This window comes from Coturnix japonica, chromosome 2 (genome assembly GCF_001577835.2).
Source record: "Coturnix japonica isolate 7356 chromosome 2, Coturnix japonica 2.1, whole genome shotgun sequence".
In the NCBI taxonomy this organism is placed as follows: Eukaryota; Metazoa; Chordata; class Aves; order Galliformes; family Phasianidae; genus Coturnix; species Coturnix japonica.
This window is the reverse complement of record NC_029517.1, coordinates 77,188,907-77,321,188: the sequence shown is the minus strand read 5'-3', so window position 1 is coordinate 77,321,188 and position 132,282 is coordinate 77,188,907. Positions and strand designations below refer to the sequence as shown.

At 38.1% G+C, this 132,282-nt stretch overlaps 1 protein-coding gene across 4 annotated transcripts; it reads right to left on the bottom strand.

Moving 5' to 3' along the window:
• Positions 1 to 23,046: 23,046 nt before the first annotated feature.
• VPS41 (VPS41 subunit of HOPS complex) lies at positions 23,047 to 121,236 on the bottom strand. Of its 4 annotated transcripts, none has more exons than XM_015854992.2 (29): positions 121,116 to 121,236; positions 117,325 to 117,363; positions 100,521 to 100,628; positions 97,619 to 97,696; positions 82,346 to 82,420; positions 76,379 to 76,441; positions 75,253 to 75,318; positions 65,411 to 65,530; positions 62,366 to 62,512; positions 61,115 to 61,181; positions 53,732 to 53,829; positions 51,404 to 51,533; positions 49,584 to 49,699; positions 48,257 to 48,313; positions 47,001 to 47,062; positions 46,207 to 46,288; positions 40,872 to 40,964; positions 40,256 to 40,383; positions 39,288 to 39,432; positions 37,979 to 38,020; positions 37,803 to 37,853; positions 36,003 to 36,140; positions 33,566 to 33,620; positions 32,163 to 32,303; positions 30,085 to 30,221; positions 26,088 to 26,187; positions 25,349 to 25,393; positions 23,926 to 24,005; positions 23,047 to 23,412 (listed from the first exon to the last, which is right to left on the bottom strand). In XM_015854992.2, the coding sequence occupies exons 1-29, from the start codon at positions 121,134 to 121,136 to the stop codon at positions 23,332 to 23,334; spliced, it is 2,565 nt and encodes an 854-aa protein (XP_015710478.1). In that variant the 5' UTR covers positions 121,137 to 121,236; the 3' UTR covers positions 23,047 to 23,331. The 4 variants fall into 4 exon arrangements, with proteins under 4 accessions (XP_015710478.1, XP_015710479.1, XP_015710480.1 ...); XM_015854993.1 differs by lacking the exon at positions 121,116 to 121,236 and adding an exon at positions 120,691 to 120,723 and having other exon boundaries at positions 23,053 to 23,412; XM_015854994.1 differs by lacking the exon at positions 121,116 to 121,236 and adding an exon at positions 119,742 to 119,819 and having other exon boundaries at positions 23,053 to 23,412.
• Between the last annotated feature and the right edge of the window lie 11,046 nt (positions 121,237 to 132,282).

Genomic DNA, 132,282 nt, shown 5'->3' with positions numbered 1-132,282 from the left:
CTCTGGGGGATGAGGGGAAATGGTTTCAGACTAACAAAGAGATTGAAACTGGAAATACAAGGAAAAAAGTTTTATATATATATATATATATATATAATATATATATATATATATATAACTTTTTAGTATATATATATATATAGTGATAAAGTGGTGGTGGATATAATAGTGATAAAGGTGGTGAAGCACTGGAACAGGTTGCCCAGAGATGTGGTGGATGCTTGGTCCCTGGAGATACTCAAGGTCAGGCTGGAGGGGAATGTGAGCAACCTGAGATGGCTGTAGGTGTCCCTGTCCATTGCAGGGGAGTTGAACTAGGTGACCTTCCAATTCAAATGATTCCATGATTCTATGGTTCTATGATAGTGGGGTGACAGAATGTCCAGACCCACACCCAGGGCTGGGCCAAGTGCAGCTGGTGACAGCATGCAGCTCAAAATCAGCCTTCCTAGCTACTGTGGTGCCAAATTCCCTGCTGGCATTTATTGCTGTTATCTGGCCAGGCACGGAGTTCCCTGAACCAGAGAGCAGAATGCGGTCACAAACACTGCAAAGCAAAACACTGTGGAGCTCCGGGCTCCAAGCCTGTGCTTGTGTTCTTCTATAGAGAGATGTTCTATATTTGCAGTACTTCCCATTGATTTTTCACATGGGTGCAAAACACAAGCCAGAAGGTCATTCCCTGTGCCCGCCAAAAGACAATGTCTCCTATAGCCAGAAAGTCAAACTATGTTTAAAGAAACCTTGTACTTCTGACACCTGTCCAGTTACAGACTTGCATCTCACATTTTCCTGCGATATTAGGAAGCAGAATTAACATACATACTGCAGCGGTAGCAACAATGTTTAATACAAAGTTGTAACCCAAGGTACTTAATTCTCATGTAAATAACTTCTAAAAACAAAAAGCATATACAAAACAAAAGCAGAAATGCAAGGAAAACACATCAGAGCAACCAAGGAAAGCTTTTTTTTTTCTCTCAAAAAATCACAACCAGTCTCTTACAGCACTGTTAAACTGGTGAAAGATCAAGACAGAATCCCAGCATTCCTGTGCCTTTCCACTTCTTTTAAGTGATTTTTGAAAACTTCTTTAGTGTTTGTCTTTCTGGCCAGTTTAAACTCAAAGAGAATCACATCACTTTAATAACAAAAAGTCCTTCAAAGTGGCATCTTAACTTAGTGTACTCATGCATTTTCTTCAACAAAAGATAGCCAACGTGATACGTATCACCAGTAGAGTATATCTGGTTGTGGGGCTGCATGCAGGCTAGTAGGGGAATAAAGACACTCTCCCATGCCTTTTAGTCCCCAGATGTCTGTTTGATCTAACAATAGTAGATCTGGGGATCTACTATTGGTCTGGGAGCCAAAATCATTCTGTAATTGAGGATTTCAGAGAGCAGAAGTCCTGTACCCAAGTTCAGCACCAGTCGGGACATACAGATTAGCATTCATGGGAAAGCAATGTGAGAAATTCAATGACTTAAAACGTAGTGGGGTTGCATTTGTAACACTTTTGTACACGCAGCATCTCCTTTATAGTATGCCAGCAGCTTAATCAGGACATAATGGGCTGAAAAAGACTCGCTACATCATCAGGGCAGTTTGTGTATGTCTTACTGCTCTCAGGATGTGTATCACAGTGAGGAGAACTGACAGATTCAGAAGAACAGGAAGTAAAGGAACACTGTCAAAAGAAAGGACAGATGCAATACCGAACTCTGTAAAAATCCAGAAGATGATTTTAATAAAAATCTGAATTAAAAAAATAAAATTAAATAGGCATGTCTATATTTAAAGACTTAAGCATTTGCTTTTAATTACACTTGTTATAATTGAAATATAATTGTTTTTTCCCTCTACATTTTCTTTCACTGTCATACCTTTAGGTTAACCCTTCTCTCTGAGTCATTAGTATGCTAACATGCATTGAACCTGCACTTGCACAGTGGCGCAGAACAGCAGTTCATCACTTGAAAACATTTATCTGAGAGGTGCAAATGCCCTTTGATTTCAGCTTGAATATTTGAATTTATCTCATTTCACAGGTAGGCTGTGCTTGGCAATCACGTCACTTTGTTCCCCTGGAGCAAAGTTCTATCCTGCCACTAGTTTCTGTCAGCAAACAGCTGGGATGCCTCCTGAGCCTCTCAAACATCTGCACATGAGCTGGACAGCAGCACTAATGAGGGGCCTATAGAGATAGCTCTCAAACTGAGCACCAGTGATGTTTCTGTGTAAGATCCCTGCATACTATTTATGGTACACAGATGCTCATGCTATACTTTTAGGAGGCGAGTATTCCTTGCCCCTTCCAAGTCCTCTTCCCAGAAGAAGAAGGCATTCGAGAAATGAGTCTCAAAAAGAGCATTTAATTCAATGATACTGAATGAATACCGATGCTGTGAGGAGAATATTTCTAGGTTTTAGGCTGCTTTTGGACAAGACATCCAAAATCCTTTAGGGTTAGGAGGTACAGGTAGGAGTAAGGAATAATCACTCACTTAGTGTTAGGCATTATTTCTTTGTACACATTTGGAGTGTCAGTAATATACACATTAAAGGAAAAAAATAGGGTGGTGAGAAGGAAAGTCCTTGAGATCCACAATGAATTTATGCATTGCTAGAGCTCCTGGGATCCACAGCTCCCTTCCCCACTGAGGGTTCTGGTCAATATGGATTCCATTGCAGAAGGGGCTGTGCAGTAAAATTGGCTTTATATTTTATTATTTAGACACAAAAAGTTGTTAATTCAAGCATTAGGAACTAATTGTGAGAAGGATATTTATGGTTTAGTTAGCCTTATGCTGGTATGTCAGGTTTTAAGTGAAAAACTACAGAAACAGGATTTTGGAAAATAGTGAGTACAACCTATGAGCTTCCACACCAAAGCAGAAAAGGAAGCTTCCAAGCTAAGGAGTTTTCAGATGTGTGTGATTTTACTGAAAATACCAACCTCCCATGCCCTAAATTCAAGCTTCCTCAGTCTGTGAACTCAGCATTCAGAAGTCATTCAAAATTGCTTTTGAAAAATCTTGGCATAGATGTGCTTGACACATTTCATCTTCTCATTCGTAAGGTCACAGGCCAGAACCAGAAATATCTGCCTTTTAACTGGCAGCTGAAAAGGACAGATAGGCTTTCTGTCAAGACACCCTTTGTATGTCTCCTGAAAGAAAAAACAACCTTTTCACTTAAATAGCTTTCTCCCCCTTTACACACTTTCCCATAGACCTCCTGTTCTCTTTTCCATCAGATATATTTATGATATTCCTTATCTTTAAAGTGAGAATCTAGAAAAATCACACTTTTCATTTAGATAACGGCAGCAATGAGTATTGTGACATTTAATGTCTCTGTTGTTTAAAATCACTTCCACCACAAATCTTACTTTTCTTGGTGAATCCTTCACTGGTGGGAAGTTCTTGTAAAGGGGACAGCTGAACAACATCAGTTTGATTCCCTAAAGGATTCTTTGCTCGTGGACTGGAGGATAATTACATCAGGAGCACATCATAGGATCACCTATCCATTTCTGTTCCTAGCACTAATGCACATTTACACAGTGCCATCACTTCTACCATTCACATTGTCTAAGAGGAAGAATAGCCTGAAAGATTTATTATCCTAATCCTGAAATGATTAAAATGTGACTTGAGGAGAAAGACAACTAAGGGAGCCATAACTATTCTGACTCTGTGTGTCTTTATTTTAGAAGGCCATGAAATGTAAGGGGCGAGTTCATTTTATTATAAAGATGACAGGACTTGTTTTTTTCTTTTCTGATGAAAAACACATGTACGTAAAACTCTGTGGGCTAATTGTTCTGCTTCAGTATCTCACACAGTTGTAAATACCAGAATATTTTTTTCTCCTCATCCCCTGTTGAGGTTGAAAATCTCCACTCAAGCAGCAGATCTTGTTTGGACTCTCAGTTATTTCAAGGAGACAATTAAGGAGGAGATACCCTCCCATTGCTACTAGCATGAGACCATGTCTCCAAACCAACCAACCAACCAACCAACCAACCAAAAAACCCAACAACAACAACAACAACAAAGCACCCCACATCTGAGCACAAAGGAGGCACTTTAGCAGTGAAATCCATAGGTCGGGTAAAGATTAACTCAAACTTCAAAAAGCCACATCCCTTCTCAGGACTCAGTCAAATTGTATCATCTGTTGCTTTTAATTGTGCGCTCAAATTTCAGGTTGAAGGAACCACAGACTCTGGAGATCACACTGCCAGCTTTAGATTAACAAGGATCCTTATTCACATCTTCATTCTCCTTTCTTTTTGCATAGCTTTTTCTTAATAGAGCTAGTCTGGTCCTCACTTCTCTTCAGTTTCTCATATTAAGCTGTTCCAAGGAATTCCAAGTTGAATGTCATGCCTGTATAATGATTGCATCAGAGCTTTGAGAATGTCAGCAGTTCTCCCATCAAAAGTAGAAACAGAAGCATGCTGGGAAGTTACAACATACATTTCTATTTGCACGAGGAAAATCTTTCATTTACAATAGCTTCCATTTCCATTGTTGCCCCCGGAGTTCTCCTGGACAGACCCCAGGGGAAGAAGTTCCTGGAGTGAACTAAAGCAATCCAAAACCTGACTAGCTTAAGAGACAGTTATTTAACTGTGCCCCATGTATTCTTCAGTTTCTGATCTGTGTCACCTTGTCATGGACATATACAAGATAATGAAAGCTGCTGTCCTACAGTAACTGTCTCTGGAAGGAGATTTTCTGATTTCAATAAGTAAATGAAAAGACGCTTTATATGCTAGGAGTTGCTGTAACAGTCACTATAGGAACCAAACTCTGCAACTGTTGCAGGCTTCTTAGTCCTTGGCATGCCAGACAGTGATTTTTCTCACACCGTGGGGAAATAAGAAAGTAGAAGTCTCTAGCTAATAATGTTATGCTAGTCTTATTTTAGAAGCATATTTCTGCAGCTTTTTACATCTTTCTTCTGTGGCAGCCTTGGTAAAAGTTTAAGTTATACATCAGCCAATTAAATTTTAACACCTTCTCCCTTCTTTTCCCCCTCCTCAGAATGGTATTGAGAAATGTTCACACATTGCTACTGTTCTCCCTGTCGTGTATGAGAAGTGACACAGTGAGAGAAGAGTGCTAACTACACAGAAATGATATTTTATGGCTTTATGACTATTAAAAGAAGTTTGTATTTTATTTTAAAAGAAAAAAAAACTGTAGTAATAAATTACTATTACATATCGATTAAAACAAACAAACAAAAAACTGCAAATGCCTTTAAACCAATACACCCTGTATAATCAATAATGAATGATTTGCTCTGTAGAGGGAGGTCATGGACTTATTATACTGTTTTGTATTCCCCGAACACCTGTAAAACAGACAGATAAAATACAATCTGCCATGCTAAGGAAATTGAAGAACAGGGTCAGAGAGCAGAGCTGTGCAGGCTGATGGTTCAGGCCTCTTGGTGCAACAATGGAATTCAAAAATTTCCTTTTATGGGGCTTTGCAGAAAAGAAGTGAGTAGAACTACACGAGTATTTTTCACTATGTTAAAAAACAGTATTTTCAGTTACTCCGTTTTTGTTTAAATCTGGTGAAGGGTAGTGGAATATTAGTTGAACACCAGATAAATTGTTAGTATCATAAGTGCAAGTCTCAGTAGTCTCACAATGCCAGAGAATCATAGAATCATAGAATTACCCAGGTTGGAAAAGACCTTGAAGATCATCTGGTCCAACTGCAGCCTAACCATAGTACCCTAACTCTAACAACCCTCTGCTAAATCATATCCCTGAGCACCACATCCAAATGACTCTTAAACACATCCAGGGATGGCGATTCAACCACCTCCCTGGGGAGCCTGTTCCAGTACTTGACTACCCTTTCTGTAAAGAAGTGTTTCCTAACATCCAACCTAAACTCGCCCTGGTGCAACTTGAGGCCATTTCCCCTCGTCCTGTCACTTGTCACCAGTGAGAAGAGACTTGCCCCACTCTCACTGTAAGCACCTTTTAGGTACTGGATATGCACCTTAACAAGGAGTTCAGCAGGGCAGCTGGAAATGGTACAGAGGCATGAGTTGAAATAGTGATATGCATTACACTAATTATCAACATAGTTTATATTCACCCATGAACAAGCCCGTGAAGCCTACACAACTTCCACAAGCCAAAAGTACAAAAAATAATTTTTTTTTGATCCTTCTCTTCATGTCTCTCAAAAAGTCTTCATTTTTTTTTTTTTTTTTTCCCTATAAGTCAGTATCTTCTGACATGATTCTAAAATCTGAAATACATGGCCATTTTCAGGGATGAAGGAAAGGATTCTTCTTTTTTTCCTGTTGTAATACCTCAGACACAGGGAGAGACTGACATAGTCTCACTCTGCCTCACTGGCATTAGGGGAAGCTGAAGTGAGGTATCTTGATCTCCACCTTGCAAGTGGGAGCACATCTCTGCATATTAAACTGCCCTGACACCCATATTGGAAGCACCCATTGGAAAGTCCCTCGAATGAGGGCAGGCACATGTCTTTTACCTTTCAGTTTAACTCCCAGGGCAGGAATAGGGTGAAAAATTAAAAGGAGATGTCGTTGCATCTGAAGAATTCTTGGAGAAGTTAGATATAAGAAGCTTATAGTTTTGTTTCATGAGGATCAGATCTATTAACCATTCACATCAAGTTCCCCCTCAAATGATGCCTCCTTATCAAAAAGTCTGGGGTGCCAACAGTCAGATCTCTCAGGCAGACTATAATATCTGAGAGAATCCAGTGTGGCCCCACATTTTTGGTCCATTTTAGGATTCCACTGGGAATGAAGGGAAGTAAGGAACATCTCATGCAAGGAGACCCCTAATAGCCTCCATGGTAGCCTCATGCATAGACTTACCCTGGTTTGCTGCAGAGCCATTCCAAAACACTACTTGGAGCTACCCCATATGGGCAGGTGCCCATCAGAGCCAGGAACAGCTGCTGTCACAGAGCACATGACCTCTGACCCCAGGTCACAGCAGGGAGAGAGGTGAATCTTTTTGTAAGGTGCAAAAAAACAGAGTAGATGCTCTGAACACCAGATTCCTACTAGACAAGCGGATGGTAACAATCTCACCTCCTACCCTTCCTATCTGTAGAAGAAAACTCATGATTTAAGGCACTTAACAGCATCAGGTGCTGAGTCTCACTTTCACAAACATGCCTTGTCACACCTACATTCTCTTGAGAAAATATCCTCATCTTCAGTATTTCATTGCTGCTGGCAGAGGCATCCCTGCAGTCAGTGATGTGAGCCAAGGTCTGGTTTGGATACACGCACAACCCAGCTCAAGCTCCTGAGACTGTGGCTAAGATGTGAGGAGAAGCTGTGAGGAAGCACAGCCATGTGAAGCATGGAAAGCAAAAGTGAAGGCAGTTTGTTGAGACTGGGATAGTCAGCAAATGGAGGATTTCAGAGGAAAAGCAGTAACATGGAAAGGTATTAACATGTAAAGGAAGAACAATGAATCAGAAGAGTAATGAGAAGGTTCAGCTCTGTAGCAAAGAGGAACAAAGGGCAGATACTGGCCTGTCAAGACTCACTCAGTGTCTTGCTTCAGTGGTGGTGTATTAGCCTAGTCTATCACCATCCTTAGCAAGAGAGGCAACGTGTAAGGTGATACACTGTGCAAACCCTGCTTTTAGTTTCCATCTACATACATGTGGTAAATGTTATCTGAACAAAGTGACAGAGCCTGGATCAGACAGTCAAGGAGTCCTTGTCCCCTCTCACCTCAGAGGTCAAGAAACTTTGGAAACTGTCTAGATGCACTTTGCAGTGCATTTTCGGCTCTGCAGGACTGAGTTGCTGAGCTTAGTATGTGCATGTATGTCTCATGACCTAGGTAGGAGATGAGAGGCAACAGCAACATTTGAAGATGTAGGGGTGAATAGATCAGCAGAAGCAGACTGAACCAGATTGTTGTAGCAGAGATGTGAAATGATATTTTAAGCCACAGTTTCTACTACATGACTCATCAAAATATTGCTTAACATGAAGAGTTTACACGACAAGTTTCCACATGCATTGAGATAAAACTCAAAACATTGATTTAAAAGAGCAGTGATACCAATTCTTGGGCTCCAAAATTTGTCTGCAGGTGTCAGAAGGGCAATTACATGGGATCACTAAACAGCAAAAGCCAACAAGACCCCTCTGTCTTAACTGGTTTTTAAAACTCCTTTATATATATAATGACTTTGGAAGTGGTAAACAGCACTAAGCAAGAGAGAAGAAGAAGCTGTCTATGCTCTTACTGAAATATATCATGATGCAAATGAACAGAATCTGCTTTCCATACTGATTATCATCTTTAACACTAGGATATAACATATCAGACTTTGGTATTACATATCAAACCTTCATCCGCTAAGTGGCTCACCTTGTCATAGAGTGAAATCAGGTTTGTCAGACAGGATCTACCACTCATAAACCAATGCTGACTGGGCCTGATCCCCAGGTTGACCTTTAACTGGTCCACGACGTCCTCTATGATTATCTGTTCCATAACCTTCTGTGGCACAGAGGTGGGACTGAAAGGTCTGTAGCTATCAGGATTCTCCCCTATGAAGAAAGGCTAAGTGAACTGGGTCTGTTTAGCCTTGAGATCCAGGTTTATAAATACCTGAGGTGTGGGGGCCATGGTGGCAAGGCTGGTCACTTTTCAGTAGTGTGTGGGTACAGGACTAGGGGTCATGGGATGAAACTACAGCACAGTAAGTTCCGCACGAATGTGCGCAAGAACCTCTTTACAGTGAGGGTGACAGAGCACTGGAACAGGCTGCCCAGGGAGGTGGTGGAGTCTCCTTCTCTGGAGATATTTAAGACCTGTCTGGACGCCTACCTGTGTGACGTGGTGTAGGGAACCTGCTTTGGCTGAGAGGTTGGACTTGATGATCTCTAGAGGTCCCTTCCAACCCCTACAATTCTGTGATTCTGTGATTCTGTGATCATTGTTCCAGCCCTTTTTGAAGATGGGAGTCACATCTGTCAGTCTCCAGCCTACCGAGACATTTCTGATTAGCCAGGAATGACAAAGAATGATGAAGAGCAGCTTGGCAACGACATCCACCAACTTCCTCAACACTCCAGGATGCAACCCATCTGGCCCCATGGACTTGTGAGCATCCAGCTTTCGGGGAAGGTCCGAAAGCTGGATCCGAATCATGGATTATGCAAGGCCTATTCTGTTCACAATCCCTATGTACCAGTGCAGGGGGCAGTAACAAGTCTTACTGTTAAAAACTGGGGCAAGGAAGCCATTAAGTATATCAGCCTTATCCTGGTCCTTGGTCACCATGTTGCCCTCAGTGCCCAGCAAGAGATGGAGATTCTCCCTAGCTCTCCTCTGGCTGTTGATGTATTTATAGATATATTTACTTTTGTCCTTTACCGTAGTGGCCAAGTTCAGTTCTAGCTGGGCTTTTGCTTTTCTAATTTTCTCCCTGCACAGCTTCACTATGGACTTGGAATAGTTGTAAGTAGCTTGCCCATTCTTCCAAATACCATAAACTTTCCTGTTGTCCCGGACTTCCAGTCAAAATTCTCCGTTCAGCCTGACCGGCCTCCTTGCCCGTTGGCGCATCTTCCGTGATTTGGTGACGGTCAGCTCCTGTCCCTCTAAAATAACTTCCTAAAAGTATTCCCAGCCATCCTGGGCTCCCATGCCCTCCACAACTGCCTCCCCAGGGACCCTCTCAACCACAGTCTGAAAGAGGACAAGCTCTGCCCCCTGGACGTCTAAGGTGGCAGTTCTGCTGTCTCCCTTATATGGTTCAACAAGGGCTGAGAAATCTGGCATCTCATGATCACTCTACCCCAGACAGCCTCCAACCTTTACATCTCCTACAAGATCTTCTCTGTCAACAAACAGGAGGTCCAGGATTTTTCTTCCCCTTTTTGTCTCCTTCACCAGCTACATCAGGAAATTATCTCCCACACACTCTAGGAACCTCCAGGACTGTTCCCTATCTGCTGTATTGTAATTCCAGCAGATGTCTGGGAAGTTGAAGTCCCCCACAGGAACAAAGGGGAGGGACTTGAGACCTCCCTCAACTGTCTATACCTCTTCATGTCCACCTCTTCATCCTGGTTGGGTGGCCTGTAGCAGATTCCCATGATAATATCAGTCTTATTGGCCTTCACTTTTATTCTGACCCATAAGCTCTCAAGCCTTTTATCACCATCATTAATTTCCATGTATTCAAATTCTTTGTTAACATAGAGCTATACCACCACCTTTCCTGCCTTGCCTCTTTTGAAAAGTCAGTAGCCATCCATCTTGTATCTAAGAACAAGAGACAAGGAAGATTTAAATAAAGGTCTATCCAAATAGAGAAGAAATTAGTGCCTGAGAGGCCAGAGCATGGAAAAGGGGGAGAGAGAAGAGGTCAGGATGCATATCAAATGATGCTGTGGTATCTAGTTCAGCCAGCCTGGTTCAGGCAGAAGGCTGCAATGAATATTTAAAGACATGTGGCAGATGAATTGTAATGGAAGAAGTGATGCTGGTGTTGACAAGAAACCATACAAATGCTGGTAAAAACCATCAGTTTAGAAGTTTTCTTATAATGTATTTTTTCTGTCCCACCTAACCGGATCACAACATTATTTTGTTGCCATTATTTTTACATCAGTGATTTACCATGTACAAAACACTTACACTGCTACATGCATAAATTCCAAATGTGCATCCCTTGTGAGGCATTCATAGAAGCATCCCAATATTTTACTGTAATATCCTTATAAATCAGGCCACACACTTTATGACTCTATGAGAACATTTGTCATGAGAGGAACATATTAGGAACAGTCATTTATTAATCCCAAGAGATGTTGTGCATAACTCGTCACAGAGCATGGAAAGGCAGCTGTCTGAGAGCTCACGTAACTTGCAACCAGACAAGACAACAAAGGGCAGCAAGCAGAACAGCAAGACTTTTTCATACACCTACAGAAATCCTTCTAAAGCACATAATTAACCTCATTAGGAAAATCTTCTTACTGGTCTTTGCTAATGCAGCTGCCTATGGAGAAATTGAAAAGCTGAACCATCACACAGGTTTTATGTTAGCTATCTAAAATTGTGTGAATTTGGTCTAATTCAAATGTATTGAGGGCAGTGAGACTCTTTCAATTGCATTGTAGGAGCTTTGCATCAAAGTCCATAATCCATTGAGTTTTTTGAGTAATGAGCAGATAAGGACACAGTGCATACGGTGACAAGGGCTAGTAATGAAAATACCTGTGGTGCAGTCGCCCTCAGCCTCTGTTAGCAGAGAAGGAACTGCTAACAACGACAGGATAAGCTCAAGAAAGCAGGCCCAGCTGGTAACAAACAGTGTTACCTTAAAAGAGCATGTTGCACACTCATTAATGCTAGCAGCTAAAACTGCAGAAGCTGGAATTGTCACTTCAGAGAGGTTCTGTTTGGTGTGATGCTGGAGGATAGGGATGTACCATGGATTGTTTCCTCACATATTCCTGCTTCACTTAATAAGTTAGAAACTAATTAAATGAAAACTGGATTTATGGGTAAATCAAAGTGCATCATGTGCAAAGAAGTTTAACTGAAACATTTTTCTTTTGACTCTTCTCCTCCAAGATGCTCTCTAAAAATGCAATTGAAACTCATTCAGTTTGCAAAGCAGGATGATTTCCACAGCCTGACTGAGTGCTCACCAGCAATCCAAGTCTATTGCAGAGATGAAGAAGCAATCCTATTTACAGACTAATGCAACAACAAGAGGAGGATGAGCAGCTGGTTATGCAGCACTCTCTTGCTTCTTAAAACTCATGACTGAAAACAATAAGAACATTGGTTAAATAAAATGACACCATTTTTTTTGTGTTGCTCTTCATAGACTACTTAGACTTAAATTGCAGAGAATGGAGAATGCTTGAGATAATTAAAATTGCTGCAGTGATTTAGCGATTTTGACTGTCACTATACTGTGATTCTTCTTTTATAATTCTTGTTTTGCACAGTTGGTCCCCATGTAGTTCAAAATAACAAAATGTGGGCATGAAACAGCGTACATCAGAGAGAGCGTGCATGTGAAAGCCAGACTAACTATGTTGTCCCATTTAAGGTAAGACCACTCCTACTGTATTTGTCAATGCTATGAAAATCTGACAGAGCAAATGTGCATGCAGTTCAGGCTGGGTATTGTTACTCTGTTCTCATAGACTGAGATCACAGCCCCAGAGTATCACTTACCTGCATTGTCCTTGTCATTCAGACCCCTGCTGACTCATCCCCACTTGCTGGGCTTTACACCCAGAACAGCCGCTATGCTGGAAACATCCCACCAGAGTTGATGGTAGCAGAAGGTACGTAACTGCCAGGACCAAACTTAGAAAGATTCACAACAAATAAAAGGAAGATGCAAAGAGTTACGTTTACTTCCTTTCAAAAGCCTCATGAGAAGGCCATAAACAGGGAAAAGAGGAAATTCTATGAGGACTGAATGAACCTTTGCATAGAGCCATTATAATACTGGCATCAGTGTTTTCTGCAGATTGTATTAAAGGCAGCAGAAGATTGTTGTGGGAAGTAGCAGTGGAGAGGAGTGTGAGGATAAAATTGGTTACAGTTGGTGGCAATGAACACTGTAGCTATCCCTTGTCCACAGTAATTCCAGCATGCACAGCTCAACCTTTGCAGCAGCTATTTCTGTAGTGAGCAAGAAGCAAAAGAAGGCAGAAGAAATTCACAGGCTCAGTTTGTACTGACAGTATCTATTTGACCTTACAAGGACCTGTAGGATGCAGTGTTACTTGGAAATACATAAAGCTGGATTGCACAGACCCGTAGACAGGCATCCTTGTCCTGTGGGGAGCAAGTGGCAGGAGATGTTAAGCCACAATGTTTCTTCATCTCTAAATTGCTGTGAGTTTTGGTAAATAAGCATTATGGCCACAGACACAATATATTTGGAAAGATGCTTCCCACATCTCACAGAATGCTATCAAAAATAGCAAAAACTTCCCCCTGAGTTTAGAAGCTGTCACATACTTTCCCAAAAGTGCTGGCTGTATTCCAATTTACTCTGCAAGTATTTGTTTGCGAGTTCCTCAAATACTTTTTTTTCCTTTCCCTTTGCTTCATAAGCTAACTTTGCACTAGGAATGGGGCCAGAGGTTCATAAAGCCTCATTAGAACTTGTCATGGTCTTTTGAGATGGAAGAGTTGGTTATTGGGATTTCTTGTGGAATTAAGTAGAGAAGATGCCAAGGAAATGTACACCTTTTTCCTAATGCAGTAAGCTATTCCTAATATTCCCCAAAAGCTGCTTGACTTTTGACTGCCACCAACTGTTGTGGTGACTTGTTTGTAGGGTTAAACATAGTGGCTCCTTGGTCTCTATCCTCAGTCACAATATCTAATTTGAAATCCTTCATTGTCTTTGCAATTTTATTTTATTTTCTCTTGTGTTAAAGAATTTTGGTGAAAATTAACTAAAACATTGCCCAGTCTCTGGACAAGTTCCAGCAGGACATGTTCTCAATCAGCTTTAAGTTCTCATTCTGGATTAATAACAAATATTTTCCTTTTCCCCTTAAAGATGGAGTCCTGATGCTTACCCCAATGGGATTTATCAGCAATTACTTCTTCCTTGCGAAAGGTCATCCAGCTTCATTTCTCAGTTTTAAACAGATATCAATCCATTAGAAACCCTTTGGTTCGCAGCTCAAGGCTGATATTTTTATTTATCTCTCTGTCTCTCTTTGTTTTTTTTTTTGTTTTTTTTTTTAACATGAGCTTAATCAGTTTATTTCTCAAATCTAAAATCTTGATTACCATCTGAATGAGTTACTGACAGGTTAATCATCTGCTTCCGGCAACTCAGATAAACATGAGGTGCAGCTTCCGTCTCCATGGTCTGTGCTCAGTTTTCCCCAGCACATGATATAAGATAGACATCTTGACATGTCTCTACTTTAATAGCACTTGTACCGATTTACCCACCAAATAAGTGAGATTTACTGGTCTCTTTTTCTATGCATTTGAAGCCTTTTGGAAATGTTTAGCAGCATATTTACTATTTCCATTCTTCTAGAATTAGGACTTAGTTTGAAGACAGCTTACATAAAACAGTAGTAATATCCTGTCTTAAGATCCATTGGTGAATATGTACTGATGTCCGTGGTTTCATACTATTCATTGATTTTTTTCTTACCTATATAACAGTTTAATTTCAGATGTTTCCCTGATAATAAATGCTTCAGCATAGGTTTTTCTTGAGTATTTTGATAATAAATAATATTTTAAATAACTCATTTGATTTTCCTAGTGGAGTCTGTCTTTGCTGAAATCCTACTTTGCTCCAGTTTTCTATAGGTCCCTCTGCAGCTTGCTGATGAAGTTTAAATTGCAGGCTCTTAGTTTCAGCATGGTGCTTCTCACTGACTCTTGTGGCCCATGTGATTGCGGCTAGGTACAAGTGAGCTGCCAGAATGCAATGCTCTTTTCCTGTGTCCCTTGACACTGTGCACATATTTTGAAGGAGATCTGTTTATGTCTAAACTGTCTCTTGGTCTTTTCCAACCTGGGTGATTCTATGATTCTATGATCCACTTTTCTGCCTACCTGAACTTGCTTTGGGAAGAGAGGATTCTTTTACAAGTCCACTATGATGAATTCAGCAATTTTTTTTTGTATCACTTACAAATATTTTACAACTTTTAACTTACTACTTCAATTTATTATTACTATTATCATTAAATGTTAGCATTTACTGTGATGGATTTACTGCACCTTACAAGGATACTGACTTTTATCCTATTTAGGACTCTCTTACTAAGTGTCTCCTAAGTTCTTTTTTGGTCTCCCTGATTATGTATTTCAAGATACAGTCATTTGTAGTACAGAAAATGTAATTTTCTCATGATACCTAAGCCTGACTTTCACAGAGTCAACTTGGGAATGACTGAGGTCTGCTATTAGTATTTCCCCTTGACTTCTTGCATCCCATACTACCACATTGGTCACGTGGCTATCATCACACCATCACAGCATAACAGAATTGTTTGGGTTGGGAGGGACCCTTAAAAATCATTTAGTCCAACTCCTCTGCAATGAACAGGGACACCTACAGCTACACCAGGTTGCTCAGAGCCCCATCCAACCTGACCTAGAGTGTCTCCAGGGATGGGGCACCTATCAGCTCTCTGGGCAATCTGCTTTATATGTAGGCATAACACTTCAAATCATTAATGATTCTGTACTACCTGTTGATGGTATTCATTTATTTATCTATCTCCTTTGATTCAAATTCTTTTTAAATGTATACAGCCTGCCTTTGCCTCTTAAGGTTTTCTCTGATACTTCTATAGACACTGAACTCAGTGCCAAGGTGTATCAGCAATACCTTCTCAGCAAACTCTCATGCAGAAACCTGGATTAGATGATTGAAGATCCCTTCCAAACAGCATTTTTATGACACACAGCAGGTACTGCTCTGAATTTTATGTTCCCTGATTACAGGTTTTGTGGTTTCCTACTGTTAGGATTTTTTATTTATCTATTTTTCAGCAGTTTCCTAATTCAAATATATATATTTAAATGTCTTTTTGTTTTACTGAGTAGTTTTTCATAACTTTATCTTTGGAGTGTTCTAGACAAACAGCCTTCCTTCTTAGGGGTATTTTAGACCAAAGACTGGCTTCTTATTTCAGTGTTGGAAACTCCATCCCATATTGATTTAGACAGAACCCACTCCTTTTTCACCACACTATTTGCTTGAATGTATTTTGGGACTCTGCCTTTGTATGTTTCATGCTTCTGGGACTACCAATATTTCAGAAGTGTTACCATGAAGGTTTTAATTTTAACTTTTAACACTTTAAACTGTTTAATGTTCTCAGACTATTTTAGGTTATATTTCCCTTACATGATCATGTGCTGATAACAGTTACTGTGAATACTCTTGAGATAATGCTTCTGCAATCGCAATGGCCAAAAAAAGCCCACCACAAAAAAGAGATACTTGGAAATTTGCATTAGGCCAGAATTAAAGAACAACGACACAACAGAAATCTGTGGCCAGTTTGAGATTTTCACTTACAGAGATTCATCTTTGGCAAAGTATAAAACACCATCTCACCTCCTGCCACTGTGTGGATTGTAGGACAGCCCACTCAGTAGCAATGTTTGATTCAATCCGGCGTAAGAACTGGATGCTGTCATGAATGAACAGGGTGTAGTGAGACAGGAGAAGAAGGATTTAATATCCAGAGAAATCAGCTTAAGGAAGCCTGATAATTTCATTTCTGTACCTAATCTCATCGTGCAACAAAACTAGATTTTCATTCTTCAGATCCCAAAGTATTTGTTTTTCCAGTATAATGCTGCAATGCAGCTGTATCAGTGAACCACTGATTAATCATCTGGGGCAAATGTTGGGTCAGCTGTGGGAGCACAGGTGAGAGTAATGTAGCTGTGCTACCGGGAGGGGTGGAGCTCGACTCCACCTCCTCTGAGACCTCATTTAAGGGCTGACCCTCACTGAGGCAGCATCTCTTGGAGACTGTTCACTGGTGAAGATTGTCCCAGCTCCTTCAGCTAAAGCGTCATCAGTGGTGAGTTCCCCTTTTCTTATATCTTCTGTACATTTGTTACCATCCTTGTAGTTACCACCTATACAGCAGCATATGAAAAGAAAGATGTAAAAACAACTAAAATCACCATCGCCCTCGTAGTTCATAGGAGCATCTTAAGGAATAATCTCTTTTAATGCTCTTATAACTTTGTTTTAATTTGGTTTTGAAAGTACACGTTAATTAAAATGGTTTTCACTGTTTCCTAGAATAATAAATGACAGTCATATATCCCTTCTGCAATGAATGCTATGGACAACCACAAAGTTCTACTATTAGCATAATTTCTTACTCCACATTTCCAGACTTCTACAGACCATCACAACCAGCTCTAAAGGAAAGGTGTAAGCAATTTTATGGCAAACATAATACAAACCACTGTGTAAGGAGGGTCAGATTCTGTCCCCAGTTAATCAAGAGAAATTTGTCATTGATTTTATCAGGAACAAAACTGTTCTTACGTTTCCAAACTTCAACACAGACTTCATCAATCAAAGGTCCTCCTGACATCAGTGTTTCTTGCTTTAGAGCCTACAGCTGCCAGGAGCTATAACTGTCAGAGGATCACTGAGTGGTCTGAGTTGGAAGGGGCTGTTAAAGGCCGTCTAGTCCCACTCCTCTGCAATGAACAGGGACATCTACAGTAGATTAGGTTGCTCAGAGCCCTGTCCTGCCTGACCTTGAATGTCTCCAGAGATAGGATATCTACCACATCTCTGGACAACCTGTTCCAGTGCCTCACCACCCTAATCTAAATCTCCTCTCTTTAAGTTTATAAGCACTTCTGCTTGTCCTGTCACCACAGACCATGTTAAAGAGTCTGTCTCCTTCTTTCTTCTAACCCCCCTATAGATACTGAAAGGCCTCTATAAAGTCTCCTCTTCTCCAGGATGAACAGCCCCATCTCTTTCAGCCTGTCCTCATAGGGGAGGTGTTTCATTCCTTTGATAATTATTGTGGCCCTCCTCTGGATGCACTCCAACAGGTCCACGTCTCTCCTGTGCTGAGGACTCCACATCTAGACACAGTACTCCAGGTGAGGCCACGCCAGCACAGTGTAGGATGGGCAGGATCACCTCCATTGACCTACAGACTATACTTCTTTTGATGTAACTCAGGATATGGTTGGCTTTCTGGGCTTCAAGGGCACACTGCTGGCTCATGTCCACCTTGCCATCCACCAGTACCCTCAGGACCTTTTCAGCAGTGCTGTGCTCTGTCTCGCAGCTTACACCGATAGTGGAGGTTGCTACAACCCAGGTGCAGTGCCTTCCATTTGGAAGGGCTATATTGAGCAAGGAGAATGCACATCCAGGCACATACTTAGGAAAGAAAGAGATAATGGGATAATGGTAGCAGGACACAGCCCCCTCAGTGCATCACCATGAAACTTCTGGACACCACAGAGAGAGAATGAAAATCTACATAGCATAGAACTGAACTATTCCAGAAAGATACTCTTGTCCCAGACTTACAGATTCCATAGACACAAAAAGAATGCTTCCCAACGTTGGGTTTCCTTCTAATGAAAAATTGCCATTACTGTGCAGAAATTTCAGATGAAAACTGGTGATAGACCAGAAGCAGCTGGTGATAGACACTGCAAAGAGCTTCAGCGGTGCTTGTTCTAGCACGTGCAAAGAGCTGCTATTGAACAGATCCTGCAGAGTAAAACATTATTGCCACCTCCACCTTTGAGCGCTCCGACTTTACTGTGTATATACACGGTATGTGTGGGTGGTTGCTCATTTTTTGAAAACATTTCCCCAGAGCTGTTTATTGTGTGTCTCATCCCTCCTGTGACCAGAAACAGAGAAATCTGCATCTTGTATGATCCCTATTTGGAACATGCCATCCAGCTGAAATCTTGCTAAAAGCAACTTTGCAGCCATCAAACACCAAGACTCCATCACCTTGTCAGCCTCACTAGACTTAAGTCCTGCCAGGACAACACCAAAAACAAAGGGGAAGAAGAACAAATTAACAGTCCTCTGCAGCTCCCGTCACTTCCTAGCCCTGAATTAATCTGCTGCATCTCTATCTCTGCTAGCTTGTCGTGGCCACAGCAGAGCCCAGCTCTCCTGGCAGACTCCTGCTGCTGCAGCACCCTTTGGCAGCTCTGTGCATTCAGACTGCAAATGCCTTTGTAGAAAAGCTGCAGACAGAACACAGAATGGCCCCTAAGACCTGCTCCATTGCAAAAGGTTCATTTAAGGCTCATTTTGAGTTATTTTAGAGCTTCTCACACACCTCGTTTTCCTGTGCATTTGATATCTCAAGACACATCAGATGTCCTCTTTTCAGCATAATTTAGTGTTTGATTATAGTGAAAGAAAGCGTGCATTGTCTTGAAGAACAGAAAAAGCATCTCCAAGGGATTTCTCTAATGCTGAGAGAAAATAAATCTTTCACAGTGCGGCAGAGAAAAAAGTCAGTCCCCAAAGTATACAACTGACAAGAAATTCTCTAGATTTGGTGCTTTCTTTCATAGTATTTTTACTTCAGTTGTTCCAAGAGTACCACAATACACTCAGATCTACTGTTTGGCAAAGGTCTACTTGAGGGAGGAGTTCTGGAGGGGAAGACACAATGACAGTCTCTCCAGTAAATATGGGTAAAAGCTGCGTGGATCTGAAGTCAAAGCATACAACAGATCATGAGAGGGGAAAAAGATTTTTCTCTCATAATGCTCCTTAAAGGAGCAAAAAAATTAGGCAAAATTTTTTTTCTAGCATGTATTTTTTTAAATCGCTATCAAATGACACAGGAAAGGACTGTTCCAACCAACTGGCCCAGAGTGCACTGGTGTTTTCTGAGGTAACAGAGGTACAAAACTGGAATGCTAAACCACAACAGTTCAGAAACGGGAAGCTCAACATGAGTGTTGACAGCATCTATCAACCAAAACTCGAGAGCTGCCGTGAAAGTAATGCCTCCTATTTTATGACACAGGCCTGCAACATCAAAGGTGGATGTTAGTGGTATGAGAGCAAAGACTGAACCTTCCCACCCATATTCCATTACACGTGTTGCTGTATGACAGATGGCAGCAGAGGGACAGTCTGACCAAATGGCATCTGACTTGGAAGTGCTTATGAAGCAAAGGTGTGCCATTGAGTTCCTCCATGCAGAAAAAATGGCACCCACTGATATTCATTGATACTTGCTGAATATTTATGGAGACCAAACAGTGGATGTGAGCACAGTGAGGCAGTGGGTGGTGCATTTCACCAGTGGTGACAGCAGGTCCCTTCCACTGGTGCAAATTTGTACAAGCACAGCATGCAGGCTCCTGTTCATTGTTGGTAGAAACACATAGCTAATGGTGGTGACTATGTTGAAAAACAGTGTTTTGTAGCTGAGAATTTGCTCTTTGTATCTGTTATAGTTTCCATGGAAATAAATTGGAAGCATTACTTTCAGAGCAATATGCATAGAAAAAGGTGCAGCAGCATAGTCTCCTACTAAAATTACTAGTTGCCAAACACAACAGACAAGATGCATTTCTTGTTTTTAGCATCAGAGTAATCCTTGACACATCTGCATTCAAGCCAGTGGCAGGAACTGTCCATGAAAACCTGTATTTCAAATAGGAACAGGATGTGGATCTAAAAATGCACAAGCAGCTCTGTAACACAAGATCGTTCATTCATTCTTGTGTCTTGGCAGTTTGAGCCACTGCAGTGGCTGAGCAGTACAGAATAACCAGTCCAATGTTTGTCCTTTCACACTGTGGCCAAAAAGAACAGAACATGACTTCCCTTTTGCATATTGACAAGAGTTGTGCGTAGGGTTAAAGTCTGAAAGGTCTACCTGAGGCATATAATTAGCAGTTACCCAAAGGTCATATATACCTTCATATAGAGCATTCAGAGGTGGCAGCTACCAAACCAGCAGTTTCTGATGTGATACCAGTGATGTTGCTGCAAAATAGCTGCAGAAACATGTCCTGATGCTTCACTACAGCCAAGCATTATCCACGTGCTTCAATTCTGCAGTGAAACCCTGCTGCTACTAAATCTGATGAGAAAACTTGTGTAAGATGCTTAGATCCCCAGCACACCCAAGGGCTAAGCATGTCAGAGAGCTGACAGCTTATTCTGTTCCACCACCGGATACCCCCTGCCTGAGGATTCCCAGAGGTCAGCACCTGTCAGGTGAACTTGGGACATTGCAGGGCTCCTTAAAGCATTAACTCACCCACTGCCACTTGTGACAAGGAACAGCAGATTCTTGCTCACTCACCATGCACAGCTGATTTCAGTACATCACTGCTCAGGTGAAAGGGCTGCTTCGAGCCCGCTGAGACACAAGTACTACCTGCAAATGCAGCTGTAGGAGATGCAGAAGCCCACCATGAACCTTTCAGCTTCAGAGATCCCAGAAAGATCTGCAGAGGTGTTCCCCGTCCTTTCAGACATGTCTATCAGCCATAAAAAAGAGCACCCAATAAACCCCCCAAACAGAAAAATTATCATGAGAACACCTGCCCTAAACTCAGCCCACAAATCAACATCTTAGACAAGCTCTGGTGAGACTGGCTAAGTATCATGCTTTTCAGAAGGGTTATGCAACCTCAAGGCTACTTTTTAGGCCGAACTCTTCTCCAGAAGAAAAGCTTTTGGGTCACTGACTATTTTAGACTCCAACCCCAGACTTTCTGTGATGCAAAGGCTTCTTAGGAAGAAAAGTGAATCAAAGCCAGGACCGTGAGCCTCTTGTTGAATCTTAATAAGCAGATTCAGAATTCAAGAACATGAAAAGGGTAGTCCCTGGAGCCCAAATGAAAGAAGCTTTGGATTTAGAGGAGATTTTGATTAGGTTTTTATAAAGTGATCTAAAATTACTTGCATAATGCGAAGAATCTGCCAGGGTATAAATACAATATGATTGCTAGTGATGGCAAACGAGCAAACTGAGTCACTGAACACATAAATGCCTTAGGGAATTTAAGGCCAAGCTGAAGCAAACAACATACTTGCTTTAAATTGTCATGCAACTGAGCCACAGAACACCATGTGGCATAACGGTGTAAGAGCAATTCAACTTTGCTCCTGTAAGCTGACAGCTTATGGCATGGCACAGTTTTTAGGGTATGACATAGAAAAGCTGCTTAGAGTTACTGACAAAAAGATTTTAAAAGTTTTTAAACTTCTCTACTGGCATGCAAGAGCTCAAAATCCATGATGAAACAACCCTTGAGCTTACTGGAGCATTTCATTTGCAGGGAATCAAAGCAACTTTTCTAATCAGTGCAACAAAGAAGGGATAAGAGAATAATATACCGGAGAATGTGTACTAGCCATTGAAAACGAACCACTACTGACCCAGGCAGTAATTCTTATGGGTGGTTTGATGTATGAAGATGATGCTCTGCACCACAATGTTCATAATGTTCTATTACTTAGAATCATAGGATTGCTCACGTTAGAAATGACCTTAAAGATCATCGAGTCCAACTCCAACCTAGTCGTACTACCCCAACTCTAACAACCCTCTGCTAAATCATGTCCCTGAGCACCACATCCAAATGGTTTTTAAGCACATCCAGGGATGGTGACTCAACCACCTCCCTGGGGAGCCTATTCCAGTACTTAACTACCCCTTCTGTAAAGAAGTTTCTCCTGATATTGAACCTAAGCTTCCCCTGGTGCAACTTGCCATTTCCCCTCGTCCTGTCACCTGTTACCAGTAAGTAGAGACCAGCCCTTCTCTCACTGCAATCACCTTTCACATATTGGAAGAGAGAAATAAGGTCTCCCCTCAGCCGCCTCTTCCCCAGACTAAACAGTTCCTTCAGTTGCTCCTTGTAGGGCATATTCTTCAAGCCCTTCACAAGCCTTGTTGCCCTTCTTTGGGCAACAATTTCATCTACTGCATGTTCATAAATAGTCTGCACCATTTTTCCTCCACTAAGTCCAAAGATCATTGAGTCCAACCCCAACCTAACCATAGTACCCCAACTCTAACAAGCCTCTGCTAAATCATGTCCCTGAGCACCACGTCCAACAGAAGTGCAACACAACTACACTTATAAGTGTTAATGTCTACTAGTGACCCTTAAAATTCTCTGTTTGGGTTCAATATGACAAAAACCTAGCTGCAAAAACAACTGCACTGTGAAGACTGAGAAAGTAACCATTTTCTAACAAACTATGAATGCGTAGCCACACAAGCAATGTATGATCCAGAAGTACAGAATTAAAACTTAACAAGTTTGTTAATTCAATACCTAATTCAAAACACAAGCACCTTCAGGTCCTGAAGCAATTCTGTCTAAAGAAGTCAGATTCCTCATGGATCTCAAGTCAAACAGTACACTAATAAGAATTCACATTAATTAATTTTTCTTTACACAGTGGTGACTCCAATCTATGAAACACTTAAACTGATATCAAGCACAAAATCTTCAGACTGTTTTCCTCTCTTTTTATTTTCCTTTTCAGTTCCATAGTTAAGTAAAGAACAAAAGCTGGGCACAGGAACAGTGAAACACGGATTATGTAACAAAGAGTTACTAAGCAAAGATTTGCACATTTTCTGTTTGCAGAAAGCACTGGGTAATCAGGATAACTTACAGAAACCACTTTTCAGTCACATTCAGAATTATTTACAGAAATGATGACTAACAGAAACTACAGTGGCTCCTAACAGACTTGGTGTCACAAACTGATATGGACAACTAGGGGACTGCTATTTCTTCATCTCCAAGATTGCGCTCCCTGGTCCTCTGTGTTTGGCACTGCATATGTTGCAGAACTGGACAGAAGATACCTGGAAATTAATAAGAAAACAAGCGTCTAAGACAAATATATTCAAGTTAGAACATGAGAAGATAAATGAAAATTGCTAATGCTCATTCCAGTGTTACTATTCACATTCAGGCTGTTGCCTATAGACAAAGCCATGGATAGGTTTAGGAATGTGATGTTGCTGAACAGAATAATACAGGTTGTTCTGGAGTCAAAGGGCAGAATTAAGAAAATTCAAACAGGTCGTATCCCCCCTATTATTCAGAGTTGCTTCGTATACTGAAAATTTAGACTGAAAAAGGTAATAAAATACTTCTCAAACAGCAATTTCTTTCAAAACTGGATATATTTTGCTTGCAGCAGTCTGAAATATCCTTTCCCAAGTCATATACTATTACAAAGTACTATAAAAAATAATAACTTAATCACAAATTAATCCCTGATAGGACCACTCCCTTCCCCAAAGATGAGATAAAGAAATTATTTGTCTGTTTGTCTTTTGGCAGAAGTGGCAGAGATTAAGTTAGTTCCTTACTGTATTAGATACTGGGAGACATTCCTTGTGAAACATGTGTCTGCAGTGGAACACTACCACATTGAAGGACTTGGATGCATCTGGGAAAGAGAAAGGTAAATCCATTACAAAAGAATAATGGAACAAAGGATTCGGTGGCCACAGTAGTAGCCCTGTTTAATTATACACAAAGAAACATTAAGTCATGCCCTTATCATATTAAGTTTATAAGTTATTCCATCTTATTTATAGAAATCACACAGAATGAAGCTATCAAATAATGTGTCCTGGTGGTGAAGTAACAAGATAATTTTATCTTGAGCCCTAAATGATTTTCAGCTGAAATTTTTAGATCAGTATGTGCCACATGCTAAATCTAGGGAGGGCAGAGAATAACCTACCTCCAAATAATTCAGGCATTTTGAAGAAACATTAACAAAAACCACTCTTGCATTAGTGAAGGGGAAACCAAAATACTGAGACTAGAGTCTACACTCCTAGGACATAAGCTTTAAATGTGGCAATAAGCTGCATAAGTGCTTCTTGACTCATGAATATTTAGCCCAATTAGAAACTTCCATACAGTATTCACATAATCAAAGTACAATCACCTCACTCATCAGCATATACCCATCTCTCAGGGCATAGCATGTCCAGCTCTGCCAGGCTTTCTAGTGCCAAGTGTCTGTCCTGGTCTGTATGTTGGTGCATTCAATCACAGTACAGCTGTGTTTACTATTTTTTTCCTTTTTCTTTTTAAAGCAAAAGATGGTAGAAACAAGATTAAACAACTGGAAAATATTTTATTTGGCTATGCACAACTGGCAAAAAAAAACAGTTGTAACCAGATACTTTGCCTTACATGTTCTTGTTTGAGGATGCCACAACAGATACTCTCCTGGTCAAACTACTATTTCTCAAGATGCCTAGCATCTATATTGGTATTTCTTATCCTTAGCAGAATGTACATCTTCAAAAATGATATATTGAATTTCTAGTTTCAAGACTAACTTCAGAAATGTTCTTAAAGTGTTGTAAAAAGCATATCACATAGAAGCTTATAGCCTGAAAGTTCAGTCTAAATCGCAATACAAATTTAAACAAAATTTGATGGGATCTGCTTTGATTCATGATTCTGACAATCTTTGAGGATATGCATGTTGACTAATTAAAGTTGCTTTCCATTCCACATACCTCAATACAGGAAATAAAATAATCAAACATGAGTAAAGAAGAAGAAAGTAAGTCTGGGTTTACTACAATCAAAAGGTTCAGATTAGACTCCATTCCCAAATAAGAGTTCATAAGCAAGCTTTGCACAAGAGACTACAATTTATACAGCAATTATCAAGGGAGAGTATTACACGTTTCTATGAATAGCAGCAAACAGTGGATCCTCTAAAAATAAAAAATAGCCTCTTTTTCTTCCAGAAAAGCATCCTACCTGAGGGAAGTATTGGAGACAGGCATGATTCACAGATATTTTCCTCTGGAAAAAAAAAAAAGAGAGAGAAAAAAAAAAACTGAAGTAAAAACTAAAACAGGCATTTACACATTGCAATTACAGAAATGGATCCTACAGTATTTACTTGAGATACTCACCACAGACCATGGGAAATTAGAGAGAAACTCTAAAGCAGCATTTCTGTTAACAGCAGGAAAAATGTACAGATTCTCTGACTTTGGTGCAGGAAGAACTGCAGGAGCTAGACCAATATCAGAGCAGTAGACACATAAGGCAAACTCAAATAAAAAAGGAAGCATAAGATGGGTTCCTGACTTCTCTGCTGTATTTTTCCAGCAGAAGCTCTGATCTTCTGTCTTTCTATCAGCTCCTGGTATTAACCTGTGCAAATCACAGAACTCCTCATGCACGTCAGTAGAGCCTCACAAAATATTTTCAACCATTTTTAAAAACTATCTTGTTGCAGAATACTTGACTATCTGTTTTGGCACCAAAAAGCATTTTCCATCTTTACAGACAAATTGCAGGATGCAATATGTAATATATTGAGCAAACACAAAGCTACATGATGAATCTTGTCTCTACAAATAAGATCTACAGTCTACAAAAGAAAAAGTAATACTCAGGTTTTCCAGCAGCTTTCTAAATGGACTGTGACATGGCTTAGGTTTATAACCACAGAAAAGACTTCGAGTCACCACATTTCCCCTGTACCCACCATCTACCAGAACACCCTTCATTTGAGTTCGATGCATTTTCTTTAGCAAAGAAAGAGAGTCAGCAACAAGAATCTTCTTGCAGCCTTCCCGCAGCAAGATCTGTTATGCAAAGAACACAAAGTACAGAAAATGTTAAACAGGTAACACTTTCCTTGATTTTTTGGTTTGTTCTCACTCCTGCTACCTGAAATGTAAAGCAGAACAACATGCATTGGATGGGAAAAATGATAGGAGTTTACACATGATTGATGAAAGACAGGCTGGGCATAATAGGAGAAAACATTCCCACACAGTCAAACATTTTACTATTGCTGAAGAGTACGGGAACTTCCCCAGGTTCAGAACTGATTTTTTTCTTGTTCCTCCAGTGAAGAAGATGCTCTTGTACAGGAGCTCCAGTTAAATACCGTTCGCTTCCAGAAAAAAATTAAAAAAAGATTTTATTCCAACTGAATCCTAACTTTCAGCAGAAAAAAAACCATCTTGTAGTTTTCAGAATTTAAAAGGACTGTTGGACAAAATAAAGGCAATATAGCTGGTGGTTGCTCTTATCTATGTAAATACAAGATCAGTTTGTAAAGTCACACTGACAACAACTTTTCAGTTACAAAGAGCTATGTTTTGATTCTGTGTTTTTGGAAGCACTTTTAAATGCAAGCAGTAGAGCTGGAAATCACTAAGCTTTTCTCAGGATATCAATACGACTTAGGCCAATTTGGTTAGCTGGCCATAGTTTGAATGATAATTAGTTACACTGAAAATGCTGACTGGAGAAAGGTGATTTATTTGCTGTTAAATAGAAAATGCGCTAGAAACATGCCACATCAATAAACTACAGGTTCCTTTTTAAGACAGCCTATATTCAAGAGTTTACAAAGCCAAACTAAGCAGCTTGTGGTCTATTTCATCTATAAATTTATGGCACTGAAGAATTAGATTTTGGGAGTTAGAAATAAAAAAAATAAGTTAGACCACACTTGATAAACACTGTTAAAATGCAAACAATTCTAACTTTATCTTTACTGTCCACGTAATCATAACTTTGTTGATGAACGTTACTATACATAAACACTAAAATTGCTATTACAGCTCTGTTATGGTATTAATCTATTAACTTCAATAATGACTAGCAGAAAATTATCAAAATGTTTCTCAGGAAGGGAAGAAAAACAAAAAAAGGCAATAACCACTTGCAGTTTTAACCCAATTCAGAAAAGCACTTACATGAGAGCTCACATCTTATACCGTTTAGGAAGATTCTGAAGTCTGTATTCAATGCAAAATTGCATTTCCAGAAATGGGAAAATAAGATCAACCTAAAAATGGATATTCTTATAAGAGTAATAAAGAAGCTGAATAGATTCCTAACTGTAAAGTATGGCTGTAAAACCATGCAGAAATAAATCAGTAATACTTATTTGAATGGACTGCCTAAGAGATAATTTTCACATTATCTGCATTTTCTTTCTACCCTATAGAATACCTAATACCTCTTTTAGTGTCATGTTTGTTTGGTGTTGGAGGCAAATGTACTAATCCCTTCACAAAGCTGTAGACTATTCACTTTAAACCTGTGGTGAACTTAGGGTAGCACGTACAATGATTGTAGCGTTCATCTAATGGATGGTAATTAGTCAAAATGAAGCAATCAACCTACCATGTCTCAGCTTTGATGAAAACCGATATTATTCAGGGAAGATGTCAGATAAGAGAAAAATTAAAACAAATTTTATTACTTTAATAGACTTATTTGCTGGATTCACTAACACACACTGCAAACTACATATGGCATGCTTTGGCAGTCATTCTGTTTAATTCACTTGATTTTGTTGGGATGTAAAGTATTTTTTTCGAAGAGAAGAAGTCTAAGAAGACCTTCTTTTCACTTCTGGGCATATGTAAAATCACACCTGAAGAAAAGTTTACTACAAAGGAAATTCAGGAATATAGTAAAAAAAAATCTATACCTGTGTAAGTACTATCTTGCACAAAACAATCTTACCAAGGCTTGCAAATGAGGTCACAATCAAATAATATAAAGGCCCAGGTGTAATACCTTTTGAGGAGCTGACGTTATAAAAAGATCAGCGTGGTTTTCTTATTTGGCAGTGACTTGCAAGCAAAGCAATGGGTTGTAAGTTCATGTATGCTCAGCCTTTGTGGATATCAAAACAAGATTTACTTTTTTATCTTTGAAAATGGGAATAGCAAAACTTATGCACATACAGAGCTGGTGATCTGGTGATGGTGCCCCGGTGAGCTGGTGATGTGTGCCCCGGTGGCGCAGTGGTTAAAGACGCCGCCTTGCAACACTGGGGCCCGTAGTTCGAATCCCCCCTATGGCGCAAGTGGTAGAAGTGCCGCTCTGCTACACAGAGGCTCGAATCCCGGGAGCTGGACTCGATGATCTGTAAGGTCCCTTCCAACCAGCACGAAACTATGAAACTATGAAACTATGATCTGAAAAGATGAAATCACAAAGTCCAAGCCAAAGAAATCTGGATTGCTGTACGAGTTTGAAGTGTCTGGTACATTATGTGATACAAACCAGGAAGTTTTTAGCAAAACAAAAGTTGTCCCAGGCCAGAATAGAGAACATGGATTTCAAACCACAAAGCTACACAATGTGAAGAAAAGACATGGCCAGGCGTCATTCAAACAGACTGGAGAATAGCTTTTAAGAGGTTAATGATGAAGCTAAGACAGAACTGCCCTCAACTAGGAATGGCCTCTTAAAACATCTACTAGTCCTAGCTGAATCCTGAAGTGTGTGCTGAGTACAGAAACAGTTCTGCTAACAAAACTGACCACGCCAAATTAAAGCTAAATTAGGTGAGTGTGTGCACAAGAGCCATGATCACATCTCAGAATTTCAGTGCAGAGACACCATCTGTTTATAATGGTGCAATTAACATTCCCTGTAAGACTTTAGGAGCAACCTTATTTTAAGCTATAGCTCATAATTCTCAAAGAAAAAAAAAAACAAAAAAACCAAACCCACAAAAAAAGTCCCTTAAGTAGTCCCCTTTATTTCTTTTTATTTTCTTTTCTTATGTTGTCGTGCTATAGTACCAGCAAGCCAAACACAAGTTACATTACATTTCCTAATTTATATTACTCCTCAGAGATATAAATTGTAGCCCTTTTGCTATCCAAATCTACTTCAAAATGAATTAACTTAAAATCCATGAAGCATTTCAATGATAAGCACAAAAAAAATTCAGATACCTGTCTAGAAACAAAGTACATCCTTTTAATACCAAAATAATTTTGTTAAAAGCTACCTGAGGACAAGATGATACTTATGTCCACAAAATGTGACCAAATGATTTTGTCAGCTTTTTCAGAATCCACCAACACACACCGCATATATGTGAACAGCACTTTATCACTCTCTGTGCAGACGTACAAAATGTTCCATTTTGATTTCAACAGAATGCAAGAACAGAGGGATCAGCAGTTCAAGCAGCAGGGAACTGACAGCAACAAGATCAACATGCAACTGTTAAAAAGATGCACGCTATTTCCACTAGCATTATTTTGGAAAGACAGTAACATCTAATGAAGTCAATTAAAAACTTGCAAGAAATGCTACAACGAAATGCAAATACAATGCAAACATGTACCAGTCTGTCAGGAGTAGTGCCTTGCACAAAATAGAGGTATGCAGGAACAAGACACCTATTCTCTTTGAAATCCTGAAAGTCATGATCTAAAAGAAATATGTAAATCATCCAAGTCTTTCAAAAATTCTACTTACTCACCAGACTTATGACAGTATGGGAGAGATTCAGAAGAGGCAGATGCTACTTAGAGAAAAGAGTATTCATCTGGACAAATTTCTACCCTTTCTGCCAAGTTTTTATCCCAAGTCACTGTGATAATGATGTCCTAACAAGACGAGCGAGCCTACGTGACAGGCATTTCTTGTGCTACTCACTGAAATGGTCTTTGATGTCTTTCTGAAAATCTTCACCAGAAGAACACAACATTTACCTGCAAGTTGTAGTCCTGAAGAATTTTCACTAGCGAGTCTCTCAAATTAGGAATCTCCATGCCTTCCTTAATACGATGAATCAAAAGAATGGGGTCAACATGAGTTCCAATATTGTTCAACAAGCCAGTAATAAAAGCTGTGAAAAACAAGAAACAAGTCAATTAAGAAAAAAACAAAATCATCCATGTTATTAAAGAATGCTTCAGTGGCAGACAGGCTTTGGCTGTTTCCATGACAGCTCTTAAAAGAGAGAACTAAACCACTTTACATAGCCTTCATATCTTTCTTACAAAGTTACATATGTTTGAAAATAGGCCTTTAGGGAAGATAAAGATACACTCTGCCTATTCACAGAACTCCAGGGGTATCTGGAAAATGGATACCAGAGTAGCAGACCAAGTCATAGAATATGGCCTGGGTTGAAAAGCACCACAAAGATCATCTAGTTTCAACCCCTCTGCTATATGCGGGGTTGCCAACTGCTAGACCAGACTGCCCAGAGCCACATCCAGCCTGGCCTTGAATGCCTCCAGGGATGGGGCATCCACAATCTCCTTGGGCAACCTGCTCCAGTGCATCATCACCTGTGTGAAAAACTTCGTAACAATATCTAACCCAAACCTCCCCTGTCTCAGTTTAAAACCACTCCCCTTTGTCCTATCACTAACCACCCTTGTAAACAGCTATTCCCCCTCCTGTTTATATGCTCTCTTCAATTACTGGAAGGTCATCAAAACCTCAAGAACATAACACATTTCAATTCAATAGAAAGATACTTGTTCAAACAGAAGTAGAAAATTCACTTCCTTATTTGAATATCCTATTCTAAATGGTAGGATTAAGAAGCGCATTTGCAAGCACTTAACTTCAAGGAAACATGTTTCTCAACAGTGACAAGATGGACACAAATGTCCAACTTCCTGAAATGTATGTAATTGGCTAAATGAAACAGAAGGATGAACTTCAAATAAGACTGAGAGCTGACCTCACAGTTCAATAACATGCTTTAACTTGGTCATCATTGAAGTTACCAGGAAGTTATCAGGAAGTTGGACTCGATGATCTTTGAAGGTCCCTTCCAACTGAACTATTCTGAATGCTTTTTTTCAGTGCCCAAAAATAAGGAACACCACCAGAGTCACTCTGCATAATGGCAGATGGAATGGAGATAACTGTATATGCTTTGAGATCCTTTTCCTCTAAAGTTGTCAATAACTGTAGCACTGCTTTTAGCTGTGAATAACATTTAGATATGGATTTCTGTTGGTAAGGTAACTTGATAACATCATAATTCCAAATTAATAACAGATTTTGGTTGCTGCTGCTTGTCAGAATTAGTGGATAAGTGATGAAAATACATTTATTCTGGCATTAATTCTATGAGACATTCAATCCCTTGGAAAAAGAGATCTCTGCAGAGATTTTAGAGTCTTGATTTAAAGCACCAGAAGAGATTGCAAAACTAACAGAATTTGTAGTTAAAATAATTCTGTATTTTTCCAATCATATGAAGTCCTCTGAGTTTGCTTCCAGAAAAAACAGATGCTGTTAAGGAGATTCTGACAGCTTTTGAGTCTGTCTGAACTTTAAACTTGAGCAGATGTTCATATCATGGATGAAAAGCAAAAATGGTCTTATTATTATAGATCTTGCATTGATGACATAGAAAAAAAATTGAAGGTCAGACAGGTGAAGACTTGCCATTTTCAAAACCTGCAGGGGAAGCAGCTGCAACAAACATCAGGGTTTACTTTGGGGGTACCTAAAAATAAAGCTTCACACACTTCCAAATTAAAATTACTGTTCTGTCCTTACTTTGTCATTAAGGACATAACTGCACAGAGCTTTCTCAAGCGTTAAATCTCTATGTACTCCTCCTGTAGCATGCCCACATGTTGCCTTGCGTGAATCTTCTGTGCTCTGCAGGAGGAGATATGGCATGTTCTACAAACCAGAATATCTCCCTGGTGATCCAAAAATGCCTTTGCTCCGCACGCATGTGGATAATTCAATCCTTTACCTTCAACAGCATTCCACAAAAAATACACATGAAAGGCTAAGAAACTATCCTGCTTACGTGGTTTGTCAATAGAATATAAAATGAGGTCTTCCCAAAGTTCTCCATCATCTTGTTCCTTGGCAAATTCAATAGCTTTATCTACATCTTGCAATTCTTCCATTATCATCTTCAACGCACTGCGGCTGTTACCCATTCTGCCTGGAAGGATAAAATAAGTAAAGAGTTTATAAAACCTAAAGCACTGAGTACTGATAAGCATTTAAGAAGCTCTTGTTACTTTTTCCTTATGAATTTTCTAAGTGATGAGTTCCCCCATATGAAAGATCTAATCTAATCAACCTGATGAAAGGAAAGCTTATTCCAGAGCTATCAGTATCACCTGAACATGTGCTCATAGTTCTCTGCTGAACCGGAACCCAGACTCATACTTACAGATGTGGTGGGTCATACTGAAGCAACATCTGACACAAGTTGAAGTGCGTTCATGTGCGTGTATGTTTGCATGCATATAAACTTTAAGATGATTTATCCCTTGTTAAGAACCTGTACGAACATACTTAACTTGCTCTATGTACAGTGCAGCTTACACCCATGGAAAATAAGAGGAGGAAGGAGGAAGCAGTAGCTCTGAACTGTTCTTTAAGTAAATCCATGAGTAAATTCTACTCTGCTCTCAAATGGTCAACAAAATGTCCTTATTAAAAAAAAAAAAAAAAAATCAATTATGTCATAGAACCATAGAATCAACAGGGTTGGAAAAGACCCAGAGGATCACCCAGTCCAACCATCCACCTATCACCAACAGTCCAAATGTTCCTTGAACATCTCCTGGGTTGGTTATTCCACCACCTCCCTGGGCATCCTATTCCAGTGCCTAATATCAGCAATAAACATTTTCCATTCTGATTACAATTAATACATGAACACACATAAAAATCTTGGAGTCATACAACAGCACCCATTCACATGTGGGGAAGTTAATTTATGTTTGAATCAGTTAATTTTTTTCTTTTTAATAAGACAGAAACAGCATTAGCCAACCTTCCACATAAGCAAAATGTACTACTAAGCTCCTGAGATGCGCTCAGAGTAAAACTTCTGTTTTATTTCTCCCCTGTTTTCAGAGAGAATTACTTTTCTCTTGGAGGTACTCTCAAAAACAAACAATTTCCTCCATCCAAAATCTCTCCCTTTAACTTCTCAAAACAAAAACTTCAAAAAGCACCAGAAAAACACAAACCAAAAGGACAATATGATACTATATCAAGGCAAGACATCATATGAATAATTGATTCCTTTATTTTCCAAATCATGTTATTTGGTTTTACTGACTGCATACCAACTTTGTCTTTGGGAAGTGTATTAACAGACAGAAGACAATATATCATATATTTCTGCAGCGTAAAGTTCATGACAAGATTAAAAGCATGTTATAATTTATCACAGTGAGAGTTACTTACTTAGAAGATAAACTGTCTCTTCTACAAAGTTTCTCTGTTGGCAGATCTCTAGAGCCTTGAATTAAGACAAGAGAAAAAAGAAAGAGAATACAGGGAACCATGTAACAAGATATTTTATTGATCAGAAATGCTACGAGAAACTAAAGGATGCTCTTCCATGAAGTTGCATTACTCATTTTGACAGGAATACAGCTTCCTTAACATACACTGTCAGGTCCTCTGGCATTAATTAAAAGGAGAAATTCCATGGCATTTTTTGCTTTTTTCTCTAAGGTTAAATAATTTCAGTATCTGGGATGTTTGTCAACTATAAACAGATTCTTTAACTGCTCATGATATTAGCTCTCAGCAGTTAAAGAACCTGTGCGCTGTTGAAAAACACCCCAGTTACTAGAATTACCAAACTGATAACTAATAAGTTCTTAACAGTGCTAAACTGACAGGATTGGGTTATGTCATAAATGATGCCATGTCTGTTTACAACCTAGAAGCAGGAAGCAAACTCAACACTTATGGAATATTTTCATATTTTCATATTTGGAAATCAAAACTGTATCTTCATAAGATATAGCTACAACTGAAGATATAGGTAGGAATTAATTCTTCCTTCTATTCTCAGATTGTTTCAGATAGGTTACTATGAAGTCTAAAGATAAACACAATGAATTCCAGAGGCAGGGTAGTGATTTCGCAACCAGATACTTAGGGTGCCTGATGGTATAAATAATTAGTAATGAATATAAAAACAGAGCTGATGGCCTTTTTTCTCTCCATTTTGAAGTTAAAGTACAAACTACCACGTATTCAGTATTTCTGTAAGTTGCACATTTAGTGACTGCCATGCTCCCTCTAGAGGAAAAGAGGGAACAATCATATTTTTTTTTGTTTTATATAAGCTTTGCTAAACTGCACTTGAAAACTTAAACTGCTTACTTTTAGAGAAACAGAATGACTTCTTGCATTGTTTATCATTTATTTATGGCAATGGTAAGTATGAGCTTGTTCAAATTGATTTTTTTCTTTCAATTTTCACACAGCACTGGAATCAACTTAACAGAAACTGAAGACTTGGGAAATTATGATTCTTCTTTGCTCCTTGGAGCAAATATATGTATGTAGAAAAAATCATTATTATGTGGCATTCATGGTAAAAATTAAAAAGGCTGCTCTGAAAGTAATGCTCTCTATATTTTTATGTTGACCCATGACAACAGAGGCAGAGAATGGTGGTGGTACAGCAGTAGGGGTTGAAATTTCCCGCCAATATTCCATTATATTTTGTGGTTGTGCAACAGATGGCAGTAGAGGGGCAGTCTGACCAAACGGTGCCTGACATGGAAGTGCATATGAAGCAGAGAGGTGGAATGGGTCTCTCACATGTTCTTGTTCAGAGCTTAAAGTAGTGCCAACAGTGTGGTTGCACCATTTACGCACAACGTTTTTCTGCACAAGCAATCACTGAATATAGGGAGCTGGATCTGAAATAACTACAGTCATTTTGCATCAAAATTAAAAAAATATGCACGTAAGGTTTGACACATAAAACCCTGATAATGCAAATAATACATACGGCAAAATACAAGATTTTGAGAGATAATAAATAAAAATTAATAGATTTTAGGGAATCACAGTCAAAAAAGTAAACATTGTTGATTAAAGTCTCTGTATGGCAGCCCTATCAAGCTTACTTGCCTAAAAACACTACTGAAATAGTGTAGTTTTTGGAACAATTGGGACAATTTTAACAAAGACCAAGGCTGCAGTCCTAACATGGTTTTATTTTCCTGTGTTGCACCAAAAAGTTGACTGACAATTGAAAAAATCAAGCAAAATAAAAGACGTGCTATGAATGGTTCTGTTTAGAGTGTCAACCACATAAACTACAGTATTTGATATTACATTTAAACTATTCTACAAGTGTCATCACTACATCTGCATACGGAGAGGCAAATTTACTTCATAAAATTCTGGCTCTGTTAGTTTAGTGACTGTTAAATTGTGTAAGTTATTTGAAAACAACTCAGGACATTAGAATATAAAGCTAGGAAAAGTACAGTTAAAGTTATCTAGATTTCAAGATCCAGCACTGACTATGCTTAGATTTTTTCAAAGCAACTGTTTATTTCTTGCAACCACAACCCACTGCCTCAGTCAGGTCACACACTGATGAATAAAGATGCTTCAGGCATGCATCAAGTGTGAATTTTGGACTCCTGCCTTAAAAATCATCACAGATTCCTCCATTCTGAGCTACAAGAGAAAGGTCTTAGCTATCAGCCAAGAGAAGGCGCATCACTTCTGCGGGTAATGATCACAAAGCCAAAGGATTCCTCCTTTTGGCAGTAGAGGGCAGTACCAGACACGTTTAGAAATGTACAATTCTACAAGTATCAGATGTAAAAATCCATGAGTTGTGTTTATGCCTGCTGGGGCTTACCTTCTCCAGCGGACAGTGTGTGCTGTCTCTGAGAAATGGTAGTAAATTTGGACGATCATATTCAGCATAAAGACTGATTTGTTTTTCATGATACCGTTGTCCTTTATGGTGGTCTCTTTTGAAAAGCTTGTGCAAATACTAAGAATTGAAAAAAGAAATGGAATTCAGAAACTCTTTCGTAACATATTTGGACTGTATCAAAAACTCTTTGTAATTTCCTCAGGAATAAACCAACGCATACTAAAAGGCACAAAGATTAAATCCTGATTCAAAAAACTGATTTTTTTTTTTTTCCTCCAAAGTACTCTCGTCACAGCATTTTCCATTATTAACTCTGTAAACAAAAAGGTTTTTAGGAACATTTGAGTAAATGTCCTTCAGTCTTCACGGATTTTGAATTTTATGGTAAACTTTGGAGAAATGAGTCAAACAAAACATTTATTTATCTAGATATGCTTGACCAATATGGATAAGTTCAGACTATGAACATTTTAACTGAAGTACTGGTACTATAAATAGAGGGATGAAAGCCATTCTTCCTCTATGAGCAAAAATAAATAAATAAAATAAAAGACTTAAGAATAATCTGGAGGGTTACTCATATCCAAAGGGAAGCAGGCTCCACGCTTTGAAACAAATGCATGCCCTCCATAAACTGAGGGCATCTTCTTCGAAAAGCTCTTGGGCTGCAGGCTGTGCACTTCATAGAGTTGTTTGCTATAATCAGATCTTGAACTCATAAACTCACTCTCTCCAGCAGATCGATCGATGCCTTGAGCCCCAACCAGCACACAGCAGCAAGTTAAAACTTCCCTCCCTAATACAGCCCAAGATCACAGTTACATGTTAAGCATTCTACCAACAGCACGCTCCAACTGAAGAGCTGCTCTCAGAATAGCAATTTGGAGCCACAGTTGTTCTGATGTATTGTAATTCTGCGCAAAGCAGAACAGTCCTGCAGAGTATGGAAGTTACTGCTCTAGAAAGATAAGCAGCTTGCTGCCTTTATGGAAGAGAAAAATGTGTTTCAGGGCTGCATCCAATATCCAACCCCACTTCTATGTATGGAAAGAGGAAGAGAGAAGCAAGCAAGAAGGAAATGACCAGAGAGAACAATCATCTGCAATGCAAACAAGGAATGCCTTAGAGGATGTTAACTGAAAAGCAGTACGTTACCTAGTTCTCACAAGTATACACTCTTTAAGATTTTTTAACTACTGTAAAAATGCTATCACTATGGAAGAAAGTGGATGAGCAGAAACTGCCACTTTGGTTGTGATGACTTATGAAATTTCATTACTGTGTGCACACTGACAGCATACACACATAGGATCATAGAATCCTTAAGAGTTGTTAGGGACCTCTGAAGGTCGTCTAGTCCAAATCCCCTACACTGAACATGTGCATCACAGACAGATCAGGTTGCCCAGAGCCTTAACCAGCCTCACACTGAAAGTTTCCAGGGACAGGGCATCAACCACATCTTTGGGCAACCTGCTCCAGTGCCACACCACTCTCACTGTAAAATACTTTTTCCTTACATCTAACTTAAATCTTTGAGCTTGAAACCATCTCCCCTTGTTCTACCACCACAGACCCTGCTAAAGGGTCTGTCTCCTTCTCTCCCGCAACTCGCCTTTAGATACCAAAAGGCCACTATCAGGTCACCTCGTGGACTTCTCACTGAACAGCCCCAGCACTCTCAGGCTGTCCTCAAAGGAGAGGTAATCTACCAGAGATGTGTCCTACAGATATCTTATTTGGCTTAAAGTGAAACTAGTAGGATACAGAAGTCTTTACCACATGCTGTAGTTCAGGTCTATTTTCTAGCTCTTCAACAACTCTGTCAATCTGCAAGAAAACATGTAAAAACCAAGAGATAAGCAAACCTCTGTGAACATCACATTCACAATATTAAAGGAGGATGAAAAATGCAAGCAGCACTGGATCACCTATCATGAACTTGTCATACTCACAGAAATTTTATCTTCATTATCCAAAAGCATGTCTACTGCTTTCTAAAGTAAAGAAAGAAAATCCAGGTAAGAAATAGGTATGCACATTTTGTCACTCTTGATTACAGCATTATGCTTGTTCACTGATGGGTATCAGATAGACACTGCAGACTTACTCTCTTCAGCAGCATTAATTCAGAAAGCAGCTTGCATAACAACAGCTTTCTCCAACAGCAGAGCATTATAGGTAAATAAACACATAATGTAGTCTTCCAGAATACCTCTCCAAAGTTTACACACTAGCAGTAATCAACACCATGCACTTACACTGCAGATAAATTATGCCCATTGAACCATGAGTCACAGAAGGCCATTGGCAAATGCTGAAGAAATACTATTTATCCCAATGCAAAAGTCAGTTGCAGGGTGATGGCTATATAGGGAACATGCATCTCAACCTGCCTTAAAATTTGATTCCTTCAACCTATCTGCACGTTGCTACTGTAACAGGAGCAGCCAAGATCATTTAAGAAGAGTAAGCACCAGGGTGCCTGTTCTTCCACTTATAAGATCAAATTTTGGTTCAATAAAATAAAATAAACTCACAGATGCTTGATATAATTCATTATGTTTATTAAAAAAAACCACTATTTTTCATACACTTTTTAAAAGGGGCATACCAAAGATAGTGATTTTTGGTAAAGATGGCTCCATATTTTAGTTCCAGTGCTGAAACAATAGCTACGCAGAAACAGATGATCTATTTGTTTTCTCCCAAGGATCATAGAGATTGTTTCCCCAAGGACCAAACAGATTCTTTTCCTAGCACTCATACCAAATCTCATTTGCTGAGGTTTTAGACAACTGGGAAGAAGACTGAATTCAGCACCACATGCACACTTCTTGATTTTAGAGATTTAAGTTAATAACTTCAGAAACTTCCAGAAACAGTAAAATTTACAACGAAAAAAAGTGTAAAATACATTCAAAATATGTCTCACAACAAATTAAATGCTTACTTTATTTGGCTCATTAGCAGTGTGAATTGATGAGAAATGCAGGAAAATATAATTGTGAAAGTCTACCTACAAAAATGACCTCAGAACTGGTACTCTTCTCACTGTGAGTGATACTCAAATGGAAATATGAAAGAAAAATTTCATCCTTGGATCAATTACTATGCAGTCTAGGAAAACATCTCCTTATCTCAGAATGTATCCAGACACAGTAAAAAACTCTATGCTCACTGCTATCTTCAAACTAATTTATTCCTAATTTGTTAAGATATCTCTACTGAAACTGAATATAAAAACATTATAAGTCACCATACCTCCGAATCAAAATCCATGAGCAGAACAATTTTATCTTTGATGGAACTGAACAGATTGTGCTTGTGGATCAACTGGAAGACATCTTTGTGCCTCAAAGTTAGGTAAATTTCTAGGGCTCTGCCATAGCGCTGATCGTAAGTATACCTGCCAAAAAGCACTGTTATAATTTACTTGACCTAAGTGCAAGAAAATCACCTCTGAGAGGAAAGAAAAAATCTATATATATGTAGATGTATATAATGTAACAGTATGTAAAACTTATTACGATGCTACTTGATTTTATGAATATTTGAATAGTTGCTGATTTTTCACAATGAGAAATACCACTGTGAAACTCCATTTAAATAACGGTCACAGTGTTCATGTTCTGTGGTTCCTGCATTTTCACTACCCCCTGTTTTCAAATCACATGGAAAGTGACACAAAACATTAGATTTTCTAACTTTGGAAGCTACCAGAAACTCACTTCAGAGCAAAATAAAATTAAACAACAACAACAAAAAAGCCATGCAAACAAAACCAGCCCATATTGTTCTCTTAAAACTTTATGACAGACAGTAACAGAGCAGCAGAGAGTAGCTCTGCCTTCTGTGAAGAGGGTTTATGAAGATAACTTAATACAGGTGGGCATCAGGCTGAGAAAACTGAACAACTGTGTCCATGTAAGAAGTACTTTAGAACCAGATCAGTTTTAACACATTTTCTAGTCACATATTTCCAGCCATGCAGTAAACTTAAATATACTATTTTTTAAATAGAGGAAGAAAAATAAGAGATTATTTTCCTGTTATTTTCCTCTGTTCTGGATAGAGAAGTAGCAAATCCAATACTAAACTCTTTGCCTTCATACACTGCAACACTGCAGCGCAGCAAGTATTTCTGTTAAGAGAGTTAGACAAATATTTATAACCTACTGTATCCTATCTCAAGCACACTTTCTGTAATAGGAGTTTTAAATTGTACTTACAGTTCTGCAAGTGTTCTTAGCAATGTCCTGTTTTGTGGATCTTTCTTCAGGTGATCTACTACAGCTTGAACTATGATTGTGTTGTTGTAGAGATCTCCAGGCCACTCTTTTATCAGGGTTGCAAACCCCTAAAAGTATAAGAGATTGTAACAGAAACAGAAAGAAGTGCCTAAGGAACATTTCAAAACATCAAAGCCCCAGCTAAGCCTCTGAGATGATACATGCTGTGCTTCACCTCTAAGCCACTTTTACATGCCCACAAACATGCACAGTGTATAGATTTTCCTTCTCAGGGCAATGTTAGCAAGATTCATGAAGCTGGGTCTCTTGCAGGTGTTGCTTGCTTTGTGAAGCAGGTAGACTACTTTCTTTACATTAAACAACTAAAAATAATAGTATCCCTAATAAGTAAACAATCGTAAAAGATTAGAGCTCTCTGAAAAACATTTTATTTATTCTTCTGAAAACAAACAAAGTGTGATGTTTTTTGCTATCATGGAATTGTTCATTGACAACCTGCTTGAACATGATGGAGAATTTGTTATTGGAATTCTACATTGCTCAGTGTCTTTTGCTTGCAACTGCTACCACATGTGGACATGTTTGGCTGCAGTACCTCATAGTCACTCTCCAAAAACTCGTGCAGGACCATCTCATATATAAGAGGTTTCAAAACTGGATCTCGTCTGGGCAAGTAACGACTAATTGCCTGTAGGAACAAATAGAACAAGGAGTAAGAAAGAGTATGACATATAACATCCCACTATTTTAATGACAGAAAAAAGAATTGCTTGGAAACAAACAGCAAAGTCATGCACAAAACGTGGCTGTTAGTAAACACTGGAAAAACTTTATGCTCTGATTTGTAAGCAGTATCCTAGTATTACTTGCTTTAAGATGGCACGTGTTGGAATCACATAACTTACCTGAAATGCATTTCATTAGACTGTGGTAAGATACTACTTGCAATGGGAAAATGAGCCACTGGACTTACCAAGATGTGACTACTAACTGGCAGTCATTAGAGAATAACACACACACAAAAGACCCCTCAGAAGAAGAAAGTTCTCAATATTAATTTTGCCTAGTCTTTATGTTGTAAAAAAGTATCAGCATTCATTAGTTGAAAAATGCTTACTTTTAATTTGTGACTTACTATGAAGCCATTACAGTTTTGAAGAGTTCTGTTTCACAAACTATTTTCACATATCCAAATAAAAATTTGAGAACATACCTCTCCGATGAAATTCTGAATGAATGTGATCTGTTGCTTTATAGAAGGTGTTAAGAAACTGCATGCTGACAGTTAGGAGACAGGAGTCTGCCTGAATTAATCAGCTCATGCCATGGAATTTCAGCACAGCTTCTTATTTACCACTACTATTCTACACAAAAGGAGGCCAAGGTTATTACAGCCTTCTTAAACAAACTCTACCACTACTAGCACTACTAGCCATGCTGGGACTCTGGCGCTTATACCTGAAAGCCCAGCACCAATGAAATTCCTCCAAGCACTCAGAGACACTGCCTGCTGCCCACTAACATAACATGTTGAGGAACATGTCAGTACTGAAGCTGCTTGAACAAAGCAGAAAAAGAACATTACACATCAAGACAGGTTGGTGTGGTTTTACAAACAATGACTATTCAGAACCAACTCTCCCAGTATATGACTTTGAAGTGCAGGATGCTGCCAATGCCAGCTCTCATCATCTGTTACAGAATTTAACAGCTACCTTGGGACACAGCCCTGCCAGCTGCCCCAGGGAGCCAAACCACAAAGAAAGCAGGCTGGATGTCAGCTGGAGATTCAAAGAAGAAAAGATCCCCAAACTGCTTCTTCTCATATCCCCTTTCTACTTTACTGTCCCCTCCTAAGCAAACAGCTTCAGTGAAAAAGCTTTGCTTTGCTAGCACCACTCACTGAGGAGCAGAGGAGATGCCTCTTCATGTGGGCCCAGAGTAATGCAGAAAGGAAATCACTGTGGCCCCAAGTCCCACTGCTTCAGAGGGAAACTGCAACCACCTCCTGTAGCCTAGCTCTTGCACCCAGAGAAGACAGAATAGCATCCAAATAATTTTTGAGCCAAGGCACAAAGCTGAACTAAAACCTGTGCTGGAGGTTACAAACTCTCCCTATTTTATCTTTAAACAGTAGCTAAAGAGTGAAGTCAGACAGACAAAAAAGCTACAGAATTGGGATGCCTTTATATCAATTCCTGAGCCACACAGGGAAACTGACTTTAAATGAAAAGAAGATACTACATACAGAAGCACTTTCGTTCTTCTTTTTTCTTCACACATGCTTTCAGACTTCTGATCAATAAAAGCTGGATATACACACATATCAAATATAGAAGGTGACATGAGATAGCCTAAAACATCTCACCAATAAGCCTAAACCACAGATACGTATTCCTCTGAGGATACTTCTGAGATGAAATAGGCTGTCTGGATAACGCTGCTCAGTGCTAAGCCCACCAAGTCAGGTGAAGACTTTGAAGTGTCCCCTAGCCAACATTTTGGTCATTAAAACACCCCTGCTGCCACCTGATCATCCCGCACCCCTGCTGAAAGTCACTGCTGCCACAGCAGAACTAACAGCATGGAGCATATCCCCCGTGCCACAATCAACAGCACTCACAGTTTGACTTCCTCCATCAAATCCACCTTCCGCAGCTGCTCAAGTTGGAACCCTGGACCTAATGCTGCTGTGATTCATGCACAAGCTCAAGACTCCATCAGGGTTAACACCGCTAGAGGAGCAGATTTCCTCAAGGCTCTAAAATTCTGAAACTACTGTTTAAAATTCAGGTGCAGAATTGCAAATCACAAAGATACCAAAATGCAGCCTTGATAGCCAAGTAGGACTTTTTTATACAGTACATTCAAAAAACCCTAAACCCACAGATGATACTGCAACCATCAGGTTTCAGGCAATGGCTTGAAGATGAAGGGAAAAATCTTTACGAGAAGTTTCCTTTTGAAATGCACAAATAATTCCAGAGAATGACAAAGTAATACAACCATTCCAAAGCAAAGGACTGTACTTCAAAAGTTCATGTGATTTTATTTCTTGGTCCTAGAAAACACTTCGTCTTCTCATCAAGGCTAAAAGCCTTTAGAACCTGATTACATTACTGTGTTTCATAGCTGCTGGTTGGATAAATATGTAGAAATTTCAAATAACATAAGAAATGGCAAACATTACAAGAACTCAGACCCAGCTAAACTTACTTCAGGTAAGTAACCTTAGTAACCTGGGAAAACTTGTATGAAACTGCAATAGTAAAATAAGAAAGGCAACTTCTAGGTCTGCAACCTGGAGCTGAATGATCTAACATACTGTACCTTATGTTTTCCCAAGTCCATTTCCAATGGATCTGAAAACAACCAACCGTTTAGAAAGGTAGTAATTTAGTAGAGATTTTTTTTTGCAGCAAACGTGTGAATATTTTTATATTTTACAGTCTGTTGGATGACATAAGTGGAATCAAGAAAAACATCCATTCCAGACGCTCGTATCTACAGATAAAATAAAACCAAGAGAACTGAGAAGCAGTGTATCAAAATTTCACTGCTACCTGCACTCAAGTCCTTTACTGGATTGAAATAAAAAGACAGAAGCATGTGATTTCATCTTCCAATGTGGCAAAGAGTGCACCGAACCACTAAGAACTCATATAAAAGGCAAGGCTGTTCTTGCACTAGTGTGACTAACACAAAAGCCATGCATTTCTAAAAAGCATAACGCTGAAACACTTTCACTCTTTGAACAGAATTAAACAGTTTAAAACCAGCAAGGGACTGCACACTGTGACATCTTAATAATATGTCCTTTTTGGCTCATTGAGTTTGAATAGGAAGCCATCAAATTCAGAAATAAGCGTACGTTTGGCAGTGACAGCAGCATACAGCCTTATATCCCAAGGCAATTTATTAACTGAGAATCTCACATTAAGCGTATACCATCATGGTAGCTGGCTTCCTACCAGGAAAAACACAAGACAGAGCAGACTGCTCCTCTTTTGCGACCACTTCTAGCAAAGAGGAAATTGAGATCATCTGGTACCATGTTAGAATAGTCACAGCAAGTCACCACCAGACACAGGAATGCAACTAACTTAAAACTTAGTTCAACAGTCTGTTGATTCTCTTGGCGCATGATTTATAATTTAGACACTTTACAGGAAACAAACACCTTCTTTTTCTCTTCACCTGATAGTAGGATCTGAATATTTCCATGCTGCTTGAGGTACATGGGGGTCAACTGGTAAGGGACAGCCACCTGCACATCTGTATCTACCTGCACACCTGTATCCTGACCCTAAGCTTCCTAAGACCCAAAATCCAGAAACTGCAGAGACTGAATCTGTCCAAACTACATCTACAGGCATGACTGATAACCAGCTATCCTTTGTGCACTGTAATGGAGGGCCTAGCTTCACCTTCAATCACCAACTCAGTAGCCATGGAAAGTGCAGGCTGAGGACTGCAATCTCTAATCAGCCTTCTCATCCACAGGCCAATTCTCAGGCCAAGACCAGATCCGAGAGACCTCACAGGCCCTCAAGCAGACACCTCTTCTGTCTCAGTACAATTGCCCAGAGGATGCCAGACCCTCTCCTCCCCACCTCTCTCCTTTGGGATCAGGGCAGAAGAGATGCCACCTTCTCATGCTCCTGGGGTAGAGGAAAAGGACAGCTGATGCAACCCTTGAAACTCAACAGTTTTAAATGATTGCATCTCCTTTGGCTGCCTGTAGGGTGTCAGTATGCTTTGCCTCCTCTCTGCTGCTGTCTATCACAGACAGATAGCTACAAGGTGCTCAAGAAGCCCTCAAAGGACCTTTATTGAGAAAAATCAGCTAGCAGCTGTGTAAGGAATCAAGGTTTTAATTCTGCAGCAGGATACATGTATCTTCCTTTAACTCACATATTCCTCCAGAATGAAACTGGTAACCTATTTCCTTCAGCTATTTTAGTTAAAAACTAAGCCAAAACACTAATACATAAAGGAATATATTTTAAATGGGAAACATTTTGCAAAGAAAAAGAGAAAGGGAAAGAGGAAAAAAGAGGAAAAGAGGAAATGAAAAGCCTGGAGAAGGAAACCTCATTGCTGACTTTCAGAACTTACAGGGAGTTTAAAGAGGAGGGAAATCAACTTTTTACAAGGGTAGATAGAGATAGGACAAGAAGGAATGATTTAAAATGAATGGAGGGGATATCAGATTAGATGTCAGGGGGAAACTGTTCACTGTGAGGTCGGTGAGGTGCTGGAAAAGGCTGCTCAGAGGAGCTGTGGATGCCCCATCCCTGGAGGTATTCCAGGCCAGGCTGAATGGGGCCCTGGGCAACTTGATCTAGTGCCTGATTTAGTGGTTGGCAACCCTGCCCACAGCAGAGGGCTGGAACTAGATGATCTCTGAGGTCCCTTCCAACTCAAGCCATTCTATGATTCTATAGTTTTTCCCAAAATTACTTTGCTATTTAACTATTTTTTGACAATTAAAGCTCTGCTGTAAGGGACCTGGATTTTCAGGAAAGACTGGCACAGAGGCTTTTCTGTGTAAAAGCTGAGGCAAGATTTTTGAGGGCATACTTGAAGGAAGTGAAAACTAAATGGGAATGATGTATTTAACTGTAAGCATCTGTGAAAGTAAAGGCCCTGGGGGTGGGTCTTCTACTTGTGGGCTGTCAACAAGTTAAAAATAAGTAGTTGAGTACCTGGGGTATGCTTTGCCTCCAACCCTGTTTGGAGGCTTGTTAACATATACCTATCAACCTGAGCGACAACTGTACTACTCAGGATCTGGTGCAGGAATTTCAAAGGCAGTGTCTTGTGCTACCACATTAGTCATTAAATGTCAATTCTTTAGATACTTGCACAAAATATGAAGGAAATAGAGCATGCCAATTACTTCACCTGAGAGATAGAAATAAACTTACCTTAAGTTGACCTATTTCTTTAAACTTGTAAACTTCAAATTCCCAGAGTTCTGTGTTTTTGCCAAGAATTTTCTGGCACTTTCTGTGAAGAAAATGAAAGGGTATAGAACAAAAAATTCATACACAGAATAATACAAATGTGACAGCATTATTGCACGGATTCCTTTATTTTCTCTACCAGACTCATTCAAATTTAACTAATTTTGGCAAGAATTGCTTCAAGCAATTTCATCACATTCAAAAGAACATGACAGCTTACTATGCATTCATCCTTATCAATTAGGGTTGCATAACAAATTCAAAAATTTCACTCACAAAGTAAAATAGCACTTAAAAAGCACTTAAAGACATACATACACATACATACATATTAAAATACAAATCTTAGGCAATTTCTTATCTTTTAGGTAACCAAATCTGTCTTTTTGGTTCCACCCACGGAACCACAAACTATCTTCTGATAGTCTTACATGCAATTGAAACACTAATAAGATAATCAGCATCTAAAGGAAACCTCAATGTTGAAAATTTAGTGTAACTTTGAAAAAAAATCACAGATTACTTTCTAAAAAATACATCTCAATTTCAATTAAATTTATGAAAGATTCCACTAACTTTCTGGTCTCTATAGGCAAGAAAATAAAGGACACAATAATATGTGTCTATGTTTTGAAACTTCAGAGACTCCAGAACACATTGAAAATGATGGCACAAAACACTTCAGAATCAGTAATTGCTCTCACTATTTCTCACAGATACACTTCAGCCAGCAAAGAAAATCTTTAATATGTTACCGAGCAGCCAGGTCATGCTCTCCTTTCTCCACTAGGTGATTTATATAGGCTAAGCCTATGTCCTAAAGGGAATAAAAATAAGTAATTAGTTATAAAAGTTTGGAAGTCAAGTACTTTACTGCTACAGTAAGTACCATTTCAGCTGCAGTCACTCTCATTATGTCAAGCACCAGCACCTACATGGAAACTCAGTTCTACTTTAGATGCAGGGCCCACAGAACAGAACAGTCAATACAAAATATTTGCCTAAATACCCCAAGAAGTTAAATTGAGATGCTCTTTTACATTATTTTCATAATCTTGTTGACACTAGGAAGACTGTACCATCTCTATATGCTAAAGATGGTTGAAAACACACAGCTGATCATTCAGTGCTTGCATCAAAATAAGACTGCTTGCTAAGAACATAGCCACCATATGAAGAATCTTCTCTGTCAACATGAAGTTTGCAACAGACAAAAATCTAAGTTGAGAATATAAGCCCTAGGAATGCTTCATAAAGTAAAGGGATTACCGATAACTTTTCAAGAGTATGAAATATAATTGCACATTAATTTCAACTTCTCAATAGTTTATCAGACACTTCAGCAGGAAAATAATTTGGTAGGTACTTAATACTAGAATTCTGTCAAACAGCTTGCCTTCTGTTGTAACCCCAACTGTTACATTACTGCTGTTACATTATCTACCTCCCATTTTTGTTTTTAACATCAGTACACTTTGTTGCTCTTTGAAGAAACTTGAAATAACTATACTAGAGAAAAGGAACTTAACTATGTAAAATAATGAGAAATGCAAAGCAACATGAGAACTAGATGTGAAACAGAATTTCAGCAGTATTTAAAAGGTCGTCCAATTGCACCTTTGATACTCCTGCCAAAACCCTGTCACACGAACAGGGTAGAAGTTAGAGAAATGTGTCACCTCATGCTCTATCTCTAATATTGTAATAATGTGTCTTTCTTGAACAGCAGTAAATCTAACACAAAAGTAAAAGCAAACAAAAATCCTATCAGCAGCCAGAGAAGTGAAATACTTTTTAATGTCAATAGCACCTTTATAAAATCCACATCCTTTCATGTTTCATGCACTAACATTCCTGTTCTGCAGCTGAAACCAGGAAATTGAATGCTAGTCAGAGAGTGCCTAACAGCTATTGTCCAGTGCGACACAGAACAGGGAATGCATTTGTAGCATCTCATAGTGCTCTTAAAGAAATCAGATATTTTGTTTTGAATGGAAGTTTTCAGACTTACCAAAATCTTGTGCTTTTTTATGGTTTTCTGACTGATCTCAGCTGCCATCAAAGCCTCCTGTATTCAAAGAAAGGAGAGATACTAGCCATATACATAAACTTTCAATACAGAAAGCTCTAGAACTGCATAAATCAACTTTTTTTTTCTTTTCTTTTTTTTTTTTTTTTTTTCTCATAGTAGGTTGTTTGAAGCAGTAGAATTTTTAATGCCATGGTTGAATGAGCAGCTTTGAATTCATACTCAAACAAAAGCAGTCAACCAAAGAGAAAACTACTTTTGTTTCCATCTGGGTTCACTCCACATTACTGTATTAGGATCAGATCTCAAGATTACAACAAGAAAGACAATGCAATCCCATTGGATCATTTTCAAATGAGAACTCTTCCCTACCAAACATGAAAAAAATCATCAGTATGGCAGTGGGGGATGGGTATACTTCTCTCTACCACAAAAGCCTTCTCCAGTCTGTATGTTTTATATTTAAGTGTCATTTTTGGTTCCTTCCCCTACTTCAAATGCACAGAAACAAAGCTGGCACTTTTACAAACAAAACAAAACCTTTAACATGCATCCTAAAACACATGCTATCTACTACCTTGAATAACATTCATAAGGGCACATGCACAGCTATCACTTGCAAATTGCTGGAGTCTTCAGGGACTAGATGCTGTGATTTACATAAACAGCAAAACTGCATATGAGTGTATTCTACAGACACAAAAGCATCTGCAAAGATTTAAACAACCCTGCATGAGGACTACCTTGACTGCATTAACGAAAAGAGTTACGTGTTGAATGGCACTTCTTTTTTCTTATAAAGGGCATCCAACAAACAGCATATAAACAAGCACCTGCAAGCCACTTCACATATGGGAACACGTGTTCTAAATCACTGACTGGAGGAAATCAGAGTCCAGAACAGTGGGTGCATGCTGAGATTGTGTTTAAGCATTTAGTATTGATATAGATGCTGAGATACACATACACAGATCAGTAGTTAACTCTTCTGCAGATTTAGAGCCAAGAAACAGCTATAATGACTTTTAGTGACAGCTAACACATTTTATATCTGATGCTGATGGCAGTATTCACAGCGTTTAATTCATCCATCTCATTTGCGTGCCATTCAGATGAGTTGCTCCAGTAAGAAGTCTAACTCTCAAGAGAGATGATGCAGAGATGCACGGTCAACACCTGCCCTCACAGTCATGTAGATAATGACTTAAGGAACAGAAACTATTCAGTTCAAATGATCTAGCTAAGTTCACTACACCACTACAACTTCAAAATCAGAAAAATCTGAAGGAAAGAATGTTGTAAAAATTACTTCATATTTCTTCTTTTCAAGAAGCCAGTCAATGTGGTCATCTTGGTCCCGTTCTTTAGCTACAACCACGTCTCTTGGGCTAATGATATAAAACAGCGATTCGCCTTCCGAATACTCTGCAAATGCATACACAATTTTATTATTATTATATTTTCCTTAAGTAAAGCTTTTTAGTACACCCTAGAGGGGAATTTGCAGAGGAGATGCAAGGAAGGAAGCAAGGCTATTCCTGCAGAACATGCTTGTTCAGAAAGCTATATTCTCCAATGAATTAAAACTGGCTTAAATGGTAAAACAGCTTTCAAAATAAATAAATAAATAAATAAATAAAAAATCACTACAGCTTATTGCAAATTCTGATTCATTCACTATGTGTAAACTTTATGACGGTTTAGAACACATTATGGTACTTTTAGAGGACTATTACACTCCGTAGCCTGCAATAAACTTATCCTTCCCATCAAGGTCAAGGCCATCAAAAGCATAAATGATAGATGCCATAACCCCTGGGGACACAGCACATCATTACAGAAATGCATGTGCAACACTATAAGTTAAGGTTATATGTATAATGCATTTGCTTATACCATAAGCCTTTATTTTTGAGTACGCTCAAAGTAAAAATGTACTTAAAGGTAAAATCAACCACAGAAGATGACTGCTCAGAATAAATATTATTTGCAGAGAACCCATGAAAAATCATTATCAATATTTAGTGGGTATTCCATCCCATATATGGAATATCTGGGGTATTACATATCACCTCTGAGCCTATAAGCAATCCACAAAATACTGCTTGCTTTAAAGCCATCCAAAAATTTTAGACTTGTCAGGTTAAGTAGAATATTTATTAAGCATAAAAGTACAACTGTGGGCATCAGTGTTCTGCTTAGGGACAGGTATAAAGCAATCCCAATTCTGCTGATAGCTGCAGAGATGTTCTGGAGATCAGGAAAAGATATAGTTTATTTCTTTCTAGTGGCTTAAGGGCATTGATGAACACAAAGAGGCCTGCCAAGCCTATGATTTGAAATGTGGTGCCAGGGAAGGTGTTTAAAAATCAGATTCATGGATTTTAAAAGCCAGAAGGAATGTTTCTGTTTAATGTTCCCTATATAATCTTCACCACAGAATTCTGCATCAGCTTTGCCATGTGTCTTCTTGAATTACAACATGTATATCAGAAAATCCCACCATATTAATTAAAAGAAAGTATATACTATGCTAGAGTTTTCTTTTTCTCCCTGCCTGTTACATAATTAAATCCATCTTCAAGGCTGAAGTTGTCAAACTCCAGTTCCTACTCATTTTAACACTCTGAGGTCTGTTGCATGCTGACAGCTTTGTCAGTACAGGGAAGCTAAGTAGTAATGTGCCCCTTTTAATTTGATCCAGGGGCATCTTACTGTTGAAATTACATCTATTCCATCTTTGGCTCTAAACAACTTGTCCAGATGCTGTATCATTCATTCATCACTATTCTTGAAGCCCTTCTTCCCAAAGATACATATGAACTTCTACAGATCATGAACAGATCTCTATCAAAGATACTTTTCCCCAGGATACTGGGCATTATGCGAGATCTAGACTTATCTATCTCCCAGCAAATCCAACTTGTAAATGGCATTGCAAATCATAACATTTAATTATGCCCATCTTTGCAAGTAATGTACATTTGTGTTATTTCATCTGACTGGATCTTACACTTCAGTGTCTTACGTAGTAACAGAGATTAGAAAAATTAAGAAGACTCTGAGCATTTTCAAATTAAATAAATTTTAATCCATTTAGAAAAACAAAACAATATTAGGAAAACGTACCTAAATGGTAATCTCTACATTCATTCTCCTGAAATCCTCGTACTGTCAGTGCATCAGAAGAGATCTCCTCACAAGACTCAGGCAGGGGTTGTACGATGTCCAGTCTGGGCCTGGCACAACACTCCACCTCCTAGAAAAATGCAGACATCTTAGCTGCATCCCGCACAGCTTCCTCAGCAATGTCATCTGACAGTCATCTGCAGGTAAAGTCAATACCCAGCAACTATAGCACTGGATGCAGAACCAGAATTGACTTTGCAGTGGGTATTCAGCTATCAACCACACAGGGAAGGAGAAGCAGAGATGACACATGCCTAACCCGCTTGGGAGTATGGTCATTATTTTTCTGCTCTTGGTCACAGTAGTTTTCAGAGCTGTAACAGATGATGATCAACCACTGCTACCAAAAAGTAATGCAACAATTTCAGACACATTCTCAGCTGAGCTCAGGCTCCAGAGGACTAAGTTCTACAAATCAATGTTATTCTGGTACTAAGATCAACTTCTTCTAAGCTAGTGTTTATGTTTGCACTTCTAAGCATCCAGCAGCATTAGAAATAAAATTAAACTAAGAGTAACCTAAAACATTTACTGTGCTGGTGCTCTTCAGGAAGGTGAACTCAGGCAGTGAAATGCAGATGTTTATTTTAAGATGACATCACGGAGAAAACATTGGCTCAACTAGCTTATTTTAATTAAGAAAAGGCTCAAGACAATGCATTATATTATACTTTAGACTGTCAATTTTAACAAAATACAGAATGAAAGAATATTGTGATGTAAGAAGTGGATTTTCACATCTCCAGCCTACCTAGTCAGTAGCAGAACCACTGAAGTCTTTTCCTGATCTAACTGTTTCAGCAGAAGTGAAAAATGAAGCACAGCCATGAGTTCAATTCCAATGCAATTTATAATAAGTAAGAAGTTGTCATCTGAAAGCTGTGAAATGAAGCGTAGGAAGAACAGCATTCCTCACTACCCAACAGCATCTGCAGCGAGCCATGAGCTCAGGGAGAGGGGCTCTGAGATGCTGGCACAGGGCTCCCACCAGGCCAGAGCACAGTCACAGCAACAGGATGGGAGTCCTTCTGTTTCCTTCCCAGAGATCCCAGGCACCCAGAGAACTATGAATATCTAGCTTGCAGAGATTTTATTGTCTGTTTACATAGAATGGTAATTAAAAGCAAATACAAGTGAAATCTCTTTTTTGTGTTTTATTACAACTGTACTACCAGGTTTTTTTTTTTCATCTTTCTTCCCTGCAGCAGACAGAATGAGTTTCACCTCAGTTTCTACTTGCTTTCCATAGCTTCCTTCTTCATTAACATCTGCTTCCTAATTTCCTTGCTCCCCTGAATTCCAGTTCACCTTTTCCTCCCCCTTCCCGTCCAATTTGCTTGCTGTCTTTTCTTTCATCTGCTCTCACGCACTGGAGGACTACAGCACTGGCTCTCTTGGGAACCGATGCTGTGACATTATTTTTTTCCTCCATATAAATAAAGAAATAATAATCTGACATCCTGCAGCAGAGCTGGAAGCTAACCCTATTGATTTCAGCCAGCTCGAGCATTCATTTGAACCTACAGTGTTGCATTGCCTAGCAACTTGTGCACCCAGTTGCTTAAGGTTTCTATGGTGATGCTTGGCTAATGCAGACCTACTATCAAAGAGATGATCAAGAGCATCTGCCACTCGCACACTGCAACTTCAAGGATTTCCTCCACTACCTAGCCTTTTATTTGGCAATATGAAATAAATGCTGGAGACAGACACCATACGTGCCTGCTTGCAGTAGAAGCAGCTGACACGAATTCTGATTTCTAGCAATCTACACACATATCTTGGTGCACACAACCAAGGCCTGGGGAACGGCAATGCCATGTACTTGCAACAATGCATCCCATCCCTGCTACAGTGACTGATCAACTTCACAGATCTCTTTTCTTCTAAGACATAGATTCAGCTAGAGAGATCCTCTAGCTAGAGAGATCCTTCACTTTTTCTGGTACAGAAATAGTCAAAATAATGAGAGAAAAGGAGAGAAACAGTAAGAGGGAGGGGTAAAAGGAAGAAATAAGAGAAAGACTACCTGGAGACCTTCTCTGCTTCCTGCAGGAAACAAAGGACAGAGCTTTTAAAAGGTAAATCCATTAGTCTTCAGCATTATCCTTGCTGCCCTTATTTGCTAGGTCAGAGAAGTCTCAGGCTCTGCTCACTACAAGCTGGTTGCACCTCTTTCACAGGTAATCAGATCTGCCTGACTAGTTTAAATTTGAACTCCCAGGACATTTCGGTGCTGTGGTGAGATTGTAACAGAAACATCATTACCGTCTTTTCTGAAATCTCCTTTACGTATGAAAGTATAACAAGCTGGTCACAGAGAGGTGCGAGCCCACTGATATAGAACTCTGTATCAAACTGGAAAACTGAAACACAGGAAAGAGGTTATTAAGCAAATAAATATATGAACTACTTCCTAAGAAAAACATACAGCTTATTTTAAGGGGGCAACCAAAAACACAGAGTACCAGTTCAGAGAAAAGTAGGCTCAATACACATAGCAAACCTACAGACTTCCCAGTTGGATCAGCAAGATGATGAAAAATTACATTTAACAGATTCAATTCCATTAAGACTTGCAAGAAGAAATGTTTGTGCTCCAGGACATGCTAGAGATGAAACATTTGAAATGAATGGTCAGCTAGACTTCCAGTAATCAAACTGGAGAGGGGAGGAAAAAAAAAAAAGGAAAAAAAAAAAAAAAAAAAGGAAAAAAGCCAAGCTCAGTAAAATAGGTGGTGTAGAAAAGATCTCTGTAGGTTTGCATATTTGCAGAAGTCTTGTAACCTTAAAAGAATCACACCTGATACATCTATTGGTATGGTATATGAAAACACAAAGGTCATTATTAATTTATTATCACAAGAAGATTTACAGATATACTCATCTCTAAGAAAAGATACAGCCAAATAGTGGCTCTTGACACTGAAAATGTAATTTCCTAATCAGTCTTGCTTTCAAGACCAATTTAAGTGTTGACTATTTTGAGAGAAAAACAAACCAAAATAAAAAGAGAACTGAACTGTAGTTATAGAAGGGCTCACTGTAGCTGATTTCTTACACAGAAATAATTATTTAGTTTTTTACTCCTGGGTTTACAGCACAGGCATTAAACATCTACAAATCTTAGTGCTTGTATTAGCAAACTAATTTTTGTTAAATGAAGTATATTAGATCCATCATAATTTTCTCTCAAGACAGTTTCAGGAAAATACAAGTAGAAAATAAATGTTTCCTTGTTTCCAGTCAGCAAGCTACACTACTATTATCTTCTGTTTACTGAAATAGGTAATTATTTCAGTACAGCAAAAAGAAAATGCAGCACAAAAATAATTTTCTTTAGCTAAGGCAGTAAGAAGAAACAGGATAAATAATTGTCCTCTTGATAAAGGAGGAAAAAAATACTGCCAAATAAAATATGTATTTGACATCTGTCTCTCACTGAATAAGCAAATGCTGTTTTTCTCTTAATGACGGCTGACACTTTGACATCACTGGGAGGCCAAAGCACGGCACAAGGGTAAAACAATCTATTCTAGGAGACAACAGGTTCACACTGGTAATCCTGTATGTCATTATTTTGTTGTATACTGCAAGACTGATGAGATTACTTGGATTGTGTCATATATTGCTCTGAATGATGACTTTAAAACCAACCATGTTAATAACGTCTACATAACAAATCTTATTACTAATTTACAATTTAGTATTTGGCATTTTAAGAGAATGTGAAAGATGGGAGCAAGTACATGGAAAAGAAAAAAATCAAATATGGAGCACAGGGTAGAAGGACAGCAAAGAAACTTCTGTTGACAGCTTAAAAAGTGACAAGCGAAGGCTCTTGGAGGCATATAAAATACTGTCATAAGAATTTGGAAAGGAAAACGGAGTGATGAATGGTATCTTTATAAAGATTATGGGGACAGTTTTGAAAAATCACGTGTTTGGCCTACACTAGAACTTCATTTCCTTAGTCAGTGAGGCAGTCCTAAAGTTGTTTGTAACACCCACAGAATGTATTTTGGATAAGGCAGTACTGCTGCTTAGAAAGATATAAAAGGAAATCACTTTGAGCTTTGTTTCTAAATAGAGTTCAGCTTCCTTGGTTTCATTTCCAGCTTTCTCTCAGCTCTTCTTCCTCAAGAGACCTTGTGGAAACACAATGCACTGCTGTGACAGCCTTGAACAAAGGCTGCCTGGCACAGGCCACGCTCTGTGACCTGACAGAAACCTCTGATACAGTCCATCAGCAAAAGTTTTACAGAAGAACTGCAACACTTATTAGAGCTCAGAGCACTAAGAGGTTAATCTGACTTACTCTGGGTAGTATGTTGTAATTAAGGGGGAAAAACCTACAAGGAGGTATTCCAGAAATGCTGTTAATTTGAAAAGGATTCAAAACAATGAAACCAAACACAGCACCGAAGTAAATGGGAATGATCATGGTGTGACCGTGTGTCATACATGTTCATGCCTATCATACAAGAGGGCTGTCAGTCAAATTACCAATGAAGCAGAGATTAAACCTGTAAATCATCTTGTTCATGAAGTGAAATGTATGAAATATACTACATAAATAAAACAACATATGTTACATTATTTACCCAAACTCTATAAAAGCAACTTTCCCACAGGCAGTGCACTGATTTTTATTTTTTTTTAAAGCCTGTTTTGTTGAATAAAATCTCAAAAACCAGTTAACTGCAAATTTAAAGTGTGAAACTGCGTTTACAGTGATAACACTGTGTTGACACACATTTCAACAAGGTCAAGATTTTGACATCACTTTTGGGTAAGTGAGCAGAGAACAGATCTGAAACTTAATATCTAGATGAAGAGAAGAATTTTGTTGATACTTTTTGGATTTTAATTCCATACGGTGTACAAAAGAAACAGAGTCACTCTGGCTAGTTTGTAGTTAGCTCATTCCTATTACAACAGCAGGACAGCCACAAAGGTGAGCCTGCCCAGCCCAGTGAATTCTGGTAGCTGATGGGGTGATGTAGCTACCTTTTCACTATCTACTTAAGGAACACCTACAAAATCTGCAGTTATTGTAAGCTGTAGGATAGCATCCCTGAGGTGTTCTCAAGATCTTTATATATGAACGCCTGCCTCAGCATTTAAATATTTTCATACTTACAAATTATTTCTATCTCCCGTTAAACTCCACAACTCGGATTTCCAGGGCAGACCTGCTTCTGACTAGAAATCTGAGCAGGAAGCTCAAGATGTGCTCACTTAAAGAAATGACAACTGCAACACAAAAGGAACTGGAAATTTCTGAGGAGGACACTGAAGTAATCCACTTGAGCATAACTTATTTGTGCTTGAGTATCCTTGCAATTCTCCTCTTAATATAGTACATAAAATTAAGCAACTATTTACTTAGTCATGTCCATGCTGTGATAGCATTTTTACGGACTATCTGTTTCCTTCAATTTCAATAGGAAGAGCAACAAGGTAAGACTCAAATAGGTCCCCATATAATAGTGATTAGGAAAACAGAATTTATTTCATGCTTCTGAAAATCAGAATTCATAACCTCCATGTTTATTTACAAAGCAAATGATTGGAAAAGTCATCTTCAAATTTATTTTTGTTTGAATGCTGAAAGTTTAGAAAGGCTTTAAGAAAACACTTAACAATGATTGGTCAATCACTCTTAATATAACCTCAAATGCCACATAGCAGATGACAAGCATTTTCAATGAAATAAAGCAGAGGAATGTTAATAATACTGTTGATTTAATATGATCACAGAAAATAAATAAATAAAAGCTTGAAATCAGTCAAAGCTCTGTAAAGCTTCTATACTCTGAAGTTGTTGTCATGCTTGCTACCAGCACAAAATGGAAATAAAAATTTTGCTACTAAAAATGATTTCTCTCAATTATAAAAATACACTCATCAGAAACATCAGGAAAAGGCAACAACTGCTTAGTCATGCCAGCAAGCATCTTCCTGGTGCACTCTAAAATTAGGACATGCTTTGTGTACCATAAACATTGTCACAACCTACTGCCTTATTCACAGTCATGCTTTACAAATGAAGTGCTACAGTAACACTAAAATCTTCTTTCTCCCATTCTCTCCCATACAGCAAGAAAATAATCTTTAAGAATAAGACAATTACCTGTACAGTCTTCCGGATACAGACAAATCAAATCGTCAGGAGTTTAAGTTTTGAAGCTTACAAGCTAATTTTCTGAAAATTTCTCTAAAATATGATCAACCAACAGGGCAAATACTCAGTAGTTTGTCAGTCTGGGTTAATTTTTATTATGGAATTTATGAATGATTCATTAATTTGTCTTGTGACAGACACGATGAGCAGTAGTCTGAGGGGATTTCTCTTTCTTTTTCTTTAGGAAATTTCCTTTTCCTGAAGTAGACAGACTTGCTGCAATTAAATAGTTGCATAAATTAGCATAAAATTGATGACATTTATTCACTTCTAATTTACTGTTCACCGTACTTGTTAGGAAGCTTTAAGCTCTCTTTATATAAGGAAAAATATGCTGCTACAGTAGATCACATTATCTTGCTTTACAAAGCAAAAAATAAATAGTCCTACATTTTCTTTCAGCCAAAAATGTGGTGTTCTCAGTATTTGGTGATAACTTTCTATGTGGTGATACAGCTATTCCTCCTCAAAACACAAGGATGTGTTGTTACAGTCATATCCACATGCAATTCTGATATCAGAAGTCTGCTTTGTGGGGAAAGAGGGGGAATGCCCAGGGGAAACACATGCTTGAGGCATTGCTGGCAGGCTGGCACCTGGAATTAAGCTGAGATTCCTCAAATAAAGTCCGGGCAAAATGAATTGAATGAGAAACCTCTAATCAACTTACAGTCTTTTACTGACTTTCAAGTAAAATACTTCATGAGCTACTTGACTAGGGCACTCAAAGATTATTTCCCGCTATTACCCAGTTTCACTTTGAAAAGGCACTGCATTATCTGCAAAGTGCTAATTAGTTCCTTAGTAAGCAACCTACTAGCAGACCACAGCTGAGGAAGGGCTTCCTGTTCAGAAGCTGTCTAGCATTACAGCTTTTGTACATGCATCAGAAGTGAGCACAGGGGTCAAGCACTCTTTAAGAAGAATCACAATGGCATTTAGTCCATGTTAAGCCTGTAATTCAATACCAATACTTTCTAATCAATACACTACTTCACCGTGGTAGCTGACAGCTATAAACTGATAGGATCTGCTCAGCTAACATACATTTAAACCTAAATAGAAACATTTTGCTAGACTTTATCTTTGACAGTGACTGAAGTCTCACGTACGCAATGAAGCAGGACACAGTAACCACAAACAACAGGAAAGATTAAGGAGGAAAAGCACCATTAATATACTGAGAAATGTAAATAAAATCAGTGATGCCATGCAGACCTTACTGAATGGGAACAATATATTTTGTGTTATTTCTCCTGCATGTAGCCACAGTATTATCTTCATTGAAACAGAATATCCAAAACAGTTCAGTGGTATTACCTTACTACTACAACACAGGCCACCTGATTTAGAATCAGGTTAGATACCATATTCATTTCCTTCCATACATCAAGCATGTCTGTGCATCAAGGTAAAATCCTTGTTGTGCAGGATCCTATGCACCTAACTTACAAGGCAGGAAATTCTGTTTCCTGGGCTGCAAGCCACCAAAAACAACATTTACTCTCTACTGATGACACCATGGTATGCTATGATGTTGTGGAACTTTAAGGCCTTCTGAACGGTTCTAAAAAGCATAGATCTGAAACTGCTGAGATATAGAGCCTATGACAATACAGTGTTTTCTTACATGTATTATCCCAATGAGACAGTGCCATAAAAGCTATAAGCCAAAAGAATATCTCAAGGTTATTAAGCTATCACTGAACTATATTCTTGTCTTGTATAAATTCTTTACATTAGAGGAGTATATCAACCTACGCATCCATTTAGAATATGGATTCTCTTGCCAAAAACATATTGGTTGCTGGTCAGTCTGTCCATTAATAACATCAATTTTCCAGCTATGCACCTGAAAAGTGAAGTTTAAACTACAATTAAATTGAAATAGATGCTGTGGCAGGACACACAACTCTCAAAGACCTTCCATGTGATTAAATCAAAAGCTACTGTAATTTTTGTTCAGACTTGAACAAATAACATCACCTTCTTTTCCCTCTCAGTCTAATACCCACATTCCAATGAGTGCTGCTGACAGCCTGTGGCAGAGGTGTTTCAGTGCTTTGACGTGAAACCACTAAAAAAAAAACGTCAAGCACATCATTAACAGGTTATGTGAGACAAAATAGCAGCCCTCATGAATACAGAGAAGATTTTAAGCTCAAGTTTGAAATACAAGAAAGTTACTTCCTCAAAACTGTCTAACCCTCAGATTTGCAGCTAAACAGTTTTATGACAGCTTTTTGTTATTTTTAAATGAAATTCCAATACACAGGTTAGCTCCCACAACAAAGACATACTATAACTGAAGTTGCAGAGTATGCTTTTGTTCGCCTGCTACTATGAAAAATCACCCTGCTTAATTATTTCCTAAAAGGTACTTAGAAAAGAAACTTACAGGTACAGAATATAAAAAAATATAAATCTTATATAAGAGATTGGAAGGCAAAATTCAAGACAATTTTGTCTTGGTATAATTCTCTCAAAAATCCTAGAATCTCATGTGTACTTATTCTTTTGAGAATATACAATATTCAACCAACAAATGGTATTCAAATCTCAATTAAGAGTCAAGCATGATTTCTCTTAGTATCTAGAATTCCTACAATGTTTAACATCCATTTCTTAGTTGATTTTGAGAAGCTATTTTAAAATTGTGTTTTCTCCTGACATCATAAAGCTGTACACATCTATGACATGTATCTCCCTGGTCAGTATACTGACATGAGTCGGGATTTTGTTTAAACAGTCTTGTTTACAATCTCATCTCATTACAGGCAAGACAAAGAAGCATAAAACTCCATAGTTGTCCACTCTGAACTAATGAGTCACTGTTTATCTTATCAGAAGCTTCTTCTGAGAACAGCTGAGCTTTTGTTTACCACTCTCCATCAACCACTGTCAAATTTCATTTGAATTCCCCTTTGTGCTGTATTTCATACACGTTGTCAACACCATTTCCATTAATCAGCAATAATGAAATTATTCACATTACATACAGAAATATTAAAGCAAAGAGAAAAAAAAAAAGGGGGGGGGGGGGGGTGATCAAAAAGAAATTCCAATCAATTTTCTAAAGCTATTCCAAACTCAGAATAAGTAGTGTAGTTAAACAATAATAATTAATTAAGCTAGAGTCTGTTTATTCCTTATTAGTATGCTGATCATCATTTAAGAAAGACAAAAAGCCAAAATCTCTGTAAAAATCTGCACGAAAGGCAAGTTAAGACATACATTTTTCTCTCACACAATACTCTGATTTTAGAAAAGCGCAGAATTTAAGATTGAGATTGCAAAAAACTATGCAGGACATCATAACAACCTCATCAGGTAAGAGTGAGGAGACATTTATGTTAAGACTAAAAGTTGCCTCTAAACTGTATCAATTCATCCAGGCTCAACATAAAAACGGACCTCTCAAAGCTTATCTAATTCCAAGAAGGCACACATTTTTATGATCATACCTATTTCAACATAGCGGTTTGGAAGGTCACGCATTTCACTGGCATGCCGCTCCTTCACTGAGCAAATCTAGGAAAAAAGATATATTTAGATCATTATGATGAACAAACTGTGATTCTTAAAACAATGCTAACTTTTCCCAGAAATTCTTCTTCTCACTGAGGTGTTCTTGAAAATGCACTTCTGGACTTTGAAAAATACAGGCAGTGAAACAGTGATGATGCATCGTTGAGGAAGAAAATCCAAAAGGAAAGTTCTGACTGCAATCCTCAGCCTTATAAATATAGTGAAAGAGGAGAAGGCAGATGGACCACCAGAAACATCTGAAAGCATCTTCTCACTATGATTTCTTCATAGTAGCATATGGGAGCTTGATTTTGGCATATTCTTATGCTTAATTTCTCTTTACCTCATTATTTCATTACACATATGCTACTGCAACTCCAAATAACAGGAGAGTACATACATATAAAGAAATGACAATACCCAAATGTCAGGAAGTGCACACAACACAATGGGAACATCAAGTGCCAAACTTAAGACAAACATCTTCAACTGTAAAATTCTAAGCTTAATGCTCCAAAAGCTTTTTGTGCTTCACCTACATTACTGTACTTTCCCTCACTAACTACTCCCACAAAGTGCTTTTAATTTCCCCCTGCACAATGATGTAGCAAGCTCTTGTAAGAAAACATCTAGCAGGCTCTAACAACTCCTTTCAGGTACCGGTCTGCACAAATCACAGTACATGAGTTCAAAATGCCAATTCCCTAGTGAAAGGAAAGCAAAAGTCTAAATAGCCAGCCCTCCATCCCACCTCTTTTGTTTCTTTTCTTCACCCCATGGCTCATAATACATGTCTGCCTTAGCAGTCAAAGTCCTCAGACCTCAAAATAAGTCTCTCCAAAAATAAGTCATGGTAAGTTGTTCTTCCTTAATGCTAATAAAAAGAAATTAATTCAAAAGTCCCTCTGAAAGCTTTCAAAAGATGAAATCTCTCGAAGGCACAGAGAAGTGTCCCTGAGGATTACACTCGCTGCATGCTCACACACAGAAATCTGTCTGACTGCTGGGTGTCTATCACTCCTCCTCCTCATGAGGGTCAGTCCAATGACATTTCTATGGCAGCGGGAGTTCTGCAGACTGTAGTCAAGCCAAACTCTATTTTTTTCGATTCTCTTTGCTTTTCAGAAATAATCCTCTGTTTGTCTGTGATAACAGCAAGCATTTATTACAAAGACAGGTAATTGCACCTTTACTGAATTTCCCCAGCCAATAATCAGTGTTAAATTATCCTTCCAGCAAAGGCTACAGGGATACATGTCTGGGCGAAGGCTTATGTCATCTCGAGGCACATTGGTAATTCTTTGCTTGGAGATCATGTCAAGTATCTTCACACCCTGAAAGTTTAAACAGAAGAGGACTTTATTCAGTACGACAAACTCCTAACCACCAGAGCCCACACTGTTTTGCACAGTTTGACAGTCGTAGCAGTTCATGGCATAAGTTGCAGCGTACAGATGAAAATGCTGGCACGAAAAACTGTTGATACAAAGACCAATCCAACCCAGGAAGTAACAGGAGGAATGGTATAATCAGAATAAACTAAAGGCTTAAACTTCACACGTCAAATAAAAAGTCATAAGGAATGAATGAGGAGCAGATTAGTAGCTCAATCCAGGAACAATTCCCGATTGTTTGGGCTGGTGCTATTGAAGAAACAAAACCATCCCATGCACTTCCATAACACTCCTTATAGAGAAACAAAAATTTTTATCTCAGAAAAAAGGAAAAGATGTGAAACAACAACTCATTAATATAAACAATGTCAATCTGTACTTCTCTAAAAATGCATTTATACTCTTATACTGAAAGGGAAAAATAAGCATATTTAAATGTTGTTTGGTTTTATACAGTGTGATTTTTCACTGCCTCCTCAGGAAAAATCCCAAACTAGCAGAACAAAAAGTTTAAAGAAAGGAAGATTAAAGTCATTTTAGAGGGAGAAAGAGCACTGAAGAGCTATTAATCAGATTTTTCCATACCATTTAGAAAAGGCTAGCTATAACCTTTCCAGTAGCAAAATAGAGATTAATTCACATTAAGTAATAACTTGCTTCTTTGTGATTTAATAGCAAACGTTGCCAAAAAAAACCCCACAAAGCAGATATTTCCCTTAAGCTCAGTTATCAGAAAAACAAGTCTTATGATCACAGAAAAGGGGATGGAAGAGACCTTGGAAGATCAGCATCCAGGATGCCAATCCGTGTTAGAATTCTTCTAGTGACAAAACTGATTTAAAAGATTCCCCTGCCAGTTTCTGTTCCCCCTTACTGCGAGCTTCTGAGTTCCTGGCTGTACCAGTTCAAGTGTTAGTAAGTCAAAGAATCTCAATATGAGGGTCATGGCCCAAACGAAGTTTAGTCTCCCTAACCCTCACCTCCCCTTTTTCTTTTTTCAAACTCAAAATTCAAGAAGCAATAAGTGGTATAGAAGGGAACAGAAACACTCCTGTTGGCATCTCTTAGGCTAAAAAAAACTCAACCCAACAAAACAACAACAAAAACCAACCAACAAACAAGAAACACTTAAACAGAACAGAAACTACATAACAATTTCTACGCTGCATTTACAGAGACCATATCTCTGGGTAACATACAGAAGAATCTCATTCTTTATGTTTTCTAAGCTCATTTTATAAAGTCTGTAATCTTGCTTGAACTGTTTTTTAATAAATGTGTCTTTTATTAATCTCAGCACTTTGTCTTCCAGGATTATTTTCAAACAAGTGACCCAGATCACAACTGTGTTTCTACAAGGAAAGTAAATCCTACACCGGGTAGACTAGCCTACATTTAAAGTGGCTCTCAAACCAGCAGGATAGAATCCTCTGTAGTTAAAGTATGTCACTTGCACTGTAACTGTGAAAGGACTTCCTGAGTCAATTTCCTATTGTGATGGAGACTAAGACCCGTTTCTGTGAGAGTGAGGCATGCTAATGCCTCTAATGATTGATTTTGTCCTCAGATGCCTGTCTGTAAAACTTACTACACTCTTGGTCATGGAGGAAGAAGAGGGCACAGTGGCAAGCATGTTATGTGAACACCTGAAAACAGAATTAGTCCTTGCTAAAATAACCTGAAGCCCATCTCAAAATACCCAGTGTCTCACAAGGTCACACTCACTGCATAACTAAATAATAATAAAAAAAACAAAAAGAACAAGAAAATAATAGCTAGAGAGAAAGTAAGCAGCAAGGCTATAAAAGATTTTACCTAACTTAGTTTGGAAAGGAAAAAAAGGAACAAAAACCTTGCTACAGGATGAAGAAATTTTTAAAAAGGTAAAGGGAGAAGGGAAAAAGCCAATAACCAAATATATTAATCTTTCGGAGGGCAAGTGTCATTTCATTTTTCATTGAAAGATAGGCCCTGACCATGGCTTTTTGTCTCTGACAGATGGCTCTCAACATTTTATTAGTATTCCGTGTTCTGATGTGGCACATCATCTCTAGGGATAGCTCTCCTCAACTGTCCTATCTATTCCCTGCAGATTCACCCAGAGTATATATTTTAATTGTATGGCTCTGAAAAGAACAAAACCTTTCAGTTGTAACCTATAGTTATAACGATCAAGCACTTGCTTAAGTTGAAGGAATTAAAGGGAAGCAACTAAACAAAAAGTCTACCTTTAACAACTTCATATCAAATTGCTTTTTAAAAAGAATAAAACAACAGCATTAAAATATTTTAATAAATGCCTCCTTCAGTAGGGGAAAAAGAAGAAGAAATAAAAAGAACGTTTTTACAAGTACCCTCGTCACATTTCAAAACAAAAACCTGGAATTTAGACACAATACATTACTTAAAAACCTATCTCTCATTGTTGAGCTTTAAAACACAGACCTTGACCCATCAATTACACATACAGAGTTAGGTGAAATGCAACACTCAGCATGAAAGGAATGTTTCCCTTTAAAATATGAATTACACTGTGAGCAAAAAGGGCCCGTTTTCTCTTAAGCCTACCCTTTTGAGTAGTCTAACAAAATGAAGAAATATTACTATCCTTTTTTTACACCTGCATCATTAGCAATACTTATTATGTTGTCAGCTCAGTACAAATTTCAAAACTTAGACTTTTGGAGGGGGGAGGATGAGAAAGAGAAAATATACTTTTTATAAGGAAGAGTTCACACTGGTATTATTTCTTCAATAATTTGCTTCACTGGAACATTTCAAATAACAGTGTAACGCAGAGGTGTTTTTGCTCTTTTAAGAGAGGTAGCAAACACTTACCATGTTATTGGCCCAAGCAATTAAGTGTCCTCTCCATTTTACATTTCTTATGTTTCCTTCCCCTTCATGTAAAACGGAAGGCTTCCATCTATTCATCCAGCCTCTCTCATATAGCAGTAACTACAAAGAAGCACAACAAGAAATATTTCTGTGACACAGTGCTGTATGTAAATAAAACAAGTGTGTTTTTGTTTCCTTAGCTCTTATTCCGCTTGAATTTAATGATAGGGAGAAATACATACCTACCATAAAAGAAAACACAATCAAATGTTTTCATGAAGTACATTAACATCGAGAATCTTACATACTAGAAAAATCAAGTTACTTTCATAGCAATATTAATCAGCAGCCCTCCTAACAAGCTTTTTCCAAAGAATGGTAAGTATGATTATTTCTGTTTTAAAGATAAAGCAACAAAGACATGTGAGAACCTGAGCACTTGTGGTAGCACTGAAGAAAGCTGGAAAGAAACCAGGCTCTCTCACACCTATTCACTGATGAGGTGATAGGCTCTTTCTTCCCTCCAAAAAGCAGAAGATAGTTAAAAAAACCCATCCCTTGTACTTATGAGGTAGTCAAGATGATCAAAGACCTCCAAGCCTGCAGCCTTGTGCTTGGCTCTGTGTGGGACCACACAGCCTTCAACAGGACTCAAGAGATGCTGCACAGTCCCAAACATGCAAACCACACTGTACAACCAGCACTGCTGAAGGTGTGTTTGGGCATAACAAGGTCTGCAAATAAAGAAGGAATTTATCATGTCTAGAAGCACAGAGTATTTTTTTTTTTAATACTTTGTAGAGCAAAGAAAAACTACATTCCCATAGTCTGCCTGACAGTTTAACTACTTCCTAGCTTCTGTGTGATTTCAGGAAGTTATTCAATAAAAACATAACATGGAATCACTTAAAGCAATGCAAAGTGCAGTGCTTGGAGAGACAAATAAGGGAGATACCAATGTGTCCAACATTTGCCTCAGTACAAACACAGGCAAAACCTGAACACTGTCTGAGAAAGTACAGGAGGACCATTAAGAAGTATAAAACTGCAACCTCATGGATCTAAATCAAATGACTAAGATATTACTGCTCATATTTAAGATCCAGTTGTAAATGCTTTTTATGCAAGGCCTCTCTCTGCCGCCCCTATTTGCATAAATAAGTCAAACGATAAGACAGTAATTGCTTAAAATAACATATTTTTAAAACTTTTTTTTTTTTTTAAAAAGGTAATTACACAAACTGCTTATCTCTCCTAATGCCACAAGATGGCACCAGAATACAAATATTTTCTCCAAAAGTTTGACATAGTCACAATGCAGGATGTTCCTCAAACTTTTACACAAATACACTGCTGACATCAAGCTTCTCACCTGAGCACAACAGCCCACTTTGAGCCCTCCTGAAATGACCCACTTCAAATGCCTGTCCCACAGCTCATGTGAAGTACTCTGCATCAGAAAGCCTCAGGGATTTTTCCATCCACAAAAAGGCCAGGCAACAAAACTCTCACAGAATATGCTATTTTATGGAAACCACAGTAAAAGCACTGAAATCAGGATAACATCTATGTTCACAGCAAAGCTGTGGCATGCAGAGAAGTGTGCCTGAGCAATCTGGTAGGTAGACATGAAGCAGGAGCACTACTCAGTGAAATGAAATAGTTGCTATAAGAAGCTGAGGACGTTATTTACATTTATAGGTGTCCTGCTGATCTAGACTTGGAAACTTCTTTCTTTTTTCTAGTTCACAAGCTCCCAAAGAAAAAGAACAACTGCCCAGATGCTGCTTTCAATTCAGTCCAATTAAGAGGTTAGCAAATATATGGTATTTCCATTCGGACTTACTGGACATGGCTGCAAAAACTGATGCAGATGATGTGAGGTAAAACTGGTTGATACTGGTTATATTGCCTGAAGTTTCTTGTGATAATGACTGACCTGTGATTTAAGTTAACCCACTGAACACAGAATCCAGCTGTTTCATGGAATGATGCTTAGAATGATCTTTTCTAGCTATTTTGTTACTTTTCATGGCTTGTGAACACCATGTTTTTTCATGCCTCTCTACCTGAGTAAAAGCTGTAAGAGAACTATTCACCTGATAAAGAAGTCGTAAGGAGAAAAGAAAAACAAAATCCTGCTTCAGCTTGTGCTTAACACTATGTCTACTTAATTAAATTCCCAAAAGAAGGGCTGTAGAAGACATCAACTTGATACCACTTGTAATAAACAGAAAGTGAAACCGAACCACTGCAGCACTCCAAACTCCCCATTTCACATCAGGAAGTGCAATAGCTATTGGACACTCAATAGAATGACTTCAAAACAAACATATTTTCATCTCAAAATGTGCTTTACTACTGTATCCGCAGTGGAATTACCTCCACTTCACTGAAACTTAATGTGTTTTATTTATTATCTCTTACAACAATTACACCCAAATACTGAGATACTGAACACACAACTTGGTGTTCTTGAACTGAATACAGCTCTCTCAAAATAAGCAGCCTAATTTATTTCTTGGTCCTCCTTTCTGTCTTTGTAATGAAATATTTATTACACCAGAAAGCCATTTAAAGCTTCAATAGCAGCTAGACACATAACAAAAACCCGCCATTCCTGGAGGGGTTCCTCCTACTACATCCTTTTCTTTTTTTGTAGGGGAAAAATATTTTAGGGCTTTATTTCTCATAAATCCCATATTTTGGCAGTCAGCATTCACAGTACTTATATTTCAACAGCAGACACAAAATCACTTTCTTGCATTCTCCACAATAGAGTCTATACTTTCCTTTTTTTTTTTTTTTTTTTTTTTTTTTTTTATTTGCCCTGGTAAATCTTGCTAGCTCTTTGTTACAATACAGTAGTGCTTAGAATGCATTTCCAGCACCACTCACGTGTACTGCAACATGGTAACACTGCTACGACAAAAGAAAACAAACTTTGACTGTAAGGGTCCCCCATCCACATTCCTTCACAGTACAATGTAATTTCCTTATAGCTCACCACTAATTATTCTGCAGGCCTTCTTAACTGCTTACGCTTGTCTACCAGATCATTGGGAAAAAAGATCCATTGAAATGTATGAGACAAGAAGGGTGCAAGACACTTTTTGCTTTTAAGTTAAAATAATTCTCTTGGATTAGTGAATACATCTCTCCGTATCTTTCACTACCAGGAGATTAAACTCCTCTGAGAGCATAACATTCTATTTGCGGAGTGCATCCACTAAAGAGAATAGTGCTTGAATTTAATGGAGCTTATCATGCAATTAGCATTAACACTAATTGCATGTAATCCCAGCCTTTAAACTGTGTATAGGAATTCTCAGTTCTCTGAATAAAGAGACCAATGACCGCAACTTCAGTAGCATCAATACACAGACACAATTCAATTTAATTTCACCTCTCTTCTCCACACAATTACTTTGTTTCAAAACAGTGTCTTTGCTGTAAAGATCTGGAGGACTTTCACTGACGCCAAGGGCTGAGATTTCAATTTGTAACTGAAGAGCCACCCTTCCTTTCCCTATGGCAGCACTGTTAGATTAGTTTTCACATTCAGTAATGTAATAATAGGAGAAATATTTTCTTTATCTTGTTCTTTGTTTGCCCAGGTGTGAAGATGTACCTACCTGTGGCAATTTTATGTATTTCGGCACCTGTACTCACATCTCAGCCAGGCCAGATCACAAAAATGCTACTACCATATTTACAACTGATCACAATAGATTTTTATTGTTCTAAGCATAAAAGCAACATTTACAGGCATAGCCAAAATTAACAGATATTTGAGAATAACACAGAACAGCATGCCACATGAAGACGTACTGTTTAATCATGCATCACTTTTATGAGGCTATACCTTTAATAACTCAGCTGCTAGGTTCCAGCTGTCACCTATTCACAAACAGCTACAGAATTAACACCTTCAAAAGCAAGTTCTGCAGACTTGCAGACAGAAGCACAAGCCCTCACACATTCCATGTGTTTAGATCATCTTTGCTTGCCACCTCAGGCAATGAAACAAGTTTTCTACACAGACTCCAGCAAAAGACACAACATGTATGCAGGCCTACAATCCATTTTCTCTTCACACAAACCACATTTGTGCATTGCAGCACAAGATGAATGCATTTTTTCCTTCTTTACTGTGAAAATCAAACCTCATTTAAACACAGCCAAGTAAGCTCCTTATTAAGGAAATAAGAGATATTAACCTCCCTATTGATGTCGTTGGTTGAATAATACAGGATACACCTGGGTATCATACATTACTGCACACAAATGTCAGACCTGCACTGTTGTGGCTAGCTTCCTTGCTGCTACAGCTTGCTTCATGTTTATGGTATATTATCCAATGCATGGACAGAAATTGCCATAGTATTTACTCCTTCACTTACACCAGACCTTTGACTATTTACTGACTGACATTTTATAGCTTACAAAGCAATCTGCCTTTCTTGTCTGCCGCTCTTCTACCCAACATAATGCCAAACAGCTGACTATCTGCTTTCTAAAAATGGACTGTGCTGCAAACAGCATCCTGACAATTTAATAATTTGTCAAAGCAGTCCAACCAGTTATTATGAAGTACATATCATAGGGTTCAGAGGTAAAGGTCACTTACTTACTCATGAAGCAAAGTGCATCTGCTGACACTAAAAAGCAGACAATTAAACAAAAAATCATAGACATTCCCTGCCAGACTTGACTTTTAACATACAAAATCCACCACCCTCAATAGCAGTTGCACAAGAATGCTATTTCTCTTACTGTTTGTGCACCGTGTGCAACTGCTACCCTTTTTCTGCGTACCATGTTGCTCTACTCAGAGTGGAGAAGAATTCAGACTGACTTGTTTTGTGTCTCAGACAGGAGATGCAGTGGGTCCTGCCCAAGCTTCTAATAGTGAAATTATATTTTTATTTTTTTTTAAATGAGAAATTTGCTTCAGGCAACACTAAGTTCCCTCTGCTTTTATAACAGACAAAGAAAAGTCTGGCGTTCAACCGTGGACATCCATATGCTCAGATGCTAATTCTGAGAGGATGAATGGGACAAAACCATTTTTAGATTAATGAGTATTTGAAAAGCAGCTCTTATAATTCATCTTTTCTAGTAACAGAAATACAGACTGTTATAAAGATTTGCTTTTAAATATTTCCATCACATATATTTTGTATACACATATGATGTAGCTACAGGTAAATATGTAACTGCGGTCACAGGGTAAATTTTCACTTTTATCTTGGCTTTTTAGCTTAAATTGTTTCGGTTTGGATAATCAAATTAATAGTTATCATGAAAAATGCATGCCATGGGCATGCATCCTTTAAGATTCTGAATACCTTCCTCCCATATTAGGTCAGTAGTCATTTGGTGGATTGTGCTGAGTCCCCACTACTATGCCAGGTTGAAATCCTTACCAAGAAAGCTTAATTAGCACAAATTCAGTAGAGTGACTCAATCATTCCAGGTGATTCATCCTTGTAGGAACTTTACTATAAAAACCTTTTTCTCTGGTTACTGAAGTTAATCAAAACATGAAATAGGGATTTTCTCCAATGCCCCTGCCAAGAAGGAAATCTCCAGTTGCCCTGTGCTCCAAAGTTCTCTCTACATAAGAAGCAGTAGCTGATACCCTGACTTTGGAACTGAAATATCCTTCAGTCTTCTATCTTTGTTGGTTCTGCCTCTTTAACTCTCTGGAAATAATGGATATTCAGACTCTGCAATAACCTTCATTTAGGTGATGTACTGGGAAAGATCAGCACTCAAATAGTTAAATAAAGAACACCTTGTTTTCAGCTTTACCACCCTCATTTAGTTGGCTTTTACCCTGTTATTTGTTAAGATTAGACCCTTTTTTAAAAGGTAGAAGGTTATGGCCTTCAATAGCACAGTATTTGTCTTTGCCCTTGCTTTGAAGCTCTACTGTCTGCTCTGGACAAGAATGCTCTGTTATTTACAATATACAGTATTATTATTTCAGGGTTACCATCATCTGCTAAGCCATCACAACGGTGATGCAGTTAATTGCAAAGATAAAGGGGTAGGGAGCAAGTAAGGTGTTTTTTTTAGTATGGTACCTATTGCTTCTCACTGAGATCACGTTGACATTTCTATATAATAGAAATATAATACCTTTTTTTTTTTTTTTTTCCTACTTTTTATGCACAGATAACAGATAACAATCATTCATAGGAAAATAATAAAAAAAGGGTGAAAAAGCTTTTCCAGCCCCCAAGGAAGGCAATGATAGTATCCCAAGCTTAAAGAAAGTTCTTTTCTTTTAGAACAAAGAGCTTTAACAAGCAATTGAAATTAGATAATTGGTTTGCAACGTAATTTAGAACAAAAAGAAGCTCTTACATGACTCCAGCAAAAACCTAGCTAAGCAACCATGTATGGTCATATGCAAACTGGACTTCAAGTTCCAGCAATCTGCTAAAATTTAAGCAGTTAGCCCAGGGAGCACTGCTCTCAAGTCAGCTTTAAGTCAGGCTGCACTTCTAAGACACTGCAAATCTCAGCACCAAGCAGCAGATCACATCAATTCCAACCATTCACTTCTCCAACATCTCTGGAACAGAGCGGCTGCAACACAGGTCCCCAAAGCAAACTGCTTCTCTCCTGTTCTCTGTTTATTTTGTTAGAGACATTGTAGCTTACCTTGGACGTTTGCAAAATGCCCTGCAGTAGGTCTTTCAGCTAAAAGCATGCTTTTTATATGTATTACATTGTTATGAAGAACAGTGTATTTCTCAAAAGAGAGAAAATTAAGGGCATGATAACTTACAGCCCCTCACATTCCACTCACAAAAGCACTAAAATTAAGGATCCCATTGAGGCAGATGCTTGGCTATAAAATTAATAAATTTAAGCAAATCTTAAAGTGCTTTCTTGACATGGGACAAAAAAAAATACTGAACTCGTGTTCATGTGCGTTTTGGCTTCTATGTTTTGTAAACTGTAAACCAAAATCAGCACGAAATTTACGTTAGAACGTCAAGAGGATCTTTCTCGTATCCTTTGACATCAATGTACATAATAAAACTAGTTTGAGTAAATGATGAAATCCCTTTCTGGCTTCTTTTATCTGCTCTAACAATCTTAGCAAACAATGAAAAAAAATATGCTCACATAAATAATATCACCATCTCCAAAAGTGAGAAAAAGTAATGACAGACCCCACAGTATTTGGACAAAGAGTTTACATACTTTACACTATTTTAATGAATGCAACTCAGGCAAGGAGCATAGTGTAAGAGCCTTAAGCAAACTTCTTCCTCTTAAGACTGATATAAGCAAGGATAGCTGTATTTCCACAGCAGCATCACAAGCTCAAAGAACAGTCTTTTCACAGCTCCACCCTCCATGCAGACAGAGCAGTACAGGCAGTGTGCCTCTTACCAAATCCAGTTATAAAATAGCTGAAGCCACAGAATCATAGAATGGCCTGGGTTGAAAAGGACCACAAAGATCATCTAGTTTTAACCCCCCTGCTATGTGAAGGGTTGAGAACCACTAGACCAGGCTGCCCAGAGCCACATTCAGCCTGGCCTTGAATGCCTCCAGGTATGGGGCACCCACAGCCTCCTTGGGCAACCTGTTCCAGAGTATCACCACCCTTGTGTGAAGAACTTCCTCCTAATATCTAACTTAAACCTCACCTGTCTTAGTTTAAAACCATTCCCCTTGTCCTATCACTACCTAACCTCATAAGGAGCTGTTCTCCCTCCTGCTTATAAGCTCCTTTCAAATATTGGAAGGCTATAATGAGGTCTCCCTGGAGCCTTCTCTTCCCCAAGCTCAACAAGCCTAGTTATCTCAACCTTTCTTCACAGGATCCAGCCCTCTGATCATATTAGTGGTCCTCCTCTGCGCCCATTCCAAGAGCTCTGCATCTTTCTTGTGCTGAGGCCCCCAGACCTGGATGCAGTACTCCAGATTGGGCCTCACAAGAGCTGAGTAGAGGACAATCACCTTCCTCTCCCTACTGGACATCCCTTTTTTAATGCAGCCCAGAACACAGTCAGCTTTCTGGGCTGCAAGCACACACTGCTGGCTCATCAGCAAAATGAGCTTCTCATCCCCCAGGACACCCAGGTCCTTCTCCACAGGGCTGCTCTCAAGGAGATATTCCCCCAGCCTGTATAAATGCCTGGGACTGCCTTGTCCCAAGCGCAGCACCCTGCTCTTGGCCCTTTAGAACCTGATTAGGTTCTCAGAGGCCCACGTCTCCAGCCTGTCCAGGTCCCTCTGGATGGCTTCCATTCCCCCTACTGTATCAACTGCACTGACTCAGCTTAGTCATGGTATCCTTGGAAAGCCTAAAAAGTACAGAGATCTTAGGAGGTAGGAATCTCTTGCCTGTGATAACCAGACAACCTACCCACTGCCTGCCTGCTGACCCTAAGCAGCTCTTCAGCTTTGTACTTCAAGAGAGGTATAAAAAGTAAAGATGTTTAACTAGACTTTCTGCTTTTCAGAAAAAAAAAATAAATAAATAAAAATCTTTGACAAATAGGTAGGTGGGATTTAACCTTCTGAATCTTCATAGAAAATTTTGTTGCTGCCATCCATTATATAAGATAATAAGCTCCTTTTGGAGGGAAGGAGAAAAGAAGAATGGCTTCTATCACAAGGATAAAAGGTTTTATTTGTTGGTTTTATGTATCAATAAAATCAAATTACAGGTGTCAAGAGACATCTATTTCAATGCTAAATACCTTATGTTAAGATGTCAATTAAAGTTTTCCTGAAGAGGAAAGTTCCTCAGCAAAAAATGAATGCATTAAAAACAAGTATACTGTTCCCCAGAGGACAGAATATAAAACAACCTGTCAAGTAATCAAAGATAACCAAAGAGAATGTGTTAACTTCCTGATGTTTTTTTCTGTTCGGCATCAGGTGATTGCAAGCTCTTTTACCACCTGATGGAGTCCTGTTCTATTAATTCCCTGCCTCTCTCTTTCCATACCACTTTTATCATGACTAAAAAGCTTCACAAACTGGTGGCTGACAAAGACATACACTGACTATGCATTATTTTAAGGGCAACACTAGCTCTTACCAGCCTGCAAAAACTGTCAAACATACACACTACTTCCAAAAGAGAAAGAAAAAACACAACAGCTATTCACTGAAGAATACTGAGCTGCTAATGAAAATTAAGCTGTATGAAGCATGAGGAGTCTGAATTTCTTACATGCTGGTTAGGCTGAGCCAGGGCATTCAGTTTGATGCATCTAAAAGTGAGGATTGGTCATCCTTAATTCATAAGAGAAGGCAAAAGGAAAATTTCATGAATTTAAGAAACTGTTCCGAATCAAACTTCTCATATTTTAACTGAAAATAAGCAACACGACAAAACATACTTGCAGAACCTGGAAATATCTGTACTCTGAAGGTCAAAATTGCAGCCTGGACCAATAGAATACCATAATGAACACATAAAAACAGCAAACTGTCCAGATAGGAGACTTTAATTACACAGATATAAATAGTTAAAAAAATACAACAAGAATAGAGCTATACTCTATCCAAAGATTTCCTGAGCAACTTAAAAACAAACAAAAATACCCACAAAGCAAACAAATTAAAAAAAACCAAAACAAACAAAAAAACCCACAAAAATTCTCAAACACCAATGTCAACAAATACTGTAAAAAAACAGTATTAAGGTTTAACTCCCAAACCATGTTAACATGAAAACATCTACCCTAGGAAAAGCAAATGGTTGGTCTTTGCAGGCCAGAAGTAGTTTTATATTGACCCTATACTCTTTGTAACATGACTTTAACATAACATAAGTTAATTTCAATGAGACTGCTTACCTTTTTTCCTCCTGTTACAAACTGCTTGAAGTGGGATCTTACAAAATGAGGATGAACAGCAACAATCTGAGTATAAACAGAGAAGAGAACGTGTATTATGGCTGAGAGCGCTGTATCCATAAAATAAAATCCTCCATATTGTAGGGCATGTGACTTGCCCCATGCCTGACACTGAGGGTCACAGGCAGAACAATTACTTTTTTGCCCAGCAGGTAGCAGAATGAGGACCATGTGGCATCAGACCACCAAAAGCATTCCTCCAAGTGAGATTTCTTTGTGACCTTCCTGGAGGACACAACTTGGTGTTGTCACATGGCTTAAACAGCCTTCTTACTATACCACACTAAGCACCAGCCTCACACTCTGACTGATCAGCTGCATCTGGTGTATTGAATCAGCCAAAAAAGTGCTTTGTCTTACATATAAAGTATGGGAGTGACAGCTGCCAGGGCACAAGGACAACAGGAGCCAAGCAAATTGTATCCAATGTGCGTAAAAACTTAGTATGCTCATTTTTCCACCCTCAAAAAGCGGATGCAAACACAGAAAACCCTAAGCTGCAAAATGCAATAATTTGCACACACCACCATTTCTCCTGCAATAAATCTATGCTGCTAAAAAAGCTTGAACCTTCTTATACATCTTTTGGAGGCATATTTTAAACACCCAGCCAGCACCATTTATTTTAACCTTATTTCAGAAACTGTGTTCTTTCTTTTAGAGAGTATATCCACATCACTACTCATTGGTCTGTCCCAGGATAGGTTTAACTGATATGAATTAGTTGCAAAATATTGACCTCACAGTTAGTAGAACCCTCAGAATTTATATCTCAGATCTACAAAGAGAGAAATATGTTGAGACAGGTAACAGCTGAAACAGGACAATTTCTCTTTCACTTTGCCTTTTGTATTTGAAAAATCCAATAATACTTCTTACAAAACCTAGATCAGCTTTCTTCCTACCTAACCAGATCAAAAGCTTTTATATTGAGATAGATAACTATTTTCTTGTGACTTGAATAACATTACAAGGAAGCAGTACTCCTCTCTCATTTAGATTCAGTGTGACCTTACTGTTATTAAAGACAACAACACAATTTCTAAAGATTAAAACAAGCACTTACTTTAATAGGACAGTCAAATGTTTCATGAAATTCTTCCGCTGAATACAATCCAAACACTTGCACCTAATTTATAAACAAAAAAATATAACAAATAAATGTATGTAATAACCACTTGACAGTTAAAGGTGAATGTAAAATGCTAATAAGTAGAAGATTAATGTGAATGTCAACAGCTGTATTATCTTTCTGAAGAAAAAAAAGAGTCATATTTAATAATTTGGAGTTAATTGAGACATCTTCAGCTTCCATTACAGCTTATCTCTAAATACTTTCAGTAGTGCAAAAGTAGTTATTTTAAGTTTTTTTTGTTTCCTAAACACAAATGCAGAAAAAAGAACTTCCTTTTGCTTTAGGCTGATCAAATCTGTTTAAGAGATACTGATCTAGGTAAGGCATGAGCAAAATAATAACATTCAGGGGAAGATAAATTAAAAACTCTTCCTTTCTGAGAAGGAACTGGAAGATTTCTTCTTACCTCCAAGCAATACAGACTTTACATAAAAAAAAATAAAAAAAATAAAAAAAATTATGACAACAAAGCAAAACGAGCATGAAAACCATATCCCATGTTTCTCGGCATCCTCTCCTCCTCCCAGGTGCATTCAGTGATACTTTGTTTATTTCCATGACCACTGGGAATGTCACTCTCTGAAGATTCCTCTCTTCTCATCTATGCTGATGTTTCAGTACATTTAATAGTCAGCGGCGGAGTTGTAACCATAGGCCATAAGACAGCTATCCAAATTAATTTATCTGAAGAAGGCTCAGCACTTATAAAAAAGAAGAATGTTCTTACTGTCTAGAGAATTAACAGTTTTTTACATGGTTTCTTCTCTTTATTTGCATGATCAGTACAGAGGTACGAAGTATAAGAAATACCATTAGACTTCTTAGATGCTACGACCTCAGAGTGGGGTTTCCTCTACTCTCTCGGTCTCATGTCCCTTCGTGCAATACCCCTTTCTCCTTCCCTGATTCCCACATGAGATAGGGACAGCCTAGGAGTAAAACAGGGCTGAAGACCGACGGCCATGAATTAGTAATTGATTTATGAATTAGGATTTCCTCAAAGAATAGTAAATGGTTTAATTTTACATTACTATTTAAGAGGTATGTCAGAAACTGTTGGAACAAGATCACCTCAGCAGGGAGGGAAAAGAGCACACCAGGGAGTGGATGCAAAGGAAGCTGAATTTGACAGCACATCTATCTCAGGAGGCTCCCAGACAGGCCTAGTCACTCATCCTTACCATGTGGGAAAGATAATCCCCTCAGTCATTCTGCTCTACACGCTCAACTACAAGCTGGACTAACTCAGAGATCTAAATAATCTCTTAACTGTACTTCTGTCTCTCAACCACGACTCCTTGTGTTGGGAGTGGTGGGGGGACAGTTACAAAAGAAAAAAAAGCAAAAATACAAATGAAAAACACTGGAGGAAGACCTGCAGAACAAAGCCAGTAAATCCCAGTAATAGGCCACAGAAATAAAGCTTAATGGCTCTATGAAAAGATCAATTCAGCTATCAGAGGACAAAAACCCAGACAGCCAAGGAGACAGAGTGAAAAATTAAAGTTTAGCTAAACTACAAGAGGAACTAAGCTGTAGGCAAGGAACTAAGCTGTCCTCACATTGGCTCAGTTTGGCAGCCTCAGAAAAGAAAAAATACCTCACAACCCCTCATCTCCCTTTCAAGCCTGTCTCTGGAACATTTTCTAAGCAGCATTATGAGCTCTGCCCATTGCTCATTAGTGAATACACAGACTCTAAGCACTTCTATGCACTGAGAAGGGCTGAGCTACCATTCCAAAGGATTCGAAAATCAATATCTGGAGATAGATAGATGCGTCGCAAAGCTGTGATTATGTAAGCCAACCAAAGGGTTATGTTTGAGTTGGGTCAGACTGCGAGCCTGGAAAACCTTGTGGCTGATGTATGGAGGATTTTGTTTTCTGGGTTTTAGTTTTCAACATTTGGCACAGTATATCCAATGCAACAGACTAAACAAAATATGGTACAGAGGAAAGAGAAAATAGGAGAAAAGAAAGCAGGAAGAAAAACAATAAAAATGGTCAAAACAAGTCTAAAAATTCAATGAAAGCAACATCCTCAAGAACAAGAAGAAAAACAACTCTCAAATTAAAAACAATTAAACAAAATTAACAAACATTGGCAATGGTGCCTTCAGCATTTTGATGATACTGCACCAAATGTGTCAGTAAGATGCTTCTTTAAGAGTCTGAAAACAAAATGGAGCCAGTTAACTAAAGAGGAAAAAACAACTCAGCATAAAATACATGTTATCATGTTTACTCTAGGGACACCATATAACAGTTTATTACTTCTTAATGTCTTTTATTCTTCAGAGAGAAAGTGATTCTTTTGATATTACAAAGCTATATTGGATTTATCTATTTCTACTTTCCATCATCTACTTTTCCCTCATCTTATGTTTTTAGGTAGCTGGAAAAAGTATTTCATGAGCACACTATATTTTGCCAGCCCATTCCATTTTAAATATCCAGTATCTACTATTCCAGCACACCTAGATGCAGCAGTTTTTTGCTTCCGAATATGAAAGCAACAGCTAATCTTGAGATAGTCAAAATGGAAGAATGGTCTACCTGAGCCACTTCTTTTTTTTAAAATGTGGAATATCGTACTTCATGAATATTTTTAACATAGTTATTGTTACAGGCAGTAAATGTGACACTAACACACGTAAATTTTCAATATACTCTTTGCTGTCTTTGATGAAAAGCCAGTAAAACACAAATTATAAATTTCCATTCTGCAAGATACAAGAGCTGCTCCAAAAATAATGTCTCCTATTTTATTACGCTGGCCAAAGACATTAGAGGCAGACGCTGGTGTTACAGCAGTAGGGGTTACAACTTCCCACCAATATTCTATCACATTTTGTTGATACGCAACAGATGGCAGCAGAGGGGCAGTCTGACAAAATGGTGTCTGATATCGAAGTGCATCTGAAGCAAATATGTGGAAGTGAATTCCCCTCTGTGAAAAACAAGACATCCACTAACATTTCACCAGTGCTTGCCGAAAGTTTACGGAGACATATATAACCACACTAAGATGGTGGGTGGTGTGTTTTAGCAGGGGGAACAATGATGTGAAAGACAAGCCACAATCCAGGCAGACATGCAGATTTTTATGAATGTAGCCTCCTGTTCATTGCTAGCAAAAATGCATAACTAATGGTGGTGACTGTTGAAAACCAGCATTTTGTAGCTGAGAATTTGCTTTATCAAACAGTGTTACTGTGCTCACTATATCTGCTGTAGTTTCATAATGTGATCCAAGCTAGGTGTCAATGTTCCTGCAGGGTGACTGGGCTAGTGATCTTTTAAGGTCCATTCCAATCCCTGACATTCTGTGATTTCATGGAAATAAATAGGAGGTATTACTTTCAGAGCAATGTACATATAAGAGAGCTTTAGACTCAGGTTATTCAAGCAGACAAAATTCTAACATTAAAAAAACAAACAAAACATTTCTGCAGATGCAAATGTATTTCCCCTTCTGTTTTTTCCAACAACATAATTTTCCTTTTGTATTTCAACATCTGATCATTATTCCCACACAGTGGACACACCAAAGTACAGGGTGGTGGCTTTGACTTCTGTTCCTTTCCACGAAGGTGATGATCAGCTGCACAGAGTCCATTGGCAAGGAACATTTTCAAATTACAAAACTTTCAGTGCTGAAAACCTGCAAGTGGCTCATTCCCAGTGCAGCTGTTGCATATGCATAAAATGCAGGTGCCAGGTTTTGACATTAAGTTTGGATTCTGCCTGACAAGAAGGTTAGAGAATTGCACTCTACTGTTATGTTCCCACTCAGTAAACATAGCTAGCCCAGATCTAGTTCGAAAGTGAAAAGAAAAAGATAGTGAAAGAAAATGTGTAACACAGCAGAATGAGTATAAGGAAGTTCTCATCATAGAGCCTTCCTTCAAGAAGACAGTCAGTTTCCAACTCCCTCATGTTCGATACATTCTGATATGGGAAAATGTTCTCCCTAAATGTTCAAGAATCTTTTGTAGTGGTCCAGAGGACATACCATCACTGATTTGTAGAAGATAAATGTATTAGCCTAGCTAGTACAAATGTTTTTTATTTTTTATTTTTAACTGATTAAAAACAACAACAACAAAAAAAACACAACTGAAATTACACTTTTCTTCTAACCAAGAACCTTCAAGTACTACAGTATTTGGCCAGAAATTTCTGCCATTTTCTTATACAGCAGCACAACATATTTGATATGTTTTCACCTGCTCTTTGGGTGGATTCTCTCATACAGACACACCTTTATGGATCACTCTGACAGCTGTAAAACACTCAGATCTTTCAAGCCTCCACTGTACAATATGTTGAAATAGCAATGCCCCTGGACTTCGAGAATACAAGTGTAATTCATATTGCACTTGTGTTCCTCCAGTCCTTTGTAAAAACATTACCAGAGTTAGCTCTAGCATGGGAAACAAAGTTTAGATTCCTCTGTATAGCATATAACTTACTAGATCTATACCAGTCATTGCATTAAATGAAGACAGATTCATCATTTAATATAATGAAGATTTTCCTTTTCAAATAGCCATGTCACAAAAGGAATAATGAATTTCTGAACAGCTCTGCCTCAAATGTTTATTTCTAACATTACTGCACTAATTAAATAAAAAAAAAAAACTCAACATTTTCTACTATTGTTAACAATTGCTGACCCTTCCCTTATCTTGCAATCTTGAAGACAATTAGGATACTCTTGCTGTGCTTCTCACAAGTTGCAAAATTCTACAAACTACTTTGAGAGGCACTAGTATCCCAATTACTCTGTCAAGATACTGACACCGACATCAAGATATCTCTGAGAAACAATAAGCTTGTATACGTAAACTGGCTCTCTGCCTGTTGCGGAAAAAAAAAACCAATATTTACTTGCAAGGGAAAAAAAAAAAACCAACCTCAAGCACATGCAGTCTAAAGAGGTTGTTTCCCCATTTTGCCTACTGCAAGATCCAATTTTAGTTTGAATTCATCCAACTTATACTAAATGGGATAGATCCATTAGGATCATCAACACTCCTCCAGATCAACTATGTAAGAAATGTTCAACTCTGGAACTCAAGTGGATATTGAGAAATGATTTAAATGATTTTTAATGCACTCCATTTGTATATGAGCATTATATTCAAAAAAGAAGCCTAAAAAACACCCTGCGCCTAAGAATTTTATCATTGTAAACCAACATTACAAAAGACTGCCATCGACTTGAAAACAAAAAAGACATTCTTATAAGTGGAAAATCAATCACCAAAACCACTAAATGTCACAGCTCTACATTCCAGAGAAGCACTGATAATTGTTAGTTATACACTGCACAAATGAAATATGTCCTCAGTCAAGGAAGTAGGTGCCAGTTTTTTAGGAAACTGTACATATATTGATTTTACATTTATTTAATGTGGCTGTTGTAAGACACTTTATTCTTCTGATAAACTATGATTGCTTATCAAAAGATTCTATAATTCAAGAGAAACATTCATAATGTGTGTGAAAATGAAAACCACCAGCCCACAGAATCCAATTTTGTGGATTTATAGCAGAAAGGCATTAAACTACTGTCTTGCAGGAACAGCAGACTAGTCACTGAAGTATAACTGGCACAGCAGTAATGATTAAGGTGACATGTCCTCCTGCCACAGCTGTTAATCAGCTTAATACCAGTTACATTATTGACATTCTTGTAATTACTTTTCCTATGGCACATTCGTGCAAAATATATTTGACTTTAATTTTGAGTACTCAAAGGTAAGCCCACTTCTCAAAATGGATGGTCAAAGCAGTGCTTTGTACCTGATTTCACAGGTATCACAATTATCTCTTGGTTTAATACCAAGGACCGCCTTTCACCTCGTGAGATACTTAAATAGGTTAGTTGTACCTTCCCATCTTCTGAACAAACACCCATGTGTTCTCCACTTTCATCCAGACTGATCTGATTTATCTTCACGGGGCTCTAGAAAATAAAAGAAAAAGAAACAACACAGACTTTTAAAATTACTTGTAAAGTTACATCAGTAGTCATATGCTTTTATGTCCTCTACATTTTCTGAGATTTATGTATGAAAGGTTGTACAATATTTAATTGTATCAATTCAAAAAACATGGAAGAAGTCTTTCTCCAAAAATGCCCAAATGCGGCCTTCTTTCAAGCCTTACACCTAACCCAAAGATCTGACAATTCTAGCCTCAGTTGCCTAGAGCCCTCATGAGGGGACAAGGTACCAGATCTGGAGTTTCTGAGTCTGCTCACCACAGCTACTCATTAAGAACCTCTCCCACTAACAAAACTCAGTGTAAGGCACGCCGACAGAACAGGCATCAGTGCAACTGAAAATTCTGGTTTGGACCTCCTGCAAATCTTTTCCCTGGCTTTCATTTTTGCTCCTAATACTGTTTTCAAAAGCTAGTATATAGAAAGTATTAGAGATGTAACATGGGTGTACTCAGACAAATATTGAGAAAAGCCTCAAGACTGCACCAATCTAATAAATTGCCACTTTCCCTATCCACTTAAGACATTCTTCTAAATTTGTCCTGCAGGGTTACACAGCAAACTACTACTTACTTTAAAGATCTCTCCTTAAGTACTGAGGACTGACCTCACATTTGGGTAATACTATGCATATCCCCTCATGTATAAAACTCCACATACAAGTACCAAGAACTTTCTTATATACCATGAACCTGATTTCACCCTCTAACAAATACCATTTCAAGCATCATTGGAAGATCTTTACCCAAGTCCAACCTGAACAATTCTGTAAGTCAGTTACAGATATTTAAGAAAAACTTTCCAAGCTGTTAGAAAGTTTTGAACAGATTGCATCACAAAACAAATCACTTCTGGGATCCTGAGAATAATAAAGGAGAAGTCCATCGCACTTTTGTACTGGAGCAGTACTGGGGTCATGGGATCACATTAAATGCTACAATGTGTGCCTAAAATATAACAAGTCTTACGTATGCAATGACAGTTGGAACTACAACGCTATAAAAGTGTATGTAAAAACTCACTGTCCCAATGAACAACCAAGATCATGTCACAGACTTTGGAAGGCTTTTTGTATCCTCCACACGCATACACAAAATTTAAGTCAGGGAAACTAAGATTTTTCTCACCTCCAACTTGTAAAAAAAAGAAAAGAAAAGGAAAAAAAAAAAAAAAAAAGAAAAAAAAAAAAAAAAAAAGAAAGAAAAAAAAGAAATCGCAAGAAAAAACAAAAAACAACAACCAGCATTTACCCAAATTACATTTTCAATTTCCTTCTTTCTAACCAAGGTCGAACAACTGTGCCCTGCTCTGCAGCAGATGGCCTGATGAAATGGGAAACAGATGCCATCAGTCCTGTAGCTTTCCTGCTTCTTCACATGCAGAAGACATCACTCAGCCTCACATTGTGTCACAAAGAGCTGCAACTCTGCAACTAATTACTGCAACTGCTGCCTATCACAACATGGTCTCTTCACCATGAGCTCTCTTCCAAAAAGCTCGCTGCCAAGGAAGTCATCATAGCAACCTTCCTTGATTTATGCCCTTCAGCTGTATTTTCACCCACCACAGGGCATATGTGCTGACTTACTGCATTTCAAAACTACAAGAGAGCAAAGCTATAGCTGTACAAGCAGCTTGCACACATTCCTCTAGACACATCTGAGGTGTCAGCTGAGGTGAATGGCTCAAGCACATCAGTCTGCTGGTGTGGTCAACATCCCTGTGATGGCTCTGATTCTCAGGCGCTACATGCACACCTGGCTAACTCTAGAGTTCGAGGATGCTGAATAAGACAGGAAATGTCTGTAATCAGGCTTGCTTTCTAGAAGCTTCATAAAAATGACCAGCTCACACTTTCATTCCTGCTTTCCCTTGAAAATGCTTTTCCAAATTCCTGGTTTGCTCATCAAGGTGCAAGAGGAAATTTTAGCCTCTTTTGGAGAGAACTAAAAAGTAAAACCCACCCATTAAACACCAGCACATCTCTGCTATCTGCCCTACAATGATAAACAACTCTGTCCCTCTGTAAGGAAGAGTGCAGAAAGTTCAACAGAGCCCATCAAGTGGCACAGGCTTTGTTCTGAGAAGTATCTGAGTTGCTATTGCCACAACTTTCTCAAAAGTTCTTTTTTTTTTTCCTCTGCAGTTGGAGAGGCAAAAAGTCCATCCTGAATAACATCACCCTGACATAGGGTTATAGGCTAAGTTAGTGTAAAGTCAGCCCCATTCTTCTCATCTCTCCACCACCTAAAGCCTGCTATCAGGGCTTGCATGACAGCAGCAGCAGGTCTAGTAGCACTCCTACATAATGGCAAGAAAGCCCAAGACATAAAGGAAACAAAACAGACACACTAGAAGAGCAGAGGGCTCAGCTGTAACGTCCACACCATTCCCACTGTGCTGGTGAACGGCTTTGATAAAGTTTGATGCTCAAAAAATGAAATGCAGGAAGTAGGCAAGGTAGACTACATAAGTTATCTTGGCATAAAAGGTGAAGAAGCAGAGCAAGATGACAGACCCTATCTATCACGTTGCTGTTTGGAAGCCACATAGCACACTCTGGAGATGAAATGTGTGGCTGTGCTCAGGTAACTGAGTGGTGCCAGGCAGGGCAAAACTGCTCCACATACACTGTGGTATATTGTGGGTAGGGGAAAAAAACACCTGTTTTTCCTCACACTGCAAACTGCATGCATTACTTCAGAATTGATTAGTAAGAATTTGTTAAGTAGAAATTCAGCATGCATGGTATTTCATGACCCTACATATAACTGGCAACTTCTTACAATGTGCAATACTTTCATTAGTTGTTTCTAACTGCCCCTTTCTCCGCTTCCCCCGCTGTCTGCACTGGGCACAAAAGATGTTCAGAAAAGACAAATGCAACTAAAAGTAAAGCTGCTACTTACACACATCCCCAGCTAATTCGCATCAGAATATGCCATCCTAGATAACAAACACAAGGTAAAGCAACCTTGAAGTAATTTTTTTTTTCAGATAACAAGATAAATTGGCATTATTGGCCATGAGCTTGTTAACTGATTTCATCAGTCAGAACTTTTGACAGAACTCATAAAACCGACCACAAGCTCAAATACCAGCAAGTCTAAATATTAAAAGAATTTTATAATAAAATTCTAGCAAGGAGAACGTATGGGAACTGCTAAATCATGGCCTGAACCTTTGATTAACCACCTGAGGTGAGCAATAAGTCAGCCCTGAGAGCACAGGTAAACGCAATTCTCCTGTGGTACTGGAAGGGGTGGAGCCTGGCTCCACCTGTCCTAGACCTCATTTAAGAGCTGATTAACATCAGGGAATGGTCTCTTTCAGAGATTGCTTCTTGTGGAGAATTTCAGCAAGCTTAGGATAAGGGTAACCACCCATTCTTCTCTAACATAACAACTTATTTAGCCTAACTTAGCTAAATTTATAGGCATCATTTTTAAGAAATAGTAATTTAAGAATAACAACAGTAATCTGAGGTCAGTGTCACTTCAAATCTTACAAACATTTTAGACATCTAAGCATCATTCCGTGAAAAAGTATGATATAATCTCAAATCCTACGCCACAAAAACATATGCATCTGCTTATAAAATGTTAAGTAAATTTCTAACAATTGTTTAATTAGTACCACATTGCATAATATTCTTTAACCTAATCAGGATCTCTTGCTTTAGGCCAATTAAGGAAAAAAAAAAAGACAAATTATTTTTAGTCATGATGATACTTACAGGACTTCACAAGTAGCAGTAACACACACGTATTTACAAAGTAATATGATTCAAGTCTGGCAATGAGAAAGACTCCATTAGTTAGGAGGGGAGATACACTGAAATGATTAACTTGAGAACAGCTGCTGAATTTCATAAAGTGTGGAACTTCTGGCAAAAGAAGAAAAGCCTTCAGCTGAATTTCCATTAGCTGCAGCTTTCTTTCCGATGGAGACATGTTTGGAATTCTGGACAACATAAGTAAGTTTGACTGTTCAAAATCAATAATGTCAAGCTGATGCTATAGAACAAAAAAATGTTACCTTAATGGAAGAAAGAAAAGTTTAGGGAGAGATAAAAAGAACTAGCAGGGATCTTGCTCGAGTAGATCTAAATATAGACTTGGGCAAAACCTTAAATTTACAGTGAAGGAAAAACGAGCATCTATCAGTGTAGGTACTTCATGTGCTAATCAATTATCTAATTAATGTAAAAATGCTTAAAATAAACACACTTACTATGGATTATGTCAGTTCTTAAAGTAGGACTAAATTCATGGCCACTCGGAAAGCTTCTTTTAATTGTGTTCTCTGAGGCAGCTCCTTTTCCCCTGGCACTCATCATCAACCCTCCTTATACTATCGGTCCCCCAATGGTGAACCTGAGAAATCAATCTGCTAATGTATAATTTGTAAAGCTCCTCTGACTAACAAATGGATAATTGATTCTTTCACAAATGCTGCATCCCAATGGATATGAACTGGATGAACAAAAAATGTAAGACTAGATTTCACTCCAATTCTGTGAGAAATGCAATATTTACAAGCTAGGAATCTAAACATTTTAATAGTTGCCTGTGACTTCGTGCCTTTTAGCCATGGTTAGCAGGCTGCTAACACATGCATTAAGAGTGTGAAAAGCAAAGCAATGTTTGATCATACTTGCAGCAAAGCTCATTTTACTTCGAGAGGTTCTGAACACTAATACAACCCACTTAATGCAACAGTGTGATCCATTATTTGAGGGAGGGAAAAAGAATGCAGGAACTTTTCCTAAATTAATTCAAAGATTAAGTATCAGTCTATGCACAAGCACATGTATAAACATATCAAAAGAAGAAAATCATCTCTAAGTCTTTTCATCTATGTTATGTTCATGTAACTCTGGATCTACCTAGCCACTCTGTAGCTGATCTCCATACCATAGGAAAATTTTATGTGTATGGAGTTTAAAATAAAAATGTAAATAAAAATAAAACAAATCAAACTTTAAAGTGTCCATTTTTTATTAACTCATGGCTTTTCATCTGCATGATATTCACATAAACAAACACATAAAACTCCAGTCAGTGTTCAGCAATATGAACTCATGTTTTTGTTAATCCACCAGAATGTAGACTACTGTTTTTATGTTTGCACTGCTTCCACTGTGAAAATGGTGGAAATACTTATTTCCAACAGAAAAAAATGACTTCCATCAAAAAGTCTCTAGGCATCAGTGCTATTTGGAAACAAACTTAGTTACTGCCATAACTAAGCCAAGATACTCTTAAAATATAGGACTTACACTACTAGGCTGAGGAATTTGCTCTGAATAAAACTATTCAGCTTTTACATTTATAAATTAAATGATCTATACTCCATTGAATTTGGAGAAGCAGCGTTGTTAAGACTACTGAAATACAGTAAGTACTATATATTCTCTTTCTCCAAGATCATCTGCCCAACTTGAAATGATATCCTTAGCTCACCTAGAAGAATGCTTTATTTAAGTAACTTGCCAAAAAGGAAGCTGAACTTTTCAGGGTCTTTTCTTTTTGGGAAGCAAGAAAAGCACACAGAAGACTCTCAGTATTAAAAAAAATAATAATAAAAAAATAAAAATACTGTCCTGTATTGACTTATGCATAGTTTACACATTCATAGAGTTTTACTGACACAACAGAGGGAAGAGCAACCCTAAAAACAATACTATATCATGGTTTATATATAACATGATAAAAGAATGTATATATCTATGTGTATATGCGCAACTAAGAAACACAATGTAGCAAAACAAAGGTTTACAACAAAAAGGCAGTTTTAAATTTTACAGAATAAGCTGTATTCCCGTCTGCAATAGAAATTATATATTCTGAATTTACAACACCAATTTTCATTTGATGATAATTTACTAATAACCAAAGCGAGAAGGTTTTGTTCAACAAATACTGCTAGTATTCCAACAAGTGAGGATTCCGGCTCCCTTGCTTTTACTGCAGCATTCATGAATTTATCATTCTCCAAATGAAAAATGGGAGATTATATTGGTTAGATGAAAATGGAAGGGGGAAGTCTGGGGAGAGTGACAAAGTCTGGGACACAGAATTATAACATTAACTTACTTATATTTTGTCTGTGGGACGGCATACCTTACGTACAAAAAGAAAAATCTCAAAAGCTTGTCTAATTCTAAGGGAATATGAGGACAAGGAATCTCTCATATATCACCTGAGAAACTGAGAAAGACCAGAAAGCCTACAGTGATTTCAATACTTTCCACATCAGTGAATCCCTTAATCTTATTTGTCAACTACAGGAACTAAGCAAAAGTACATTCAATGAGAAAAATTAACAAGGGATCTCCTTAAAACTGTTGCATTTGCTACACAATCAGAGTGCTTGTTTAGGAATGACAGAACTACAACTGAAAAAAGATCTATATTGGAAGCCTACACCTCTTCCCAGCATTGCTCAACTGTTAGCTAATTCCTGACAGATCCTAAACAGGATCTCTTTTCTCTTAAAACAGCAGCATTTGAAGCTACGTCCTTACAGGAGTTTTGTGGCAATTTACTCCCTATTCCCTATTCCTCCTCTTCCCAGTTCCCTTTGACATCCACTGTGTAACTGCAGAGCCTCAAAGATGAAATGCTCTAAGCCTGCCTCTGCTTTGTTGTCACTAGCTGCAGATCACGGTCATCTGAGAATATGCTGCAATATTCCCCACTGCACACTTAAGGGAGGGATAAAGTAAAGGATGCAGGTGAAGACTTCATACACATGCCTCAGAAATCCCAGTACATGGTGGAAGAGGACTGTTCTAGTAAGATGCACCTCACTGATTTCTCAATCAGCCTTCTTTTCTCTACCGGATCCCCAAGCACAGAAAATTTTGAGAATTCATCATGGAATATTCCGTTTCTACACAGGCAACTGTATTATAAATTGGGCCTTGTAGAGCAATCTAAAATCTAACGTATTTAATAGGAAGTGGGCAATATGAGGTTTTCTTCCATTTTTTGACAAAACACAACTTGAATTGACTGATGAGAAAAGAAAACCAGGTCATAAAACAGCACATGTTCTTTGCTTTAGAGATTATTCTATAGGTGCTTTGATCAAACAACTTTCAAAAAAGCAATGAGGCTCTTGACTATTCTTCCAATGGGTCATCTATCGCTTTGCATTAGGACAGCCCTGATGATCATCTCTTCCCCTCTACCTGACTTAACACTGAACAGAGGACACAAGTAGTTTTCTTCTTTCTATCACCTCTTGCAATGAAGAACTGCACTAGAATTTTATTTTTTTTTTTTCAATTATGTTAGCCTGTCAACCATTCTACTATAGATGATGATTCCAGTCTAGTGGCTACTGAAACCAGTGAAAAGATCTCCTACTGACTAAATCACACAGAACACAGATCCAATAAAGGAAGAAGAACTCCCTTGGCTGAAAAAGACATACTAGTCATATTCCGGTATAGGCTCCCCACGAAGGTCGTTGAGTCACCATCCTCAGATATGCTTAAAAACCATCTGGATGTGGAGTTCAGGGATATGATTTAGCAGTGGGTTATTAGAGTTATGGTAATATGGTTTGGTTGTGGTTCGACTTCATGATCTTTAAGGTCCTTTCCAACCTGAGCAATTCTACGATCGTTGGTGTAGTTGAATAACGGGGTGGTTAATGTTGAGGTTCAGCCAATAGCTAAAATATACAGACATCCAACCATCAACATTTGTACAAACAGGTAAAAGTCAGATCTGCATGACAGAATGAATACATTTCCTGATTACCGAAAGCATTCAACTGTCTTCAGACACCAACTTCTGAAATTTCCTTTATTTGTGATTATATCATCTGAGATAGTCTTCACAAACCTGGCAAAGAGATCCTCAGCAACAATCAACTTTGCATTTTAGAATCCCAAAAGGATCCAAAAAAACATCTGCAAATCAAGACAGTGAGGTGGGAGGGAGGACAGTACTCATACAAGTAAACTATATGCAGCATTCTCACTGTGGCTGTAAGATAAGGAAAGCTAAATAAAGATGAATTGATCCTGTGCAACTTCCTCAGTACATTTGCATATAAAGAGGCTTTATTTCAACAGCAGCAAGTGTAGACGTTCTTGTTCATAATAAACTTTATTTAATGCAGATCAAAAAAGCAAGGGGATTCATTCATTTTTCCATTATTATACTGCTCACATGTCAAAGTTCCTGTCTCCAAGAACTGTTATGGCCTGCAGCAGCTACACGCTTTTATTGTGAGCCAGGGCTACAAAAAAATACCAGACTTACATCATTTCTTATACTTGTATTTATTTGCACCACAGAACAACTAGAGGAACTAGCTTCCTCAGCAGCATCACAGAGAAGATGATCGGCTTTAAAGAAACTACTTCGGTCAACAACAAATACGTGGGTTTTAACACCCAAGATCAGTCAAATCTGGTCTGACCACATTCAGCATTCCAACAGGAGCGCAATAAACAACTGATATACACTGTCATGTCTTTTCAAGCAAAGAAGTCTCATTATTCAGATACAAATTTTTATTACACTTACGAAGTTCGTCATCAACAATATCTTACCCCTACGGGAAAAAAGATTTCTCCTTACCTCCATGCTTTCTTCATTGTATTATGCCCCTGTTATGTCATTCTATGTTTTTAATAGTGCTGCATTTTTACTGTTAATGGAAACAAAGGGCTGCAGCTCTATCATTAATGTCAACTTATATAAAAAACACTGTCCTCCAGAACTCAGTTGCTCTGGACTTTCTAACTATGAAAACATTTTATAATGTAAATAATATTTTATTAATGCCAGGACTCTGAATAATTCTGACAAGTAAACTGCTATTATTTTTATATGTGAACGCAAGTGCCTGCCTTCAGTATGCAAGAAAATGTCATTCAGGTATAATATGCCATTTAACAAAGGGAAAACAGCTCTAGAATCAGCAGTATACTAACTTCTTACAGGATTCTTAAAATGAATCTGTGCTATCAAGAACTAACTGTTTCACTGCTTCTAATAAAAGCTCTTGAGGAACTTGGCCCAATAAACCAGCTGTATAACAGAAAAACACACTTAGGGTGGGTACAAGACAGATGTGGCACAATATGCTCATGAGATGACTTAAAAAAGGAATAAGTAAATAATGGAATATATGTCTTGTGCCATTAAGTATCATCAGGTCAAATGTGCCAAAATTCCAGGAGGGGAAGGATATCTGCAACAGCTAAGAGCCTAAGGCTCCTTACAAGTGGAAAGAGGGAGAACATTCTAGTTTTGCCAGAGATTAAGCCTCTGTAAGGCATAGAAAATATAAATGCCCAGTATTTAATGTTTGAAATTCATTGGGACTCTTTCAAGAGTTTCCCTTAAGAGTGGATAATTTAAAATAAATAAAATAAATAAATAAAAGTGGATTTTTATTTTTAATTTTTTTGTCAATGAAAATGACTGTCCTACTCTGTGCTGGCGCAGCCTCACCTCAAGCATTGTGTGCATTTTGGGCATAGTAAAAGAAGGATTTGAAACTGTAAGAGACCAACCAAAGGAGAACTCCAAAGAAAGAAGAAAGGGTCTGAAGAGCAAGACATATAAGAAGTGGCTTTGGTTTGCTCAACACAGAGCAGAGGAGCTGAGGGGAGACCTCATGGTGTCTGCAGCTCCTCACAGGGAGTGGAGGGGCAGCGCTGAGCTCTGCTGCATCAGGGGAGGGGCAGGTTGGGGTTTAGGGTCAGGTTCTTCATTGATAAACTGGTGGGCATTGAACAGGCTCACCAGAGCTGTGGGCATGACCCCAAGCTGCTGGAGATCAAGCAGTGTTGGAAAACACCCTCAGACACAGACTTTGAATTGCGGCTGGTCCTGTGAGGAGCCAGGAGCTGGACTCCATGATCCTTGTGCATTCCTTCCCACATGGGATATCCCATTATATACAAGAAACTTTAATTGACCTATGTAATAATGGCTCTGACATCACAACTTTACTCAGTCTTGGCAATATACCTCACTTCTCATTGAATGACAGAACATACACCCAGGGCACATCACAATTCCTGCTAAGGAAGGTTCCAAATATTTAGTAGTACCATAGCTCCATGGAAACTCTACGCTACAAGCAACTTAACAAGTGCAATACCAGAACAAATAACATAATACACTTCCATCTTTTGTAATATCCAAAACACCAGACGCAAGGACCATGTGAGTTACTCCTGCAACTACTATAAAAAGCCACAGACTTCCAAATAATCTGCAGCTAAAATAAGAAGACAGGTAGACAGAAATGAAGAGCTATTAAATTGGGTGTAGACATTGAAGTCCCAAGAGCAGAATCCCAAAAGATGTAACTTCTCTCTAGTTTTTCCAGTGGGCTGAGCCAGGGATTAAACTTTGAGCATGAAACCATAGGACTCTGCCACCAACTCTGAGTGGGATGTCCCACAGAGAAGAATAACTCTTTGCTGCACAGACATCTGCCCCTGTGAGAACCTGAATTTTTACTTTTTTTTTTTTTTTTTGGAGCCCACACTTAGTTACAACAGTATGTTTTGTTCTACACGAACATGAGGATTTCAACTTCAAATCTAAAAGGCACACTGATGTTCAGATACCCAGATCTTTACTCTAAATTCTGTTGCTTCATTTCATTTCCCGACTAAGACTTCTTTCTCAGTCTGACACTGACAACTAAAATGATGTTGTTAAAGTAATAAACACAGAATTTTAAGCAGCCTGTCAAAATAAGTGACATTTATATCATCTTAGTCTTAAACTCTCACATAAAGTTTCATTCAAACTAACTTCTTCATTATACAATCAAATTCTGAAAGTTACATTCCCTATTGAAAGACGCTTCATTATCTATCTCAATAGTTAGTATGTTCTGCATCATTTCCAGCAACAGCATTCAGTGCTCAGCAATAGCTTCTTCTTCATTAGGAAATATGGCGTTCTTGGTAGCAATTAAATTATTTCAAAAGTCTGATAAGTCAAAAGAAACCTCTGACACTTGTCTGTGACTAGTTATCAGAAACACCAAAAGGCCATTGATTTATCTTTAAATAAAAAGCACTCTTGCTCCAGAAGCTGGATAGTGCTGCAACTTTCATAGGTCCAAGGACAATAATATCACAACTGAAGGAATTCCCCTTTGAATTTTCAAGGAAGCAGAGACGGCCTAGTGACTCTGGATTTCTGCCACTCTGATTAAATTGACATAAAGAAATGTTTAGTACAACATAACAAGACACATCTAGAAGAAAAATGTTGAGGTCGGGGAAAAAAAAATTATGTAGTGGAAAGAAATTCTACAAATACAGGCCTCTACTTAAATGCTTCATTCTCATTCTGAAATTCCAGCAGTCTTGAATAGCTCACAAGTGTTGCATGCAAAGACAACTTTGACTTCTTTGCACTAATAGAAATCTTAAAATACTATTCACATTTGTTTTCTTGGCTCATGCATCACCTCTGAAGCACCCGAGAGGCATTAAATATTTAAATCCTCTATTACTAGTAAAATAGGCGCTGTTTTTCCTTCTCACAGAATATCACTGGCATCAGCCAAGACTTACTCCCATTTTTGCTTTAAGCTTGATGTTTATTAGAAGACCAGAATGAGTACAGATTTTCTTGCTTTTTGGAAGGTTTTTGATTTGTTACTTAACTAAACATGTTTGTACAGATTTCTTCATATCTACAAGTCCTTAATCCACAAGATGACAGTTGAAGCAATAATTACATTAATAAATTGCAGACAGTCCAAGAGGAAAAGAAAGACAGACAGGCATTTGGAATTAACATGCTGTGAATCAGTCCTGCATCATCCTTTGTCAGTGGCATTAGCAGGCTTTCCCCCCCTTTCTTGTTGCCTTTTAGTAATATTTTTCAGTGCATTTGACACATTTCATCTCACTCAATGCACTGAACCCTACTACAACAGAACACCAGTTTGTCAAACATACATTATTTGAGGATGCATATCAGTTAATCTTAGGCGACTGACATTGTCAAAGACAGGCAACAACAAACAGGCTAGGCATGTAGGAGGGGAGATCGTAAGAGAGCATAAGTGTGGAGACTGAGACACCAGCACCCCCAAATTTCTGTCTTACAATTCTCACCAAACTGAAAATCTCCCACACTGGTTTCAAAGCATGCGTTTTCACTTTTATTGCAAAGAGGAGTTGCAAACCTGAAAAGACTACTAGTTGATCTGGCAGAGAACAGAAGAAGACTGACCTGGAAAGACTTCTAAGCCATTTAGGCTAGTTTCACAAAAGCCTCCGAGAATTTTTATGGAGTACATGAGTATAAGCTTTTGCAGCACTAGAAACAATATTTGCGATTCAGAAATAAAATAACATAAATATTCTACCAGTATCACTGGATGGTGTTCTAACAGGTTTCTTTAAAAAACTAACCGAAACAGATCTTTGTTGTTGTTGTTGTTTAGATATTTGAATTAATTAAAAAACTTGAACAAAGGAATCTCTGTACAAATATGTGAAAGAACGTCTTTACGGTACGGGTGACAAAACAGTGGAACAGGTTGTCCAGAGAGGTTGTGGAGTCTCTGTCTATGGGGATATTCAAGACCTGTCTGGACACCTACCTGTGTAACCTATTGTAGGGCATGTGCTTTAGCATCTCTTGAGGTCTCTTCCAACCTCTGCAATTCTGTGATTCTGTGTAATTCAGACTTCAAGATCATGATTCAGAAACTGGCTATCTTGGAGATTCTGCAACACACCTGTCAGTTCTCTCTCAATGTTCACATGAATTAGAGATGATAATCATGCTATGATATGATGAAGTAAGTAAATCCTCCAAGGTCAGTCTTTATACCTGCCTCAAAACTGGGATCAAAATCAAATGAAAGCCATTATCAAATGGAATCTGACTTTTCATAAAAACAAGATCTGTATTTATTTGTTCAACAGAAATAGAGATAAATGGAAATCAAGAGCACTAAGAGAAGTAATGATCTTTTTAACATATATTTAATACGAACTTTTGTCCAAGATATCAATGCTTGAGATAGCATCATCTTTCTTTGATAAGACACTATTTTATTAGCTTGGAACAATTTTTAAGCACTACAAATTTCTATAAATCAGTAACAACAGATATTTCTCCTTACTATTGTAAAGTAGTAAACACTATCTTGTGTTTACATTCACAAATGGAAAGACATCTCAGATGAAATTTTCTCATTCAGGACCCAATGAAAATCCAGAGAAGACAAAATTTTCATCTGATCTTTGATGTAATCTACCCTTTGTGCAGGAGATTAATATATTTCCAAAAAACAAACAAACAAACAAATAAAATAAACAAGAAACCAACAACAGAGTAACAAAGAATACACTGCAAGAAACACTTTTTTTCCTACTCTACATCTGAAAAAGTTAAAAAAGAAACGCCTCCTGTCTCTTTAACAAGACATGGCACAAAAGTATTTATCTGAAGCCATTAAAGGTACGGAAAAGAGGTAGTAACACAAAAGCTGTAGAACAATAGTTTGTATGGCTCAATCCTAAATTTATCCTAAGAAACAAGTCTTCCAGCAGCTCCTCTTAGGGCTTCGATAATAAAGAAAAGAAGAAGAGCAGTTTGAGTGAGTGGGTAAAGAGAGAATGCAGGGATTTTGTTTTAAAATCTTCAGAAGACAACACCTCCCATGACTTGCTGTACACTACATCTTTACAGAAAGATACAGACTTGATCTTTAGGAAGGAGTGCGGAGGAAGATGGCCTTGGCCATGCAACTACAAAAAAAAAACTCTTTCAGGTACCTGACACAGACTGGAATGAATACGTCTAAGGCATTTAATGCTTGCCTCAAGAGAAAATGTCAACTTCACTTGAGCAAGTTCTTGATTTAAATCTTTTACTGCAATGATGGAAGAGAAGAATTCAGGTACATTTTAATCTGGTCTTTATCCCCAGATAAACTATTTGAAGAGAATTCTAACAAGTAACATACATGTAAACTAATTGGAACCAGTCAGCATCACTTCTATGGGGCCAAGAAAAGTAAAAAGTTACAAGAAATAGAGAACATCATTAGGTTGACTTTTAATTAATGCCCAGTAAGATCATTATTAATCTGACTGTTTCTGTTAATAAAATGTTCTACAAAGGCTGTGCCTAGGAGGACACATTTTGGCTGAGACTTTTTTCCTCTGGCATAACAATTGTGTAATTAGATTTTTCAGAAATATAAACAAAACTTTTCAACCTTCCCATGCAGCTAGCTATGTCAGCTTTAGAACATACGTTCTTTCAGCAAACATGCCAACACCTTGCAATGGATACTCTGACAAGTGCTGACACTGCTAAGAAAAGTTGACGCTTGGCTACCAGACTCTGAGACAATACCAGGAGGAAAAAAAAATAATTGCCAGTTACCTTCCTCCAACTCCCATGGAAAAAGAGGACACTGAAAAAGATGCATGTGTGCATATGTATAAACTAAAAATCATAAAATAAAAATTAAAAAAAACACAACTAAACTAAACAAAACAACAACTGTGCACAATTAAATAATAATAATAATAATATTTTGGAACACAATTTTAAACTGACTACTTCATTCATCCCCTAATATCAGGAACCAAAATAAGAAAAAAAAAGAAGTCTGCCTCTTCTTTCAATCAATACAATCCCTTAAGAGTCCAAGCTTCAAAACATTCACATAAAATATTAGCGTTATATATTTGCAGTAGATAAACTGAACCAGCAAGACAATCAATCAATTTTCAATTACATGTGGCAACTAGATAAGACGATAGTGCACAGACTAACAACTGACAACAGTCACCTAATGAGCGGGCTCATACCTTATGGAAGTCATGAGCTTCTGGGTTACATAATTAATAATAGCCATTTACAATCATAAATATGTATTTTCTCTTCTGTTTTCAGAAAGAGAGTTTATTATATGGAAACTGAGACATGCTCATCACAAAACCATCCAGTTCAACTTCTTTTTTCCAAGGACTATAAATTGCCTCTTGTCTTATGGTGGGGGTAGGGAGTCATGAAATGCAATAGTAACATTTCAGGTGTAGCACAAACATTAATTTATCTATTATTTAGTACATCGCAGCATTTTACAATGCTGTAGATGTGTTGTAAATAATGCCATACTTACAACATCAAACTTCTGTGTGATGTTCCCCTGGACATCAAGTAAATAAACTTTGCCATAATGTGTTCCCAGTGCCAAAAACTGTAAAAGAAAGAGATTGATTATACAAACACAAGACACCACAACCAGAACTACAGCAACACTAAATGAACTCCAGGATGTTTAACAGATTAATGATTAGCAACACTCAGATGGAAAAAAAAAACAACAACAAAAAAAAACCACCTGCTTTAGACAAAGCTTATTCTAACTGCAGCTAAAAAATAAAACAGGGCTTCAAGCCCATATTACTGTGATAGTGCAAGTTAGCTGTCAGAATGAGTCATGAGGATCCTCATCTACTGACAACTAATGGTGTGTCTGCAGTCTGTATGCACTGCCTGATGGACTGTGGCAGCAAATTAAAAATGCAGTGTGAAAGCAAGTACTTAAACACAGACCAGAAATAGTTCTGGGATCCTTTCCACATCTTTGTTTCAATTGTAATGGTTTCATTTGGGCATTAATTCTCCCCCATTACAAACGTAAAAGCAAAACATTCAAACGGAGAAAAAGGTTACTGGTAAAACACTGCTGGTCTATGGAATGTCTCTGCTTGCATTTAAGTACACAGATAACTATAGGGTTTGCTTTCTTTCACTTAATAACACTCCTATGTGGCAGACTCAATACAAATAGCACATCTCCTTGGGCATTTCAGAGTTTCATTCTAAAAATACGTAACAAAATAAAGAGACCTCCACATAAATGCATGCTATCTCAAAATTATTTTGATTTAAACAAGATTGCAATTGATTCTGGGAAATCTACTGTTAATCGAACCATGCAAACTACACCTAAGCAGGAAAGGAAGAACTTTGGTATTACTTGATTTATGACAGAGGTTTCTTTTATTCCCCCCCACCTCCTTTCAGCATTACTCAAATAGTCTAGGCTCCTCAATTCTCTGTATTTCACTGCATGTGAGCATGCTTCATTGCAACCTATAATGAAATGCTCAAATTTACAGGCACTGCTAAGCGTGTCAGTCAGGCAGCACAATCTTTAAAAAATAACCTTACAGAAAGTCAAGGTTTAAAAGGATTTATCAAAATGGAATTGCTTAAAATGAAATTTCAGTTCAGGCACTTAAAATATGAAGGTACATTAAAAGGAGTCAAAAAAGGGAAAGAAGGGGTTCATTAGAAATTCATTCCCTGCAATGCCTTTCACTCCTGCAAGGTTGCCTTTTTTCAGGAAGAAAAAAGTCCCCCGGGTAAAAAAATCAATACTGGTTAATAAAACATCAGGTGTGCAGACATAACTAGGTATGACTATTCCACTGCACAGGCCTGCTTGAATGCACCAGGTGCCATGACGATTAGTCATCCAGTGCAGACAGCAAGCCTGGTGAAAATATGATGCTTTAGCAGTGAAAAGAAAAAAAATAATTCTGAGGGGAAATTAGTCTGAATACAGAAGCCAGATTTTCAGGATTCCCAGCAAAGTTCAACTGCTTTAATCAGAGATACATTTTACACAGCACAATGTAATTTTGTTAATGATGAGTCTTTAGCAGGGCTTTTCTTGTTTCAGTAAGAAAGCAAACATAACCAAACCAAAGAACACCCTAACATTACCTATTACCCACCTTCTGTTTTAAGTTGTCTATTGTAGCAGACATATGCAGACATGTAACAGACTCCAGTACCTAGCTTCTAACCATATTGATCCTTCTCATAAATAGTGTATATAGTTTGCTGGGAAACTAAAAGTGTTGGGATACTTAAACAGCTTTCTTGTATTGCCACTCTTTGTGCTGCTGTAGTTAAAGCTGTATCTGTGCATGTCCTTAAAGAAGAATTTTGCTTATCTCTTGCTTTTCAAAATTCACCTGAAGCTTAGAAAGGTAGTACATACTGGGAAGAAATGCTTGCCAATTTTCAAAATATCTGCTTAATTCTAAGTTGTCAAAAAAAATTTTTTTACGAGACTTATTGTTTTCATTCCCACAGTTAAAACACATGCCTCATCTTAAGAGCTTCTTGAGCTGTGGCAGCAGCCCTTTGAGTAAAAATGAGTCAGTCTAAAAATGCAGCCAAATAACAGAGACAGGTCCCTCAACAATCAATGTTCATGAGTTATTAGTGGCTGTGAACAATTATGACTTCAGAAAGCAACAATTATGTTTTACACAGTAATAGTTACTTGACAAATCATGAACTCTCATACTTTCAGATGTTCTTCATCATTCATCATATTTTAAAATGCTTCCCAATATGGATAAAAGATGGGAAAATAATGCAATTATTGAAGTCAAAGATACAACTTAAGTTCCTTTATGGTAAGAACAAAGAAACAGCTCTTAATAAAATTTCTTCTTTGCACTGTTTATCCCTTCCTCTCTTTCATTCTCTTGTACATCTGAAACAGTATTAGAGCATTAAAAAACCCCACTGTAATTACTTTCTTCACATCATATAAACAGAAACTCAGACATCTTCCACAGTTGAATTTATGCTGAGCTATCTGTTTGCAGGAACCTATTGTCAGGCATTCAGGCTGTAGAAATAAGCATATTACATGGCAGTTTATCTTCTGGATGAAGGAAAGTTGGGATTGTATCCCAGCTGTAGTACATAATACTGCCCATAATTAAAATCTAGTAAGCATTTCCCAGTAGCTTATGTAAACATAGCATCTAACAAATTACTGCATCTTAAATTCTGACCGCATTCTCTCACCATGAAAGGAAGGACTGTTCAACACCAGCTAACCATAGATTTTATTCACATTATTGTTGGCTTCCACTGCACCTCTAAATCTGGCAGTACTTCTACACATAAATATATTGGTGTATTGTAAGCACAGATAAATACATAAACCCAAGCAGAAGTACCACCTCTGCCCTAAAATCGTGTGATACCTTTTCATGCACTGTCATGCAACTGGCTGCATCTTTCTGCAGAATTTCTGTCACTCCGTTAGAAAGTCGTTCGTACTTCAGCTTGGGTTCCTCTTCACTCTCATCTTCCTATGTTTATAACAGTATAAATAGAAGGGAGGAAAAAAGAAAAACAAACATTCAGAAGTTAATTTTAAATAATAAAAAATGTAGATATATCCCAGAATTGTTATACAGCAACAGGCACAGATGGATCACCATCACATCTTAACAGCCATTACAATCCAAAGCCAAACTTTCACATTTTTACAATTCCAGAGTTTGTGTTGTGCTTTTTTGTTACTGATCTTTTCTTTTTTTCACTCCAAAGTTCTGTGTAAAAAGACTGTATTAATAGCATACGAGTTCAGCTGTATACTAAGAGGGATTTAGTTGATTTCTAAAAAAACATGAAAAAAATGTACATGTGTATTTTGCTACATAAAATCAGTCACTCTCAATTCTAAAGAAAAATATAAGAGATGGATATCGAAAAATGGATGGCGATAAAAAAAAAATTATTCTACCATCAGCATATTTAATTCTAAGCTGCAACATGCAGGTTACAAGAAACTTCATGACCTTCACAACATGCAGTATTTCTGTAGGAAGAATAGGGGCAAATGCTGTAAACTAAAATAAGAAGAATCCACTAGGAGTAAGACAACTGCGTAAGACATACCAACGATTTTTTAGTTAAGAAAAAGTATCTTTTTGCAGTAGTATCTGGGAAGACGATCCAGATTTGCTATGTTCTTTTGGGTCACTTCTATAATCTGCAGTAAATACCTTTCCTTTCTTTTTCTTTTCCAGTGTGTTAGGTATTATCATCAATCACTACCTAGATGCAAAGGAAGTGGCACACTGTGAGCAAAGAGACTGAGGTAAAAAGCTAAAAGAGCAAACTCACTGATCACCCAACACACTACCTCCTGAGGAAAGGAAATTCAAGGTGCAAAGTAGTGCTCTGGTCACAGGCATCTATCTGTAACCGATGGTTTACTGAAGTATAATGCCAAGGAGATATTTCAAAAGCTTCAATAAGCCATACTTACTACTGTACATGCCCAGACATACACAGAGTCATACATATTCCTTGTTTCGCACTGGGAAGCAGTAGGCCTTTCATAATAATCTCCTACACTTTTAGTTCTAATTAATGCATCGGCATTGAATGTATTTCCCACACAAAACATATTATTTCCTAAGTCATCAAAGCACACTAGTGAGAGCCCTGGTAATGCAGATCTTTTACTTCCCACAAACCATTAGTTTCTAATTCCTAGGACTGAGGATAAGAATGAACAGTGTCAGTCTATGGCAGAAAAACTCTCTGTGTAGTGTCTTTTTTGTAGCTAATGATCTGAAAAATGAATGTGGGAAAAGAGACATTAATATTTTGTTTAAGTTGCCTTTGCCACATGTGCTATCACCACACACGTTAAATTCCACAAACTCTCATACAAAACATAAGAAAAGCCATGTGGACTGATGGAAACATTCCGTATTTAGCACAAGGCTTATAGAAATACACTGCAAAGAAAGGATCTTTTGAAATGTTATTTCAGAGTTTTGTGACAGAATACAAATGAGATTAATATAGGGATGTCAGCAGCCCGTGACGTAGCAGTCTGAAGTGAGGTGTCAAAATGTCCACCAAGAAACAATTTTATTCAGTAAGCCCAACAGTGAACAAAGTTGTTACCAGACAGAATGACAATGTCAAATTACAGGGCTGTATATAAATCAGCCAAATTACTTGTGCCCACAGATCCTTAATAAATGACTACAGTGGTGCGGGAGAAGGTAAAGTCAAAGCAAAAAGCGTGTAAGTGGTGGAAGGAGGAAGGAAGCGTGCATCCATTCCACAGCAATTAATACACTGATGCATTTTATACATTGCTTGTAAAGATTACACTCTAAATGTGTGGGTAATCTCTGAATAAATTTGTAAAAGTCAAAATTGAACTCGAGCCATCTAGTTTTTCTAAGATTCCACATGTTGCTGAAGCCTGGACATCAAATGTGCAACCAATGTGAAAAGTTAATTCTAGCCTCTTCAATAGTTTGCATAAAAGCATTCATCCATGGACCATTAGATAAAGTCACTCTAAATAAGTTTTGCCTGTCTTATTTATGAGTGAAAACTAAGTAATTTTTCCGGCACATGCATATACAAAAAAATATATATATACTTTCAGAAGTCAGTGCACTGAAGCATTCTGCCAAGCTTCAAGAAAAAGTAAATAAAATGAAACTTCAAATAGAAGGCACAAGGATGCACCCATTTCACGCTTTCTTGACAGGTATCTTTTATGTTAAGTAAAAGTCAAGCTAAAAGGTGAATTGAAGCATGGGGGGGGGACTGGGGAGAGGGGAAGGCAATGACTTAGCTGTAAACAAAGTGATATGAAAAGGTGATTTGCAAAAAATGCAAGATTTCTCCATTGCTGCAGACCCCAGCCCATAAATTAAATGCATTTTGATGATCCCTTCTTGAGAGTATCAGAGTTTAATCATTTTTATGGTATTTTTTTTTTTCTTTCAGGAAAAGCTTCTATGCAGTCTGAACTTCTAAAGCAAACACAAGCCGTTGTTAATAAAAAGCAAATCAATAATTTTTGTTAAATTTTAATAATCCTGAAAACCAACAAATAAAACCATCAGCAGCCTGAGCTGAGCTGACAGTTAGCTGCGTTTCTATGACAACCCAGAGGAACAGTACAAGTCCTGACTTGCAGCAAAGCCACGATAGAAGCGGAGTGACATTTACCCCAGACAAGGAAACTCAAGCTTCCCTTTAAAAAAACAAAAGAAAAACAACAACAACAACAAAAAAAAATCAATTTCTCAACTAACATGGATTTTTTGCTAAGTGTATGGCGCTTTTAATTAAAGAGAAGTCCTTTAAACCATCTTGGAGGAATCTAAACAATTTTATAGCACCGCTTCTTGTTCTGCTGCCAAACGCATCCTTCCATACGGGGTGCCTAAGAAAACACAACAGCCCAGGATTTTGAAATTCCTGTCAAATGTATGGAGAGGAGAAGAAATATATACTACACAAGATGTTGAAAGTGCTCCACACACGGCAGATTTAAATTCAGAAAGTGAAGGAGTCCCACGGAGCTGACAAGAGGAAACTACCTTCCGGTTGCTTTAAAGTAAATAATAACCATATTTCAACCACAGGAATGTTAATTTGAAACTCATTTTCCTTTTATTTTTCTCTTTATCCTGTTACTGCTAAGCCAAGAGTAAAATTGCTAGGAAGAACCTGTTCCATTCCTGTGGGAAGCGTGTTTCCAGTTCAAAGAAATATTCTAATTAGCTGGTCAGACCAATCTAAATCCTACTCCTGTAAAGAGCCCTTCTTGCTTCTGCATTCCTGCAATTAAAAGAACTGCTCTTCCCATGCCCACCATTCAGTAGGTAGGGAGCTTCCTCCAAACTCTTCACCTTGAGCAGACGTACACAACTGAAGGGTGCTGTAAGAGTGCACCAAGTCCTTCGAGTGCCAGTATCATCGTGAGGGAAGAGATCTGCCTTTCCACATTTTACAGCCTTCTTCAAATATTCTGGCCCTGCCCGCTCCAGCTTTGCTTACAGGAACAACTGCAGTGAAATACCGAGCAGAGAAAATAATCCAAGAACTGGTCCTGGCAAAGAATATATCCAGAAGGAAACTGTGGGCAGCTCCTGGAGTTATTCCATTAGCCCATACTTGCTCCTGCAGCGGCGGATCTGCCCACAGGTCAGTCTGTCACATGAACTGCATGCTCTGCTGGTTGTGGATACTCTAATTATGTTACGGGCATTGACAGCAAAGTGTCATCCTCCCTGCACAATTTGTCCTCTAAGTTTCCCAATGCCTTTATGGAAATAAACGGTGCATACATTATAAGGCAAGTGCCCTTGATCTTTGTTTGCGCATCACCCATCCAGTTCCAGCCAGAACTCCAATTACTGGAGGTGGTCACTCCAGCACTTTACACCTTCAAGTTGTGACCCTGCAAAGCATTTAAATTCAAAGAGAAAAGCACCTAAGTTAATCACTCCAGTAATTTCAGAGGAGCTACGCTCACATCTTACTGAAACAAAACCCTGGTGTCACAGGTTTAGGAGACTGAGTCTTGAGGAAAGAAAAAGGAAAAAAAAGAACCCAGCTCATTTTCATACTTTCAAAATCATCTCAATTTGAGAAATTTCAAGAAAAAAATGTTAAAATGGCTCATTTCCTTCTAGCTCAGGGGATATTACAAATGCTCTGCTGTCCAATTACAAAGACAACATTTCTTGACACTCAGTGTAGGCCAGATCTGTGGAAGCCCATGTAGAATCTAGTAAGAAATCATTTTCCTTCCAAAACCACTCAAAACAAGAAATTAAACTAATTTGTTACAGTTCCAGAATTATTCGTTCACTAACTTGTGAAAATCTTGAGTCAAGCCAAAGAAATATATTCCATTTATTTTGGGGTTGATGTAAAGGTTCAGAGAGCACCCTCCATTATGCAAAATTAAACAATCACATCCTTTGTGTTTTGCCGAGGGTAGGTTCACTTACTACAGAAATTCAACAATAAATAAAATATATAAAAAGGCTTCTAGCCCCAGAATGCAGTCTCCATGGAAAACTATTGAATTCTCTTATATACATACAGAAGCACAAAGTACGGGAAAATATCTAGTAGAACTCAGCTATTAAGATAACTTTTTTCTTTTCTGATCAAATCTAGGCTTTCTCAACAGTTTCTTGACTTGACCGAATGGATTAAAATCTCCAAGTGTTAGCTTCCTATAGAAGCGGAGTCTTTATTGGACTGCAGCATTGGTTTTATACACTTTATTTTTGAGGATCTTTTCTCTACAAATCCCCTAACTGACATGGGAGTAATGAGTACTCATTGGATTGGGTAGTACCCTGTTGAGAAAAGGGAAAGAGAGTAACTTCTAGCACCTTCCACCACCTCTGAGAGCTGCGTTATCAGCAGGCACTTGCACAATGTGCCTGAGCCACAGGCCATGGGCCAGCCCTTCCTTTCACTGTACCTGTGCTAAATAGGACAGAAATGTACTGAGAAGGCTGCACACTGCTCAGTGGGGTCTGAGAAGCAAGGCTATTGCAAGACGTATGAGGAAGATCACACTGCCCAACGACACAATAGATAAAACAAAACTACTGATTCCACCTCATTACTACACCTAGATATTTCTTACATTGGCCACAATATCTACTTTGGACCAGTAACAAAATGTTATGATTAGTTTCAGTCTTTTATCTTCTGCAGCTCAGATCCCAAACCTTTCTTTTGGCCTTATCATCCTTCATTCAGATTCAAGATATCAAAGCACTGACTCATAAACAAATCTGATTTCAGGTTTGCTAAGCCCCATTCCTACAGATTTCTAGAGAAAACAGTCTCCTTGTAGTGAGCAGCTCAGGAAAGGAGATTCACTGCTCCATTACTCAGTCATCTCAAGTCCTCATTCCCCAGATCATATTTAGCCTATGCTCAGCCTAGACAAACCAGTAATCCAGATCACCAAACACAAATTTCTGTGTCTCCATTACCATCCCAAGAATGTCTATATGCATTATTTCTTAATTCCTGCTTTAATGTATTTCACAAAGAGTTACAAAAAGATAACATGTGCAAGAGAACAATATCGCCCATTTGTAGGACATGGGAATACAATGAGAGCATTAGAGTTAAGCCAAGGAACAGTATGGGACATAATACACAGCGGATTTAAAATTCTTAAAGCAGTTCTTAAAGATACAAAAAGAAGGCTTTTAACAAATTGCTAATTTCTCTTGATTATTTAAGTAACATCCTAATGTGACAACAGAGTTTGGAGATCCCTTCAATCTCCAGATCAAAGTCCTGAGTTCAGTAATAATATTGAATATTTTGATAGTTGTTGTGGGGGTTTTGTTCATTTAGCTTTTGTTTATTTGAAAACATGATAATGAAGAAAATATCCTAATCTCAGTCTACTAAGTGTCTTATCATAATCATAAGTATGTTAGAACTGTCATCATGATAGGCTGAAGGGCTTTCTCCCCCTTCCTCTTATATTCCTACTTATCAGGCACAGAACAGCATCCATAAACGCTACGCTTGCTTTATTCCTGCTGGAATCACTTTATTATTTGGACTTTAAAGAAAAGAGATAAAACCTTTGAACTTCATTTATATAGGATGCTCTGAAAGTAATGCCTCCTATTTACTTCCATGGAAACTACAATATATACGAAGAGCACAATAACACTGTTTGCTAGAGAAAATTCTCAGCTATAAATCACTTATTTTCAGCATAGTCATCAGCACCTAGCTGATTCATGCAAAATGAATGTTCTGATTAAGACACTCTTCATTCATTTTGTGGTGTGCAGCTGTGCACAGCCATCCAGAATATGGTTTGTCTTTCATGTCGCTGCCGCCATTGCTGAAATGCACAACCCACCACCTCACTGTGCTAACATCTACTGTTTGGTTTCCATAAAAGATCTGTAAGCATCAATGAACATCAATGGGTGCAATTTTTTTTTTTAATAGATGGAGGAATTCAATCACAAATCTTTGCTTCATTAGCATTTCCATGTCATATGCCATTTGTCAGACTGCTCCTCTGCTGCCATCTGTAACACAGCAACAAAATATAAGGAAATAAGGTTCAAACTATACATCCATACCACCAACATTTGCATTTGACATTGTGGGCCAACAAAATAAAAAAGGAGGCACTACTTTCAAAGCAGTCATATTAAACTAGAATCATTTCATAATCTAAGAAGGAATCAAAGAATATTTCTGGACAGTTCTCCCCAACTCTTTACCATAAAAGCCAGTGTGTTTTTTTGTTTGTTTGTTTGTTGTTTTGTTTCATTGCAGTAGATGCAAGTAAACTTACCTGATATTAATATATGCTGCATGGAGCATATATGCCACAGAAGTTCTGATCTTATTTGAAAAGATCACTTTATTAGAAAATGGTGAGTAGTTCTGGTCAGAAATGGTGGGAAGGGACAACTTGCCTCTGGATGGTTTTAGAAATCAAATTTCTTGCATTGGAACCCTCAACTTCTTCAATACTTATCTCTGTCAGTGTAATACTAAAAAGAAACAATGTACTCTCACCACTTCATTCACAGGAGTCACAAACTTAAACTCTGGCTCCTCCTCAAAACCAGCATTTAGGTTCCAATTATTGTTAAAAATCATGTAAGTAAAATCTTTACTACTGATGAAAACAGCAATTATTTGTGTTGTGCTTTTCCAGATAATATTTATGTTCCATTACTGTAAAAACTGTATTGGGTCACTATTTTGTTAAATCAAGAAACACAGATTGCCATTCAGAATCCCAACCTTCCATATCTTCCCAGATGCTCATTTCTTCATCTTACCTTCTTTTAAAAGAAAAGAAAAACAAATCCCAAAGCAAAACAAGAAGAAAATATGCTGCTATTCACTGCGGAGGGAGAGATATCCACTTGGGTTGATGAGTCAAGTGACACAGAGCCAACAAGGAGAACTATAGTACAATATCTAAATACAGCAAAGTGCAACTTCATCATAACTGCTTTTCCACCTAATAATACAATTCCCAGATTTCTGATTTCTGTTCCTGTCTCAATGGTAAAGAGACTACCTGTGTCATTTTCAGGATTAGGACCCTGACTCAATTTCTCTCAGGGCAATCTCTAACACTAGAAAAATGCTAATAAATTAAATTAAAATAAAATAAAATAAAATAAAATAAAATACCACAACCCAAACCTCAAAGGACTTTAACCTTCAAAAGCCCATTTTGCTAGACAGTAAAGGATCTACAACAAAGTATTATTGCAAGTTGTTATCTTATTTACTATGTTGAATTTAAATACTGTGTGCTTTATTGGATTCCCTTGAGGCTAGAAGTAACTGAGAGAACATAAACCTCTTTCCCTCTAGAACTCCCACATTGAAGTTTAGTCCCACATGGAAATCTAAACAAAATAATAAAAATATGTTAGTTAATTTAAGAAATGAGAAGTGCATCTTAAAGGCCCCTGCTTGGCAATTCAGTCACGCCCTCCCAGGATCTCCCCTGCCTCTCCGGAACAGGTACAGTGCTTTTTAGGGACAACTGGACACTGGAGGAGATGATGGTTCTTCCCACTTAGTGGTGTTACCAAAGTCTAACCAGATGTCACTTAGCAGCAAAACGTCATCTGCAAAATAAAAACGATCTGCCACTATCATTGGTGACTCTGCTGAAGGGGGAAGAATGGTCAATATATAGACCAGGCCCACTACACAGAGAGGTCTGTTGCCTACTGAGAACCTGGGAAAAAGACGTAAGGCAGAAACTTCCTACCCTAGATCGGCCCTCAGATTACTATCCCCTATTGTTGTTTCAGGTGAGCAGTGATGATATAGGAAGAACTTCCCTAAAGACTATGAAAAAGGACTTCAGAGCCTTGGGGCGACAGGTCAAGGGTTCAGGAGCACAAGTTGTGTTCTCCTCTATCCCTCCAGTTATAGGGAATGATGAGGGACTAAATATGATGGGCCAACGGATTAATACCTGGCTCTGAGCCTGGTGTGCCCAGCAGGGGTTTGGGTTTTTTGACCTCTGCTCTGTTTGCATGAGACCAGGCCTGCTGGCAACCAATAGGAGTAGCTTCTCCCACTGTTGGAAAGGGGTCTATAAATAGGTAATAAATCAGTAATAAATAGGAGGAGCTGGAGGCCACTGTGTAGACAGAAAGTTATGATATAGTCATATAGTCACCATCATGGAAAAATGGTGGAATGACTTGCACGGCTGGAGCGCTGTGATGGATGGCTACCGACTTTTCAAAAGAGGTAAGCAAGGCAGGAAGGGTGGTGGTATAGCCTTCTATGATAAGAAAGAATGTGAATGCATGGAAATTAATGACAGTGATGATAGGGTTGAGAGCTTATGGGTCAGAATGAAAGTGAAGTCCAATAAGACTGGGAGGGAGGAGTTTACTGTGGAAGACTGCTACAAGCCACCCAACCAGGATGAAGAGGTGGACAAGACACTGTACAGACAGTTGATTGAGGTCTCAGGTCTCTCCTCCTTGTTCCTGTGGGGGACTTCAACTTCCCAGACATCTGCTGGATTTATAATACAGCAGATAGGGAACAGTCCCAGTGGTTCCTAGTGCGCGTGGGAGATAACTTCCTGATGCAGCTGCTGAAGGAGACAATAAGGGGAAGCAAAATTCTGGACCAACAAGTTATTTTAAAGGTGCAGGAGTTGACCATCCCCACAGAAGATGAGACGATGGGCAAGGAGGCCAGTCTTGCTGAACAGAGACCTTTGGCTGGAGCTCAAGGGCAAAAGCAAAGATTACGGACTTTGGAAGAGCAGGCAAGCAACTAATGATAATTATAAGTACATAGTGAAGCTGTGCAGGGAGAAAATTAGAAAAGCCAAAGCCCAGCTAGAACTGGTCTTTTGCCTTAGTGGCCAAGTCAACAATAAATATTTCTATAAATACATCAAGAGCAAGAGGAGGGCTAGGGAGAATCTCCATTTCTTGCTGGGCACTGAGGGCAACATGGTGACCAAGGATCAGAATAAGGCTGAGATACATAATGCCTTCTTTGCCTCAGTTTTTAATAGTAAGACTTGTTACTCCCTGGGAACACAGCCCCCTGCACTAGTAGGTAGGGACAGTGAACAGAATAGGTCTTGCATAATCGACGATGAGATGGTTTTGGACCTGCTCTAAAAGCTGGAATCTCACAAGTCCATGGGGCTGGATGGATTGCATCCTAGAGTGCTGAGGAAGCTGTTGGATGTGGTGGCCAAGCCACCCTCCAACATCCTTGGAAAGTCCTGGCTAACTGGGGTTGTCTCAGTGAGCTGGGGACTGGGAAATGTGATGCCCATCTTCAAAAAGGGCCTGAAAGATGATCCTGGTAGCTACAGACCTATCAGCCTAACAGGTTTACGAATGGGAGATCCTGTTTGACAAACCTGATTTCATTCTATGACAAGGTGACCTGCTTAGTGGATTATGGTAAGGCTGTCGATGTGGTCTACCTGGACTTCAAAAAGGCCTTTGACACTGTCCCTAACATCCTCGTGGAGAAGCTGGCTGACCACAGTTTGAATGGGCATACACTGTCCTGGGTAAAACACTGGCTGGATGGCAGGGCTCAAAGGGCTGTGGTCAATAGAATTAAATCCAGCTGGCAGCCAGTCGTGAGTGCCCCGAGGCTTGGTACTGGGGCTGCTTATATTAAATATCTTTATTAATGATCTTGATGAGGGGATTGAGCACACCCTCTGTAAGATTGGAAAAAACACAGAGTTGGGAGGGAACATTGCTACGCCAGAAGCAATAAAGGTACCACAGAAGGACCTGGATAGAGTGGATTGACAGGCCGAGGTAAATAGTATGAGTTTCAATAGGGCCAACTGTCAGGTCCAGCAGTTTGGTCACAACAATCCCATTCAAGTTCTAATTCATTAGCCTGCCTCACCAAAAACTTTTCTGTTTGTCTTTTCAGACAATTTCCTTCAAAGCAAAGCCATATTATGAAATTATTGATTTCAAGTTACAACCTTGGTAACAATATTAACAAAGATGCAAATTATTCAGGTGGGCAAGGGAGACAGTTATCTTTGTAAAAGACCTGATTACATGGACTGATGCATTTTAATACCACGTTACCACGGGCTCTGCAAGAATTAAAACAGTTTAGAATAAATGTCACAATCATTCAGAATAAATACCAAAAAAGACTGAGCTACCTACCTGTACAATTAGTTTCTGTTCCATAACTAAACTAAACAACAAAAAGATGGAAGACGGAAATTTCTAAACCATGATGTTCGGGATTTAGGGAGCTAAAAACCATTTTCCTCTAGTTCTATGGTGAAAATTCAGGGATGTTAGCTCAGTGAAGGAAGTGAAGTGCATAACCTGCCATCCAGCTTTTTTATGATTCCTCTAGGGCAAATCACCAATACGTTTCCAGCATCTGGTTGTAAAATTGGCAAATCTGGATTACAATGTTAAATTTCACACTGCAGTTTTGTGTTCTCCCATGCATTTTCTTCAGGGATTTATTTAATCCCTCAGCCTCTTTGGGAAAATGCAGATATACACCAGGAGCAAGGAATTATGATGATATGGCTGCCTGTGAATATGTATTAAAAAAAGGGCTGCATTCAGAGTATGAAATAACACACAGAAGAAAGGCAAAGCAGTGAGCATTTCATTTCTTCTCAAAACTGTTATGGTATGCAGAATGTCACACTAAATTTCCAGAACACCAATTGAAGATTCACTTGCACAGGTTTGAAGAAACTGGTCATCAGCCAAGTTATGAAGCAGAAATAACACAGACAACATACTGCACATGAGCAATCATCATAAATGGCATGTAATAGAAAAAGTAGTAAAGTCCCTATAGTAAGACTTGGTTCCAATTCAACTCCCACCAATTTCTGTTCTTTCACTGATAGTTTCGTGCAGGGCAAAAAATATCCGAAAACTTTTACACGATTCCGCTTCAGGAATTTAAAAAAAAAAAAAAAAAAGAAAAAAAACAACCAACACAGGATCATTCCATCCACTTCAACTGTACCACACTCAGAGGCAGCACAGGACAGGCTGTTTGATCTTCCACGTCCAGATCCAATTCCATGAGTGAAAAATCCAAACAGTTCAACTCTCAACAAAACTACACATTTCTACTTCTATTTTCCCTTTGCTGAGTAAGGAACTTGGGCAAGCATTTGTTTCCTTCACAAACCCTACTTGAGCAGTTGCCACCTTGTGATGTACTGCATACAAAAGCACTACAGTGCGGTTTTGGAAACAGTAATTTTTAAAGTTCCTTTCACCCACTCACCACAATGAAAGAGCTAGAAGGCTAACAGCTGAATGTTCCCACTGCTTTCCATTTTCTACCCCTCGGTGTTATTCTACCCAGATGAATGCATTTAGTCTTTTGGAAAGGCCACATCTGCATACTCAGTTAACACACCAGCTTTGCAATTGCATTTCATTTCTGTAACCTGAGCAGTATTTTTACGTATTCTGCAACACACAGGCAGAACAGACACTTTGGTTAATATTAATAGCTCATTAAATGAAGTATGTAATCTTTACCCAAAACCAAAAGATATTAAAAGAATTTAGCAGCAATCCATTTCTCCTGCAAGTCAATCCTCTAACGATGTATATTATGTTAGTTACTAGTCACTGTAAACTTGTTTTTCTAATTAATATATGAAAAAATTCCATTTAAACTCCAATAAATAATTTACCACGCTCATCCTACTGACTCAAATTGATAAATAATTTGCATGATACATTTTCTCATTAATAAGGAGGATAACTTTCTATTTGGAATTTATATGTATTTTTCTTCTCTTCTCCCTCTTTAAAAGGCCAGTGTCACTTAGAGCCATGCAAGGAGAAGCAATGACTCTCCAGACTGCTCAGATATGTGGAACAGAATATGTTTCCTAAATATTTTTCTCCTGGCTTATGTTTTTAAAACTGGAAATTAAAAAAAAAAAAAAAAAAAAAGCAACCTAGTATAGAGTTATTCAATAATAAAGACAGAAGCATGATGACATGAAATGATTCACAAAAGGTCATACAGAAAACAAAAAAGCTGCAAGTTGGACTGAATTACAGTAGCCAAGTCTACTTCTCATTAATTTTTTGTTGCATTGGTGATGCTCCTTCAAAAGCTACTAGCCACAGAAGAGCTCACCTCTTCCAGCCCAGTGCTCAGCACTCCATGTTAAGAGGACATTTTGATGGAAACTGAGTATGACAAGGAGCTTTTTTTACCAGATGCTTTATTTACTTGAAACGATTTAATTGCTTTGACCTAATCCAGACCTAGCACACAAGACTTAAGATCTGGAGAGCACTGAAAAGGAAAAGAAAACATCAAGGCTTTTTTTGTTGTCCTCCTTTTAATGCTTACACATTTCATAACTGTGTTCAAGTTCAGATCTGTTTTCAAAACCTTGAAGAATAAAAACACTATCAGTTTCACTGGAAGAAGTGTATGGCCGTGAGATATCCTTATGACAACATAAGCGGTCTGAACACTGGGTTAAAAAAGGATTTCTACAATACCTTCCCCTCTGTAAATTTTCCTATGATTTAGTAATGTGGTGTTTAAATAGCTAAAAGAGAAAATTAAATGCACATATCCTTTACACAAGGGATCAGCAATCAAAGATCAGGAAACAGGCAAAAATATTAAGACTGGGAGACATAAAAATGGAAGGGCTCAAATGGAAACATACAACGCTATACAGCAGAGAGATATGATCACTAACAAACACAGGTACCTAATGAAAAAGAGCAAGGCACATATCAACGCAGCATTTTAACCTTAAGAATATAAATTATCATTATTCAAAACTTTTTGCACAAAATGAGCATCTGCCTTCCTTGTTTTATTTAGCAGGCCAAAAATACAGAACAAAAACTTAAGTCTGCAATGCAAGGCACACAAAAATCAGTGAAATTCCTCACATAATCACTGAGTTGTTTTACAGGCCAAAGCACTAGTTTTATGATTCCACTGACACTTCTTTTGAAAAAAGTCCTTGCGATAGAAATAAGTACTGGAACAAGACTATCTGCTTGTGTGCCAAGTAGTAAATTAGAAAGGAAAAAACATTAATAAATAACTAGCCAGATTTCGGGATGATAACTTTGCTCTGATTCTCTTATCAAGAAGGAAGGCTCCATTTCCATTTCATGAATTTTATTTAATCAGTTGAAAGTAAAATATTTTCCTTAGGACACTTCACAATGGCCCATTATGTAATATAACAGAATTCTCATACTAAAAGCAAAACTTTCAAAGCAGCAACAACTTTAATGCCAGAAAAATACTCTTATGCATCCCACTTTACCACCATGTTGCACTGCTACAGAAGAAAGCTTGAGTACTGTCTTACAGATTCATTAGCTTCATCTTTTGCTAATTCACTAACAAAAGCTAAGACGGATCTGCCAGAAAGAAAACAACTCAGTTAAGAGTCGGATATTACTGAAATAGACACACTGCAAAAACAGATAAATAATTTGAAATCAGAAAGTCAGACTTAGACCATACCTAATTTTTAAGACTTTTTTTTATTCCACAGTTTATGAACAGCTCAAAGTTAGATTACTTCCTTGTCTGTTTTTAAGGTCTCATCACACGTGACAGTCCCAACAGCCCCAGGTGCTTCACAATAAAATCAAACAAGCTGTTGAAACTACATTGTACTAGGACTTTTCTGATAAACCTGAGCAGGCTCAACCTCAAATGCATCCTGCTTGATAAAGAAGTTGTGAGAAGTAAAGCAAGTATACCTCATAAGCACAATTTGCAACAAACCACACAGAAGAACCAAACCAAACCAACAAATGAACAAAATGAAACACACACCAAAGATAATGACTGAGCAGAAATAAATTACCAAGCCAAGTACATTTTTCTTTTGAGAACTAAAATATGGCATTAGATAGACCGTTTCCTCATCATAACAGAATAATCACAAAATCACCAAGGTTGGAAAAGACCTACGAGATCATCCAGTCCAACCATCCACTGATCATCAACAGTTCTCACTAAACCATGTCCCTCAACACAACACCAAAACATTCCTTCAACACCTCCAGGGTTGCTGACTCCACCGCCTCCCTGGGCAGTCCATTCCAGTGCCTGACCACTCTTTCAGGGAAGTAATATTTCCTAATGTCCAGCCTGAACCTCCCCTGGCGCAGCTTGAAGTCATTCCCTCTAGTCCTATCACCAATTGCATGAGAGAAGAGGCCGACCCCCAGATCACAACAACCTCCCTTCAGGTAGTTATAGACAGCCTGTCATATATTAGCCTGTTAAGACGAAAATTAAGTTTACAAAACACCATATGTAAAGATATGAAATAAAAGTCTAAGTTGTACTGTAGTTATCAGGAAAGGTTCACTGCATTTCTACAAGTGCTGACACACTGAAATGCCTGCTTAACATATGAACAGATGCATCACCTCTGCTAATTAATACCTCTTGATTTTACACATTCTGACTTATCAGATGGGAAGTATTAAACACATTTAAGCAGCTTTAAGAACTGAATTTACTAGGAAGAGAGAATTTGTAAGCAAACTTACAGTGAGGAGCTCTTTGATGACACATATTCAAAATGGTCACATTTGTGGACTCCCATATTTGAGGTTTATTATAAAGCTTTGCCACTGAGCCTATGCAAACATTCTGGCATTTGATAAAGAACATGCCATTCAAAATAAATCAAGCAGGTAGCAAATTAGGATTAACTGCTAATAAAGGAATGACATTAAAGGAGTTGCTGCATAAAAGAGAATCACTGTGCATTTGATTCTTTAATAAGGCAATGAAACAACAATGTAAGAGGTACAGAAAAAAACAACACACATTCTGTATTTTGTTTATACATCCAGTCCAGACAGGGACATCATTTACTCAAAAACAGTTATTTAAAATTATCTTCCTCCATAATAAAATAGATTGCTGTAATATAACCTGTATACATCATATGATCTCTGAAACCAATAGTAATAACTTCCAATTTTATGGAAACAATTTAAATGAAATTAAGTGCAACCAGTTGTATATGTAAAAACCTTTATTATTGTGATGGCAAGACCTCTACAAAATCCATGCCTTAAATATTGTTTTTAAGGGTTCAAAGAGGACACTGGCTGCAAGGATTATAAACCTAGCTTATAGAACTGCCCCCATAAGATCCATCCCAAACTATGCGCCACCCAAAAGAAATCACATAGATTTATAATAACAAGAAGTAAGCAGAGCTATCAGTTTGACCTGATTAGTGGCTAACCTTCAAATAGTACTAACAAACATTAACAACATCTAGATAGACGTGGTTATTCTAGCACTATTTTTTATACCACCTTTGATTAGACAAAAGCAGTATCATACTTAATGAAGAATAAACAAAAGTACAATAACCTAGCAATACTATTCTAAAAAATGCTGAGTATTTGGCCTGGTCACAGTTTACAAGCACTTCACATTAAGGTCCCTCCACACCACTCAGTGTGGTTCTAGACTGAACATATTTCATCCTAGGCAAAAAGCCATAGGTCATAGAACGGTCTGGGTTGAAAAGGACCACAATGATTATCTAGTTCCAACCCCAAAAAGACTCCGTCCTCAGCAGCTGCCCCATACAGTAACACACAGGGGCCAAAGAAATCTCTGCTTCTTCCTAGGACCACCCTACAGTGCCAGCACAGCCACACCCAGAAAGCAGAGGAAGAAGCTATTCCATGGTAAAACAAGCTACACCTTTGCTGAAAGATTCTTTCCAAAACCACTACTGTGGCCTCTGCAGAATCCACAACTCTGCAGATTAGCATTTGCGCCTGTTTTGTACCTATGCCTGAAGGGTGAGGATTTGGCACTAGATGAAGAAAATATCTTACTTTAACGTACTATCAGTGCATATATAATTATACCGTCGATTAAATTTTCATTTCTTTCATATGTAAATAGAAGTGCATACACTTGAATTTTTCTCTTAAGTTTCCTACAATTTGGTGACTGTGGATTTTTAAATATAGAGAAGCACTTAATAGCAAATCACAGCTCCTCTTAAATAACTGAATTGCAGCTTAACATTCCTCACCATACTGTACCAGCAGAACTTCTAAATAAGCAGCTACCAAAACAAACCAGTGATGGCTGTATTTTTCTAAACCGACAGAGGACTAACAGGCTTACCTCAGATTCATCTGTTGATTCCTCATTAGACCTGGTTTCCTGAAAACAGGGCAAAGAAAAAAAAGAGAAAATTAGCTAAGTCCATACATAACCCTAAATGAGTGAGCAATAGTTCCCCTTTTAAAGTATTTTTAAACCTTTATTAAGAGACAAAAATGAAAGCAACTCAAAGTTCAGTGATTCTCAACATTCCAGAAGTTGTTATCCTTCCCATTCACACCTACATCACGCGCATCTAATCTAGTGCCACACTGACACTCAGTGGCACCAGGTGACTATGAGACTACTGTACCCTGCCCAAAAAGGAAGGGTGAAGCATGTCCTCTTTGAAAGCCTTCCTTCCCTCCAGAAGCATTAAGTTTTACAAAGCAATGCCTCATGCCTTGACTTATGAGGCAGAATGGCATTTTCTTATCATCCAGCAACAAGCTCCTGTATTCAACTTAGTACAGTTATTTTAAAACTAAACACCTTCAAGCCATTTTCCACAGAAGTCTGAATGTAGTGACTTTTTCCTTCCTTCATATATCAATGCAATCCGAGTGGCTTTCTCTTGCCTTTGAAGCAACTGTAACTTTAAAGCATCTCTCTGTGGCAAGACAATGAATCTTACTGTTCTACCAAAAAAAAAAATAAAAAATCTACGTTGATTCCTGCTAATCTCTCACCTGTCCACTGGTAAAATCTGCTGATGCAACGCCTCCTCAAAGAAGTCAGCAAAATGAAGATTTACTTAACGCATTTATTGCTATCAATTGCAATAAAAGGTTGCAACTAACACGCTGACAATGAATGTAAGCATTTTAACAACAAAATATGATACAAGCAAAGAACGAGCAAGTGAGAAGGCAGCATTTCAAACCTTATAAAGTAATATTTGGATACTATGATAAATAGGTAGGGAATTTCATCTGAGAAGGGAAAAAAAAAAAAAGAAAAAAAAAAAGAAAAAGAAGAAAATGACAGTTACCAACAGTCTAAGGATAAAGGGAAAGGGAAATAAGTTAATGCACTGATGACCAGTGTCATCTTTAGTTTGCCATGTTTATTTATTTTCCCCATTTATAAAAGCCACTGACTGTCACCTTTAGGCAAAAAGCAAATGCCTGGTCTGCATTACTTGCTGGAAGTTCATTGCTAGTGACCATCGCAACTGATTACAGATACCGGATATGGGAGAGAAGTAAAGCTATGTTTTTCTACTTGAAACTCACTACAAGATGTAACCACGATTGCTGCCACCTTACTACATACAGCCAGGTCCATCTCTAAACCACGTACTCCAGGGGATGGTTATCTAGATAGTCTGTATTTAGGAGTAAAAATAGGAAAATGCAAGTAGAAGGAATATGGAAGTCAAGAAGAGATGAGGAGGGATTAAAACTCAGGTATCCTTTAAGGTTAGGCTTAACTTTCATCACTGTGGCTCAGTCTCCCCACCTGTCCTGAATAGTTACCTTTCAGAAAATAGTAATTTTGTTACATATGAGCACAATCTCTCTGCATTTTAAGTTCTGTAATAACCAAATGATGAGAGAACTAAAATATCAGGATGCAAAACTGGCAGCCTATTGGACAAGCTATAGCACACACAGTCCACTGCAAAATATCACTAGATTAACATAAAATTTGCCTGTTTTCTGAACACTAAGATTTGCATATTCAGCTCCTTTGTACAGAAATACATCAGATACATCATTTTGAAATTATCGTACAATTCATAGTTTTCATCTGAAGGATAATGTGCTTGGGAAAAAAAAAAAAAGAAAAAAGAAAAAAAGAAAAAAAAGAATCTGCCTGTTTTCTCTAAATAAGCATTTAGAACAAGTGACATTTTTGCTTCTACACAGGATATTTTAGTGCAGTTACACCACTTACATTTTTCCCCTTGCTTTTTGTTTTGGTTACTGAGAAAAACAAGAGGTAGTGAAACAAAAGCGACAAGAATTCTCAGAGGGAGCTCACTAAGTAACACCACACAGAATGGCTCACACAGGTGCACAGCAAAGTTACGGCTTACTTGCTGTTGATCCTTACATCCATTTTGTCACTCAAAACAATAAAGATTGCACTAAATTGCAAGTTGTTATGTGAAAGGCCATCCTTGGAAAATAATGCCCTACAGAACCATGATGCACTATAAGTTGATTCAAATAAACTATGTGAACCATGAGAATACCAACCTATGCTGCTAACGCTGCTGTATTAGCAATCCACTGCAATTGCTGCTGCAAAATTTCATAAACAGGACAGAAATTCAGACAAGTGTTTTATATTCTTTCTGATTAACTAAAGAAAATATCACTGAATAATTCAAAAGGAGTCTTGGCTTGGGAAACAAATGCAGAAACTGTATTTGTTCCCTGACAACAGTTATGCTGAAGGTATTTAAAATCAACTTGTACCAACTAACTCACTTGCTAGAAACTTGCTGAGAGAAGCCTTTTTCCACAGAAATCTCCTACCAGCACAGGCAAACTGGGGTTCTGTCAGGTTGCTTCTCCCTTTCACTGACTCACAAAACAAGAGGATTGTACCCCACTTCTAACTGTGGAAATTCCTCAGCAGGGAATCAGAAGATGATCAGAGTCTCAAATCATGTAGAAATGACTGCCATTAGTAGGTCTCAGACTCTAGGGTAAAATCGGAAGTACGCTTCAGACAGATAGCAAATGCTGTTGCTCAAACAGCCTAAGAATAGAGAAAGAGAAAATAGATGAGGAAGTCACAGAAATGCAAAGTAATCTCTGATCATTACAGTCTCACATTCTGTAGATCCAATATGAATTTTCAATAGATTTTTAACTTGGCTTTCTAATACAGTGGATACAAGGTTTACAAAACCAGATGTTTAATCGTATTACTTAAACCTGCTGGGAAAGGAAAATTGTGAAACCTGGATTTCAAAGGAACTGCATGACTCCATTCACAACATACACATTCCTTTCAGTCAAGCTGTACAAACACTGTACAGAAAATAAACAGAAGAGAGTGTGGTACCTTTAATTATGTCACGATTATGAAAACCACAAACTGTTTTAATCTCTTACTTTATTAAAAAAGGTAAGAAAATTTATCAGGATTGGTTTTAACCTAAGGGCTTTCTGAAGAGTTATTACAGTTAAAAGTTTACCAAATTAGACAAATAAGCCTCCCAGCAAAAGAATCCACCCTCTCATAACAAAATCTCTGGAAGCTTCATTTCCAGCTTTAATTTTATTGTTTTCTTGGGAGTGAGTTTGAAAAGGGAGTGCTTTACAGAAGACAGTCCCACCAGAGAACCTCAGGTCACAAGCACTAAAAGGCTGCACCAATCCTCAGGAGACTCCACTACTGAGATGAATTCACATCCCCTGCACCACTCACCACAGGTGAGCTTCTCATCCATCCCAGAGAGGCCCTTCCCTTCCTTCAGCCCTTTAATCTCTCCCCTACAAGGGTGCCAGCTGCATTTCAATCACCCGACCTCAGCTGCTATGGGTTCCATATCAGATGTCACCTAAACCCAGCACCCCCCGCTACCGGCTGTCTACTTTCAGACACACGCAGCTAACGAGGCGGGGGTAACTGGAGGTTCCGTTTACTTCCTCTATCTCCTTTCCTCCAGCTCAGCGAGGCTCCAAGCGCTGTTGCCGACACGCCGCCGGCCCGCGCAGCCCCGCCGCCAGGGCTGCCTCCCCCCCCGCCTTTCACGCTCGCCGTGCCCTGCGCTTCCAGTGGCCTCCCCGCTCCCCGTCCAACTCCTCGCCCATCGGCGGGACAGTGCCCTTACGGCCCATCTCGGCCTCTACCTTCTCCGCAGCTTCCGCCATGGCGCGGCCAGCTAGCCGTCATGTGAGGGCAAGGAGGCGGAGGGCGGAGGCAGCTGGGAAATGTAGTTTGTGTGGTGGCTGGCTCGTCTGTCCTTTGTAACTCGCTCTTCCTAATTGGATCTGCCTGTCTGTGAGGATGAGGCCCATTAACGAGCGCTCACCGGAACAGCATTTGGGCTGCTGTGACAGGAAGACCTTACAAAGCCTACATTTCTTTCTACAGTTCTACGTGCTTACCCTCACTAACTATCAGTGCCCATAATATATAAATAATAATATAAATAATGCTTAGCAACTTGGGCTGTTAGGCTGAAAACAGATGATTGTAAGGTCATAGAGTAGAAGTTAAATGCAGATAGTATTAATGTGACAACAACCTGTTCCAGTACCTCACCACCCTCTGAATAAAAAAAATAAATAAATAAAATAAAAAATTATTCCTAACATTTCATAATGGCAGGCTGCGATTAGATCTCTCCAAAGCCTTATTTTATCCAAGCTGAGCAAGCCCAACTCCCTCAATATTTATTTCTCCATAGTAGAGGTACTTCAGCACTTTGATCATCTTCCTGGCTCTCCTCCAGGCCCATTCCAACAGTTCCACTTCTTTCCTGTACTGATGATCCCCAGGCTTAGACACAGAACTCCAGATGGGGCCTCACAAGGGCAGAGTGGAAGGAGACAATCACCTCTCTCTCCCTGCTGGCCATCTCTCTTCTGATGCAGCCCAGCATACTATTAGCATTTTGCTCATGTCCAACTTTTCATCCATCGGGACTCTGTGTGGCTGCTCTCAATTGAATTCTTCTGCCAGTCTGTGCTTCTATCTGGGATTGCCTTGACTCAGGTGCAACACCTTGCACTTGGCCTTGTTAAGCTTTATTAGGCTCTTGTGTGCACACTTTTTGAGCCTGTTCAGGTCCCTCCAGATGGCATCCCTTCCTTCTGTTGCATCAACTTCAAGCTTGGTGTCATCAGCAAACTTGCTGAGAGTAAGATGTTAAGCTGCTGTTGTACAAGATATTGTTAAGACCTCAGCTGGGATAAAGTGTAAATTTCAAACCACCTTTGTTCAGAAAAAGTTGAATCCAAATCTAGTGAGTGTCAGTGGTGGTTGGACTGGCAGGTGGTTTGAGTTTGACGATCACGAATGTCCCTTCCAGTCTAAACCATTCAGTGATTCTATGAAAGGGAGCAAAAGACAACTGGAAGGATCACAGAAGTTTCAGGGTCTGTTCTGCTGGCTTTTTCAGTCTAGAAATAAAATGGAGCTGAAGAGGGAAAAGTGCTACTGAAGTGAAAGGTATGAGAGGAAATAGGTTCCACCATTCTCAGTGCATTTAGGCTAGAAATGAGAAGTAGGTTCTTGTGTATTGGTCCTCTGAAGAATCTCGCTGGCAAGAAATGTAACTGATTACAAGAGTCATAATAAACTTCTGTAAGAGACTGCAAGAGCTGTTTGTTGATAGCTCTGTAGCTTACTCAAAAAAATTGTTCCGGTCTTGTTCTGAGCTCCTTCAGTCTTAGTCCTGATGAAACAAGGAAAAAAATACCATTGCTGTCAATGGAGTCAGGATGTGTCCTGTATATCATCCGGTACTTGAAGACTGTATATGTAGTGAAAGGAAAGTTTGCCTGCTATCTTGTTTGGTTCTTTTTCTTGTGCTCCACATTTAGGAAAAGAAATGATTAGGAGTTTGGAACTTTGGTTCTGTTTTTTTTTTTTTTCCTTTTTGTTTTCTTAAACAGAGATATTTTGTGATGTATTTTAAACTGGAATGAGCTTTAATAACTGACTTTAAAAATGCCAAGAAAAAATAAAGTGTAAAGGAAAGGATGGCAGATCTTGTAAACTTGGCTATTATAACATATAACAAGGCACATTTGTTACAAACGGAGCAGTTGAAGAACAGCTGTTCCTGTTTTCACTGCAATAGAGTAAGTGGTATAAACAATGTGATTTACATACAGCATATTACTTATGCCTGACAGAAATGTGCAAATGTGTTGGTTTGGTGTTTTGTTTTGTTTTTTTTATTCTTCCTTAGTCTTAAGGTATGAATTCAATCCACCATGATTATGGGGTTTTATTGTGTCAGGGAAATTTAACATGTGAGAATTTGATTCTGCCACCTCTCCCACACCCCATCTTCCAAAAGTGCTGACAGCCATCACATTGCAGTGACAACAGTGGGTCTGAACGTTTTTCAGCACCTTATATGTAGCATTCAGCATCTTTTGTCCTAAGAACATCCAAGTCAACCTTTGGAGAGAAGTTGAGGTGTAGTTTAGCATGGGTGGACTTCATAAGTTCACTTCCTGCCTAGGGGAAATAAATGTTCAACCCTAACCATAAAAGGTGCTCTATCTGCCAGCATGTGGATCTGGAGTTTTGGTGGAGTTACTTGTACACGTGAGAGATGTTTGAGATCCCGGCTTAGCACCTAACTTTAAAGATTAGGAAGAGCATCTTTGCTCAGATTCTTCTCAAGTGATAGTCTAGCTTTAACTTGATTCACCTAAAGTAGTACTTTCCCTAAGTCTTTGTAGGTGAAGATTTCAGACGTACCATGATGATTTTCATGTTTGTAGTGCCTAGTTTAATTCCAAGTTGACAGGAATTCCTCAGAACAATTACAAAAGGGTACTGAAATTCCCATCAACTTTCTAAAATTCGAGTCTGTCAGTGTATTTTTATTTACCTTTTGCCAAAGAAATTGGAATTATCATTGAAACATGGACCTTGACCATCATTCAGATTCTAAATACTGGCTAGAATTTTTCTCTCTTGCTTTTAACACACTTTCTACCTGACTACTGTGAAACCTAGCAAGTAACAAGTATCCATGCCATTTGGTAGAGATTATTGTATTTCAGGCTCCAAGAGCTCTCAGTTGCTCTCAAGTAGGACTGATTCATTCAACAAAATATTCAGCTGGGTTATCTCTCTCCACTTTCACCACTTCTTATTCAGTAAAAAAAAGGAGAAAAAAAAAAAAAAAAAAAAAAAAGACGGTTTTGTCTGTAATTTAATAGCATTTAAAAACACTCTGCTGGATAAAACATAGCTAATATTGTTGTCAGAACAATAGAAGTTCAAAGGTTTTCCTCTTACAGTTTGTTTGTAGACAGAAAATTGCAAAGGCTTTTCTTTTTTTCACTTGCTATCAAAGAATTATTTCTTTGAAGCTACTTTCAATTTGTACCATAGCTTCCCCTTGTACTTTAAAAAATGATACTATTTCACCTTCTAGCATTATAAGGTTTTGCAAATGTTTGCTTTCTTCTTTTTTTTGTCCCCTTCTAAAAACTTTTATGAAATTTCCTCCTGAGATAAGTAACAGATGCTGACTATAAACGCTCTTTTAATTATAAATCAAAGAATCATGTGAATATATTTTAGTGTCTTGAAAGTAGGCAAATTGTGCTCATAAAATCGTGCTCTTATGCAGCTCTTCATAGCATTAGTCATTAACAAAGATAAATAAGTACTTTTTGTTAAAAATAGGAGTACAATACGAACATCATAGTGACTGTCTTCTTTAATTGGATCTAAAGATTACCTCATGTGGTTAACTATATCATCAAAAAGGCAAAGAGAGAAAAGAAAGCACACAGTATTGCTATGTCCCACCACTGTGGCAAATTAACTAAATATAAATAGTTTTCTGTTTTTTGTTTGTTTGTTTGTTTTTTAAGAAAGAGTGATAAGGATATCACAAACTTTGCTACAAATTCCTTTAAAAAGTTGATCCCTGTTCCCAAACACTTGACACTTTTCAAAATTACAGTGAATTATTTTCAAATCTTTTAGAAATAGCATTTTACTTGATCTTTTCTTCCTTCCTCCAATCCTCTCTCCCTGTTGTGTTTCTTTTGCTTCCTTTTTCCCTCTCGACTCTCAGGCAGTGTTTATTGAGTGATACCTTCTTGTGCCGGGTAGGGCACACAAAGAAGATGAAAAAGTATGAAGAACAGTGAACAAGGAAAAAGCCAGTACAATTACCCATTTGTTAAAGATGAAAAAGAGGTATATGTTAAGAGAGAGGTAGTAAGGGACCCTCTTAAAAATCATATAGTTAAAAATTGTAAGGGTCCAGTAAAGAAGGAGCATGTCTGAAATTGAAAAATGATTATATTACAAGAAAATTTCATAGATCTGTGGATTATGAAGCCAGAGAAAAATAGCACTGTGATTTAATCTGAACTCTTCTCTAACATGGGCCATGAAATTTACCTGAATTAATTCCTCTCTTTGTGCCAGTTTTTTAAAAGGAAAGCATATCCTTGACATAATGTTTCCAATTATATAGATCTTACTGCATTTCTGATAAGTAATTTCAAGGACAGCTATACTCACTGCTAGAAAAATAAAGAATGTGAAATAATGTCTTCCCAGGTCACAGCCGTGGTCCACCTGGCCTAGCACTTAGTCTTTTATAGTGGCACTCAGAGATGCAGTTTTCAGGAGCACACTTAAGCCTAACTGCTGAGCTACACACCCCGTGTTTTTCCCCAGCATGCCACTAGGGATACTAGATTGTCCATCCTTTAATACTCCTGCTAATGAACCCACCACTCATCAATTTGTCTCTTGTGGATGTGCTGATATTGCTTGCCACTCCTGAGGCAAAGATGCCCAGAAATTCTCTGCTTACTGTTAAAGAAGTTGGTGGGCTTTTGGTGTTTTTTTTCTTTCCATTTTTAATTGCTCTACTACAGATCTCCTGTCAATTTTGGTCAGTGCCCCTTTGTTCTAATTCTGCAGGACATAATGATTTTCTATTTTCACTACTTACATTTAAATTTGTCTAATATCAACTTTGACCCACTCCATTGTGACCACTACTGCATCACTCACCAGCAACTTTCAAAAGTTCACTGTTATCAGCCTTCCATTCCCCACATAAGTACTCAAACCCTAATTCAAAATAGCTGGAATGGAATGGAGTGGAATGGAAAGTCCACCGAGTCTTTCATAAAAGATATTTTACATCCTGCAAATCATTTTTGTGACTGTTGTCTGCTCTATTGCCATCTTTCTTGCTTTGTCCTGACTTGAATATAATTGTATTAATGTTATACTAATGCAAGAAATTCACCTTTTTTGCAATTATTTTATTATTATGAATACCATTCATTCTCATCAGAATCATACCATAACTATCTGTCATTCAGTCTTTTAAATTCATTCTCCTTCCCAATCGAATTGAAGCACTACTTGTATTTAATTCCTATAGTGCAGACTTTTTTTTTTTCTCCTTCCCATAATATGTATTTTATGATTCCAAACTTTTAATTTACAGTTATGGCCATTACTTTCTTCTTTTTGAAACGAAGCATAGAAATGAAACTATAGTATAAAATTATAATGGATGCTTTTATGCTTCCTCAAGAAGAGTTTTTTGGGATTCTTTTATGTCTTGTTTTGGAGTCCTGTGTGTTCTTTTTCACATTTCTGATTTATATGTTCCTTCTAGCTGCTTATTCACTGGTTTCATCTTTTAATAGCAGCATTTGTGTTTGTTTCCAATGAGGGCCAAACACAAATATAGTATGAGTCATGAGCATTTTCATCAAAGAAAACACTCAGACTAGTCAAATTTGAAAATCATGTGTAACACTTGTAAGAATTTTAATAGCAAATAGTATTATTTGGTACAAGAATCTTAAGAAGTAGCTTAAAATTTAATCCCAATGTTCATATCTAGGTTATGTTCATTTTAAGAAATTGGACTACTTTCCAGTTTGCAAGAACTGCTGTCCATCTTTACAAGTGAGACCAATCTGTAAAAGAAAATCCAGGATCCCAATTCCAAAAACTTCTGTCTGGGTTACAATAATGTTAACAATGCATTTGTGACTTTAACTGAACTATTAATCACATTTAGTATGATCAACCATTTGTCATCTATTTTATGTGCCATATGGAAATCCTTAGTATTACTGAATTAATGAGACATTTTTTGTTTATATTCCTGTTTCAGGTTTCACTAGCAAGAGAATCCTGGTTCCCAAGGTGACTGGTGTAGATTAGCTTGAGTTCATTGCTTTTTCATGAGTTTTTGTGAATTTTAAGTACCTATTTAAGTTTTATTAAATAAGTATAATTTATAATAATAAATAATTAAGTACCTATTAAGTTTAAAGTTTTTGAGTTCTTTTATAGGTCTTCCTATAGGTCTTTCCACCTGAAACAAAAGTGGTATCTTTTTTGATCTTCTTGTGGATTTTTGATTTCAAGATGTAAAAACCACTTATTGTATACGCTTTCAAAATAACTCTCTCCCTCTACACATGCACACGCAATTGCCCCTATAAAGTAATATCTTCAGAAGCAGATTCTTATCTCCATTACCTGCGAAACTGATATAATTTTATTTGTTGATTTCAATACAAAAATATTTAGACCAACTTTTTCTGCTTTTGTAAATCTCACTATTGTTCTTCTGAAAATTAATGTGTAATAAATAAATACTTTAAATATTGGCATCTAAAGTTTTGATACAGAAAATTCCACTTCCCTTGTAGCTGTGTTTTATCTTAACTTGGAATCCGAGGGGTCAAATCACCCAAGCCTGGTAAGATTCTCTCCTATTCCGTTTCTTCACAAGTGTTATTTCTGATAATTATTTTTCCTTACTTCTTCTGATATGCACTGTTATTGAAGGTTTTAATGGAGTCAGTGTTAAATAGATCACTGGAAAATCTATTCTGTATTTACAGGGAAAAACACTTTTCTTCTTCTTCTTCTTGACATGTACTTAACCTCAAGGAAAAATACTTAGCTTTCCACTTATTTAAATAGTGTATATAATGTACAGGAAATGATTGATGAGGTTATCAGAGTTCCTACCCCAGGAATACTATATGCTTTCTGTGCATAATATTCTGGTTATAGCCATTACACTAACATTCCAAACTGAATTTTTGACTTTGCTATCTTTGCATATGTATTTTGTAATACTGTTTAACTGAGATCGAGAAAGCAGAAGGAAGAAAAAATAAGAACGTGAAATTGGAGAAGAAACAACTGAATACTTACATTAAGCCACAATTATACTCCTGCCAAGCAGATAACTGCTGTAACTTTCATTTGACAGCTGTGACATAAAACTCTGGTTCCACTAAATTCAATGAGAGTTGTTTTGTTCATCAGAAAGGGGTTAAGGCTTCACTCAAATATTCTATATTGCCTATTAAACTGAGGACTGAAGCTTTCAATAGGTATAAAAAATCAAATGCATATGGCTGATTCACATATTCTAATCATATAAGGCTGCCTTCATCCTCAGTTATGGTAACACAACTTCATAGTCAAATGACATTACTTTGTGGGTAGATTCTGCAGTTTCATTCATGAGAGTTTGATTAACTTTCCTGTGGTGCAAAATGTAAAACTGAATGTCTCCCCTGCCTGAGCATCCCCATGAGCTCCAAGAAGCATCTGCTGCACCTCTGACTGGAACTCCCACCACACCAAGGTACTGCCTGCAGAGATGAATAACGTATCCACACTGACAGAGTAAGCCCTAGGTTGTCTCAGTGACCTCCTCTTTCCAGCTGTGTACAGCATTTACACAAGTCATAATCTACATTTCAGGCCCTTTTTATGCTGATAGGAAACTAAATTTAAAAAAAAAAAAAAAAAAAAAAAAAAAAAAAAAAAAAGCATCAGCATAACTGAGGATTAGGCCATCAGTTTATTGCTGTTGGGCCTTTTAGTCACACATTCCTACACCCTTGAGACAACACCTCAATTTACTGTAAATACAATCTTTACTATAGATTCTGTTTTCTGGTGCTCTAATCATAACCTAGTTGAAAAAAATCTCTCTTTAAAACAGCTTTTTCTTTCATTACATCTTTAGTTGCTTGTATCAACCTGCTCCTTATGTGCAGCATTTTCCATGAATCCTCTAACATCCCCTAAGGATGAGACCCCACCCCAGAGCTGAATTCACCCTGGGGAAGTCCTTGATTATAAAACAATGTCAGAATCAAAATCCAGGTCCATAAGGTGCAGGGTAGTGCCCGTGAGTGGTGCCTTAGGTAAAATAAGGCTATTTAAGGACCTCATCTTACCTCCTTCTGCTCTGTAATGGAGCAACTTTTTAGTTAAATACACTGTCAGTGAGCTTTCTCTTCATGGAGGAAATGTTGCTAGCTCTGATAATGTATCAGCAGGCTTAAGCTAATACAAATGTAAGCCTGTTCACTATCCAAAGGCTGTGAATTATAAAAATCTGTCAACAGCACACCAACTCCTGCCATGGAAACAGAAGTAAGAAAATATTAACAGTCCTGCTGAAGTCAATGGTCCTACAAAGGAAGTGATTCACCTCCAAAGGGTTTAAAAAATATGAGCATTCCGTAGAAGAAAAGGCCACACAGCTTTTGGAAGAATGCACAGCATTCCTTCAGCATGTGGCTGTGGTATAAAAATGTTAATGAGTCATCTCGACGATGGATGGAGATAAATACAGCTGCCACTGCAATAAGAGGATGATATCCTCCCAAAAAGCAGTTTTTTGAATTGGAAATAAATTGTTTTCATTCTCTTCATTCCTTAGCCTCCAAGAAGGCATTTTGTGGTTAATAATGCTTTTATGACCTGTTGGGTCAGATGCCAAGGGTCTATGCCCACTGCATGCTAAGTGGGCAGAACAGCAGCAGAGCACCTCAGCTTCCCGCTTTGTTTAAGCAGATTTTTAGGACAATGCCAAGAAGCAAACTCTGTTTTATCGGTGCTTGGCTTGCTGTCAGCATGAATAGTGACAAGCCACCAACAACAATTTTTGCCACAATATAGCAGCCAGGCCTACAAATACCTATAGTACTTGAGAACTGTTAAAATCACTTTGCTTCCTGCTGCTCCTACATGGAATAACTTCCCATTCCTTAGGGTGGAAAGTGAGTCAAAGAGCAATGCTAACTCATTTTAAACAATTCAAAAGGAAAATCACTGTCTCCTGATTGCCATCCCTATGCATAGGTGACTGGACAGCTCTTCCTCTCTTGATGGCTTGCCTCAAGTATTGCCTTTTTCCATTAAACAAATATTGATTTTGTTCTGTTGCTTGAAACCAGGGTAGAAATTAACATGGCTCTTTTTGGTTACTTCATTGTATGTGAGTCACTTGGGAATAGTATTTATTAGTTAACTGCTGTTGCTTATCCAATGAGCAGTAGCAGTCATTTCTGCTCCCCCACCCCCCAGTATGTGTTAAACAGCAACTATTAAGAATGCTCCTCTGTGACAAAGTAACAGGCTTCTCCTTTAACTATTTAACGCCCTGCAGATACACCAGTCTCCAACAAATACAACAGATGCAACAGATGATAGGACTTAGAAGAAACAGAACTGGGGCAATCAAAGATCTTGTTGTTTACTTTATGAGCATCTAGTTCCTTCTTATAATCAGCCATTTACATAGTGCTGATGACTATAGCAAGTCACTAATTTTTGAACAAAGGTAGTAGGATGCAGTTTCTGTCTGAAAGAACAGACTTCTAAATCAACACTGGATTTCATATGAATGTCCCTTGATGTAGCAGAGGTTAGTAAGAGATGGTGAAGATCAAAGGGTGATAGGGAAAGATGCAAAGGAGCTGCTGTGGAGAGAGTCAGTAGCAGCAGGCGCAGCATAATGCGTGCTGGAAGTTTCCTAACACGTCTAACAGCAGTCCTGTAGGACTGATATATAGATCTCTATCACATGCTACATAACATGGTACTATGGAGTTTATTCAGATGAAGGTAAACATTACTTGAGCAATAAGGCTATCTATTATTTCCTAGGGCAATAATTGTGAGAAGATGTAATTGAGACAGCAGCAAGGGACAGTCATGGGAACTTCCTGCCCTCCAGTGATTTGTGAATCACTAAAAAATAGAGGAAGAATAATTTCCCGTCATTCTTCTATGCCTCAGTTTCCCCACCAGTAAAATAGAAGTAATGAAATGTACTGATTGTTGTGAAGTATTTTGATATCTAGAGATGAAAAGTCCTAAGAACTTGAGGCTCGATCCAAAGCCCTTTGAAGTCCTCCAAAGGCCCTTGATTCAGCTCTCTTAATTTGCATTTGCCTTACTCTGCAAGTCACCCACCAGTCTCCTGAAATTTAGAAATGTTCCACCCATTGCATTTCTCAAAGATGGAAAAATAATCTCAAGTAATCATTATCATTATCTTTGACTATTTGACTATTCAGTTTGAATTTACAAAACAGCAGCACAATAGATGCATTTGGATTATTTGTAATATTTTACAAGATCAAGGTGAAAACTTAGAAGATAGAGAAGGAAAAACCCAGCATGTTTCCTTGACACCAAAGAACGAACTCTGACAGAAACAAGCATATTTTTTTTTTTTATCTTTCTTCTCTGAAGATAGATGAAAAAGATCAGGAGAAACTATGTCTCATTAGAAGTAAAAGCAGTCTGTGGCAATCCATACTAAATTTTCAGGTTGTCTCTTCTGAGAAGTTATTAGGCACCAAAGGGCAGGTAGTTAGATTGGAAAAAAATAAAATAAAATAAAAATCTAAGAAGTATTTAGAAGTTGGTGTTTAATTTTTCCAAGATAATAAATGAAGTAGCACAGACTTTCCAGAAGAATTTTAAATCTTTCATTGCGATGGATAAGGTGAGAGAAGGTTGTAAGAAGAATGACAGTTCTGCTCATTATTCAACAAAGCTAGCAACAAATGAAATGGGTACTTTCAGAACATACTTTGTTTTCGTTTTCTGGAGAGTAAGCATCTTCTTTTTGCTAAAAGAGAAATATTATCTTTATGAAGAAAATATTTTTCCTAATCAATATTTTTTTAACCTCTGGGTTATTACTTCCTCAAATCTCTTTTTAATTTTTTTCCTCAAAATTGGTCTATGTACTTTAATGAAAAATCTGCAGAACAGACTCATGCTATTGTTCACATTAAAGATTTCAAAGATTATTAACTGTGATGGGGCAATACTTGTCTTCGGCAGATTTTTCTGTAATGTATCACGTTCTTGGGATGTATGTGTGTGTATATATATAATTGGGAGCAGAAAGAATTAGCTGTTGGCAAAGCAGAAATATCTGCACGCTGGTTAAAGTCAAAGATCCAGGAAATACACGCTGTATTCTTGCTGTGCCAT

Coding starts and splice junctions, on each gene's coding strand:
- VPS41 (XM_015854992.2), bottom strand. CDS start 121,136: ATGGCGGAAGCTGCGGAGAAG. Junction 61,182..62,365: donor GCTGGGGAAATTCAGTAAAG/GTGCAATTACCT, acceptor CTTTTTTCCTAG/ATTTGCTCAGTGAAGGAGCG. Junction 47,063..48,256: donor TAAAAAAGCACAAGATTTTG/GTAAGTCTGAAA, acceptor TATTCCCTTTAG/GACATAGGCTTAGCCTATAT.